This window comes from Schistocerca cancellata, chromosome 5, assembly GCF_023864275.1.
Source record: "Schistocerca cancellata isolate TAMUIC-IGC-003103 chromosome 5, iqSchCanc2.1, whole genome shotgun sequence".
Lineage (NCBI taxonomy): Eukaryota > Metazoa > Arthropoda > Insecta > Orthoptera > Acrididae > Schistocerca > Schistocerca cancellata.
The window spans coordinates 129,642,561-129,786,739 of NC_064630.1; the positions used below are offsets into that span (position 1 = coordinate 129,642,561).

The 144,179-nt window shown below is 41.3% G+C and overlaps 1 protein-coding gene across 1 annotated transcript; it reads left to right on the forward strand.

Annotated features, from left to right (window-relative positions):
* Nucleotides 1-43,833: 43,833 nt before the first annotated feature.
* Nucleotides 43,834-113,965, forward strand: LOC126188034 (histone RNA hairpin-binding protein). Its single transcript, XM_049929459.1, has 5 exons — nucleotides 43,834-44,128; nucleotides 62,470-63,363; nucleotides 82,726-82,902; nucleotides 107,113-107,241; nucleotides 112,496-113,965. Exons 2-5 carry the CDS (start codon nucleotides 62,492-62,494, stop codon nucleotides 112,659-112,661), a joined length of 1,344 nt encoding a protein of 447 aa, XP_049785416.1. The 5' UTR covers nucleotides 43,834-44,128; nucleotides 62,470-62,491; the 3' UTR covers nucleotides 112,662-113,965.
* The last annotated feature ends 30,214 nt before the right edge of the window (nucleotides 113,966-144,179 follow it).

Sequence of the window (144,179 nt, forward strand, 5' to 3'; positions counted from 1 at the left end):
TTTTTAAGGCCACAAATTATTCTTAAAGCTCATTTTTGCATTCTAAAAACCTTTACACTGTGAGCTGAGTATCCCCAGGAAATGATCCCATATCGGATTAGTGCGTGGAACTGTGCACAGTATGCCTGCAGTACTGTTGTTTTGCTTGTTGTAGCCTTCAAAATTCTTAGGTTATAGCATACAGATGATAGTTTTCTACACAAGTTATTTATACACTCCTGGAAATGGAAAAAAGAACACATTGACACCGGTGTGTCAGACCCACCATACTTGCTCCGGACACTGCGAGAGGGCTGTACAAGCAATGATCACACGCACGGCACAGCGGACACACCAGGAACCGCGGTGTTGGCCGTCGAATGGCGCTAGCTGCGCAGCATTTGTGCACCGCCGCCGTCAGTGTCAGCCAGTTTGCCGTGGCATACGGAGCTCCATCGCAGTCTTTAGCACTGGTAGCATGCCGCGACAGCGTGGACATGAACCGTATGTGCAGTTGACGGACTCTGAGCGAGGGCGTATAGGGGGCATGCGGGAGGCCGGGTGGACGTACCGCCGAATTGCTCAACACGTGGGGCGTGAGGTCTCCACAGTACATCGATGTTGTCGCCAGTGGTCGGCGGAAGGTGCACGTGCCCGTCGACCTGGGACCGGACCGCAGCGACGCACGGATGCACGCCAAGACCGTAGGATCCTACGCAGTGCCGTAGGGGACCGCACTGCCACTTCCCAGCAAATTAGGGACACTGTTGCTCCTGGGGTATCGGCGAGGACCATTCGCAACCGTCTCCATGAAGCTGGGCTACGGTCCCGCACACCGTTAGGCCGTCTTCTGCTCACGCCCCAACATCGTGCAGCCCGCCTCCAGTGGTGTCGCGACAGGCGTGAATGGAGGGACGAATGGAGACGTGTCGTCTTTAGCGATGAGAGTCGCTTCTGCCTTGGTGCCAATGATGGTCGTATGCGTGTTTGGCGCCGTGCAGGTGAGCGCTACAATCAGGACTGCATACGACCGAGGCACACAGGGCCAACACCCAGCATCATGGTGTGGGGAGCGATCTCCTACACTGGCCGTACACCACTGGTGATCGTCGAGGGGACACTGAATAGTGCACGGTACATCCAAACCGTCATCGAACCCATCGTTCTACCATTCCTAGACCGGCAAGGGAACTTGCTGTTCCAACAGGACAATGCACGTCCGCATGTATCCCGTGCCACCCAACGTGCTCTAGAAGGTGTAAGTCAACTACCCTGGCCAGCAAGATCTCCGGATCTGTTCCCCATTGAGCATGTTTGGGACTGGATGAAGCGTCGTCTCACGCGGTCTGCACGTCCAGCACGAACGCTGGTCCAACTGAGGCGCCAGGTGGAAATGGCATGGCAAGCCGTTCCACAGGACTACATCCAGCATTTCTACGATCGTCTCCATGGGAGAATAGCAGCCTGCATTGCTGCGAAAGGTGGATATACACTGTACTAGTGCCGACATTGTGCATGCTCTGTTGCCTGTGTCTATGTGCCTGTGGTTCTGTCAGTGTGATCATGTGATGTATCTGACCCCAGGAATGTGTCAATAAAGTTTCCCCTTCCTGGGACAATGAATTCACGGTGTTCTTATTTCAATTTCCAGGAGTGTATGTATGTCCCTCTTTAAGTCTTGCTGAACCCAGAGACCCAAGAATTTTGTGACACTTACATTTTCTAGGGGATAATTTTTTAATTGGGCTTGAATAGACATTTGATTAGTTGGAGGAATTAAATGAAAATCGACACACACAGTTTTTTAAGTATTTATAATGAGTTTGTTTTTTGTGAACCACTCAGAAAGTCTTTTCATAGAACTTTCTGCTGTGGACCGCAAGGTTTCTGGACTGGATCCAGTGAACAATATGCTGGTGTCATCGGCAAACAGGATAGTTTTTGTGGGACTCATATATTCAACTAAGTCGTCCACATAAATCAAGAAGAGTAGTGGACCTAAGATTGAGCCCTGTAGTACACCATATTTTATTGGTAATTCCCTAGAAAGAAAGGAGTTGTTTCATGTTTTATTCATTTTGTTGAATTCATACTGTAGTGATACTTTCTGCCTGCTGTTTTTTAGGTATGAACACAACCAGCTATGTGCTACACCTCTTACTCCTCGTCTTTCTAATTTTTCGAGCAGAATGTTATGGTCCAGGACGTCGAAGGCTTTTGATAGATCTAGAAAAATACCTGCAGCTAATTTATGTTGATCAAGGGATTTTAAAATGCAGTCTAAGAATTCTAAAATTGCTGTCTGTGTAGATTTAGACTTTCTAAAACCATGTTGTTGTACTGTAAGAGGTGCATATTTATTTATGAAACTTAAAAGCCTGTCATAGAAGAGTTTTTCTAGAATTTTTGAGGAGGTACTTAACTGTGACGCGGGTCGGTAGTTTGATATTTTTTCAGAAGAATCTTTTTTTAGCAATGGTGAAACTTTTGCTATTTTAAAAATATCTGGGAATACACCAGTTTTTAAAGAGAGGTTGAAAATTTTTGCCAAGGGGTTTGCTATGTGGTGAGCACATGCTTTTAATATGAAATCAGGTACTTCATCAAGACCACTTGACATTTTATTGCTTAATGATTTAATTTTACTTATAATTTCATTGGGGTTTGTTCCATACACATACATAGAAGCAGTCGAGATCACTGAATTGCTGGAGAAACTTGGCACTGGTCCTTGACAGTGTACTTGAATGAGATCTTCAGCTAGTGAGGTCAAGTATTCATTGAATTTTTTCACAACTGAATTTGGGTCTGTCACTTTTGAGCCTTCTAGTGTTAATGATACATTCTTTTTCTTTGGCACTGAACTACAAGTTTCTTTCTTTATAACTCTCCAAGTGGATCTCATTTTGTTAGATGAGTTTCTTATCAAATTGTCATTCCACATAATTTTTGACTCTTTGACTACTTTATCATAGATTCTTATGTAGGCTTTTGAATAATCTGCGAATTCTTGGGTTACTCTATAGTTCTTACAAGAGTACCTGAGAAATCTGTTTCTCTCACCGGAAATTTTTATGCCTTTAGTTACCCATTGCTTATTATTGTTAGGCTTTACTGTTTTACTACTTTTGGAAATGCTACATTAAAATAGTGAAGAAAGATGCTCTGAAAACTCATGTACGTGCTGTCAACATTGTTCTGAGTGGCGATGCTTTCCCAGTTTTCCTTCACCAGTAAGAGATTAAAAATTCTAATGTTATCTTCAGAAAAGGTTCTTTTTTCAACTACTTTTCCGGAACTGCTACTACTTGTTGGCATTTCTATACACAGCAGCTGTGCCCCATGATCACTATAACCCATGCTCAGTACTCTGCTTGTGAATCTGTAAGTTGTTTCTGAGATGAATATTTGGTCAATAATGGAATTTGTGCATTCTGTTAATCTTGTTGGACAGTGTATTGTGGGGATCATATTGAATGTGTTGGTCATATTTATCAAAGCATCTCTGCTGCTGTTGTCTTTTGCAAAATCAATATTGAAATCTTCACAAAGCACTATCTTCATATTTAGTGTACTGATCCTGTTCAGCAGAACCTCTAGTTTATTCATGAAGACTGACAGGTTTCCACTTGGTGCTCTATATATGTTAATAACTATGAAATTAAGCTCTGGCAGTTTGGTAATGGAAAGTTCAAAGCCTTTTTCAATTGAGTCAATATAACTTTTACTGACATCACGTAACTTTATTTGTTCTTTCAGAAAGATAGCAGAGCCACCATGTTTGGAAAACTCTCGGCTAAAATGGCTTGCTAATCAATATCCTGAGATTGAGGTTAATTTTATTTCGTCATTTCGTAGCCAATGTTCAGTAATGCAAATTATGTCTTTGTTTAGTGCATAATGGAGTAGTGCTTGCAACATGGAAATTTTATTTGTGAGTGACTGAACGTTATGGTGTAATATAGCAAAATCTGGGTACTTAGTAACTTTAGTTGAAACGGTTTCTGATTCTTTATCTAATGACATTTCTAGTACAGCACTTACCCTAAAAGAATTTCTGTGTCTTTCTTGTGTGTGGCTTCTGTTCGCTGGTGGCAATCAGCAGGTGAGTTAACTTCTGGAGCTTGTATAAGTTTTGCTTCATCCACATATGTCCTCTTCGTTTTAAACCACTTCGTAATTTTCGTTTGGCTGACGACTTGATTGATTGTTTCTTGCCTAATCGATTTAAACCACTTGGTAATTTGCGTTTGGCCGATGGCACACCTTGGAACTCGTCTAAAGCACTTCTTAATCTCCGTTTGTTTGTCACTTATACTTTTTTCTTCACTCTTCTTCGAAATGCGAGTACATATTTTTTCGGCTAGTAATTTCTTTCCTGGCGTATTTAAATGAAGTCCATGGACTGTATGGAACCTTCGCTCCAATCTGTTTATGTCTATAATATTGACATTCTTAAAGTTAGTGCATATTTCAGTGATACACTCGTTTGCAACATTAATTTCGCGGTTCACACACGACCAGGGTGGTAAATCATGACGATGCGGGATGTTCACAATGAGTAGATTTGTGTGGGTTAAATTATTTAAATATTTCCTCATTTCTGTAATCACCTTGTGTGTCTCGTTTCTATAGACGTCGTTTGATCCTCCTATTAACACGGCGAAATCGTCTTCACTCAATGGAGCCCCTGGCTTTATGAAATCAGATGCCTTGAAACTACATCTTCTCACCAACATTGCGGAAATTTCACGGCCGTGGCTATCACCTAACACACAGATTGTTTTGTGTTTCACACTTTTTGTAACCGGAGGATTTAAGATTCTTCTTCTCATCTGACTAGTGCTGCTTTTTTTTTGCCGCACGTATTCTAAATTTTCTTCAGTTTTCAGTTTTGCTGGAGATACGTTTTTTAACGTATTTTCCTTTGTTGCATTGAAGTCTGTGGTAGTGTAGGTGTGCGCACTTATTTTCGCAGTTTTTAGAATATCTCCTGACGCAGTATTTTCACTGTTTGACCTACTTACAAATAGCAACGGTCTGCCTACTTTGTTTTCCAACTTTTCAACCCTTTCCGACGTGTTCACTGAATTCACGGCAGAAAGCACTTCAAAAGAGTTTTTTTGCACTAAATTTTCACTGTCTTTCAGATCTTTTCCCTTTAGTGATTATCTTCCATTTTCCCGGGACCGAATCTTCTTTCTTCATTAGCGTCTCCCGTTTTTCAAATTGTACTTTACTTATTTCCATCTTTTGAGCTGTAGACTGGATATACTTTCGTTCAGCTTCTGTATTTCAGTCTTAGGACTTGCACACGTTTTCCTTTTACTACCGGAATTTACGTTTTTTCATGGAGGCATATTATACACTTTCAACTTGGCCGCCATTTTTTTTTTTGGAACCTTACTTAACAGTGACATGATCATTTTCGCTTTATTGCTGGTAGCACGTCTCAACTGGACTGTTCTTATGTCATTTCACAGTACCAGGTATCGTTAGGAGGTAATAACAACCACACTGCACTCCATCGGTATCGTGATATGATTGCCCCCCGCCAAGGCTCGCCAAATGCCAGGCGTCTTGGCCTTCCTCGACTTCAGCCAGACCTTTAATAGGGTGGAGCACGCGTTTTTGACGGCGTTACTACGACAAACTGGGGCCTCTGACACCACTGTAGAGATTATGATGAGTCTTCTTTGTTGGGCAATGTCGAGGGTGTTGTGTAACAGGTATGTCATGCAGCCGATCCTGATCCAGCGCTCGGTGATACAGGGCTGGCTGTGATATTATACGCCTTCACTTTGCAGCCGCTGCTCTGTGGCCGTCAGTGGCCTCCAACAGCGCTTGGCGTGGATAACAATCGACGCACACACTTTTTGTTACGCTGCCTCTGTACTCTTCTTTCACGGCGGCGATGATGTCCGTGCAGCATTGGCTTGGGTGGCGACTGACTGCACGGCATCGCGCATAGTCCAAAAATCGCATGCTCCGTGTATAGATAAGGGGCTGCCCGATGCGTATGTCGCCCCTCTACAAGTAAGTTACGCAGTATGTTGCTTGAACACTGATTTCGTAATTGACCTGTGGCGCTCGATAGTCCTTAATTGCAGAAGTCTATGAAACCAAATAATAGCAGGGCCCTGTGCTCACAGTCTTCAGCTGCTAGGCATCCTGCAACGGAAGCGATATGCCATTGTCTATTTGGGGTTGTGCATTCCCCATATTGTACAGAAGCCATTTCTGGCTTGTTGCAAGCTGGTGGCTTGGGGATCCTTTGTTAGTATGAGCGTACTGTTTAAGATCCGCTATGAGTCCCTCACCCTCCTGAGGTACAGGGGGGAGGCGGGTGGCTTAGGCCTTTTTCATGTTCAGGACAGAGCGAAGGTCCTATTTATAAGATGTCACATGAAGATGTGGCTATAATGCCCGACAGGTCTTCCACAGGCTTGCTGCTGGAGACGTAAGTGCCAATCTCTGCCTCTCTCTTCCTCAGTGCTGCTATTGTACATTCCAGCGTCGCATTCTTCTCACAGTATCATACCTCCCATCTCATCTTCATCTCCGTCCTCTTCGACTTCTTCTATAATATTGCCTTTATGTTCATCTCCCTTGTATAGATAGACTCTCTACATACTACTTTCAGCTTTCACTTCCTCTTCTTTTCTTAGAACTAGTTTTCCATCTGTGCTCTTGATATTCACATACCTGCTCTTCTTTTCTCCAAAGGCTGTTTTAATTTTCCTGTAGGCACCATCTAAATTTTCCCTACTGTAATTTGGTTCCAAATCCTTACACTTGTCCTCTGTCCATTCTTGCTTAACCATTTTGCACATCCTAACAATCTTAATTTTTTAGACGTTTGTATTCATTTGCTGCATTATTATATTTTCTCTTTCACTAGTTAAATTCAATGTGTCCAGTGTTATCCAAGGATTTCTGTTAGGCCTTGTTTTTTAGCTATTTCATCCTCCGCTACCTTTACTATTTTATCTCTCAAAGCTACCCATTCGCCTCCTGCTGCACTCCTTTCCCCTTTTCTAGTCAATTGTTGCCTAATGCTCCCTCTGAAAGTCTCAACAACTGGATCTTTCAACCTATTCAGGTTCAATCTCCTTAATTTTTTTGCAATGTCTTTTGTTTTAATTTACAGCTCACTACCAGTAAATTATGGTCAGAGTCCATACCTGCCCCTGGAAATGTCTTATAATTTAAAATCTGTTTCCATAATCGCTGTCTTACCATTATTAAATCAATCTGAAATTTTGCAGTGTCTCCAGGTCTCTTCCACGTATTCAGACATCTTTCTTGATTCTTAAACCAAGTGTTAGCTGTGATTAAATTATGCTGTTACAAAAGTCTACCACGTGGCATCTCTTTCATTCCTTTCCCCCAGTCTATCTTCACCTACATTTTTTCCTTCTTGTCCATTTCCTACTATCGAATTCCAGTCACCAAATTAACATTTCGTCTCCCTTAACCGTCTGAATAATTTCTTTTGCCTCACCATACATTTCTTTAATCTATTCGTCATCTGTGGAACTAATTGGCATATAAACTATCGTGATGGGTGTTGACTTTGTTTCTGTCTTGGCTACAGTAATGATTTCATTATGTTGTTTATAGTAGCTCACCAATACTCGTATTTTCTTATTCATTATTAAACTTACTCCTCCATTACCACTGTTTGATTTTGTACTTATAATCCTCTATTCACTTGACCAGAAGTCCTGTTCCTCCTGCCACCGAACTCACTTATTCCCAATACCTTTAGCTACATATTTCTCTTTTTAAATTTTCTAACCTACCTGTGCGATTAAGGGATCTAACATTTCACCCTCCGATCTGGAGAAGGTCCGATTTGTTTCTCCTGATGATGACGTCTTTCTGAGAAGCCCCTACCCAGAGATCCGAGTGGGGGACTATTTTACCTCCAGAATATTTTAGCCAAGAGGATGCCATCATCATTTAATCATACAGTAGAGCTGCAAGCTCCTGGGATAAGTTGTGGCCGTTGTTTTCCCTTACTTTCAGCCATTCACAGCACCAGCTCAGTAAAGCCGTTTTGGTTGATATTACACGGCCAGATCAATCAGTTACCCAGACTGTTGGCCCTGCAATTACTAAAAGGATGTAGCCCCCTCTTCAGGAACCACATGTTTGTTTGGCATCTCAACAGATATCCCACCATAGTAGTTGATCCTGCAGAACAGCTATCTGTGTAGCTGTGGTATGCAAGCCACCCTACCAATGGCAAGGTCTTTGGTTCATGGAGGATTCGAAGTTTTAAAAACGTTAATTATCTTATACAATTACATCTGCTCTTTCATCAGTAACTGGCAGATATTTAAGCATTTAACATTATTTACAAATCAAAGCTTCATTACAAAATTATACACAAGATTATTAAATTAAGTTATTACTATAAAATTTGCTTATGTCTTGCTTATCATTTTTCGTGCAAATGTCAATTTAAGCTTTCTGTAAGTCTTTGTTGCTGACTCATTGCACCAATGAGTCATGCTATCTTTGTTTATTGTGTGACTATAGCAGTCTTTGGTGAGTCCTGGTAGAGGATACAGGTGGTAAAGCAAGTCTGCCGCTTGCTGTCATGTAAGATGGACGTAACTTTTATTTTGTGAACTGAATAATGTCAAAAAGTTTGTATTTCTAGTTTTAACTTATTTACTTCATCAACTACCTGAAACACCTTGAAAACAGTGTTTATTTTCAAAAGTTAATCATCTGCATCCAGTTTATTGTACAATAACAATGAGAAATGAATTATTGTCTGTGAAGAAGCTATAAGAAAAGTTATGACAATTTATTCTTTAACAACTTAATATCTTTTTAGAAACTTACCAGGCTTGGGCCTTAAATGGACCATGCCCCAACAAATTAGTGGATGACTATCTGAATCACATGTTCTACAAGAAAATCATGATGAGTATCTCCATTGTTTTATACTTCATATAAGAACCGTTTTAAACTGAATCTCTGCAGTGTCGTTGCCCATCGAATGTCATACATTTATGGGTCAGATTGTACTAACAAACATATGTTACAAAAGTTACACTTCATGATTTTTATTATCTGACTGTTAATTACATCAATGGGATGGGGTGTATAAATGTGTGATGTTGTGCTGGGAACCCTTTGTTGTTGTGAAAGCACTAACGCTGTTTTATATCAGATAATAAGAAAAAATTTATTGCAAACTTAAATTTACTAAAAAAGGAGACTTCACCATAAAAAAACGTAAAAACTCTCAACTGGAAGTACATTATTGTAGACAATGGTGGTTTCAAGAACAATGGATAATGATGAATGATAAAAAGGATAACAGACGACTTGCAAACAATGAACTGGAACATAAACTAAAATAAATATGCTAAAATCAAAACATTTCAGTGTTGGGTCAAATAGTTTGTGATTACATTACCAAAAATGATAAAAAGTGAATTGTCAAATGCAATTTCATCTCAGTTAGATGACATAAAGACTACATTGAAACTCGGTTATGACTGTTTAGAAGGTAGTTTGTCGAGGTTAGAATCGACAGTGAAAGCCAACAGTGATCTTTAAAATCGGAATTGAACTAGAATCTAGAATAGTAGTCAGTTATGACTCTAAGATATGAAATGAAAAAGTGTAGTGAGCTAACAAGCACCAAATAACAGGAACAACTAGTTCTTTGAATAGGATAACAGAAGGGACAAATTCTAAAATCAGTCCTGTCATACAGGAGGAACATGCGATTGAAACATACAGTAGTACTTTTGCTGTATAGGAATCCTGTGTGAACACAATCCCATTATTGATGAGTGTACACATTGTTGAATGTAATAAATCTTTATACCATAATTATAAATTTAGTAAAAGAAGCAAAATCAGAGGAAAAAGTGAAGTAAATGCGGAACTGTGCTTGGCAAATGTTTGTAGGACAATTGAAGTCTGTATCTTTAAGGTGACAAACATTCACATTAGTAAAACTTCATCTATAGCAGGTTACTGTAAGAATTTTGAGTTGGATAATATTTGGAGGAACTTGAAAGTTGGAAAATTTGATGGTATATATGTTGCCGGTGCTGTTAATAATATGATTTGCTACAGATTTGGAACCAATGGTGAAAGAAGAAAGCTTAAGTATAGTTATAGGCAACATGTGATCAAAGTATTTAACAGTAATGTGATGCAAATAGGGCTTGCAAATGAATCAGTGACAGTATTTGAAACAAAAGGGAACCAGGAAATACCTGATGTAGAACTGAAGCAATGACACTCCCAATGTGTCACAAGATATTTTTGTGACATAGGGACAACAAATCCACAGCTTCATTGCTTGTGCAGAATTATTTCAGAAATTATGTTTTCCAGACGGTATGTTTTCCTCCAGTACATCAATTTTTCACAATTATCTTCCACTGTCATCCTATTTTCTTCTATTTTGTAGAAATATTACGTTATGAATGCTTAGATTTCTTAGGATACAAATAAAAATAATCTTACGGTACCAGAAAATTCTATTTTAAAATACAGATGCTAAAACCAAAAATATTTTCCTGTTATAGTGAAAGAAACAATATTTATTACACTTTTAATGTTAGAAATTATTTTAATCCATGTACAGCCACGCTGACTTCTATGACGTCACTGGTGCCTGATCCAGCGGCATGTAAGGCAATGCTTTCATTGCGTGCCTGCCACGCCCACTTCAGTCTTCTGTTGGCCGGGTCCCAAGCCATGCTTAGCTGTCTTCAGGGTCCAACAACAATTCGACAACTCATGAGCCCTGCGAAAAACAATGTAGACCTCAGAACGCCAATAGTATATAGAATACCACATGTTGTGGACAGTTTTGTCGGACAGACTGTGTCTACTGCACTTTGTAGAACAGGAGAGATGCTTTCGCCTTCATTACTCTGAGAAATCAGTGGTAGCGGAGTATAGTCTAGAAAAATGACTCTGTGTTGTTTTTGAAGAGACATCAGTTATTATATGGACTAGTAGTTTCTGGGATAGCATAATTAAAGATGCGATTGAGACAAAAATTTGTGACAACACCCTCAATGAAAGACGGTGGCCTACAGCTAAGCATGACTTGAGACACAGTCATCACAACGTCGAAGTAGACGCTTAACGAAAACATTACCATATGTGTCATTGAAATGGGCACCAGTGGCGTCACAGATTGCAGTGCAAGTATGTGAGGATGGGAGCAATAACCAAAACATAGTCACCACTTGACAATGGCTGAGGAGTCCTCGGCCCAAAGCTCATGGATTTTAAAACACTTGACACAGCTGAAAGCTCAAGAGAATTTTACCAGAATTTACTTTTGATCAGTGCTATTAAAACGAAGTTATAGTGTGCTGTATTTATGCTGTCTTCAAAGAGTAAAGATAAGTAGGTATGAAATACCAATATGTCGGGAATGGGAAGTCAGACTCGAAAATGATACTTCCTGTTGTATAATAATTATAACCAGCAGCTGTTACCAATAATATTAAAATATCTAAAGTTCTAGTGAGTGGGAAATGAAAATACTGAAACTACACTACTGGCCATTAAAACTGCTACACCACGAAGATGACGTGCAACAGACGCGAAATTTAACAGACAGGAAGAAGACGCTGTGATATGCAAATGATTAGCTTTTCAGAGCATTCACACAAAGTTGGCGCCAGTGGCGACACCTACAACGTGCTGACATGAGGAAAGTTTCCAACCGATTTCTCATACACAAACAGCAGTTGACCGGCGTTGCCTGGTGAAACGTTGTTGTGATGCCTCGTGTATGGAGCAGAAATGCGTACCATCACGTTTCCGACTTTGATAAACATCGGATTGTAGCCTATAGTGATTGCGGTTTATCGTGTCGCAACATTGGTGCTCGCGTTGGTCGAGATTCAAAGACTGTTAGCAGAATATGAGATCGGTGGGTACAGGAGGGTAATAAGGAACGCCGTGCTGGATCGCAACGGCTTCGTATCACTAGCAGTCGAGATGACAGGCATCTTATCCGCATGGCTGTAACGGATCGTGCAGCCACGTCTCTATCCCTGAGTCAACAGATGAGGACGTTTGCAAGACAACAACCATCTGCACGAACAGTTCGACGACGTTTGCAGCAGCATGGACTATCAGCTCGGAGATCATGGCTGCGGTTACCCTTGACGCTGCATCACAGACAAGAGCGCCTGCGATGGTGTACTCATCGACGAACATGGGTGCACGAATGGCAAAATGTCATTTTTTCGGATGAATCTAGGTTCTGTTTACAGCATCATGATGGTCGCATCCGTGTTTGGCGACATCGTGGTGAACGCACATTGGAAGCGTGTATTGGTAATCGCCATACTGGCGTATCACCCGGCGTGATGGTATGAGGTGCCATTGGTTACACGTCTAGGTCACCTCTTGTTCGCATTGACGGCATGTTGAACAGTGGACGTTACTTTTCAGATGTGTTACGACCCATGGCTCTACCCTTCATTCGATCCCTGCGAAACCCTACATTTCAGCAGGATAATGCACGACCGCATGTTGCAGGTCCTCTACGGGCCTTTCTGGATACAGAAAATGTTCGACTGCTGCCCTGGCCAGCACATTCTCCAGATCTCTCACCAACTGAAAACGTCTGGTCAATGGTGACCGAGCAACTGGCTCGTCACAATACGCCAGTCACTACTTTTGATGAACTGTGGTATCGTGTTGAAGCTGCATGGGCAGATGTATCTGTACACGCCATCCAAGCTCTGTTTGAATCAATGCCCAGGCGTGTCAAGGCCGTTATTATGGCCAGAGGTGGTTGTCCTGGGTACTGATTTCTCAGGATCTATGCACCCAAATTGCGTGAAAATGTAATCACATGTCAGTTCCAGTATAATATATTTGTCCAATGAATACTCGTTTATCATCTGCATTTCTTCTTGGTGTAGCCATTTTAATGCCAGTAGTGTATTTTCGCAAAAGATATCAATTGTGGGCCTATTTACACCATTGAGATAGAAAAATGTTACTTGTGAAGAAGGCTTTCCAAGATCATAAAAGCAAAATGAATTATGAAATCTGGAAGTTATATAATTATGACATATTGCTTGATAGGTCAGTTACTGTGTACGTTGTCTCTTGGTTCGGAACATATACTGTGTTTCGTGGGTGAGGTATATGAATTATATTCAGAGCCAATTTTTAATTAGGGTAATGCAATGCTTTTTAGGGTACTGTGGAGATATTTTGAAGTATTTTGTTGTATTGTGATGAAGCTAATGAAGTTTACTAGCGTAGTGAACTCGTGAAATTATTTTGTGACATCAGACACTGGTCGCCCCACGTTGGGCGCCAAAAATGTAGTTATCAAGCCGGGAAATTATTTTGTAGTAGAAGTAGTAGTAGTAGTAGCTTTATTCATGCGTAGATCTCTTTTTGCAAGGATATAGGACATGTCAAAGTATTTACAAATTTAGCTCAATTTAAAATAAGCTGATTCGTACACACTTATATTTACAGACTTCTAGTTAGAGACAATCATTAGATTTACTCCTGGTATACATCAGATGATGTGACATCAGATACCGGTCGCCCCATGTTCGGCGCCAAAACTGTAGTGAATTCGAGAAATTAAATGAAATCAAACACAAAGGATGAAAAATTAAGGTGTTCCTATACGAATATAATAGATTGCATATACAGGGTGTTTCAAAAATGACCAGTATATTTGAAACGGCAATAAAAACTAAACGAGCAGCGATAGAAATACACCGTTTGTTGCAATATGCTTGGGACAACAGTACATTTTCAGGCGGACAAACTTTCGAAATTACAGTAGTTACAATTTTCAACAACAGATGGCGCTGCAAGCGATGTGAAAGATATAGAAGACAACGCAGTCTGTGTGTGCGCCATTCTGTACGTCGTCTTTCTGCTGTAAGCGTGTGCTGTTCACAACGTGCAAGTGTGCTGTAGACAACATGGTTTATTCCTTAGAACAGAGGATTTTTCTGGTGTTGGAATTCCACCCCCTAGAACACAGTGTTGTTGCAACAAGACGAAGTTTTCAACGGAGGTTTAATGTAACCAAAGGACCGAAAAGCGATACAATAAAGGATCTGTTTGAAAAATTTCAACGGACTGGGAACGTGACGGATGAACGTGCTATAAAGGTAGGGCGACCGCGTACGGCAACCACAGAGGGCAACGCGCAGCTAGTGCAGCAGGTGATCCAACAGCGGCCTCGGGTTTCCGTTCGCCGTGTTGCAGCTGAGGTCCAAATGACGCCAACGTCCACGTATCGTCTCATGCGCCAGAGTTTACACCTCTATCCATACAAAATTCAAACGCGGCAACCCCTCAGCGCCGCTACCATTGCTGCACGAGATACATTCGCTAACGATATAGTGCACAGGATTGATGACTGCGATATGCATGTGGGCAACATTTGGTTTACTGACGAAGCTTATTTTTACCTGGACGGCTTCGTCAATAAACAGAACTGGCGCATATGGGGAACCGAAAAGCCCCATGTTGCAGTCCCATCGTCCCTGCATCCTCAAAAAGTACTGGTCTAGGCCGCCATTTCTTCCAAAGGAAGGATTTTTCAGATCCGAAACGATTACTGCATCACGCTATCTGGACATTCTTCGTGAATTTGTGGCGGTACAAACTGCCTTAGACGACACTGCGAACACCTCGTGGTTTATGCAAGATGGTGCCCGGCCACATCGCACGGCCGACGTCTTTAATTTCCTGAATGAATATTTCGATGATCGTGTGATTGCTTTGGGCTATCCGAAACACAGGAGGCGGCGTGGATTGGCCTCCCTATTCGCCAGGCATGAATCCCTGTGACTTCTTCTTGTGGGGACACTTGAAAGACCAGGTGTACCGCCAGAATCCAGAAACAATTGAACAGCTGAAGCAGTACATCTCATCTGCATGTGAAGCCATTCCGCCAGACCCGTTGTCAAAGGTTTCGGGTAATTTCATTCAGAGACTACGCCATATTATTGCTACGCATGGTGGATATGTGGAAAATATCGTACTATAGAGTTTCCCAGACCGCAGCGCCATCTGTTGTTGAAAATTGTAACTACTGTAATTTCGAAAGTTTGTCTGCCTGAAAATGTACTGTTGTCCCAAGCATATTGCAACAAACGGTGTATTTCTATCGCTGCTCGTTTAGTTTTTATTGCCGTTTCAAATATACCGGTCATTTTTGAAACACCCTGTATGTTCAAAACATGAAAGAAATGTATTTATTTTCGTGCTGTTTACACATAACAGAACAAAATTATAAATCTCAGGGCCGATTTGACTGCGCGTGGACACGACTCAGTTATTAAAGGGAAAGGAGGAGGGAACGAATCGTCTCGCCATCCTTGTAATCGTTCTGCTGTCGGCGGTAGGCTCCGTCGGTGCGTCGCGACGCGTCGGAGCTGTGGTGCACGGGTTGACTGCCATAAAAAAAAAGGTTCAAATGGCTCTGAGCACTATGGGACTTAACATCTTAGGTCATCAGTCCCCTAGAACTTAGAACTGCTTAAACCTAACTAACCTAAGGACATCACACACATCCATGCCCGAGGCAGGATTCGAACCTGCGACCGTAGCAGTCCCGCGGTTCCGGACTGAAGCGCCTAGAACCGCACGGCCACCGCGGCCGGCTGCCATCAGCAATCGCGGCTTTGCGGCGGGGCCCAGGTACGATCTCCGCGTTGTTTGCCCACCGTCGGTTGCGTGGCCGAAGCTGTGCTGTCACGGTGTCGGAAGGCGGATATTCGCGCTGTGTGGAAGAGCGCCCATGTCCTCTCGCTTCCGCGGTGTCTCCACCACTCTCCCTTTCACTTCTCATCCATCTCGCAGCTCAACTTCTCTTCGAAACATCATTCCTTTCGGCGTTGTCATTGGCGGACGAAATATTCAGTGCAGCCCAATGACAGATCGCCATTTTATCGCCACGCCTCTCCACGCAGGGTGGAAATTTTCTATCTGGCGTGTGCCTCGTGAATTGGCATCTTTCTCACGATTTCACCATTCTTAAGATGTCTTCCTGCATTCCGAGGCTGTTGGGAGAGCAAGTACACAACACTTCTTTATCACCGTCTCTCTGCGTGAGTCCTGGACAGACTCATGTTTTGGCTCCATCTCAGAATCTGCTGGCGTCCGTCATTTGCAAGGAATGTGCTCATTGTCGAGTAAAACATCTTCTTAAGAATGCTGGTTTCTGTCACACGCCTACCTGCGCCGATTCCCCGCGCTTTTCTTCATGCTGCTCCCTGTGTCCGTGGGGTGCTGGAATTGTCGGCACGTCCCTGTTTTCTAGGGCAGGTACAATGACTGCCGCAAGGCCAGAAGAACTCAGATGCTTTCGCGCTTGTATTCTTAGCGTTCCATCCTAATCGCTGCAGATCTCCATCAGCTCACGGCATGCTTCTCGTTTTCAGACGGGCCTTTCGCATCGTGTCCCTTCTTGAGTGAGGCGAGGATGTCGGCCAGGCTTCCCGCTGTGTCCTCGCAGAATGACTGCACCCGGTGGCTCGCCCCAAGGAGTCCGGCCCCTTCCTTCTCCACGGCCGCTCGCTGCGACTTGGCGAAAGCGGCTGCGGTATTACACTAGAGATATTAAGATGAAGTTTTGTGAAGTATTCTGTGATGATTATATTGATGTTACGAAGGAGCTATGTAGAGGACTTATTTGTGTCTGGTATGTAATTTATTTTACTCTTGTTTATGCCAGTATGCAGTGTATGGTTTTGAGAAAAGGGTAAAGTGAGTTTATACTATCCGTTGATGTAATTTATGTTGAGGAATGATTGGAAAGCTTGCTGTGGGTCTGACGTACTTTTGGTATGTAAATTCTGAATTCTAACCTTATTGTATTGGCATAATTTAAAATGATGGAAATAACTAGAATGATTCGTATGAGTTGAACATAATAGGTAGCTGACTATAAAAAATTAACACCAAAGGATAAACTTTAGAATCTGTCAGACTTATTAAATGCACAACTGAAAATAAATAAAAATTAAGTGTTTTTGGGTATTCAAGTACTACACGCAATTGATGTATAACAGAAATACTACAGCTTTGCATAAACAAGTTTTCTTAACGATAGATTACAGAACAGAGTAAACGGCATGGACATACTAAGCCAGTCAAGAAAGAATTGTCCAAAGACTGCCAACCCCTGAGAGATCACTCGAGTTAGCGACGTAGATGGTCGATCCACTGTCGATTGCAGCCAGAGTGTCCCTCCCCCCCCCCCTCCCTTCCCCCAGTAGCGCAGAGCACATGGGAAAGGATGTGTACAACTGGGGCCAGAGTGAGGCCACATAAGTCGTAGTGGCGTCGGTGAGGTGGCGAGGCATGTTTGCCTGACCAGCCGTGATTCCTTCACATGGCATAAAAAAGAAATGATCGAATGGCATTGCTGGCTGGGAGGCCCCATCCTGGGAAGTTCGGTTGCCGAGTGTGAGTCTTATTGCAGTCGACGCCACACTGGGCGATTCATGTGCTGGTGATGAGGATGAAATGATGATGAGGACAACACAACACCCAGTCCACGAGTGGAGAAAATCTCCAACCCGGCCAGGAATTGAACCAGGACTGCTGTATAGTAGGCAAGTGTGTTACCATCAGCTAAGCAGACGGACTCAGAAGGCACAGCTGGACCATTTCTCGATACATCTGTGTGCTGGTGCCTGTAACCCGTCATGCTGGGACTGGCACTTGCTTGAGATATGACTGGACCATTTCTCAGAGACTGGATGTTGTCTGATGTGTGTATATCCGCCAGGACAAAATCATGCAGCCAAACAGGTAGGCATAAACGTTGGCCCATGCCAGAGTGTGAGAGGTGCATTGAGGTACTTCATGTCTGTGCTGTCGCCCATGACATGAAGATGGCTGTGCTTAGTGATGTGGGCTGCAATGCTACCTTAAACCTGGTATTAGGGAAGCCAATGGGAGTCAACACACAGTCATGTAGGGCGATACAGCCTCCATTGCAGTGAGAGAATTAGTGAATACCAGGAGTGTGAAGTCGCATAGCTGCATGTCCTTGGGGCATAAATCCAATATGTCAGATGTGTAGATCGTGTCACTCTTAGAGGTGATCTCGATTCATGCACCAGAAAGGGTATCACTAGTAGAGTAGTGGAACACAAGTTCGCATTATCATTGGCCATCCCCTCCAGAGCAGTGTCTGTGCCTAGAGGCCATTCATCATCCAATGTCCATGTAAGTTTAATTCTACTGAGTGAGATAGTTTGACGCTTTCTGTTTAGAAGAATGTTTAAGGTGTTGGCTGAACGGCTGAGAACCTTGTAGAGACCTGAATAGGGAGGTTGAAGCACCAACTGAATGGTGTCGTCGCAAAACATAATGTATTCGCAATGCACTAAGTTACTGTGAGCGAACACTTGTGTGAGCATTTGTGCATGCCGAGCTGAGGTACCTATGTTTGAAATGCGAGAACAAATGCATTTGACTAGCTCAGGATGGGCATCTTGAGGTAGTATAGGCGTCTCTTAGACGAATTCGGTGGGAAAAACTACCCGCCATAGACTACTTCGGCGAGAAAAGACTTTAAATCATCTTTATGGTCTGCGCGAATTCCCATTAGGACTCAGGGCAAACCCTCTAACCATGACCTTCTGTGGCACTTTAGGGCTCCTTTAAGTGTACAATGCCGTTTTACAACTAGCCTGTTGCTTTGTTGGTGATAAGCCATGGTATGGAATCTGTCCACGCCACATGAAGTACACAACATGGAGAACAGTAGAGATTCAAATTGATGGCCTTTGTTCCATCGTGATGGAAGAGGGACAGCCAAAGTGTGCAATCCACACAGAAACAAAGGCTTGGGCGACTAAGTCTACAGGAATGTCAGCCAGAGGAGCTGCTTCAACACACCTGGTAGTATGATCAATCACTGACAGAATATACACTCCTGGAAATGGAAAAAAGAACACATTGACACCGGTGTGTCAGACCCACCATACTTGCTCCGGACACTGCGAGAGGGCTGTACAAGCAATGATCACACGCACGGCACAGCGGACACACCAGGAACCGCGGTGTTGGCCGTCGAATGGCGCTAGCTGCGCAGCATTTGTGCACCGCCGCCGTCAGTGTCAGCCAGTTTGCCGTGGCATACGGAGCTCCATCGCAGTCTTTTAACACTGGTAGCATGCCGCGACAGCGTGGACGTGAACCGTGTGTGCAGTTGACGGACTTTGAGCGAGGGCGTAGAGTGGGCATGCGGGAGGCCGGGTGGACGTACCGCCGAATTGCTCAACACGTGGGGCGTGAGGTCTCCACAGTACATCGATGTTGTCGCCAGTGGTCGGCGGAAGGTGCACGTGCCCGTCGATCTGGGACCGGACCGCAGCGACGCACGGATGCACGCCAAGACCGTAGGATCCTACGCAGTGCCGTAGGGGACCGCACCGCCACTTCCCAGCAAATTAGGGACACTGTTGCTCCTGGGGTATCGGCGAGGACCATTCGCAACCGTCTCCATGAAGCTGGGCTACGGTCCCGCACACCGTTAGGCCGTCTTCCGCTCACGCCCCAGCATCGTGCAGCCCGCCTCCAGTGGTGTCGCGACAGGCGTGAATGGAGGGACGAATGGAGACGTGTCGTCTTCAGCGATGAGAGTCGCTTCTGCCTTGGTGCCAATGATGGTCGTATGCGTGTTTGGCGCCGTGCAGGTGAGCGCTACAATCAGGACTGCATACGACCGAGGCACACAGGGCCAACACCCGGCATCATGGTGTGGGGAGCGATCTCCTACACTGGCCGTACACCACTGGTGATCGTCGAGGGGACACTGAATAGTGCACGGTACATCCAAACCGTCATCGAACCCATCGTTCTACCATTCCTAGACCGGCAAGGGAACTTGCTGTTCCAACAGGACAATGCACGTCCGCATGTATCCCGTGCCACCCAACGTGCTCTAGAAGGTGTAAGTCAACTACCCTGGCCAGCAAGATCTCCGGATCTGTCCCCCATTGACCATGTTTGGGACTGGATGAAGCGTCGTCTCACGCGGTCTGCACGTCCAGCACGAACGCTGGTCCAACTGAGGCGCCAGGTGGAAATGGCATGGCAAGCCGTTCCACAGGACTACATCCAGCATCTCTACGATCGTCTCCATGGGAGAATAGCAGCCTCCATTGCTGCGAAAGGTGGATATACACTGTACTAGTGCCGACATTGTGCATGCTCTGTTGCCTGTGTCTATGTGCCTGTGGTTCTGTCAGTGTGATCATGTGATGTATCTGACCCCAGGAATGTGTCAATAAAGTTTCCCCTTCCTGGGACAATGAATTCACGGTGTTCTTATTTCAATTTCCAGGAGTGTATTTTTACCCATCTGAAAGGGGAAGGGGCCTCATTAAATCGAAGTACACGTTTTGTAGGCAGCCCTTCGTGATTTGAAAAGCATCCTATGGTGGTTTTATGTGTAGTCTGACATGACTATGTTGGCATGGAATGCAAGCTCTAGCCCAAAAGCGACAGTCCTTCTGTACTCCAGGCCAAACAAAATGTTTGGCAACCAGATGTGTAGTGGCCTTGAAGTCCAGGTGTGCAAGTTCATGTAGGGCTAAACAACAGTCTGGCTTAGGGGGCTGGGACGAATGAGTGGAGTTTATCAGTGGAGGAATTACACCAAACAGGAGAGGGCGAACCGGGAAGCTGACGAGACACGAAGTGTAATACTGAATTGGCAAATCGGTGCAAATTTTGAAGTTCGGCATCGTCAGCTTGTAATTTAGCCAACTCATCCAGGTCGAGTGAGCTAGTGATTGCATTGATCCTGGATAGGTAATCCGCTACCACGTTGGCTGCCCCACATATATGTTTGACGTCCATAGAGTATTGACAGATAAGGTCTATAGGGCAAAAATTTCCTTAGAGGAAGGTCCTGCACTGAGTTTTCGATTGCATTGACGAGTGACTTGTGATCTGTATAAATCGTAACAGCATGTCCCTCAATATCATCGCGGAAGTATACCACTGATTCATATACTGCAAGTGATTCTCTGCTTACGTTGATAGGAGGTAAGTTTCTCCGAAAAGAACCTAAAGGGTTAAGTAGAGTCTCCCACAAGTTGTCGAAGTACAGCGCTGATCGACACGTCGCTCACGTCGGCTGTGATGGAAATGATGCAACTCGTATCAAGTGTGCAAGCATGATGGTGTTTGCTAGTGCCTTTTTCAGACTGTCCAATGCCTGAACAATTTCCTCTGACTGTAGAACCTTACACTTCTTGAAGTGTTCTGGCCCACCTGAGTGGAGACAGTGAGTGGTAGGTGTTTACTACGTCAAATCTGAGATTTGTCAGGGTTTATTTCGTCGCTTTTGGCAGATAGGGCAGCTCATTTCTGATTGACATGTTGTTTATGATCGCAACTGAGGAAGAAACTGTAAGGATGTCCTCAAGATATGCTAACAATGCGAGTATCCCAACATGATGGAATCAAAGAAGTGTTGCCAGGTTTGAGCCACATTCTTGAGACCGAGTGGCATAAAACAGAATTCAGTAGGCCCAAGCAGAGTAATGATTGCTGTTTTGGTAATGTCATTGCTAAACATGGAGATCTGTAAGTATACCTTCTGACAATGCAGTACGCTGCACACTTGTGCCCCGTTAAGAAGATCCATGAAATCCTGAATATGAGAGATAGGATAATTGGGAAGGATAGTGTGGGCATTCAACTGGCAATAGACCACACACAAATGGAATGAATCATCTTACTTAGGCATAAGTGAATAGGCGAAGACCAGATACTGTCTAATGGTTGCACAATCCCAGCAGATATTAAAACTGTTAACAATAACTTTTGGGTGGAGCAACGTGTGGGGTGTAAGGCGGCGAGCCCTGTGATGCACAGGAGGACCCTCCATAGTGTTTATCCTATGGTCGGTACCGTCAATGATCGCTCCTACCTGTACATCCATCACACACATGGAGCAATACAAGTGTTTTCGCTAGGGGCCACCTATCGATCAGACAGGAGAGTGGGAGAGGAAATGTCACAAACCTTTGTGTCCGGTGGCTGAGGTTCCATCGCTGTGCATAAATAGTAGTCAGTGTGGCGATGCCATGTGTGGAGGATGAGCCATTGAGATTGCATACTGTGCGGCACCCCCATGCCAGGTTAACTGTCATGGTGTTGTTCATCTGTGTGAGTTCGCCATTTTGAGCTCACAGGGTGTAGACCTCCAGTTGCTCACGGGAGAGATTGACAAGTAGGAAACCCAAGCAATGATTCAAAGAGTGCACTCAGAAAGCACGGACAGGAATGTGTCACAAAGGGAAGGAACAGTTTTTGAAGGGTGGCCGAAGGATCCAGTATATGGGAACTAGTATCATGGTATACTAAAGTAACAGTTTATAGGTCTGATGACAGACCAAAGTTTTTAAGTAATTCGATGCCTATGACCAGTTCTTTAATGTTGTCCACATGGAATGTCTGCTGAAACACTTTGTCAAGAGTGAAGCAACACGAAGCGCAATAGCGCCAAGCACATTGATGAGGGACATATTGGCAGCACATAATAACAGTTTAGTGGGCAGAGGTTGTGAGGGTGCAAGATGAGGTAGAATAACACTTGCATCTGCTCCAGTATCAATGAGGAAGTGCCTGCTAGATGCAAGGTCCTGAAAAAAACGTCGTCGAGTGGGTCTGATGAATGTATTAGCTGACTGTTAATGACGATGGTGCTATAAGGAGTGTGGAGTGTACCTGCACTATTGTCCTCCTCACATCTCCTAGCAGTCATGACACTTTTGGGTGTCTGCTCGTGTGAAGTCAGTGGCAGTCAGGGTTCTGGTGCTGGTAGCGAGAGCTGGTGGCCACCAAGTGGCAACATGCTGTGTTGTTGTTGTGCAGCTGACCTTACAAGAGTCCTGCTGCTGAACCAAGGAAGCAGAGGGTCAGGATGCACATCATTACCAACCATGTTCCCACCCCTGAAGCGATAGCCAGTGGAAGTTGCCTGTGTCTTATGATTATCAGGGCCTGGTCACTCAAGCAGAGCTTTTCTCGTCAGGCTCGAATGCATGTGATAAGAGCTGGAGCTGCAGCTCATGAGAGATCGTAAAACCACAAAGCTCACAGGGCTATGTCTGGCATGTATTCAGGATCAATGAGGGAATGGAGGTGACACCAGAGTTTGTGTATGATATAGTTGATGGCTTCAGCCAGAGGCGCAACACCAAGGAAGAGCTGTGCGTCATAAACCAAAGTTGGTAGGCGTGTTTCTACATCTGAAACATGATATCTATTAAACTTTCGCCCCAGCCACATAAGAGTGAGTGGCGCTAATAGCGCCAGTATGAGGATGCAAATGAGGTTTGCTTAGAAAACATGCTGTAACGGTCGTGACCGTTTGTTACCTTTGAGAATGGACGTGGTGAGTTGATGGTAATCAAGAATGACTTTAAGATGACAAAGATGTCATTGTCAATATCTCACTGAGTTTGAACGTGGTCTTGTAACAGGGCTACAAGAGGCTGGATGTTCCTTCTGCTATACTGCAGAAAGACTTGGCAGGAATGTAACCACTGTATGTGACTGCTAGCAGCAGTGGTCCGAGAACGTACAGCCGCAAGGAGACCGGGCTCTGGATGGCCATGTGGCACTACCAAGATTGAGGACCACCTTGTTTGGCATATGGCTCTGGCACATCATACAGCATCTGCAGCAGCAATTTGAGCAGCAGTTGGCATCACAGAGACACAACGAACTAATACAAATCCGTTACTTCCAGGACAGATTCGAGCCAGCCACCCTGTAGCATGTATTCCGCTGTCCCCAAACCACCGCCACTTGCGACTTCAATGGTGTCATGCGAGAACTCATTGGAGGGCAAGATGGAGGTCTGTTGTGTTTTCTGGTGAAAGCCAATTCTGTCTCAGTGCCAGTAATGGCTGTATGTTGATTTGATTTTGTATGACAGCAGGAGCAGTCTCGTGCTTATGCCATGCACACTGACTGCAAATTTGTACTCCAGTCTGGTGATTCGACCTGTTGTGTTGCCATTCACGAACAGAGTTTCAGGGAGTGTTTTCCAACAGCATAACTCGCCCACATACCGCTGCTGAAACCAAACACATTCCACAGAGTATCGATATGTTGCTTTGACCTGCTTGATCATTAGATCTGTCTCCATTCGAGCACATATGGGTCATCATTTGTCGAAACTCCAATGTCATTCACAAACCATTCCTGTACCGACCGACCAAGTGCAAGAAACATGGAACTCCATCCTACAAACTGACCTCCAGCAACTGTACAACACATGCTCATCTGCATGGTTGCGTTCAACATTGGTTATTAGTGTACCAGCATTTCTCAATTGCAAAAGTTCATTTCGCACCTGTGATCTTGCAATATTAATCACTTCAATATGTTACCTAGACAAATGTAATCCCGAAATTTCATTAGTGTACTTTAATTATTTTTTGATGCTGCGATTTTTTTCCTCATTTTACATAGCTTCTAACTTGTTTTCCTTGGCCTTTGTACTTTGGTAACGATTTTTGCCACAACCACCTCACAGTCGCTGATACGAGGGACATTTGAAAAGTCCATGTTTGGGGTAAACATTTTTTTTATTTTTGACATAGTCTCCTTTTAGACTTATACACTTCGTCCAACGATGTTCTAATTTGTTGATCCCTTCCGAATAATAGGAATCGTCCAAGTGTGCAAAATAGCTATTAGTTGCTGCAATCACCTCCTCGTTTGAATAAAATATTTGCCCCGCCAGCCATTTCTTCAAATTGGGGAACAAATAGTAGTCCGAGCCACGTCTGAAGAATAGGAGGGATGTGAAACGAGTTGGAACCCTATTTCCATTAATTTTGCGACCACAACTGCTGAGGTGTGTGTTGGTGCATTGTTGTGATGGAAAAGGACAATTTTTCGGTCCAATCTCCGGTGTTTTTCTTGGAACTCGGTTTTCAAACGGTCCAATAACGACGAATAATAGCCATCCTTAATAGTTTTACCCTTACCCAGATAGTCAATGACGATTATCCCTTGCGAATACCAAAAGACAGTCGCCATAACCTTTCTGGCCAAAGGAATGGACTTCGCCTTTTTTGGTGCAGATTCTCCCTTGGTAACCCATTGTTTAGACTGTTCTTTGGTCTCAGGAGTATAGTAATGTATCCATGTTTCATCCACAGTGACGAAACGACGCTTAAAGTCCTGCAGATTCTTCCTGAACGGCTGCAGACCATCCTTGCAACACTTCACACGATTCCGTTTTTGGTCAAGCGTGAGCAATAGCGGAACCCCTCTTGCGGAGAGCTTTCTCATGTCCAAATGTTTCTGCAAAATATTATGTAATTGGTCATTCGAGATGCCCACAGCACTAGCAATCTCACACACCTTAACTCTTCTGTCATCCATCACCATACCATGGATTTTATCAATGATATCTGGAGTCGTAACCTCCACAGGGCGTCCAGAATGTTCAGCATCACTTGTGTCCATATGGCCACTCCGAAAATTTTGAAACCGCTTATAAACTATTCTAACCGAAGGTGCAAAGTCACCGTAATGTTTAACAAGCTTCTCTTTAGTCTCCTGAGGCGTTTTGCCTTTCATAAAGTAATGTTTAATCACCACAAGAAATTCTTTTTCGTCCATTTTTTTGACAATCACTCGACCTCCTTGATTCCCGCGAATGCCAAACGCAAAGAAATAGACCAATATTGCTGAAACTTGGAGTGAGTTCTTTCCAAAGATGCTACTAACTAAACATTACCTCGATACGCACCGGTGATGCCATCTCTCGGACTTTGCACGGACTTTTTAAACGCCCCTCGTACAACTTTTGAAGAGGACATCCTCAAAGAGGTCAGGTCTGTATGTTGCCATTAGATCTAATACACTGAGATGAGAAAAGTCATAGGAAACCTCCAAAAAAATATCGTGTTCGACCTCCTTTTCCTCTTACATATACCGAGCGAGGTGGCGCAGTGGTTAGACACTGGACTCGCATTCGGGAGGACGACGGTTCAATCCCGCGTCCGACCATCCTGATTTAGGTTTTCCGTGATTTCCCTAAATCGCTCCAGGCAAATGACGAATGGTTCCTTTCAAAGGGCACAGCCGACTTCCTTCCCCGTCCTTCCCTAATCCGATGAGACCGATGACCTCGCTGTCTGGTCTCCTTCCCCAAACCAACCAACCAACCAACCTCTCACATAGTGCAGCAGCTTCAAGTGCCATGGGCTCAACAAGTCGTCCCCTGCAGAAATATTGAGCCACGCAGTCCCTGTAACTGTCCATAACTGCAAAAGTGTGTTACCAGCGCAGGATTTTGTACATGAACTGATCTCTCTATTACGTCCAATAAAAGTTCGATGGGATTCATGTTGGGTTATCTGAGTAGTCAAATCATTCACTCTAATTATCAGAATGTTCTTCAACCAGTTGTGAACAATTGTGGCCCAGTGACATAGCACATTGTCATCCACAAAAATTTCATTGTTGTTTCGGAACGTGAAGTCCGTTAATGGCCACAAATGGTCTCCAAGCAGCCGAATATAGCCAGTCAATGATCGGTTCATTTGGACCAGAGGACCCTGTCCAGTTCATGTTAACACAGCCCACACCATTATGGAGCCACCGCTAGATTGCACAGTTCCTACTTGACAACTTGGTTCCATGGCTTCATGGGTTCTGTGCCACACTCGAACACTAACATCAGCTCTTACCAAATGAAATTGGGACTCATCTGACCCGACCATGGTTTTCCGGTCGTCTATGGTTAAACCAATATGGTCACGAACCCAGGAGAGGCGCTGCAGGAGATACCATGCTGTTACCAAAGGCACTCTCGTCGTTCGTCTGCTGCCATAGCCCATTAACGCCAAATTTCGCCACACTGTCCTAACAGATTCTTTCGTCGTACGTCCCACATTGATTTATTCGGTTATTTCACGCAGTTTTTCTTGTATGTGAGCACTGACAACTCTACACAAACGCTGCTGCTCTCGGTCGTTAAGTGAATGGGGTCGTGGTGAGAGGTAATGCCTGAAGTGTGGTATTCTCGGCACAGTATTGACAAATTGGATCTCGGAATGTTGCATTCCCTCACGATATCTGAACTGGAAATTCCCATGTGTCTATCTCTAACTACCACTTTCTTTTCAAAGTCTGTTAATTACCGTTGTGCGATCATAATCACGTCGACAACCTGGACATGCTAATGGGAAATTGAGGTGATGCCTAATATCGTGTAGGGCCATGTGAGCATGCAGAAGTGCCTCAACACGAGATGACGTGGACTCGACCAATATCTGAAGTACTGCTGGAGGGAACTGACACCACGAATCCTGCAGGGTTGTCCGTAAATCCATGAGTACGAATGCATGGAGACTTCTGAACAGCACATTCACGGCATCCAATTTAAGCTCGATAATATTCATGTCTGGGGATTGGGTGGCCAGCGGAAGTGTTTAAACTCAGAAGAGTGTTCCTGGAGCTACTCTGTAGCAATTTTGGACGTGTTGGGTGTCGCATTGTCCTGCTGGAATTGCCCAAGTCCATTGGAATGCACAAAGGACATGAATGGATGCAGGCGATCAGACAGGATGCTTACGTTCATGTTATCTGTCAGAGTCGTATCTAGAGGTATCAGGGATCCCAAATCACTCCAACTGCACGTACCCTACACCATTACAGAGCCTCCTCCAGCCTGAATAGTACCCTGCTTACATGCAGGGGCCATGGATTCAGGAAGTTGTCTCGATACCCGTACACGTCCATCCGCTCGATACAATTTGAAACGACTCTCGTCTGACTAGGCAACATGTTTCTGTCATCAACAGCCCAATGTCGGTGTTGACGGACCCAGGCCGGCGTAAAGCTTTGTGTCGTGCAGTCATCAAGGGTACATGAGTGGGCCTTTGGCTCCGAAAGCACATGTCGATAATATTTGGTTGAATGCTTCACATGTTGACACTTCTTGATGGACCAGCATTGAAATCTGCAGCAAGTTGCGGAAGGATTGCACTTCTGTCACGTTGAACGAATCTCTTCAGCCCTCGTTGGTCCCATTCTTGCAGGATCTTTTTACAGCCGCAACGATGTCTGAGATTGTATGTTTTACCGGATTCCTGATATTCACAGTGCACTCATGAAATGGTGGTACGGGAAAATCCCCACTTCACCCCTACCTCAGAGATCCTGTGTCCCATCGCTCGTGCGCCAACTATAACACTACAATCAAACTCACTTAAATCTTGATATCCTGCCATTATACCAGCAGTAGCTGATCTAACAACTGCGCCAGACACTTGTTGTCTTGTCGACCGCAGCGCCGTATTTTGCCTGTTTACGCAACTCTCTATCTGAATACGCATGCCTATACCAGTCTCCTTGGGCTTCAGTGTACATTTCCATCATAAGTGGGTTTCGAACTATCTGTTCTAAGTGGTTCTCAGAGAAGGCGCTTAGTAATGTTTAACAGGATGTCTTGTCACAGTCTACCACTAAACACTAGGAACAGAAAGCTGGTTAAAACCTAAGGTTATAGCAGTGAGAGTTTTGGGAACATTTTAAGTGTATATCGAATGGACATGCTAATGGGAAAGTGAGGTGATGCATTTTTCACAGTAGACAAGAAACTCAAATCCACTGATATAGAAATTGAAGCTGCATATGAGTTTGTTTGGGCAAGACTTGTTACCAAGAGTGGGAATAAAATTCTAACTGGCTCCTTCTACCGACCACTAGACACACCTACTGATGTAAAGGTACAGTATAATTGTGACATACTGTAATCACCCAATAATAAATTGGGACAGTTACAGTTTTGTTAAGTCAGGTTTCCACTAGCTTGAATTCCTTACACATATATCCTTCCACCACGACATTTTCATGTATGCTAGCATTTCTACATGTCGAAGTTGGAAACACTACTTACGCGGCTTTCGGTATGGCGACAAGCGAAATTATTGGTGCAGTAATTTAGCAAAAGGGAGTTATCTGCTGAGGACGAGTAAAAGCAATTTTGAAATCTTTTTGAGCCATATTTTTGGCTCTGAACAAAAGTCTAATACACTTATGCAAGATGCCATGCCAACTCACATTAGTTTACGAGTAACATTAAAATATCTAGCAACTTGAGACAAAGTAATATATATAATGCACATTGAAGACCATGGTTCCAAAATTTTTATTTTTTGTGCAATACACTGAAGGTACATAAAAGTAAGGTTTTTGTCTGAACAGTTTAGTTTGGTTTTTATTTCTGGGTTAGTCCAGGTTTTGACAGGTCACAGGTGTTGGAAATATAGGTTTGTTTCACCGGCGCAATACTTAATTTTGTAACCAAGCTTCATACCACTATGTAGAACAGTCGTTACTCAATGACAGCGCTAATATGAACACTATTATATTTGCATAGGGCTTCAATGAGGATCAAGACTAGTTTTAAATCTCCGAAGTCACAAATAAATTTTCATTTCTACATGATTTTCACTCTCAATGACTAAAGAAAAAAGTAATTATTATTATACTGAAATTAAAAAAATACCTTTACAGTATTCACTGTTCTGTAGTATTATGAACCTCAGTAAGTTCATAATCTCAGTTACAATACTTTCTAATCCATTTCATCAGTTCAAATAGTGTTATGTTATTGTGTTAGGAATGAGTGATTATAAAGAGTTGCTTAATGCAAGAAAGATGTTCCTAATGCATTGCTTAGGGACACTTTGCCACTTTGGAAAGTATTTATTTACTTAGTTGAAGACTAAAGCCAGGTTCACACACTCAACAAAAGTGTCGCCACGACTAGTGGCATACTGCAGTTGCATTGCACTTGCATGTGTTGTAACTAAGTAAAATTAAAATAACATACTATTATGCTACTTCTTAAATGTCTTGTGTGGTGGGAGACTGTAGATATTTTATTTAGTTATATCAATTTCCTGTGGCTAGGCAGGAATCTAAGAGTACAGCTTAAATTGCTGTCAGTGAAATAGCAACAATGACGTTTATGAGGGAAACTGCCCAAAAGTGGACACCTGTTTCGTTTTGATTTTTTAGAAAATAGAAAATAGTAAAATATCATGTTTTAAAAGTATGTAATACTTACTTTATAATGTTATGTACCACTTATTCTTTTATGTGTAAATATGATCTCTGGGTATCCTAAAACTGACAAGAACAGATACAACACGGGATCTAGCAGTATCCCCACCACACTCTCTAAGCTCTAACCAAGCGATCAATGAAAAGTCAGAACTGTAAGATAAATCGAAAAGCGCCATATTTCGTCAGGATGCAGGTTTATATTCATTCTATTACTAAAGCTGTTTTTGTAACACTGAAGTTTTATCACAAATGTGTCACACTTGGTAGGATTTCTTACAGTTAAATATGACTTGACAATGCGTTAGTGGTAAAAGTCATCAGGAGATCCTAGCATGAGCAACAACTTTCTTACAATCTTACACTGTTCGGTGTGGCCATGTGGTTAAAAGAATCATATTTCCATGTCAAAAGAAACAGGTTCAAGGTTGCAGGCTCATACTTTATTTTTTTCATTTTCACATTAGTGACAGAGTCTGAGACTAGCAATGATTTTTGTGTTGTCACAAATATTTGAAGGCTTTTTCCGACTATGTCGAGATTTCCATGGGTGTGGCGAGGCAAGAATCTAAGAGTACTGCTTAAATTACTGTGAGTGAACGAGCAGCAATTAAATTTATGAAGGAAAGTGCCTAAAAGCAGACGCCTATTTCGTTGTTACAATAGTAAATTGTAAAATAGTACGTTTTAAAAGCATGTAATTTTACTTTATAATGTCATGCACCATTTATATTTTAGTAAAAGAAAATGTACCAAAAAGTTATTATGAAAAATTATTTTGAAAAAGAACTTTACATTTAGTGAGCTTAGTAAAGACTACCAAAACTGGACTCCTTGTAAAAGTAATCAAAATAACAGTAAACAAAATTAGAAGAAAGGTATTAAATCAGAGAAAACATTATCTAGTTTCAAAGTAGGTATAATACAACATCTACCAGAAGGTTATAGAATTCCTCTGCCTTTTCCTACCTGAACCGGGGAGCCCTGCTACATGCTGAGATCAAGAGTTCTGCTGTGTGATGTTCCTGTAGAAGTCCTTCCTGACGTTTTGGTTTTGTAACTGATGCAAATTTTCCCAGTAATTTCGTCTTCTGAAGGGAGTTCTGTCATTTCTCTCTTCTGAGTAATTGCGAGTAAGCATAAAGAAAGAAGCTTCCATAGCATGACAATACCAAACAAACTCTTCTTCACGATCTTCCCCCAAAGTTGAAGGAGTCTCTCTTTTTGTTGTTGCTGCTTGCTCAGGTGTACTGTACTTCATATTGGACACCCTTATAAGAGTTGATTTTGGAACATTAAACTGTTTATTGACCTCCTTCCAACTTACCTGTGTTTGAACTGCATCAACAGCTTTAGTCATTTTAAATAGACTCCACTTTTTTGATCAATTCTACCTGTTTTCCTCTTGAAATCAGCAAGAGAATTCCGAGAGAATAAGAGTTTGCTCAAATATCAGCAGACTTTAAGCATGAAAAATTAATGGATCCAATTTAAACAATTTCAGGGGGGTCAAGTTTATGTGACTAAAGCCTACATTTTCTAACAGAATAATTACTAAACAAAACATCTACATCAAATGGCTTAATCATAATCATTAAACATAGACCTTACTGTTAAAGGATAGATATATGCTGAAATGTTTACCCATTAGTATCTAGTAGAAATGACGAAAAACGTAGAATATTGAAAAACTTTTCCATAGACAGAATGTGCACTGGCGAACTGATAAGCACAGCTTAAATGACATTTATATTCTTCTTTGTCACAAATATTTAGCTGTTTGTTGCAGATATCTTGTGATTCACGAGATCCACTCATTCAAGTTGTTTCACTCTTTTATTCATCCACAATGTTACCACTAAAATTAATCATGCTGAATTAGCTGCGAGACACAACAGGAAAAATCAAAGAGAGAATACAAAGCTTGTATAACTTAGTTTAAAATATAAACCTGTAAGTGAGTGAAGTATGCGCTTTTCGATGGCCTTCCCACTCAGACTTTTCATTGGTCACTTGGTTAGAGCTCTGACAGTATGGTGGAGATACTGCTAAACCCTGTGCTGTTTCCATTCTTACTTAAAGCTTAATGAAATAAAAAATACCTCACAGTTCTGAATAGTAATCATTGTTTTCATACTGTATTTCTATACATAGAATTATGAAAGTTATGGACTTTTATTCCTAATAGATCCACCCCAAGCTAAAGTTGAGGAAACTTGGTATGTGGTATTTCTTTGAAATTATCGAATGAACAATCACGGTGTCTCCTGCACTAAAACTATGGGACTTTTTTAATGTCATTTCGAAGAGATGCAGATCCTGTTTTACTGATAAAATTCACTCACTGATTGTTGGTGAAGCCAACTACAACTTTCTACTACATCAGCTTCAATTATTCCTGAAGGTCATTTTTACTAATTATTTGAAAATGAGACATGACTCAGGATATCCAAATAATGCACATGACTCTTATTAACATTTTGCTTTGAAATTGTATCTTCAACTTCAATATACTTACATGAACCAGCAATGAGCAATAAGAATAGCAATCACAGTAGGAACTGAAAGAGGAATGGATGTTTTTAGTTGTTATGTTGTTTCATCACATTTACACTTTTACAAATTAATTCATTTGCACCTAGTTAGCTTACAGTTCATTGCTCTGTAACTTTACTATCTCATGCACCTTACCCCTTCATTGATTATGATTTCTTCTTCATAGGAAAGGAAACATGAATAAAAATACAAAAAATAACAAATCTAGAAAAGAGACGCCACACAGCCCCCTTGAATGATGAAAGCACAAGTGTGAAACACCTTGCTTTCAACATTCTTAATCCAAAATTAATTATGTACTGCATTTTTTAAGATTACTAATCAATAGTTATTTAAAAATTGGATGACTAAGGTTGTTTAAGTTTGGTAATTATTGTCTTTCCATACAAATTATGCTTTGCTTCATAATTTTCAGTTTCTTTAATCAAATGATTCATTAAGTTCTAAAGATTTGTGTTGCAAACTGTTTTTTTGAATAACCTGCATTACATTTAAATATCCCTGCCTTACCACACAATTGCCACAATGAAAGTGTTTATTATTGTTGTAAAGCGTTAATGTTTAGACTTTTAATAATTCAGTGTTTTTGAACGAAGGAAAACTTGTATTATTCCTCAATAATCAAACAGGTTATGGGCCCAGTGTGCTATTGCATAATTTAAAGTGAACTGAAGAAACGCAAGTTGTAAATTTCATACATAAAAGAAATATAAATTTTGAAACTAGCTTATTGCTACTTTTGTATGTTGGACTAACTTCTAGAGTCAGTTTGTGAATTTCGACTATGGAACTGACAAAAATGTTACGGATTGGTTTAATGGGTGGACAGTCAAATTGGAATACATCGAAATACAAAGTAAATAGTGCTTGATGTTATTGAAGGTAGGTTGGTTAAACCTTTAGAAACTGTGGAAGATGGTACTGTTTGAGTAAAAGAGGCATATATGAACAAACTAAATAATTATCTTAATGCTGACAGCAAAGCTTTAATTGTATTGAATACAATCACAGAGGAAACTTGAAGAGAATAGTTCATATTCATACATCATGAGAAGTATGAGCAGAATTGCACAAATTATTTTACAGCGTTTCTGAAGATAAAGGTTATAAGTCTTTGTTTAAGATTTTTTAGATTTATGAAATAATCTACTATTAAAGCAAGAAATGGCCAAAGAGGGAAAAAATAATCCAGAATTACCCAATTTATTTTTAATTTGTAAAATTTTAGGTCACTACCAGATTGGTTTTTTTCATTCGAATCAAGTTAAATGCTTATGTCAAAAAGTGATAGGATTGTTGATAACTTGACAATTCAACTTTGTGCCTATGAGAAAGCTTTGTCGAGTAAAGGAGGAGATTCTACATCTCAAGAGGCACTTGTAAGTAACTCATTTATTAACCACAGTGGAGAAATAAAATTGTAGTCATTATTGTAAGAAGCCAAATCATGTGATCAAGAAATGCCGAATGTGGATTGTGAAGCCTCAGAAAAGTGATATGCTGGAAGCTGCTGAAATTCCAGATATGGAAATAGTTCTCTTTGCTAAAATGTTGGTTGCTTTGTCATCTGACTGGCAGTTGCTTTGTAGGTAATGGTGCAACGAGTCACATCACAATACTAACTTTTTTTCAAGACATTTGAACCATATACTTCAACACATACAGTTATATCAGCAGATCCTGATAGTATTGAGACTGTTGGCAAGGGCACCTTAGAAATCGAAGCAGAAGTGAATGGAAAGTTGCACAAATCAGTTTGAGGGACATATGGAATGTACCAAAAATTAAAAAGAATCTATTTTCTGTTTTAGTGGCACAAGATAAAAACCGAGAAAGTACAATTTTATCCACAACATGAAGGGGTTATTTTAAAAATGGTGACGTCACAAAACAAGCTGCAGTCTTGATCTTTATGGAAGACTATATAAATTGAGCATGAGAATCATCAAACCTCCTGTTCCTGCTGAATCAAATGAAATCAGTCAAGAAAACTTAACTAAGGGTCTATCATGAATTAATATTTGCACATCAAAGCAACAGACATGCCAAGATGTTAATCTACAAGATCTTAGGCATAAACTTGGAATTGTACCCTGGACACTGTGAAGGCTACCTGTATCATAAAGCACATCAACTTCCATTTGCACCTGGAAGAGAGATTCTGAACTGGGAGAGCTGATTCATTCAGATGTCAGTGGTCGTTTTGAAAGTCTAAGTCAGGCTATCGTTGCTCTGTTTTGTTCAAAGATGGGTACAGTAAATTTCGATATGTTTACTTAATCATGGAAAAGTCAGAAGTTCTTAATAAAATAAGTCAATTTATAATCAAAATAAGGACTTCTGGGTGTGTAACTACAAGTGTCTTAAGCAAAAATGGAGGATAGTTCAATAATAAACAGAAAAGGATGGTACTACAGAAGGAGGGCATAAAAAATCCAGCATTTCACTATGTCATACACTCTGCAGTCAAATGGATGGAGTGAAAGAGAAACTCACACTCAGTCTGATGATGACAAGATTGATCCACAGCTGCGTGAACATTTAAAACTAAAACATTCAAAAGGACTTTGAGGCTAATGACATTTGAGGAATCAGAATCTTACTGTGACCCCATGAATATGAGTTAATGAGATGACTGGAAAGCAGCAATGGTCTAAGAAATCGTGGCATATCAAGAAAATGTAACTTGGACTCATCGCCTGGAAAAAGGGGAATTGACATGCACAGAAAAATGGGCTAACCCTCTAATGTAAAAACTTAGGGATAAGGGCTGCCATCTTTACTGGATACAGGAACTATCGAAACCCACATTGGTCTCACTCCTAAATATATCATTAGGGTGTAACATAGTGCAGATAATTTCTTATGTTTCGCTGAATATGATTTCTATAATGTCCAAAACCGACTAACCTTTCACTGTACTCTGGCTTCCCTTCAGTAGAAAGAACCTGAATAGCCGAGAAGCAGGATGGCCAGTACTGCGCCATATAATAAATGGGCAACATATAATTGACTGTAATTTGAAAAGGTTTGGGGGCTGAGGTTGATTTTATTGGAATTAATAAAAGTGTAAACATGAAATATAATCCTTCTCTAATATGTAATATTAATCACTTTATGAACCTAGTTTAGAGTTTTTGGACTGTTCAGTTGACTCATTCAGTACCGAATACAAATACAGGTAATGAAAATTGTGGATATAGAAATGGGAAACGTTGACGAAAGTGTGAAAAATAAACGGAAATTATCGAAAGAGGAAGCGTAATCCACAGAGCTGGTGCAAAGAAGTTGAGATAAAGAAGGAAACAATGATAAAGAATAAACTTATTATAAGGGTATAGCGGAAAAGCAGATTGAACCTATATGAGAAAAGGCTTCGATATTGTACTTATTAGTACATGGGAGAAGTTATGTTGTGATTTCCTAAATCTAAATAACAATCATCTTGAAAATTCTTATATATTTGGCTGTAGAAATATAAATCGAGTCAAGCTGAGATATACCGAAGACACAGAGAAGTGTAGATGGCATACAATCAACATCTACAATGTTACTGTAGGTGAAGCAGACGTTCAGACTTGTATGAAATCTTGTCTAGCAGTATTCAGTACAAGCAACAGAGACCTATCCCATGTGAGTCAACAAAAGAAAAATGTGAAACTCTTGAAGTTAGTTGCTGTGTATCATCAGGCAACAAAACACTAGGTGTACATTCACAACAGTAGATTTATCTGTAACATGACAATAAAAGCTAAATATTTTATTTAAGGTGGATAAGTGGGGAGACGTAACACTTGCCCAAATAAATGCGGCAAGAAGGACCAGGAATTTGCATGGACTCGTGTACAACTAAATAGTTCTCCTACACAGTCAAGTCACTACTCCAGGAAGAAGAATCCCAACATGACATATCTGTGTGCAGATCGAAACATTAGCAAGATATACAGTCTTTATCAAGATAAGTGCAAAGACAGCAACAAGGTACCTCTTAGTGTTGGCATGTATTGTAAAATATTTTATCATTTTTTTCATTCCTGGCTTTATAGAACCACGTAGTGGCAGAGACTCAAATTTCATGTGATAAAAACGGTCAGAAAAAGAAAGAACTAGAAGAAAAACTGAACTTCCATTTTATGCACGCTATCACTGCCTATGAAAATCTGAAAATTGACTCAGAATATTTAAAAACTTGTAAATCTGTTATAGTCATTGCTTTCATCAATGGGTGCCATTTTTTGTGACATCAGACTATGATAGTGGCCATTGGCTAGATCTTCTTCAGCCACATGAGATGTTTTATCACCAATTTTCCCTCTTACAGGACTCTTTACTACAGTGGCTGTAGCTGTGGATGCTTGATAAGGTACAAAACAAATCTTTACATATTATTGTTCTTCATCGTTAATTATTATTTTTCATGTTTCTTTCTAATATAAAGGATGTGACAGATTAGAAACAGTAACTGGTCCACACTATAGAATCTCTGTTAAAAAGTAAGAATAAAATAGTTTGGTATATTTTTTCTAGCCTCATTTACACAATCCTATTTTTCTCCATTTCTAAATACGAGGTGCATTCAAGTTCTAAGGCCTCCGATTTTTTTTCTCCAGACTGGAAAGAGATAGAAACATGCGCATTGTTTTAAAATGAGGCCGCGTTCATTGTCAATACGACCCAGAGATGGCAGCATCATATGGCAGATGGAATTTTACCACCAGCGGCGAGAATGAGAACTGTTTTAAATACTTAAAATGGCGACGTTTTCCTTACTTGAACAGTGTGCAATCATTCGTTCTCTGAATTTGCGTGGTGTGAAACCAATTGAAATTCATCGACAGTTGAAGGAGACATGTGGTGATGCAGTTATGGATGTGTCGAAAGTGCGTTCGTGGGTGCGACAGTTTAATGAAGGCAGAACATCGTGTGACAACAAACCGAAACAACCTCAGGCTCGCACAAACCGGTCTGACGACATGATCGAGATAGTGGAGAGAATTGTTTTGGGGGATCACCGAATGACGGTTGAACAGATCGTCTCCAGAGTTGGCATTTCTGTGGGTTCTGTGCACACAATCCTGCATGACGACCTGAAAATGCGAAAAATGTCATCCAGGTGGGAGCCACGAATGCTGACGGACGACCACATAGCTGCCCGTGTGGCATGTTGCCGAGCAATGTTGACGCGCAACGACAGCATGAATGGGACTTTCTTTTCGTCGGTTGTGGCAATGGATGAGACGTGGATGCCATTTTTCAATCCAGAAACAAAGCGCCTCTCAGCTCAATGGAAGCACACAGATTCACCGCCACCAAAAAAATTTCGGGTAACCGCCAGTGCTGAAAAAATGATGGTGTCCATGTTCTGGGACAGCGAGGGCGTAATCCTTACCCATTGCGTTCCAAATGGCACTACGGTAACAGGTGCATCCTACGAAAATGTTTTGAAGAACAAATTCCTTCCTGCACTGCAACAAAAACGTCCGGGAAGGGCTGCACGTGTGCTGTTTCACCAAGACAACACAACCGCACATCGAGCAAACGTAACGCAACAGTTTCTTCGGATACCAACTTTGAAGTGGTTCCTCATGCTCCCTACTCACCTGACCTGGCTCCTAGTGACTTTTGGCTTTTTCCAACAATGAAAGACACTCTCCGTGGCCGCACATTCACCAGCCATGCTGCTATTGCCTCAGCGACTTTCCAGTGGTCAAAACACATTCCTAAAGACGCCTTCGCCGCTGCCATGGAATCATGGCGTCAGCGTTGTGAAAAATGTGTACGTCTGCAGGGCGATTACGTCGAGAAGTAACGCCAGTTTCATCGATTTCTGGTGAGTAGTTAATTAGAAAAAAAATCAGAGGCCTTAGAACTTGAATGCACCTTGTAGTGTGGGTCAGCCAGTTTTTCTGCGAATGTCTTCGATTTGCATAAGTGGATCTACAAACTGAAGAAATTTGCTGGTGAATTGGTTGACAGAATCAAATAAAGTTTAATCATCAAAGAATTTGCTCCAAAGAAAGGGATTGATTACAAACAAACTTTCAGCTCTATGGCGAGATGTCGACTATTCAGACATTACTCATCATTGCCGCCAAGGAGAAGATGAACATTGCACAAACTGATGTGACTACTGCTTTTATTTATGGTGTCCTGAGGGAAACGATATTATGACACAGTCCATAGGTTATAATGACGGCTCTAGGAAGGCATATCAATTAATGAAAAACTTATATGGCCTGCAACAGGCACCCCACTGCTGGAATGAGAGATTCACTAATTACATCACGGAATTATGGTTTTAGAGAAGTGAAGCTGATCCCTTACTTTTTATGAGACAGAAAAAAATTTATCTAAGATCTTGAAAGAGAACTCAAAATAAAAACAAACTTGGTGTTGTATTTCCTAGGATTGAAAACTGATAGAAAAGAAGATGGATCCATTCAAATCAGTCAGAGTCACTACACAAAGAAGATTTTGAAGCACTTTGGCATGAGTAATTTTGCAACTGTTATAAATGCAATGATCAAAGACAATGGCATAGAATAAATCCCTATCAACAATGAATATCCTTACAGTGAGCAGCTGGATTCCTGACATGCTTCACACCTACAAGAATCATCTCATTTTTGGGTCTATGGAACGAAAATTGAATCTAATCTACCTGATATCTGGGACAAGACCAGACATAGCATACACTGTTGTAGTAGAATCTAAAAGCCTTGAGAATCTGCAGAGCATGATTTTATAAGAGTAAAAAGAATCCTTCACAATGGGGCATATCATATGGCTACGGACTTTTTTTGCAAAAGTGGCGAACACAAAGGCATTATTGAATGTTACAGTGGTGTCAGTCTTAAAGGTGATTTAGGAACTAGATGATCTACCTCCACTATACTCTGGTTCCCCTGTCAGTAGGACAGTGACAGACTTTTGGTGGCAATCTCTACTACAGAAGTTGAAGTTGTAGTGGCTGGTGAGGCAGCACAAGAAATTGATTGGATCAAGAGACTAGTGACTGAACTTTACCAACTATGGGATTCGAAACCTTGCCTGGGTGTGGACAATGAAGTTGCTGTTTGACTCGCATAAAATCCTAAATTTCACCAGCAGACAAAATATATTGAGGGTTAGTTATAGTAGGTGAAAGTAGTATTTCAAGACTAAGTTTAGAGAATCAGTTTGTCTATATATTAACTAAACCATTATTTGCTGCCTGACTATGACAGCTGTGCAATAACATGAGAGTATTTAAGTTATTAAATAATGGAGAGTACTAAAGTTTTGTGTTGTGAACTGTTTTATTTAATAACTTGAGTACCGTTTAAATATCTCCGACTTACCAGTCATAGATTGTCTTAAGCTCTTTGCCACAATACAAGTGTCGTATTGTCTAGTATTGTATTTTATTGTTCCAGGCAATAGTAGTACTGTACAGTTGCACATTTGATATTGGACACGTCAAGAGAGCATATTTACAAGTAATTTTTACAAATTGATTTTTACATTATTTTGTAGCAAGGAAATAATCTATCTTAAACGAAACAGTCAATACAAATCATAGAATTGTACGGTTGTACATATGATATTGCACAGGTCAAGAGAACTGTAGGCGCCCCGGTGGTCCCAGTCGCCTATGGTGGACTGGATGGCCAAGCGGTGACCTCTCCAGTTGTCAGGATGCTAGGAAATGACTGTGGACGCATCAGAAACGCCAAAGAAACATTATTAATTCATAACACCTTTATTCCTGCCGAGTACAATGTGGCTCACGTAACACAGGCTGGCTGAGCTTGGTGATATCAACGACCTTCCCCGAGTCCTCGCTGGCTCGTAGTGATGACACCAGCTCCGGGCCGCACAGTCTTGCTAGTGCAGCGTCGCGTGCTGTGACGTAGTGAAGGAATGTCCTTACTTCGTACTTCAGCTGCGCGTGGCTGGTGGCACCCGGCTGGCCAGCCGGATCGGCTGCTGACAGCAAGTTGCTGCATGTGGGAAGCTCCGGGTTGGAGTTCTCATAGTGCGGAGTGTACTCTATCCCACCCCATCTTCTTCCCTGCTCCTCCTGGTGGCTGCTACGTGGTGGACGGGCGGAACGGGCTGCAGTCCTCCAGCATCGTCGGCTCACCCGGTTGTGACGGCGGATGCACAGGGCCTAGGCCCCGCACAATCTCGACGACGGCTCACTGATGTAGTCAGCATTGGCAGCGAGCGAGTCTGCCGTGATGTCTGCTAATCCTGGATTGGTGATTGACAGCGACAGCAGAGAGGACCTGAGCTGGTACTGTCCCCTCACGTCTGCTGCTGGATGGGCTGGCCTTACTGCAACATCTCCTTAATAAAGATTAACATGTCGATCACCGAGATGAGCGCTACGCAGCGATCCAGTACACATCTAATTGCAAGTCTAACTGCGAGTGCGCTGTTGCTAATGAAGCTGGCGTATTTAAAGGAAGCATGAGCGACGTCCTGACGTCATGCTCGTTTGTAATGAACGCATTCGTTCCACTTATACTGCTGATTAGTCTGTCGTATTCGCCCCTTAGGGGTCCTTGCGACAGAGTTACGTGTTGTTACGGCAGACTTATGCGAAGTTGTGAAATGCAGCACAGCTGACGCTATACCTCTGTCTTACACTCTACGAAAGTCTCCGTCTGACACAAACCCGCGTGCTAAGCAATTCTCTCTCGCCTGCTGTGTGTAACCAGGTCATTGCCCCTGCATGACGACACATTCCATACATGTGCAATCCTCTTACCTCTTGGCTAACCTACTGCCTCTGGCTCTCGGCATAGGCAAGAGATATTTTTTTAACTGATGTGTGAAGGCTCTTGGGTTCTTTGTTGCTTTGATTTCATTTGGTAATTATTATATCTTTGTATCCCAACGTTTAAAACACATTTTTGGTAGCAGGTAGTTCTGGACTGAATCATATGTAGGTCAGATTGCCGCCTTGTTGCATAGTTATGAATATCTCCATTGAATTTTAATGTGCAGTCATTGTTTAACAGGTATGACTTGACAAATGACACGATATTATAAATGTAAGCAGAGGGCAGTGTCATAATGCCATTGTTTTGAAATTCGTTATGTCTTAGGTTACATATTGCCTTTTTTTGCATTTTGAAAATATACCTACCCCCAGGTGAGTTCACCCAAAATATGATTCCATACTGTAATGTAGAGTGGAAGTAAGCATAATATACATGTATGAGAACAGATTTTGTGACTGATTTTTTGAGTATACTTAAAATGTGTATAATCGTTGTTAAGTGTTAATGTGTAGGCTTTTAATTAGCCAATATTTTTGAATGAATAGTAGTTTGTGTTATACTTAATTAACTGAACATTATCCATGCATAATTAACATAAGTGTCAAAAGCACCATATGAACTTTTAATTGAACAACATAACCAGAAACTAAAAGAAAATAGAATTATGCTTATAGACTCTCATGGAAAAAATCTCATTTTATGCAATTTAATGGAAATTCAATCAAAATGTAATACAAAGTCAATTTTTTTGATGTAGTATTCTCTTTTAAACAGAACTTTTCTGAAAAGAAAAATTTCAATGAATAACTGATTATGTTTGTCATTGTAAAGTAAATATGAACTGTAAGTCTCGCAACTCTGTCCAGGTCTTTAGCTCAGGTTTCTCCAGGAACCTTTCCCAAATGGAGGTGCTTGTTTTTCGATCGATTTTTTCCCCCTACCCTTCAAGATACATAGTGCAATGTAGCCAAACATAGAAGTATAAATATCATAAGGCGTATTTACCCATCTAAAAGTTTTGAGAAGTGAAGGGGTACATACCTGAACAAACATTGAACTTTGAAACAAAGTGAACTAGTGAACTGAATCCATAACCTAAACTTTACCAGAGGATGCTACAGACAAAACCGGTTCACAACAATGTACAATAACATTCTTGATGCATAACAAAAGCTGACTATTCATGCAAGTGTATAATAGTAAATATCATGTGATTAAGAGAAACTGAACATTAAGCTGGGTGCACACATGCAACTAATGTGACACTACAGCTTGTGGCTATCTGTAGAGACACCATGAACCAACATCCACACAGGACGCCACAAATTCTACATTGTTGCACAGCTTTTAGCATGGTGTCAACTGGTCAGCTGAAATCATATGGGCAGGTAAAGTGCAGGTTATGGTATTAGAGTCGTGACAAGAGTAAAATACCAGGGAAACTAAACCAAAATGTTAGATTCGAAAATAGGTTTCACTCAGGGATAAATCGGGGATCAGAAACACATTTACAAAAAAATAACACTCGAAGACGAAAATGCTGTCTGCTATGGCAGCTTAACCAACAGCTGACATGTAAATCTAATCTACAGACAAGCCACTCTTCTAAGATTTTAGAATCTTATTGTATTCTTTGCTCGAGGCATTTCGAGTAACTAATTCTTAGTTTAACAGCTGCCACAACATAGTCGAGGGCTATTTACCCCATTTAATCAACAATTTATATAGTGCTTGGTTCACAACTCACCAAGTTTTACGAGTCGCTCTTTTAGTTACTTATTAAGTATATTTATTTATTTATCCAAAAATGTTTCAAGATTGTGGGGTGGGCCTACATCATCAGGTTGCAAATATTGGGTACACACACTGACACACAGACACACACAGACACAGACACACACACACACACACACACACACACACACACACACACACACTGTTACAGAAAATTAAAAACTGGTTCTAGAGTGTCTTTCTTGCCGTTCCAGAAGCTGCAAAAGTGTATGTTTTGATCTTCTTAGTAATAAAATGAAAACACATACTAATCGAGTAGGTAAAGCAGCAATTACACCAAGATAACTGAGACAGAATACTCGTGTTTCGACATACAGCTACTAGGGAGGAGTCCAGGATGGAAAACGGCGTAATAAAGTACAGCCAAGTTGCACTTTCAGCGACATGACAGAAATTGCGTTTCGTGATTTTCACCACTGAACACTGGGAGTTCACACATGCAACTGCAGCATGCAACTAACTGTAGGTGACACTTTAGTTGCGTGTATGAACTCGAGTTTACGACCAAATATCATGGGACCATAATGTGTGTGTGGGAAGGCAGTCATTGATGAAACTTAGAAAAATTTAATTCGTCAAGTTTTAAATAATTAACCTTTAGCACTTTTGAACTTTAGTAAAGCAAACTGCGTATTTACTTTTTTTATCATTTTATTTGGCCCTCGTACGCACTTCCGTATTTACTGAATCACATCGGAATGTAAAATCTTTGTATACAGCTTTTATCAAAGATTAGAACAAGGAGCAGACTGACTTCTTTCGCGCCAAATTGGAGTTGAGAAATCGGACCATAAACAAAGTGAATTACGTCAAACAGTATCCTTATAATATGTAATAATATTTACGACGTGGTGTCTTGTGTAGCAGTACACGTGAATTGCTGATATATTCTGCAGGTAACTGTAGACCTTATTAATTTTATGACATCTAGGGCTAATGTAGTAGTACTGCCAGAAGTTCTTAAGGTAATTGTTTTGCAGGGTTTTTTTTCTGTGGTGTTTCGTGTGAGTCTTTAATTTTACACTTGAAAAATTTGACTTGTTCTTCATAATGACGTCGTTACTTCTAATAAACCATTGTGTATAGCACTTCTGTTACTGTAGTCGAGTCCCCTGAACTAATGTTTTGATAACGACATTGCAGCATCACAAACGAATCAGGAGAAAGTCGATATATGACCGCCGTAAAGTATAGATATAATAAATTGTCCATTGGGAGAAATCAGAATAAGACTAAAAATTATAATTTTGTGGCACAGTTAGTACGCTAATGTAAAGTTTGCGACTACACATTGAAATCACGTGCGATCAGATACAACATTCGTGGTTACAATGCAACAGACATAGACACAAAACATCAGTAAGGATTCATTGTGCCATTATTGTTTGTTTACATACTATCTACTTGTGGCACATCAGTACCTTTCTTGACGTCGTTCGTAAGATCCCACTGCGTGGGATAGTGAGTAATTACCATCGTCGTTTGAACTCGTGACACTTTTATGGCAATTGATAATATACTGGAACAAATGTTTCTGAGTTGTACAGAAATGGATAACTTACAACATTTTGCAGCATAGATGGAAGAAGTGTAGTTAAGTTAGGATGCATTTAGGCATTACCGTATAGGAAACTGCTACTGTACGGAGACAAGGAATAATTAGTAAAGAGCAAAGAAGTATGAAGTAAGAAATTAGTGTTATAAAGGCATTTTTGTCCTTTCAGCATTATCCCGTAATTGACCATAGTGTGTGGCAATTACATTATATTAGCTTAAGTTATGTGATAGACATAAGTATTGATGAGTGTAAAATGAACTATGTAGTAATAGTTTTTATTTGTGTAAGGATGCAGAAATGCTACCTTAACGAAGTAAATCTGCAAAACTGCAGAATAGTTGTAAGTTGTATAACAACAAAAGGAATTTTTTAGTGGTACTTCCACTGGCACAGTGTTCCTTTATAAACACAAGCTAAAAATCTCATTACAAGCAAACTAGTATTTTATGCATTTCAGTATGAGTGACAGAAAACTTAATATTCATAGCATCTGTTAAGTACTTTGTCTTGCCACAGTTCACAGGTGACTGCTAATTACTGGTAGGTGGGAACAGTAGAAATTTGATCCGAAATGCTGTAAGACTTGCAGGTGATCAGTGTTTGGTTAGACTAATATTGAACCAGAAGAGCCAGCAGAGATCAATATAGCACATTGGGTGACAGTAGCAAAATGAAAGAGAAAAGCAGAGAACAGGTATAGAAGCAGATTATTGAGGAATCCAAGCCCCATCAAGGGCTACAATGGCATAGAAGAATATGGTCCACATAATTATGATTGATTACATGTTGTTATTGTCAGTCACATTAGGTGAGTGAGTATTGATTACCTCAGAGGTTACTCATAATCCAAAACAATTTGACTGTTTTTATGTTTTGCAGAAACTTCTAGTATCACAAATAATAATTTTACTGGAATAATTATGATAAGTCATTATCTTAAAAATTGTTGTAGATATATTTTAAATGAGTATTAGTTTAATATATCGTAATATTCTTACATTTATTTAGTGTTATACTGTTAGGCCTGTACCTTCCGTAGATAATGGCACTGATGCTTACCTGAAAGAAAAGGCATTGAGCAACAGGCAGGTACATTTAAAACTATATGCAGCTGGAAAATAGTTAGAAGGAAGGATGATCAGGTTTTAATGTCCTGTTGACATCTAAGTTGCAGAACTTGCAGTGGTGCAGAACTGTTTCAGGGACAGGGAATGATATCGGCCACATCTTTTCAAAGTAACTGCGTTCCCATTTGCCTGGAGCGATTGAGGGAAATCATGGAGAATCTAAATTGGTACGGCTGAACAAAGATTTGAACCATCATTCTCCCAAATGTGAGTCCAGTGTGCTAACCACTTCACCACATTTGCATTGTATGGAGGGAGACTGGCACACAGACAGAGAGAGAGATATTCATATTCATACACATGCAACTTGCGCGCGCGCGCGCACACACACACACACACACACACACACACACACACACACACACGGCATAGAGTATAACATTATTGGAAAAGAGGGGAAGGTGATATTTTGTTGAGAGTTGGCAAAGCTAACGAATGTGAATGTTATAAATAAAGGTTGTGGTAATAGACTGACCTGTTGCATGGCTTAATTTGTGGGTGCGCATGCCGTATTTAAAGACACTGTGCATCACGAAAAATGAACCATCAAGGTAAATTCAGAAAACATACAATACTTTAGTATTTCGATGTGTGTTATGTACATGTATTTCCCATAAACTACATAAAATGCAAGGAGTTCCACTACATAACTTTTGCGAATTCATGTGACTACATAACTTTAACGAATTCACGTGACATTATTTAAGGGAATTACACAAGACCTAATCAACACAGTTAAGTCGGTTGTATTTGAACCATGCTCCTAACAAATGAGGCTGTGCCATGGAAAGACCCTGGCTTCACATTCGAGTCGTCCTTCCATCAACATTTAGGTTTTCTGTGATATTCCTAAATCATTTAAAGTGGATGATGAAATAATTCTTTTGAAAGGCCATGACGGAGGTCCTCACAAATCCTAAAATATTATTATTTTCTAGTTGATTTTAATTTAAAGTATTGGTATGTTAGCATACTTTTTTTTGTGTAAAGACTGCCTATACCAGTACCACCGTCATGGAAGTCCCAATTCTCACACTCTATTTCTCTATCAGGTCACCCTTCTGTTTCTAAGAGACCATATGCGCCAAATGTGCAGCTTTCATTGTGAGGCGAATCACTACTCTGTTCATAGAATGCTTATCAGAGGTGTTACGAACAAATAGGAAGTTTGGGAAAAAGTATGGATAGTGGATAAAAGGGATGACATACATAAATAAGTAATGCCTTATGAAGAAAACATCGAAACTGTGTGTTTAGAGGTTCTATACAGAATAGGAGGACAGTCTTAAATAGATAGTTTTCAGTTCACACCAAAAGATCTAGTTTGTCACTCATGTTTTTCTGTTTTATTGAAAACCCATTGTAAATGGATGCTGCTGAATTGTGCTCACTTTACTTTACAAAACTTAAGGAAGTGTTTACCAAATGCAGTTTTTTTCTCTAGTGTTCACTGAATAAATGCTGCTGTTTCCGTCTGTATAATTCCATATCATTAAATACAAGTTCAGTGGGGAGAATATGGTCTCAGGGATGCAGATTTAAATATGAAGGTTTTGAGAACAAATGGCAAGTTCATGAATGGGCACCAATATCTTTCAGATCCATTATTTTGTGAGCTAAGTGTGTTGTTAGTGAATATAATGAGTTGCCCCATGATGCTTTAGGACAGAAGAGAGTGGAAATAAGCAAAGTACAAAAGTTTTCATGATTCTGTAATAGAGGAGCCCTGTGCAGCACCACCCATTTTTTGAGTATGGTCCTGAATATGGCACTTGCAAAATATTTTTCATTTACTTTCTGCTTAAAGAATTTAAATTTTCTAATTATTATTTGATAATTCTACAGTAATTCGGTGAAAGAAATTGTATGCACTGTATTATGTTGCAGCAAATTCACAAATTATATCTATTAATAATTTATTCATCCAAGTATAATTTTATAATGATATATGATTTGTCAGCTTATTACAAGGAAAACTATGTCATATAAGATGTGTCCAAAACGTCAATCCTGTTTTGCGAAAATACCTCATAAAACCAAAATTTCTGAAACTGCTAGTAGGCGACAAGGTGTCCATACCTCACCACAGAATGTGAATGTCAGAGGCTGACCTATTCTGGAAAGCAAGAAAGATGGTAATCTGATGCGACCAACTCCATGCTACACAGAAATGTTGATATACTGCATTCCAAAGATGAATCATGTTATTAAACCGACGGTCTTAATATACCCTGATGCACCGTGAAGGAATTTATCCAAATTGTATGGAAATCTGTAGATGTAACTTACATGCACAGGCACAGACCAACAAATTAGGCCTATTACAATTTCAGAAAAACTGGATGATTTATTCAAGTGAAAGAGCTTTATGAATCGAGCAATTCAATAACGTGTTGGTCCACCTCTGGCCCTTACGCAGGCAGTCATCTAGCTTGGCACTGATTGACAGAGTTGTTGGATGTTCTCCTGAGGGATATTGTGCCAAATTTTGTCCAACTGGCACATCAGAACATCAAAATCCCAAGGTGGTTGAGAGACTTACCCATAATGCTCTGGCAACCTTGTTGGCCAAGGTAGGGTTTCGCAAGCACAAAGGGAAGCAGTAGAAACTCTCACCTTGTGTGTGTGCAGGCACTATCTTGCTGAAATATAAGCCTAGAATGGCTTGCCATGAGGGTCAACAAAACGAGGCGTAGAATATCGTTGACGTGCCACTGTGCTGTAAGGGTGCTGTGGAGGATGACAACCAAAGGAGTTTGCTATGAAGTGAAATGCCACCCAAGACCATCACTCCTGGTTGTTGAGCTGTTAGATCAAGTGATAGTCAGGTTGGTATCCCACCACCGTCCAGGATGTCTCCAAGCACATCTTGGCTGGTCATCAGGGCCTGGAATCTCATTGACAGGAGTGGAATTGTCTTCAGGGATGAGTCCCACTTCGAACCGAGCAACGAAGGCATGTCTGGAGACAACCATAGGCAGCAGTGGAATACCAGTGTGACTGTTACCCCCTTTGTGACCTGACAACGAGGAGTGATGATCTGGGGTGCCATTTCAGTTCACAGTAGGACCCCTTTGGTTGTCAAACACAGCACCCATACAGCACAGCAGTAAGTTGACATTATTCTACACCCCATTTTGTTCCCCCTTGTGGCCCCAGGGGTTAGAATAGGCCTAAGGTATTCCTGCCTGTTGTAAGAGGTGACTAAAAGGAGTCTCATACCTTTTGGTCTTTATGTGATGGTCCCCTGTTGGGTTTGACCTCCATCTTTGTAAATTTTCCCAAAGAACAAGCCAATTGGGGAAGGGCACCTTACATGGTGCATCGTGTCCATCGTGCATTGAGGTATTTAGCCCACTTTCTCGTCATCGTATTGCAGTCCCACTCATTCTACATATCTTGGGCAAGGACACCTTCCTGGGTGCGTTTTCCCCCATTCACCATGCAGTGTCACTTTCTGCGCCAGTGATGACCATGGACTTCTCAGCACCTCATATCCAGCACGGTAGCCAGTCCGTTGTTGTGGGGCTGCCATGTACCCTGTTGGTTGTAGCCCCCTGACAACACAGGGATCACTCCGCTGATGCCTGTGCCGTTAACTCCCCACGTATTCCATGGAGTAGATGCCCATCTCCCTGGGGCATTGGGACTCCCGGCAATGGCACGCTTGCTGAGTCTGGGTGTCACCTGTGGGGGGGGGGGGGGGGTTTCCCTGGTCAGAGTGAGTGGCATCAGGGCAGATGACACGCCATGAAGCATAGTGCATCATATCTTACTGGTGGTCTGCCGCCACCAGCCTCAGTGTGTATACACTCCAGGACAACTGGGAAAAATGGGGAATGTTTTCATCAGAGAGAAAACAGGGAAAAACCCTGGAATTTTTAAGACTTCTGGGGAATTTTTCGTTGTTTTAGCTTTCAGTTAAATTTTTGTAGTTTTGACTGGTAAGAACTGAAACCTAATAAAGAATTTTACTTTAGCACATTACTGCATTGTAATATTGCAGCAATAAAACATAAACAAGGGAAAAAATAAAATTTAAGTTGTAAAGGAAATGAGTCATTTACAGCAACAATACACAGCGTGTGCACAAGCATCTGCCAACAGCAAAATGTATCGAAGGCTTTAGGGCGAAGACTATGCAATACTTCATAACAACAAACCGCTTCCGATGGACGTGACGTCACAACGGTTAACATTAGGTTCGTTTGAGCAGTTGCCAGTGGGTTTACACGCATTCGCAGTTGAGTCGTGTGTGAGCAATACCTCTCCCACTTCTGGCTACTTGAAGTGTGGCTGTTAGCTGTATCCTAGGTAACTAGACACGAGCTGTATCAGCAGTAGCTACAAGCAGCCAGATCCTACGCAGAAACATTTTTCTGGTGTAAATGATGACTAACTGACAACCTCAGCTGCCGACAGGTGTTGTTGATATACCTCGATGTGGACAGCTGAAAATTTGTGCCCCGACCGGGACTCGAACCCGGGATCTCCTGCTTACATGGCAGACGCTCCATCCATCTGAGCCACCGAGGACACAGTTGAATAGCGCGACTGCAGGGACTTATCCCTTGCACGCTTCCCGTGAGACTCACATTCCCAACTGTCCACAATTCTACATACGTATTGTACCTTATAGACATTTGCCCACCCACTCATTACTCGTGCACGCTTTGGCAATTCCAGTAAGAGTTTGGGCAACCTGTGCACGTACGTACAGACGAAGGTCAATGGCTGGGTAGCCTTTAACTATATATACGAAAACAGTAACTTGTTCTCGAAAGAACAGTTACTGTTGATGACCGTGCACAGTCCGCGTACAAACCCAGAGTCTCTAAGCAGGCAAAGTCTAAATTCAGTGCTAAGAAATATGACCCCAAATCATTCCCCTCCCTGACCACACAATGGGAGGAATGCCAGGCTAAGGATGGCAGTGAAGCTTATTCGCCCCGGCACCTCGTATGTAGGAGAGTTGGTGGGAAATCTTTCATGCCCGTGAAGCCTCAGTTTTTTGTGGAGCTTTTAGAAGACAAGTTTGGGGAGGCGGAGGCCATGTCCAAGAGGCACTCTGGGTCAGTCTTGATGAAAACAGCCCAGCCACGGGCATTGCTCATTGTGACACATTGGGGGATGTTTCTGTTACCATCACGCCCCATAAGAGCTTAATATAGTCCAGGGTATTATATTCCACAGGGACCTTCTTTTGCAGTCTGACAACGAGCTGCATGCCAATTAAGAGTGGCGAGGTGTTAGTTTCATCCGGCGCGTCCATCGGGGTCCGAGGGATAATCAGGTTGCCACTGGTGCCTTCATCTTGGCCTTCGAGGGTGACTCATTGCCCAAGAAGGTCAAGGTGATGGTCTACCACTGTGAGGTCAAGGCATATATATGTCTCCCCCAATGTGGTGCTTTAAGTGCTGGAAGTTTGGCCATATGTCTTCCCGCTGTACTTCCAGCGTCAATGTTGAGATTGTGGACGTCCATCACATCCCGATACTCCATGTGCCCTGCCTCCCATCTGTTTCAGCTGCTGAGAGCATCATTCATCCTGCTTGCCAGACAGCAGGATTTTACAGAAACAGAGAAAAATCATGTAGTATAAGACCCTGGACCGACTGACCTGCACTGAGGCTAAGAGGAAATTTGAGCACCTACATCCTGTGGCTATGACCTCCTCTTACGCTGCCGCTACAAGAACAGTTGTCGCCCCATCAGTTCCTCACATTCCTGTCGCCTCTCAGAACCAGCAGACCACACCTGCCCCCTTGATGGTGGGGGCACTTCCTCCCCGTTGCTCCCGCACCATTTACTTCAGGAGCATAACCCCCCCCCCCCCCACCTCCCCCAACCATCGGGGATATCAGTCCCCACTTCTGAGCCGGAGAAGCATAAGTCTTCTTTGGCTCCTCTCGCTAGTAAGGGGTCCCTTGAGTCATTCCGCCAGTGGCTGAAGAGCCCAAAAGTAGCTGGTCATAGGGCTTCACACTCATCCTCAGTCCCAGAGACTGAATCAGTAAAGTCCTCCCAGCCGGGGAATCCAGGGACCAGCAAGAGAAATCCAAAAAGAAAGTCCCCAAGACCAAGGGATTTGCGGTGACACCCACACCACTACTACCTACAAGCTCTTCGTCTGTGGATGAGGTGGAGATTCTGGCATCCGCTGAGGAACTTGAGCTCATCAGACCCTCAGACAATGGATATAGACTGCTCAGTCAATAAGTCGGTGGCAGCAGGTCACCCTGAGGCGTAAACTGCCTCATTGAATGTTCCATGCCTTCCCAGCCTTACGATGACGTCATCCTCCAGTGGAATTAGCCTGACTGAGCTAAGGCAACTGTTAAGCTTTACATCTGCCTTCTGCATTGCTGTCCAGGAAACATGGTTCCTGACTATGCCCTAAACTCAGTCAGTAGTGAAACTGAACCCCTTCCAACCCCTCTTGAAGCTGTGTCTGTCAGAATAAGGATGACACAGGAAATAACTGTCTGCAATGTGTATCTTCCTCCAAATGGTGCAGTATCCGTGAATGAATTAACTGCACTGATTGATCAACGCCCTAAACCTTTCCAACTTTTGGGAGATTTTAACGCCCATAACCCCTTGTGGGGTGGCATTGTGCTTACTGGCCGAGGCAGATATGTTGAAACTTTCCTGTCTCAGGTCGACCTCTGCCTCTTAAATATTGGGACTGCCACACATTTCAGTGTGGCTCATGCTAGTTACTCGGCCATTGATTTATCAGTTCGCAACCCAGGACATTTCCCATCTATCCATTGGAGAGCATATGATGACCTGTGTGGTAGTGACCACTTCCCCATCTTCCTGTCACAGCTCCGGCGTCAGGCCCATGGACACTGACCTGTGTGGTAGTGACCACTTCCCCATCTTCCTGTCACAGCTCCGGCGTCAGGCCCATGGACACCTGCCCAGACGGGGTTTAAAGAAGGTGGATTGGGAAACTTTCACCTCTACTATCACTGTTGAATCTCCCCCAGGCGGCAACATTGATGTGATGGTTGAGCAGGTGACTACAAAAATCATTTTTGTGGCAGAAAACAGGGTCTCTCGCTCTTTAGGGTGCCCCCAGTGAAAGGCAGTCCCTTGGTGGTCGCCAGAAGTTGCTGAAGCAATTAAGGAGTGTCAGTGATCTCTACAGTGGCATAAGTGGCACCCTTCCCTGGAGCACACCATAGCCTGTAAAGGCTCTGTGCTCGTGTTCACCAACTTATCAAACGTCGGAAGCAGGAGTGTTGGTCGAGATATGTCTCGACCATTGAGTGCTTAATGTCACCTTCCCAAGTCTGGGCAAAGAGCAAACGTGTTTTCGGGTACCAGACCTCAACAGGTGTTCCTGGTGTTAATATAAATGGCCTGTTATGTACCAATGCAAACTTGATTGCCGAGCAATTTGCTGAACACTATGCTTGAGCCTCTGCATCGGAGAATTACCCCCAGCCTCTCGTACACTAAAATGGCGGCTAGAAGGGAAAGTCCTCTCGTTCACTATATGCCACAGTGAATCCTGTAACGCCCCATTTACAGAGTGAGAGTTCTTCAGTGCCCTTGCACATTGCCCTGACATAGCTCCTGGGCCTGATTGGACCGACAGTCAGATGATTAAACATCTCTCATCTGACTACAAGCAACATCATCATCTTCAACTGGATCTGGTGTGATGGTGTCTTTCCATCACAATGGCGGGAGAGCACCATCATTCTGGTACTCAAACCCGGTAAAAACCTGCTTGATGTGGATAGCTATTGGCCCATCAGCCTCACCAACATTCTTTGTAAGCTGCTGGAACATATGGTGTGTCAGCGGTTGGGTTGGGTCCTGGAGTACATGGCCTACTGGCTCAGCTCCATGTCAGGCAGCTTCCGCCAGGTTCACTCTACCACTGATAAGCTTGTTTCCCTAGAGTCTGCCATCCGAACAGCTTTTTCCAGACACCAACACCTGGTTGCCATCTTTTTTGATTTACGAAAAGCATGTGACACGACTTGGCGCCATCATATCCTTGCCACATTATATGAGTGGGGTCTCTGAGGCTCACTCCTGATTTTTATCGAAAATTTCCTGTTGCTTCGTACTTTCCATGTCCAAGTAGGTGCCTCCTATAGTTCCCACCATATACAGGAGAATGGGGTCCCGCACAGCTCTGTATTGAGTGTCTCTCTATTTTTAGTGCCAATTAATGGTCTAGCAGCAGCTGTAGGGCCGTCCGTGTCACCTTGTCTGTATGCAGACAACTTCTGCATTTCATACTGCTGCACCACTACTGGTGTTTCTGAGCGGCGCCTACAAGGAGCCACCCACAAGGCGCAGTCATGGGCTCTAGTCCATGGTTTCCAGTTTTCGGCCGCAAAGTCGTGTTATGCATTTCTGTCGGCTTCCTACTGTTCATCCAGAACCAGAACTTTACCTTAATGACGATCCACTCACTGTAGTGGAGACATAGCGATTCTTAGGATTGGTTTTTGACACCCAATTGACTTGGCTTCCTCACCTTTGTGGGCTTAAGCAGAAGCCCTGGCAGAACCTCAATGCCCTCTGCTGCCTGAACAACACCAACTGGGCTGCAGATCACTCTACACTGCTGTTGCTCTACAGACCCCTTGTTCAATCCCGTCTTTACTATGGGTGTCTGGTTTATGGTTTGGTGGCACCCTCAGTGTTGCGTTTACTCGACCCATTGCACCGATGTGGCGTTCGCCTAACAGGAGCTTTTGGGACAAGTCCGGTGACAGCTTAGGCGTCCACAAATGCTGCCCAGCTACGTTGCACACGTTCATAGTTCTCCTGCGCATCCAAATCACCATCTCCTTTTCCCACACAAGGCAGTTCATCTTCCACATCGGCGACTCAGGTCTGGGCTTCCAGTTGCAGTTCGTATCCGATCCCCTCTTTCCGAACTGGAGACCTTGACTTTACCACCTATACTGGAGATCCATTCATGTACACCTCCATGGTGTAAATCTAGGCCGCAGCTTCGCCTGGACCTTTCACATGGCCCTAAGGACTCGGGTAACCCCAAGGCTCTACACTGCCACTTTGTCTTGATTTTTGACGTGTACCGAGGCCACAAAGTGTTGTGCACCTATGGCTCGATGGCAGATGGTCACATCGGCTTTGCGTATGTCCATGGAGAACATATTGAACAGCATTCCTTGTGCGCTGGCTGCAGTATTTTCACTGTTAAGCTGGTGGCTATATCTTATGCTCCTGGGCATATCCGTTCATGGCTTGGGGAGTCATTTCTTCTGTGTATTACTGACCCCATGAGCAGCCTACAAGCTATCGACCAGTGTTACCCTCGTCATCCTGTGGTAGCGACCATCCAGGAGCCCCATCTATGCCCTGGAATGGTCCAGTCGTTCAGTGGTGTTTGTTAGGATCCCAGGTAACGTTGGAATCCCAAGTAATAAACTTGCCGACAGGCTACGCTGAAACCACTTATGTAGATTGGCTTCCCTGCAACTGACCTGCGTTCAGTACTACACCACAGGGTTTTTCAGCTTTGGGAGACGAAGTGACATAACCTCAGCACACACAACAAGCTGCATGCCGTTAAGGAGATTGTGAATTTGTGGCAGTCCTCCATGCGGGCCTCTTGCAGGGACTCTGTGGTTCTCTGCCGGCTCTGCATTGGCCACACTTGGGTGACACACGGCTATGATGACCCACCTCGGTGTAGGTACGGCACCTGGCTGGAGGTGGCCCATATATTTGTGAGATGTCCTTCTTTGTGTGCCCTGCGATGGACTCCTCAGTTACTGGACTCGTTGCCAATAATTTTAGCTGACAGCACGTCATTGGCTAATTTAGTTTTACATTTTATATGTGATGGTGGGTTTTATCAAGTTTCAGCGCATGTGCTTTGCCCCTTTGTGTTCTCCACTCTAATTCTTTTAGGGGGGATGTTTTAATGTGTCGCAGAGTGGCTGGCTTTTCCTTTTTATTCTCGTGGTCGGCCAGCCATGATCATCTGCTCTCTTGGTTTTACCCTTCTACCTGTTTCTTGCTTCTCTCTGTGGTTTTCTTTTCCTGTTTTGTCCATAGTAGTGTTGGTTGTCGTTCTGTCATTCTTCTGGTTCTTCCATTTTCCTTTTTTTTCTCTTTTTTCCCATGTATGATTACTTTACTGGGAACAAGGCACCAATGACTTCGCAGTTTGGTCCCTTCCCCCACCCTCTTTATACCAACCAACCCATTTTGTTGCCCTTCTTGCCAAGACATCTCGAGTTCTAATTTCTGCAAAATAATGCCCACCTGCACATTGTGAGGGTTTCTATTGCTTGTCTTCGTGCTTGTGAAACCCCACCTTAGCCAGCAACATTGCAGGTATTCTCCCCAACTGAGAATGTTTAGAGCATTATGGGCAGGTCCCTCCAACTATCTTAGGATTTTGACGATCTGACGCACCAATTGGACAGAATTTGGCATGTTATCCCTCAGGAGGACATCCAACAACTCTATCAATCGGTGTGAAGTTGGATACTGCTTGCATAAAGGCCAGAGGTAGACCAACACATTATTGACTTGCTCGATTTGTGAAGCACTTTCTATTGAATAAATCATCCAATTTTTCTGAAATCATAATCATTTGTTTGTCTTTACGTGTATGTCACATCTACCGATTTACATCCTGTTCAGATATTTCCTCCATGGTGCATCGCTTTTTTGTCTTTGAGCGTATTTGGCTCATCAGTGCATGAGTATAATGTGCAAAGGACAGGGTACTTAATTGTTTACCTACACAAAATCTTTTCAGTAAAATTGAAACTGCTGGCGGTATGGAAATTTACCAATAATTGTCCAAACTCTATAAATTTCTCTTATAGTTTTACGTTTTGCTATTTTCTAATTTGTCTGTAAACAGTTCACTTTGATGAATACATTGTACATGTGACAGTGCAGAAGTTATTCATAAGTATATTCGGAGGACAAGGCTATTAGAGAAGAGCCAAATTAATATTGGTTTGATTATCAGTTGTATTACACAGCTCTAGTGGTACTTGACTAATAATTATATTTACCCTCAAAAGTACACACATTTAGTTCCTGGAAGTTAAAACAAAAAAAATTGTTACAAACTGAGCTTTCGGCCAGAATCAGTCTCAGAAAAGAAAGGAACCCTATCTTGCTGCTCAGGAAACTGTTGATTCCTCACACGTTTCACTCAACAGTTTCTGCCCACTCTTTTCTCTCACCTCCTCCCATTTCACATCCCCTCACTCTCATTGTGCACTGCTCTCTGCCACACACCCACCAGTCTTTTCCCCTCTCTGCTCCTCTCCTTCCCTGCTCCCTCCCCCCTCTGCCCCTCTCCAACACCTGCCGACACTGTGCCTGGCAGGCTTCTCCTGCCTCCCAGTTCCTGCACGCTCCGCCAGATGTTGCTCTTCTCCCCACCCGTACCCTGGTATCTCTCCCCCTTCCCTGCCCCACTCAGGATTTCGCAGCCTGGCCAGAGGAGCAGGAAACAGGGATTCCTTTCTTTTCTGAGGAATGCATTGGCCAAAAGCGTAGTGTGAACAGTCTTTTCATTGTGCCTGTCTACAACTCACTGTGTCATTTTTATAGTGACTAGCAATTGTTGATATTCCAACCAGGACTTTCCATTGTTTGATTTTACCCACAAAAAGAGAGGTGTGTGGAACAGTAACTTTCTACACTGATATATCTTTCACAACTGACAACATAGCTTAGTGGAAAGTTATTTACAACTTTTACGGAAACCAGACTGCAGTTATAACAATCGAAAAACTTAAAAGGGAAGCAGAAGTTGAGAAGAAAGGGCGACAGTTTTGTTGCCCATACCCAGTGTTGTTCAATCTGTACATTGAACAAGCTGTGGAGAAAAACGACGAGAAATTAAGAAAGGGAATTGAAATATAGGGACATTGTTATTGTCAGAGACGACAAAAAACTTAATAGAGCAGCTGAATGGAATGGAAATTATCTTGAAAAGAGGTTACAAGATGAACATCAACAATAGTAATGAAATGTAGTGGAATTAAATCTGGTACTGGTTAAGGAATTAAGAATAGGAAATGGGAGACACTGAAAGTGATAGATGAGTTTTGCTATTTGGACGGCAAAGTAACTGATGATGCTCAAAATATAGGGGACAGCACTTCTGAAAAAGAGGAATTTCAAACATTTTATATAAATTTAGGGGTTAGAAATCATTTTCTGAAGTTATTTGTCCGGAGTAAGGCCTTGTACAGAAGTGCAACATGGACGACATTTCAGATAAGTAGACATATAATCTTTGTGGAACTACAGAAGAATGCTGAAGGTGAGATGGTTAGATCAAGTAATGAGTGAGGATGCATCCAATCAAATTGGGATAAAATGAAATTTATGGCACAGATTGACTAAGAGAAGGGTACATTGGTAGGATACCTCTTGAGGTGCAAAGGAATGGTACTGGTAATGGAGGGAAGTGTTCAGAGTAAAAATTGTGGGGAGAGGTCAAGGGGGCAGTTTCAAGTGGAAGTAGGTTACAGTTGTTAACCAGAGATGAAGGCTTGCGCGCGACCCATAAGAAGAGTTGCATCAAACCAGTCTTTGAACTCAAGACCACAGCAACCACATTAATACAGCATTTACCATATTGGGACATGACTGATGTTATTCCTGATGTTATTCTTTCCCATTAATATTTGTGCCTCATGATCTGGCAAATAATTGCTAATTTTTCTCTATATACACTTCACCTGAAAAATAAAAAAGAAAAACTTTCTTGTGCATCTCTTTGGGTGATCCCAGTAGCTGCCTTTCCTGTTCTTCTTATGTTTGTTTTTAAATTAGATTTCTATGTTAAACTAATTGTGTTTATCTCATAGTGTATATGTTGTTTTTAACATGTAAGTGGTGGAACTTAATATTGCATTTTTCACGGTTTTATTGATTCTAAGCAACTGGATATCCTTTCACATTTGTTACCCATTTAATCCATTAATGGAAGCACTTTTTTGGCAGCAGAAAATTTGTTCAAAGTCTGAAATATTTACTATGTGTAGTGTAATGCTATGATGGTATGTAAGGGATAATCAGTTTACAGGATTTAGTGCAGTGCTCTAAAAAGTGACCATCTGATGTTTTTGATTACTGAGTCCAGTGGAACAATTGAAATTGAGAACAGAACAGCTGTTAGACCAGGAGGTTAGAAGGGTGTTACTTGGCTGTTTAGTAAATATATTGATATAGTTAAAATGTTGGTGTTATTGTGCTGTTTTATTTTATCTACAGCAGGTATGAAAAGAACAGATAAAAGTTTCACAATTTTTGTGAAGATATTTTTTACCCTCAGGATAGTGTATTGGGTCTACTTCCGTTCTTAATATATGTCAACGACTTTCCAGGGAGTTATAATAAACAGGGGAAAAGTTCTTTTTACTGATGACAGTGACACCATAGTCACTGATAAAATACCAGAACTCCTATGAGGAAAAGCAAATAAAACCCTCAAGGATGTTCATGATGGGCAGCATGTAATAAATTAACATTGAACACTAAGAAAACAAACCGTATGCACTTCGGCATGAAACTGGAATACAGTTCTACTGCAATAGGCATACATGATAAACCTCTAGGTTGTGTGACAAACATAAAGCTTTTAAAGATGAATATTGTCAGTTAATAAGGAATGAACAAACAAATGTACTGGCAAAAATAATGTCATCAGTGTGTTTTGTTCCTAGCATTCTATCATAAGTTTGTAACAGCCAATATTCCTATATACACTCAGTTCTAAGTTGTGAAAGTCTCTTCCGGGCACTGAAGGCACAAAACACACACAATTTTTTAATGACACAAACGTGCAATAAAAACATCAGTTGACTCTTGTCAAGTTATAACAACAGCTCCACTCACTGCCACTGCCTGCCATCGTGGTATGAGGTCTGAAGAATTTCAAAAACTGACCGAAGCTGGTTACCACAAAGTAAATGTTTTTGTGGCCGAGACTGTCCTCATTTTTAATTTACTTTTTGCCAGGCTGTTGTTCTCCACAAGAAGTGCCGGCCGGTGTGACCGAGCGGCTCTAGGCACTTCAGTCTGGAACCACGTGACCGCTACGGTCGCAGGTTCGAATCCTGCCTCGGGCATGGATGTGTGTGGTGTCCTTAGGTTAGTTAGGTTTAACTAGTTCTAAGTTCTAGGGGACTGATGACCTCAGATGTCAAGTCCCATAGTTCTCAGAGCCATTTGAACCCATCCACAAGAAGTGTTCTCAAAAATTTCTTACAATAAACTGCCCAAGAAGATGAAAAAAGTTACTAGAATACATGTGTTTAAAAAGGCGGCTAAAATATTCTTCGTAAGTACTGCATACAACAAAGTTAAAGATTGCTTAGAGGACTCAGAGTATTTGTTAGTAATGAAAGGATATAACTACAACACCTTGTCACATTATGCTTTATGATCACTGTTTACTGCTTTCACAAGAAAATCATGTGCCATGATAGTAATCCCTTGTAATTCTCATGAGTTCATCATCTCTCTCATCAGGGGGATGCTGATTCAAACATTCAGATGGATGGAGGGGAGGATGTGAACACGCGCAGAGGGATGGAATCAGTTTTCTAAGCAGAGTAGAATTAGTTAATGTGGCATAGCAGCATGTTCATGTCTCAGGACTCACCCGTTGGTGTTCGGTAATGAAGAGCAAAACTGTGTTTCATGTTACAAGTTGTCTCGAGCAGGTTGTGTGTAAATCAAAGAACATTGTACTATAGATTCCTACCAAATGAAGCAATGACTTCATATTTGTGAGGTTGGTTGGTTGGTTTGGGGAAGGAGACCAGACAGCGTGGTCATCGGTCTCATCGGATTAGGGAAGGATGGGGAAGGAAGTCGGCCGTGCCCTTACAGAGGAACCATCCCGGCATTTGCCTAGAGCGATTTAGGGAAATCACGGAAAACCTAAATCAGGATGGCCGGACGCGGGATTGAACCATCGTCCTCCCGAATGCGATATATTTGTGAGGTTGGCATTTAAACTGTCTGGCCATCCTGATTTAGGTTTTCTGTGGTTTTCGTAAATCATGCCAGACAAATGCTATGACAGTTCCATCATAAAGGCCGACCATCTATCCTATCTTTACAAAGCATATTTATATATACTGTATGTATGCGTGTTCTTCAGTTATTAATTTTCATTGTATTACAGTGTCACCAGTATCATTGTAAGATGATCCCTGGATGAATAAACAAACAAATGGGAATAGCATGTCATTATTCAGTTCTTAATATGTCATTTAACGGTCTTCAACTTCACTGTCCATTTGAATCATGTATGAAACAGTCTGAGACATAGAAATAAAGTCACTCTTTTTTTGCCATTTGGTGGGCAGTTGGGATGAAATTCCATAGATCTTCTCAGGATTATGTCATCGGGTCTTGTTATTATTCTTGCACCATCTATTTATCTTGACCCATTCATTTTCGGTGGGATAAAAAAATAGGGCTAGAGTGCAGTTTGTTGCCATTCTTTTCAGTTTTGGTACATTTCTTAGATATTTTTGCAGAAAGTTCCAACACCAACATGAACAAGTTATAATCACTTTGATCGTCTTTTATAAGAGATTGAGTGCTTTAATGTAGTATATTGATTGATTAAAAAAATATATATGTACTTTGATATCACAGTTGATTCAAGAGTTTAAATGGTTAAATAGCAACAAAATTACACGCCCTTCTGCATACTATCATTTGCTAAAAAACCTTGCTTTGACATCTTGCACTGTTAGTGAACAGGAAGAGGTGTTGAGTCTTACTTGACTCACTATCTACGTACACGTTTAATACTGATCCACTCATTCTGGAAATGAGTTGAAATAACTGCTGTATAACCAAATAATCATCACCACATATGCTGTGAGATGTTAATTGGATGTCATTGTATCCAGTGGTTGTGTTTGATGCAGATGTGTAAGAACATCATAGATGTGCAGTTGTGTAATCAGAAGGAAGTTTATCTTTGTACACAAAAAGGGATGAGAGGTACTGTAACCAGTAGTCAAGATGGCACTATCGAAAGCTTGGATGTTGAACATACAGCTGTAGGCCACTAGCAACAGACAAATTACCACACACACTTGCCACCTCAGTTCAGTATCTGTAGAATAGTGACAGGCAAATTATGTGTAATATTCAAGAACTATTACCTCTTCTTGGTGCCCCATTGTAAATTTTGCTGTATTGGACTGGACTTCAATTGGGGCAGCAATATTCTCTGGCCTATTTTTGTGCCATTAAGTGTACTTTTGACAGTATCTGTCACATGGTCTGGGAGATTGCTGAAATTAAATAAAAATTTGATATTCATTTACCACTTAAGTTACTTTTTAAAATAACAACACTCACCTACATGTTAATGGCTGTAATTGTGTTTTGTTTTAAGATACATTGGGAGATACGTTTTCCTGATAAGTATGTATTGTGATCATTATGGACTTTTAAAGTCTTTATCATTCTACCTGTTCAGTCTGTAATGAAAGTATTGTGTTATGCTTTAAGAATTTTGATTTATCTTTCTTTTCAGAAACAGTCATTCACCTCCAAAAATGGCCAAAGAATATATTACAGGCAAAAGCTGGGTTGAGTTAATGGAGGAAGAGGAAGAAACCTCAGGAGAAGAAATACAATCTCGGGATAAAGAATTAGCTGAGGAAGAGAGGCTTCTAGCTGAGGACGACTTGGATAACATGGGAGAAAGGCTAGAAGCTAAGAAAGAAAGTTTTTATGCTGATGAGGTGACTAAGAAAAGTGAAGAACAAAAGCTGCATGAAGAAAGCTGTTTGGATGTACAAGAGCATTCCAGAACGGAATTGAAGGGAAAACTTGAAGTTTCCGATATTAAAGTGAAAACAGAAATGGAAGCTTCTTCAACCCATGAGTTGTCTACAAAAGCTATTTTGCCAAATGATAAAATCAAGACTGAGCCAGGCACTCACATTAGATGTAATGGGGATGCTTCAGTTGCTGGTGTCAAGCAAGAGACAAATGTGTGTACTATAAAGATAAAAAGTGAAGTTGAGGAAATTGATGATGATAATGATCGAATTTCAAAAGAACTGGATCTCATGGAAAATGAGCTGTTTAATGTACAAGAGGAAAACAGTGATTCCGTAAAAGACAGGGTTAGCAATTTTGTAAAAGTTGGCATTAGTGATTCTGTAAAAGATAATGTTGTTATGAAATGTAAAGACAGTCTCATTGTAGAGAGCAGTGCAAATAGTGTCGCTAAGGAAACTGAAACACACACATTTGTACACCCAGAAACAATGGTTAATGGTGATCATAAAGCTTCTGATAAGATGGATGATACAAGACATGTTTCAACTAGCACACAGACTTCACCAAGGAAAAATAGAAATACTCGTAAAAGGAAAAGTTCGTCCAATGTAGGAAACAACAGGAGGAAATATTCTTGCAGGTTGGTGGTAATAATTTCTTTGGTTTAATTTAGTTACTTTTATTAATAATTTCCTGTTAAATCTGTTCCACATCCATATATTATGCTAAAAACCATTCGAAAGTAACAGCACCATTTACGTACCAAAAAAAAAGTTTAAGGCATTAGTGCCTAAAAGGTTTTGAGTGCTTTCAAATACTTTTCAGTTATGACTGAATGCGTGTAACACATTAAGTAAAATTTTTGAACACTTACTAATCAGGAACACAGATACCACTTCATCATGTTATAGTCCATTTCCAGTATTGGGGAGGGGACCCTCTGAAATATGATTCTGGCTGTAAAAATTTAATTCTAAGAACTGTTGGTAGAGCCCTTCTCTTCAGGCCCCAATTACCCATAAAGTAATCAGTTTGTAGCACTGCTTAGTGAGGAATAAATATAGATGTACTGCTCATTAATCAACCATATATATCATAGTGTGGTGAGTCAGTGTCTGCAACATTTTAAGCATGATATGCTGACACACTGCTAAGTGACACTGTTAACAGAGGTCTATGCTATCAAGTGATAAACAAGAAAATTGATTGTATCGATCCTATGCTGTGACATTTACAAGAATTCGTTTTTGATAGAGATTGCTGTGAGCTTAGCCCAGACAGGGTTTAGTGCTGTTCACATTTCTCACCAAACACTAGGAACTATGGTAGAGAAGTGCATCTTGGATAGGCTTGTCGTTGGCCCTCCTTCCATTTGCTAGTTCCTGTGAAATTTGGATTCCAGCCCAAGAGAAAATTTATTGAGATTCGGAGATTGAAACTTCAGTAGTGCCTTAGAAGCCGTTAGGCACACCCAACAATTACCACACCCTCCTCGCTGTTCTTAAGTTTGGCTGAATAAACAATAACTTGACTCCTAGAAACACACCTTGTTCCTTTTTTTTTTTTTTAATTGCTCATTTTTTTCCGCAGTAAGTTGTAGAATTTTAGCATTTGAAGATGTGTTACTTGAATTGAGAAAGTATTAAGATAATATGAAAAAGAATGTAGTATAGTTATAATCATGGAGGGAATAGTAGAGCAGAATGTAATTAAAATTAGATCTTTTTTATTACAAAAGAACTGAACAAGGAGGAAACTAATGTGCAGGCTATATTGTATTTGGAGAAAACTAAAATTAATGTCACATATATGGAAGGAATCTTCAGCATAATAACAGGACTTGTTTAAAGACTGAATAAATGATATTCTAGGGAATTAATTCAGGTCAATGCAACAAGATGTTATAATTTTGATAATGTAGTTATCAGGAACTGGTAAATAACAGCTGATCCCATTGCAAGACAGTAAAGGGGTTTTCGAATACAGTAACGGAACAAAAACTAAAGAATGATTCCTCATTGGAAAAAAAGGTGTGAAAACAGAAATGATGCTATTTTCCCAAGATCTCAGAATTTGCCATGAAGAGCATGTTTTACTTTAACAAACAAGAGAGTCTCACTGACATGATACATAATTTGGGGTCGACATCATTTTTCTTTCAGGCAGAATCTTCTCACGAAATTTCAGTCGTCATCTTTCTCCTCCGAATGTGAAAATATTTTGTTGACACCAACCTACACAGGGAGAAGCGATCATCATAATAAAATAAGGGAAATCGGAGGTTACACAGAAAGATACAGGTGTTCGTTTTATCCGTGTGCTGTTCGAGATTGAAATAATTGAGAATTACTGTGAGGCTGTTTCAATGAACATTCTTCCAGGCACGGAAGTGTGATTTGCAGAGCATCCATGTAGATATAGAAATTGTTCTAGAAGAAAAAAAATAGACTTGGCAAACACAGGCACCTAAATAAGCAACTGATTTTATCATACAATAAAGAAGTATTACAGGATGGTCCTAAACTACTTTCAAATTGCAGATTAGATTAGATTAATACTTGTTCCATAGATCATGAATACGACACTTCGTAATGATGTGGAATGTGTCAGGTTAATAAAAGATGTCTGTACAAGATATTACATTACACAAAATATTGCATGACATAAATGTTTAAGTTGGTTTTTCCCCCCCTCCCTTAATTTATATCTAAAAATTTAGCCAATGAGTAGAAGGAGTTGTCATCTAGAAATTCTTTTAATTTATTTTTAAATGTTGGTTGACTATCTGCCAGGCTTTTGATGGTGTTTAGTAGGTGACCAAAGACTTTTGTGGCAGCATAATTTACCCCTTTCTGTGCCAAAGTCAGATTTAACCCTGCATAGTGAAGATCAACCTTTCTCCTGGTGTTATAGCTATGCACACTGCTATTACTTTTGAACTGGGTTGGATTATTAACAACTAATTTCATAAGTGAATCTATATACTGTGAGGATCCCTAGATAATTAAATAGATGTCTGCAGGATGACCGTGGGTGGGCTCCAGCAATTATTCTGATTACATGTTTTTGAGCAATGAATACTTTTCTACTCAACGATGAATTGCCCCAGAATATGATGCCATACGAAAGCAGTGAATGAAAGTAGGCATAGTAAGCTAATTTACTGAGATTCTTATCACCAAAATTTGCAATAACCCTAATAGCATATGTAGCTGAACTCAGACATTGCAGCAGACCATCAATGTGTTGCTTCCAGTTTAACCTCTCATCAATGGACACACCTAAAAATTTTGAAAATTCTACCTTAGCTACAGACTTCTGTTCAAAGTCTATATTTATTACTGGAGTTGTGCCATTTACTGTATGGAACTGTATATACTGTGTTTTATCAAAATTTAGAGTCCATTTGCTGAGAACCACTTAATAATTTTGTGAAAAACATCATTTACAATTAAGTCACTTAGTTCTTGGTTTTTGGATGTTATTACTATACTTGTATCATCAGCAAAAAGAACTAACTTTGCATCTTCATCAATGTGGAATGGTAAGTCATTAATGTATATCAAGAACAGTAAAGGACCTAAGACCGAACTCTGTGGGACCCCATACTTGATAGCCCTCCAGTTTGAGGAGTCAGCTGTTGTTTTAACATTACATGAACCACTTATTTCAACTTTCTGCATTCTTCCAGTTAAGTATGAATTAAACCATTTGTGCGCTGCCCCCCTCAAACCATAATGATTTAGCTTATCTAAAAGAATTCCATGATTTACACAATCAAAGGCCTTTGAGAGATCACAAAAAATACCAATGGGTGATGTCCGGTTATTCAGAGCATTTAATATTTGATCAGTGAAAGCGTATATAGCATTTTCTGTTGAAAAGCCTTTCTGAAAACCAAATTGACATTTTGTTAGTACTTTATTTTTACAAATATGGGAGGCTGCTCTTGAATACATTACTTTCTCAAAAATTTTTGATAGAGCTGTCAGAAGAGAGATTGGGCGATAGTTGTTGACATCCGACGTATCCCCCTTTTTATGCAATGGTTTTACAGTGGCATATTTCAGTCTATCGGGGAAAACACCCTGCTCCAAAGAGCTATTACATACATGGCTGAGAATCCTACTTATCTGTGGGGAACAAGCTTTAAGTATCTTGCTGGAAATGCCATCAATTTCGTAGGAGCTTTTACTTTTCAGTGAGTTTATAATTTTACTGATTTCAGAGTGAGAGGTTGGTGGAAATACAGTAGTTTTAAACTGCACAGGTATGGCCTGTTCTATTAGAAGCCTTGCCTCTTCTTGTGAAGATCTAGATCCTATTTTCTCCACAACATTTAAAAAATGATTATTGAAAATATTTTCAATTTCTGATTGTTTGTTAGTACACTTGTCATTCAGTTTTATGGCACTAAAGTCTTCCTGTGCTCTTGGTTGCCCTGTTTTCCTTTCAATAATATTCGAAATTGCTTTAATTTTATTATCAGAGTTTCTGATCTCAGACATGATACACATGCTTCTGGACTTTTTATTAACTTTTCTTAGTACCGCACAATAGTTTTTATAATATTGAACAATTTTGGGGTCAGTACTCCCTCTTGCTGTTAGATACAGTTCTCTTTTATGGTTGCAAGATGTTCTTATTCCTTTAGTTAGCCAAGGTTTTTTATATGTTTTCTTGGAATTATGTTTAACCATTTTCTTGGGAAAACAATTTTCAAATACCCTTAAAAATGTATCGTGAAATAAGTTATATTTCAAGTTTGCATCGGGTTCCGTATACACTTCATCCCAGTCTAGCTGCTTTAGGCTTTCCCTAAAGTTTGAAATTTTTATATTGTTAATTGAACGCACTGCTTTGAAATTCTGAGTTGATATACTGCATGGAGCTATGTCATGTACTGTAACTAGCTGTGCACCATGATCTGAAAGACCATTGTCCTTAAACTTATCTTGGTCTATAAAAAAGTTATCTATCAATGTCCTGCTGTTCTTTGTTATCCAAGTAGGAAAATCAATGATGGAGCTCAAATTGAAAGAACTGAGTAATACTACAAGGTCATTCTTCCTATTACACTCTTTCAGGGAATCAACATTGAAATCCCCACAAATGATAATTTGCTTCCCCCTGTCTGACAGATAGCACAACAACGCATCCAAGTTTTCTAGAAATAGCTGGAAATTCCCTGAGCGGGGCCTATACACTGTTACAATTATGAAAGTGCCGTCATTTAGTTTTAGTTCAGTGGCACATGCTTCCATATGTTGCTCTACACAAAATTTTGTAGTTTCTAAATTTTTTACACTGTGGAAGCTTTTGACATATATGGCAACCCCTCCTCTCATCATATTATCTCTACTTACATGTGCAGCTAATTTGTACCCATTGATGCTAACCTTTTGCATATCAGTGACAAAGTGATCCTCAGACAGGCATAGTACACCTATTACATTCTCAGTTTCTATATCTTCTAAACAAAGCAGAAGCTCATCCATTTTATTCTTCAATCCCCCAATATTTTGATGAAATATATTAACATTATTTTTCACTTTACTTTTGTGAGTATTTTGAACTTTTTTAACATCTTTAGTACATGCCTGGCTGAATTTCCCACTGGACACTGATCTTACACTAAAAAGGAGGTTCCACCATGAGTTGTAGTTCCTCCCCCATTTAAATTTCCTGCTATCAGCCCAGCCAGTTTACCCTTCCCTTTCTTGTTGAGGTGTAGGCCATGTCTAGTATAGTCCCACCTACAGGGTAAATCAACAGGAACCACACCAATGTGTGACCCTGCACCAGATCCAAGTAGCCGTTCCAACTCCAAATTAACTCTCCTGACAGAAGAGCTCGAATGAGGCTGGTCGTGGCACTCCAGAACCGACACAAACCCAACACTGGTATGACTCGATGTTAATGCAATCTGTGCCAGGTCACACTCTATGCTGTACCCTGGATCTCTGTCAATACTGTTGCCCGGCCCACCCACAATAACCACGGTATCTTCCTTAGTAAAGCCTCTACATAGTGAACCTAAATCCTCTGTAACCTGCCCCAGTCCAGCACTAGGTTTGAAAAAACTTGTGACCTGGTATTCTGACTCTAATTCATCCTGCAGAAATTGGCCCACACCCCTAGCATGTGAGCTACTTTCTCTTTGCAGACTTCCCTACCTTCTTATTCAATTTGCTGCTGAAAGCTTGTTGAGTCCTGTTTACATCTACTTCTGTGAGAGTTTCATCAGTTTCTGACTGAGGCAACAGGTCAAACCTATTTTGTACATTAATAATAAAGCTGTCAGAAGAATTTCTTGGCCTGTTCTTTATGCCTGTTGCCACTTCCCACCCCTGTTTACCCTTCTCCCCCCTTAACCTGCCCAGTTCTCGCCTAGCTTCATCTAACTCAGCCTGAAGGGCAGCAATTTTCCCCTCCTATTCCAAAATCTTTCTATCTCTACTGCATAGCCTACAGAACCACTGATGAGTCTCGCTCATTTTCCCAATTCCCACGCCACTACAATCGCCCCAATGAAAAAAGTTACTACATCCATCACACCAGACCCCGGAGCTAACGATTATACGGCACGTGAGGCACTTTACACTCATGGTACAAATCGATTTTAGTGACAGAAAGACGATTAAGTTACCAGAAAACAATGAAAATACCTGTACGAAAAATTAGGCCTACTCGCGACAATGTAAACAATGGTTTAAAATTGTGGTATGAAGTTTCATCTGAAAGCTCAAAAGTTCGGCCTGGCCGCGATATGTAAACAAAATGAACTTTATGTGATTACTGTGAAAATACGCGAGTAAGACAAAAACCTTTAATGGTATGCTTGAAGAGCACTATAATTAACGTAATAAATTAGTTTATACTTAAATTACTTATCTTGTACGAGAGCTGTGACTCAGACGTCCGTATAGCAGGCACAGGGCTACCAACTGTGATCACTGACAAGTAACAGACAGAAAGAAAGATATAAAGTTGGGAAAGGAATGAATTTGTGAGACCAGAATTCATATATTTTAATTATAAGACTTTAGTAAATAGTTACGGAGATTTATAGATACTTGTATATACAAAAACATCACATGATTGGAAATCTCCATTGAGTTAGGTAACTATTAAAGAAGTGAGGAGAGTTTTCATCAAAACAGAACAGGGTCATAATTGAAATTGTTGAATTGAACAAAACTATTCATAACTGTCTGTTAGAGGATGTAAGAAGATAAAATGAAGATTTGTTTAGAAAAACAGTTGAAAAATAAATAGGTGCTACAGCATTATTCCTTTGTCTCTTTAGCTGATGCATTGCAGTAATAAAGAATGTGTGTTCAGATTCGACATTGGCTACAAGCTTATTCTGGAAGACCAGTTTTAAAGATTATCTTAACAAATGCGTCAGACCATACAATAAAATAGCCCAAAAAATTGGCACTTGAGAGAATTGCCACAAAGTACGGCTGGAAAATATGAAACCTTAACACTTATGTCACCTTCTGCAGTACTGTGCAAAGATAACACTATAATGTTGCAGTTTTTTTCCCACGCAGCCCCCCTGTGGGCCCTGAGGTTAGAATAGGCTCAAGGTATTCCTGGCTGTCTTAAGAGGCGACTAAAACGAGTTTCACACCTTTCGGCCGTTATGTGATGGTCCTCTGTGGGGTTTGACCCCCATTTTTCAAAATTTTCCCAAAGAACGAGCCAATTGGGGAAGGGTGCCATACATAGTGCTTCGTGTCCGTCATGCATTGAGATCTTTACCCCAGATTGCTCATTGAGGCATTGCAGTTCTGCTCATCCTCGCATCTCATGTGTAAGGACACCTTCCTGGGTGTGTTTTACTCCACCCACTATCCAGTGTCTTTTCTGCGCCGACGATGACCATGGAATTCTTTGCACCTCGTATCCAGCACTGTAGCCAGTCCGTTGCGGTGGGGCCGCCATGTACCCTGGTTGGTTGTAGCTGCCTGACTACTCAGGGATCGCTCTGCTGATGCCTGCACCGTTAACTCCCACATATGCTATGGAGTAGATGCCCGTCACCCTGGGGCATCGGGACTCCCGGCAATGGCCATTCTGCCAGGTGGCCTTTGCTGCAGCTGGGTGGTGCCCGTGGAGAGGGTCCCTGGTCGGAATGGGTGGCATCAGGGCAGATGACACGCCATGAAGTGTAGTACGTCATCTCTTGCTAGTGGTCCGGTGCCAGCAGTCTCTAAGCGGGCAAAGTCTAACTTCAATGCTAAGAAATTACCCCAAATCGTTCACCTCCCTGGCCACACCATGGGAGGAGCGCCAGGCTAAGGATGGCAGTGAAGCTTATTCACCCCGGTACCTCGTATGTACGAGAGTTGATTGGGAATCTTTCCTGTCCGTGAAGCCTCAGATTTTTGTGGAGCATTTAGAAGACAAGTTTGGGGAGGTGGAGGGCTTGTCCAAAATGCGCTCTGGGTCAGTCTTGATAAAAACAGCATCCTCTGCCCAGTCACGGGCATTACTCTCTTGTGACAAGTTGGGGGATGTTTCTGTTACCATCACGCCCCATAAGAGCTTAAATATGGTCCAGGGTATTATATTCTACAGGGACCTTCTTTTGGTCGAGCTGCGCGCCAATTTAGAGCGGTGAGGTGTTAATTTCATTCGGCGTGTCCATCGGGGTCCGAGGGGTAATCAGGTTGCCACTGGTGCCTTCATCTTGGCCTTCGAGGGTGACACGTTGTCTGAGAAGGTCAAGGTGATGGTCTACCGCTGTGACGTCAAGTCACATATACCTCCCCCGATGCGGTGCTTTAAGTGTTGGAAGTTCGGCCATGTGTCTTCCTGCTGTACTTCCAGCTTGACATGTTGAGATTGTGGTCGTCCACCACATCCCAATACTCCATGTGCGCCACCTCCCATCTGTGTTATGTGCGGAGAGCATCATTCACATTGTTCACCAGACTGCAGGATTTTACAGAAAGAGAGGAAAATCATGGAATGTAAGATTGTGGACCAACTGACCTACACAGGCTAAGAGGAAATTTGAGCACCTACATCCTGTGGCTATGACCACCACCGCTGCTGCTACGAGAACAGTTGTCGCCCCTTTGGTTCCTCGTATTCCTGTCTCCTCTCAGAACCAGAAGACGTACACCCACCCCCTTGATGGTGGGTGACACTTCCCTCCCTGTTTCTCCCGCGCCACATACATCAGGAGCAACCCCCTCCCCTCCCCCCCCCCCCCCCAACTATCAGGGATATCAGTCCCCACTTCTGAGCCAGAGAAGCATAAGTCTTCTTTGGCTCCTCTCGCTAGAAATGGGTCCCTTAAGTCATTCCCTTCCCTGGTTTCTGCTAGTGGGAGAGATGACACCTGCCAGTGGCTGAAGAGCCCAAAAGCAGCTGGTCATAGGGCTTCACAGTCATTCTCAGTCCCAGAGACTGAATCAGTGAAGTCCTCCCAGCCAGGGAAACCCAGGGAGCAGCAAGAGAAATCCAAAAATAAGGTCCCCAAGACCAAGGCAATTGCACTGGCACCCGCACCACCGCTACCTACAACCTCTTCGTCTGCAGATGAGGTGGAGATTCTGGCGTCCGCTTAGGATTTGGATATCTCCGGACCCTCAGACACAATGGATATATACTGCTCAGGCAATAAGTCGGTGGCAGCAGGTGACCCTGAGGTGTAAACTGCCACATTGAATGTTCCATGCCTTCCCAGTCACACGATTACGTCATCCTACAGTGGAATTGCGACACTGATTGATCAACACCCTAAACTCTTCCAACTTTTGGGAGATTTTAACGCCCATAACACCTTTTGGGTTGGCACCGTGCTTACTGGCTGAGGCAGAGATGTTGAAACTTTACTGTCTCAGTTCGACCTCTGCCTCTTAAATACTGGGTTCGCCACACATTTCAGTATGGCTCATGGTAGTTACTTCGCCACTGATTTATCAGTTTGCAGCCCAGGACTTCTCCCATCTATCCACAGGAGAGCACGTGATGACCTGTGTGGTAGTGACCACTTCCCCATCTTCCTGTCACTGCTCACAGACGCCTGCCCAGATGGGCTTTAAACAAGGCAGACTGGGAAACTTTCACCTCTGCTGTCACTGTTGAATGTCCCCCACTCCGTAACATTGATGTGTTGGTTGAGCAGGTGACTACAACAATTGTTTCTGTGGCAGAAAACACGATCCCTTGCTCTTTAGGGTGCCCCCCGGTGAAAGGCAGTCCCATGGTGGTCGCTGGAAGTCGCTGAATCAATTAAGGAGTGTCGGTGAGCACTACTGTGGCACCCTTCCCTGGAGCACCTCATAGCCTTTAAACGGCTTTGTGCCCGTGTTTGCCAACTTCTCAAACATCAGAAGCAAGAGCATTGGGAGAGAGATGTGTTGACCATTGTGCCATAAGTCACCTTCCCAAGCGTGGGCAAAGATCAGACGTGTTTTTGGGTACCAGACCCAAACAGGTGTTCCCAGTGTTAACGTAAATGGCATGTTATGTACCGATGCCAAAGCAATTGTGAAGCCCTTTGCTGAGCACCAACATTCTTGGTAAGCTGCTGGAACGTATGGTTTGTCAGCGGTTGGGTTTGGTCCTGGAGTCACGTGGCCTACTGGCTCCATGTCAGAGCAGCTTCCGCCAGGGTCTCACTACCAGCGATAATCTTGTGTCCCTTGAGTCGTCATCCGAAGAGCCTTTCCCAGATGCCAACACCTGGTAGCTGTCTTTTTTGATTTATGAAAAGGATATGACACGACCTAGCGACATTATACGAGTGGGGTCTCCAAGGCCCACTCCCGATTTTTATCCAAAATTTCCTGTTGCTTCGTACTTTCCATGTACAAGTTGGTGCCTCCCATAGTTCCTACCATAACCAGGAGAATGGCGTCCTGCAGGTCTCTGTATTGGTTGTAGCTCTATTCTTATTGGCTATTAATGGTCTAGCAACAGCTGTAGGGCCTTCCTTCTCACCTTCTCTGTGTGCAGACAACTGCATTTCATACTACTCCACCAGTACTGGTGTTGCTAAGCGGCACCTATAGAGCGCCATCCACAAGGTGCAGTCATGCACTCTAGCCTGTAGTTCCCAGTTTTCGGCCGCAAAGTCGTGTGTTATGCACTTCTGTTGGCGTCTTACCGTTCATCCAGAACCAGAACTTTACCTTAATGACGATCCACTCACTGTAGTGGAGATTTATCGATTTTTAGGACTGGTTTTCGACACCTGATTGACTTTGCTTCCTCACCGTCAGCTTAAGCAAAAGTGCTGTCAGCACCTCAATGCTCTCTGCTGCCTAAGCAACACCAACTGGGGTACAGATCGCTCTATGCTGCTGCAGCTCTGCAGGGCACTTGTTCAATCCCACCTTGACTATGGGAGTCATGTTTATGGTTAGGCTGCGCCCTCAGCGTTGCGTTTACTCGGCCCAGTGAACCACTGTGGCGTTCACCTAGCAGCAGGAGCTTTTGGGATAAGTCTGGTGAACAGCGGCCTTGTGGAGGCCAGAGTTCCTCTGTTGCAGGTTAGGCGTGCACAAATGCTGGCCAGTTATGTTGCTCATGTTCATAGATCTCCTGCGGATCCGAATCACCGTCTCCTTTTCCCACACGAGGCAGTTCATCTTCCACATCGGCGACCCAGGTCTGGGCTTCCAGTTGCAGCTCGTATCCGATCCCTTCTTTCCGAACTGGAGACCTTGACTTTACCACCTATACTTGAGGTCCATTCACATACACCTCCATGGTGTACATCTAGACCATGGCTTCGCCTGGACCTTTCACATGACCCTAAGGATTCAGTTAACTCCAAGGTTCTCCGCTGCCACTTCCTCTCGATTCTTGACATGTACCAAGGCCACAAAGTGGTTTACACCAGTGAGTAGATGCCTGATGCTCACGTCAGCTTCGTGTATGTCCATGGAGGACATATTAAACGGCATTCCTTGCCCGCTGGCTGCAGTGTTTTCGTCGCTAAGCTGGTGGATATATCTCATGCTCTTGAGCACATCCGTTCATGCCCTGGGGAGTCATGTACTGACTCCTTGAGCAGCCTACAAGCTTATCAACCAGTGCTACCCTCGTCATCCTTCTTTGGTAGCGACCATCCAGGAGTCCATCTATGCCCTGAAACAGTCCAGTCGTTCAGTGGTGTTCGTCTGGACCCCAGGTAACGTCGGAATCCAGCCAATGCACTTGCTGACAGGCTGGCCAAACAGGCTACACGGAAACCGCTTGTGGAGATTGGCCTCTCTGCAATTGACATGCGTTCAGCACTATGGTGCTGGGTTTTGCGGCTTTGGGAGACAAAGTGGCATAACCTCAGCACGCACAACAAACTGCGTGCCATTAAGGAGACTGCAAATTTGTGGCAGTCCTCCATGCGGGCCTCTTGCAGGGATGCTGTGGTTCTCTGCCGGCTCTGCATTGGCCACACTTGGGTGACACATGGCTATGATGACCCACCTCAGTGTAGGTACCGCACCTGGCTGACAGTGGCCCTTATCTTGGTGAGTTGTCCTCCTTTGTCTGTCCTGCGGCGGACTCTTCAGTTACGGGACTCGTTGCCATTAATTTTAGCTGACAAAGCCTCATCGGCTATTTTAGATGTACGTTTTATACATGACGGTGGGTATTATCATTCTATATAAGTTTTAGTTCATGTCCTTCCCTTTGTGTTCTCCACTCTAATTCTTTTAGGGGGGATATTTTAATGTGTCGCAGAGTGGCTGGCTTTTCCATTTTATACTCGTGTTCAGCCAGCCATGGTCATCTGCTCTCTTGTTTTTACCCCTTCCACTTGTTTCTTGCTTTTCTCTGTGGTTTTCTTTTCCTGTACATTGTCCATAGTGTTGTTGGTTGTCCTTCTGTCATTCTTCTGGTTCTTCCTTTCTCCTGTTATTGTACTGTACGTCTCCTTTTCTCTTCTTTCCCTTGTGTAATTATTTTACTGGGAACAAGAGATTGATGACCTTGCAGTTTGGTCCCCCCCCCCCCCCCCCCCCCCCTTCCACTCTTTTAAACCGACCAATCCCCACCGTATATGTTACGAGACTTTCCCAACTGAGACAAACAGCAATTATAGGACTGTAAGTATGCACACAGAAATTGTTTTAAATGGAAGGTGGGCCTTTTGGCATATTACTTCATTTATTTGGTGGGAATGTGTTTCATTGTTTAGCAGATGACAGGCTGCTGGTGGCCATGTGTGTTAAATTGTGTTCTATGTTGTTACATTTTAAGGTGCATTATGTGCAATGATGGCTGTTGGCTCTTAAAGGAAGTACATTGAAATTCAGAGGTGGCTAGTGACCTGCCCTGACTTCACCGGGGTAGCACTAACTATCTACGGCCAGACGATTTGTTTGTAATAAGTGGTGATATACATAAACCTTTCTTATGAATCAGCCTATCTGTTAATGAAAACCATATCAAAATCCCTACAATAATACCTGAGGTTATTCATAATTTGGAAACAGAAAATGAGGTGGGGGCTTTAATTTACACTACTGGCCATTAAAATTGCTACACCAAGAAGAAATGCACATGATAAACGGATATTCATTGGGTAAATAAATTATACTATAACTGACATGTGATTACATTTTCACGTAATTAGGGTGCATAGATCGTGAGAAATCAGTACCTTGATACGCCTGGGCATTGAGTCAAACACAGCCTGGATGGCGTGTACAGGGATAGCTGCCCATGCAGCTTCAACACGATACCACAGTTCATCAAGAGTAGTTGACTGGCGTATTGTGACGAGCCAGTTGCTCGGCCACCACTGACCAGACATTTTCAATTGGTGAGAGATCTGGTGAATGTGCTGGCCAGGGCAGCAGTCGGAACATTTTCTGTATCCAGAAAGGCCCGTACATGACCTGCAACACGCGGTCGTGCATTATCCTGCTGAAATGTAGGGTTTTGCAGGGATCAAATAAAGGGTAGAGCCACAGGTTGTAACACATCTAAAATGTAACGTCCACTGTTCAATGTGCCGTTAATGCGAACAAGAGGTGACCGAGACGTGTAACCAGTGGCACCCCATACCGTCACGCCGGATGATACGCCAGTATGGCGATGACGAATACACGCTTCCAATGTGCGTTCACCGCGATGTCGCCAAACACAGATGCGACCATCATGATGATGTAAACAGAACCTGGATTCATCTGAAAAAATGATGTTTCGCCATCCGTGCACCCACGTTCGTCGTCAAGTACACCATCGCAGGCGCTCCTGTCTGTGATACAGCGTCAAGGGTAACTGCAGCCATGGTCTGAGCTAATAGTCAATGCTGCTGCAAACGTCGTCGAACTGTTCGTACAGATGGTTGTTGTCTTGCGAACATCCCCATGTGTTGACTCAGGGATTGTGACGTGGCTGTACGATCCGTTACAGCCATGGGGATTAGATGCCTGTCATCTTGACTGCTAGTGATACGAGGCCGTTGGGATCCAGCACGGTGTTCTGTATTACCCTCCTTAACCCACCAATTCCATATTCTGCTAACAGTCATTGGATCTCGACCAAAGCGAGCAGCAGTGTCGTGATACGATAAACCGCAATTGCGATAGGCCACAATCCGACCCTTATCAAAGTCGGAAACGTGATGGTATACATTTCTCCTCCTTACACGAGGCATCACAACAACGTTTCACCTGGCAACGCCAGTCAACTGCTGTTTTTGTATGAGAAATCGCTTGGGAACTTTCGTCATGTCAGCACGTTGTAGGTGTGAATGCTCTGAAAAGCTAATCATTTGCATATCACAGCATCTTCTTCCTGTCTGTTAAATTTTGCGTCTGTAACACGTCATCTCCGTGGTGTAGCAGTTTTAATGGCCAGTAGTGTATAACATGTAGAGATAAAAAAAAAGAGAAAAGTAATATGGAAGTCTGCTTTCAAATTATTTGAACAATAATTTGAGGTGCAGTGGCTTGAGTTCTAACTATGTGCTTGACTTAATAGAAACTAAGAATAAAAAGTCTCTGCGAAGTATATCGAAGAATAAAATAAGGCTCAAAGCAGACAACCGTAAGAAACAGCCTACAAATTTATGTAAATTGCATGTAAAAACTGTGGACAAATATTCGTGCTTTGCTGACTTACAGCATAATAGTTGAGGAGTCTGCCATCCGAACAACTGAAAAAGATGGCACAGGTGGAACAGCTCAACAGACTATTAGAAATTGAAATGGAGGAGGAAGCAAAATATTCACATTTGATAGCAAGACATCATTTGTAGTGGTTTGTGCCATTCCCGAATTTGTAATGTCTGTGGATGTTAATCTATTATCATTTTTTGTTGAAGTTTTGAAAACAATTTTTTGTCTAAAATAAAATTATACAATGAAAGCCATTCAACCTCCAAATGCCTGTTTAAGAACATTCCTTAAGTATTTTGCAGTTTCAGGAATAATCACTGAAATGCATTTGTTTTAAAATGTGAAATAAATAGCTCAAATGGGTATGACAGTTGCTGGTTATTAGATAACAGAATATTATTGCCTGCCTTGTAGCTGCAGACAATACATTAAGCATAGCAGTGTTGCATATCAATCAGAGATACTCTCACTGTTTTCCAAGCACAAAGTCAAAATCTTGCCACAATATTCTTCTGAAATTTGCAAATAATACATAGCTGTCACTTTATATTTCTCGCACATAGTACCTCTTTTATTAAGAAACTATTTTATTCACAGCCACTTCCGTCTTTTTCTGTCACATTTCATCACAATCAACACAGCACAAATTGCCAAACAAAGAAGTGGTTGCGTAGCAGACTGTGTGAACAGTGAGGCAATGTGTTCACAAGTGCTGTTGTTCCCATGAGTTTATGCTTGCATACGAGGAAGAAGGCATCATATAGATATACTTGAAATGGAAGAGATAGACAGTGCGAGAAATTATGAGAGAAGTAACTTGATTTTATTCCCTAAAAACAAAACATTTGCACAAGTATAAAGCTTGCTTAAGCAATGTCTATAAATGCACATGCAAAAATAAACAATGAATACATATATCATTAGTCTAACAATATTTTGAAAAGGGTAGATTGCAACTCACGACATAGAGGAGACATTGAGTCACCCAACGGAAAGGCTGCTATGCATTTAAGCTTTCGGCCAAAAGGCCTCCTTCTGAAGTAGAACACACACACAGACATATGCAGCGGTCAGACACAGTGCACCTATGAATGTGAGTGGTGCTTGTGTGAATGTGTGTATTTTCTATTTCAGAAGAAGGCCTTTTGGCCAAAAGCTTAAATATGTAGCAATCTTTCCGTTGTGACTGTCTGCAACTTGTCTCCTCTACATGGTGGGTATCAATCTATCTATAATACACATTGTTGTACTTCATCTTGGCTTCCAGTTGTAATATAATTAATCTGTAATTAAAAACTATGCTTATAGAATACTTCCAGGATACAAAAACAGTTTTGGATTAATGAATCCCGTACACATTTCCTAAAATTCTTCAGCTTCATACTCTTAACTGAGTGTGACACATCTATTTTATAATAATAATAATAATAATAATATTTATTCAACATCGAATAATCAAATACAATCCCTAGAAACAATACAGTTTCAGGACATCATACAGATTATTCTTCTGAATAGGTTTTGCATTTCAACAAGGCTTGGATATTTCCCTTAAATGTGAAAGGTGCAAGGGGTAAAGAATCAAGGTCAACTTTTTAATATTTTCTAGAAGTGTCATGTGTTATTGGGTCCTGTTAATTAACGGTGAAAAGTCAAGGCAAGCATTTGTCAAGGCACACGTTTGTAAACAAAACAACCACAGTCTATTTACTTTATAGAATGTATTACATTATACATAGCTATTTGTCGTAGAAAAATGTAAACACCACCAATAACGTAGGGCTCCTGGGAGCCATTGTAAGTGGTGTGACTGTTGTGGTTGTAGGAAAAAGTTCAGGCAACTTCCATTTCTCATATTTGTCTTACCTTCATTGGACATTTCTTTCTGTATTCTTTGCTTGAACCTGTCTTGGAAACATTCGATGACATTGAAGGGGCTTGGTTTTATGCAGCATCTTTTCATTTGCTCATTCCAGTTGCTGGTTGATTAAATGTGAGCTTTCTGATTTATGAAACCCGTATCTTTGTCCCATTCCATGTACTGTGCCCTCCAGTGGGAAAGGTACTTTGATTGATTCAGATCTGTTGTAGTTATGAACCATAGCGTGGATGAGGTGAATAATCACAATTTTTATTGTGGCAAGGGTAAGAAGTGCAAATGTGGAACTGAAGAGCCCAGAATATAAAAGCAGAAGTCAAACAACACTTCGTCAGCTCCATATTTGGCTATGGTCTCATCATAGGTATAAAAGTATACTTCTCTGGAAGTGAAAACATGCACATTAAACGTGTAAAAAAAGACAGTTGTCACTTGCAGTATACATCATTAGAGGTAATATTAGGTACCGGAAGATTTTTCATGAAAGCTATTCATATTGCCCCATTTTCATCATTTTGCCTAGATTTAATTTTGACTTCAAATTTTCCTTGGTAAAAAACTTCAAGCTTTTTCTTATGTAATAAATCAAGAGCTTACAACCACTTAGTTTCTTCATTAACTTCTTTTGCACTACTGCTACACTATGTGATCGAAAGTATCCGGACACCTGGCTGAAAATGACTTAAGACTTCATGGCGCCCTCCATCAGTAATGCTGGAATTCAATATGGTGTTGGCCCACCCTTAGCCTTGAAGACAGCTTCCACTCTTGCAGGCATACGTTCAGTCAGGTGCTGGAAGGTTTCTTGGGGAATGGCAGCCTATTCTACACAGAGTGCTGCACTGAAGAGAGGTATCGATGTTGCTCGGTGAGGCCTGGCACAAAGTCGGCGTTCCAAAACATCTCAAAGGTGTTCTATAGGGTTCAGATCAGGACTCTGTGCAGGCCAGTCCATTACAGGGATGTTGTCGTCGTGAACCACTCCACCACAGGCTGTGCATTATGAACAGGTGCTTGATCATGTTGAAAGATGCAACTGCCATCCCTGAACTGCTTTTCAACAGCGGGAAACAAGAAGGTGCTTAAAACATCAATGTAAGCCTGTGCCGTGATAGTGCCATGCAAAACAACAAGGGGTGCAAGCCCCCTGCTTGAAAAACATGACCACACCATAACACCACCGTCTCTGAGTTTTACTATTGGCACTACGCATTCTGGCAGATGACGTTCATGGGCATTCGCCATACCCACACCCTTCCATGGGATCGCTGCATTGTGTATCATGATTCATCACTCTACGCAATGTTTTTCCACTGTTCAATCGATTGGCATTTACTAGCATGACATGTGGCTTATGAGCAGCCAATCGACCATGAAATCCAAGTTTTCTCGCCTCCCTCCTAACTGTCGTAGTACTTGCAGTGGATCCTGATGCAGTTTGGAATTCCTGTTTGATGGTCTGTATAGATGGATGTGTATTACACATTATGACCCTCTGCAACTCGGTGGTCTCATGTCAGTCAACAGACGAGGTCCGCCTGTACAGTTTTGTGCTGTACGTGTCCCTTCACGTTTTCACTTCACTTCACTATCACATTGGAAACATTGGACCTAAGGATGTTTAGTAGTGTGGGAATCTCACATACAGGCGTATGACGCAAGTGACTCCCAATCACCTGACCATGTTAGAAGTCCGTGAGTTCTGCGGAGTGCCCCATTGTGCTCTCTCACTATGTCTAATGACTACTGAGGTCGCTGATATGGAGTACCCAGCAGATGGTGGCAGCACAATGCACCTAATATGAAAAACATTAGTTTTTGGGGGTGTCCGGCTACTTTTGATCACACAGCGTATTTAAGTTTCCTTGCAAGAAGAAACTGCTTTTTTTACTTTGAATTCATTGCAAGCAGAGCAAGTATCTTACGTGAGTTACCCAAAAGCAATATTAAATTTTGTCTGAAATATATCCTGATAAGGCAAAATCAAAAAGCAAAAAATCCAGGAATAATGACAATAGCCAGAGATGTGGTCGTGTGTGTGTGTGTGTGTGTGTGTGTGTGTGTGTGTGTGTGTGTGTGTGTGTGTGTGTGTGTTGTCTGATTCAGAAGTGATGGTGAGTAGCAATCTTTTATCATAATATTGTCACGTATTCTGATTAAATTCTTAAGAAATGAGAAAATACTGGAAATGTCTCTTGGTGCAATATTATAATGTTTAATTTTTCAGGTAGATAAATTTTAGATACATCATGAGGGCTGTAGGGAGAAGGATATGGTTCGTTAAATTTTCAGCGGCCTCAGGTGTCGTTTCTCGTGGGTCAAGTAGAATGTACCTCACCATTCAGTATGAGCATAACCATTAGTAGAAAGATATTTCTTGATTGTTAACATATTCTGGTTTTTTAACCTGTGAACACTCATGGAGGCATTGTAACAAACTAGAATTTCAGTAACTTTTAGTCCTTCTGTTAATGTACCTCACAGGAATAAGGGTGATCTCTGAGGTTACTATCTTCTTCTGGTTCCCGTGGTCTTCCTCATTTCACAGGCAAATACTTCATTGAACAATAATGCAGTTTACTACCAGTAAAAATATAAGCCACAATAATGCATAGGAATGTAACAAATTCAAAAAAAACCAAGCTGACCGACATTTAAAACAATAAACTCTCCTGAAATAGTACAGAATTAGTCTCATTTAAAATGCGTGTGGACTGTGACTGTTTTTTCACTTCTCAGAGTACTTGTTTTTTCCCCTAGATACTTTTTTTAATGCTGTTTTTTTTTTAAATGCTGATTTCTTAAGGGCTATGTGTGGTTTTTCCCTCATATGAAGCTTCATGAATGTAGTGCTACAAGCATGGAATCCATTGCTACCAGGATCTCATATTTCACCAAAAGTAAACTTCGATTGCTTTTCCCCTATACCCTTCATGTGTATTGATCCAGGATTTCTGTTTAACAGCTGATGCAGTTTGTTGCATGATGTACTGTAATAATATCAATCTTTCCTCATTTCCAGGGATCCATCTGCAAGCAGTAGTAGCAGTGGTCGCAGCAGCAATGCTACGACACCTCGTAAAGAGAAGAAGCCAGTTGAGTATGAAAATGACCCTGAAATTCTAGCTAGGAGGCAGAAACAAATCGATTATGGGAAGAATACAATAGGCTATGATCGCTACAGGCAGCTAGTACCGAAGTAAGTACTTCATAGGCAATACAATATAAACAGGATTTGAACATAATAGGTAACATTTTTTAAATATCTGTAAAACTAGTCATATTTGAGTGCCTAGTGACATAAGACTCTTGGAGGAGTATTTCTTATCAATTTATCTTTTTTAGACCCAGGATCTATTTCTCTGACACAGTATCAGAGGTTATACAAACGTTCCTTTACATTTTAATTAAGAGGCATGTTATTGTTAGTCTCCGTGCAGTTGTTGACTTCCTTTCTTCCAGGCATTTAACACATTTTTTTTTTCAACTATGGGAAGTCCTATTCGTTCAGATGACTTAAAAAGTTCTGAGTATTCATGGAAAACTTATCTGTACGCATTGATAGAATGCCATAGCAGTTTAATAAGGCATAGTTGTAAAACACTTACACACTTTTTTTTTTTTTTTTTTTTTTTTTAGTGGAATGGAAAAATTTGTAGACGTCAACCTCTGGAACTATCATTTTGGCTCTGGGGATTGTTTCGAAACACTGAACGCATTACTGACACTGCAACTTGTCATAAGAGAGAGTTTGAGGAAAGGCAAACCAACATTTATATAATTTTAGATTTAAAGTAACCTTTCGACAGTATTGACTGGACTATGCACTTTGAAGTTTTGTAGGTAGCAGGTATAAAATACAATGGCTGAAAAGTTTTTTACAGTTGTCAGACTACAATTATACGAGTTGAAGTACACGAAAGGCAAGCAGAAGTGGAGAAGTGAGACAGGGTTGTAGCCTATCTTCGATGTTATTTGGTCTGTACGTTGAGAAAGCTGTGAAGGAAAGCACAAAGAAATTTGGAAATGAAATGAAAATTCAGGGAGAGAAATAAAAACTGTGTGGTTTATGTGTGACATTGTAATTCTGTCAGAGATAGCAAAGACAGGGTGTATACGATCCGGGAGAAACCCAGGAATTTTTTCGTCCTGGAGAAAACCGGGAAAAACTCGGGAATTTTCATTGTTTTAGTTACCAGTTAAATTTTTGTGATTTTGACTGGTAAGAACCAATACTCTAACAAAGGATATTACTGTATCCCGCTTCTGCAGAGTAATACTGCAGCAACAAAAGATGAACGAGAGAAAAAAAAATGAAAATAAAACTTAAGTCGCAAAGGAAATGCGCCATATACAACAACAAAACACAGTGCTCATACAAGCGTCTACCAACCAAAATGTGTCAAAGGCTTTAGGAAGAATATGCAGTGCTTCCTAACAACAAATTGCCTCTGATGAGCATGACGTGACAGCTGTTTACATTAGATTCATTTGAGCAGTTGCGGGTGGGCTCTTGCGCATGCGCAGTTGAGTCATGTATGAGTAGTACCTTCTCCTGCTTCTGGCTACAGATGTGTGGCTGGGTGCTCCGGTTCGGAAATATCGTAGATCCGGACCTGATGCACAGAGCAGTTTGAGTTGTAGTGGGGAGGTGGGTAGTCTCCAGTGATTTTGCTGTTTCCTCTTCGTTAATTGCTCTCGCATTAAATAAAAACAAAACGGATTTCTGTGGCCAGGAGCTACCAAATGAATTAAAATACGTTCGCATAATTACAGAAGGCTAAAATATGTTGTTACTTTCAGGTTTTATTTCCACCTTTCTGACAGTCAAGCATTAATCTCCTTGCAGGACAATGAAGTTATTTTTGTCGGTTTGCTAAAGAGATTTGGCTTTTATAATCTTTTGCGCTGAAGCAGTCAATTTATTCGAAACGAAATGTTTAATTTCACACTGTTGGCTAGTTTCAACTGTTCGCTGCATTTCAAGTGCACATTGTAATGGTACTTGAATTACGTAATCATTACGGCACCTCACCTATCCCTCTCGATACTGGTAATATTCTACTGTGTTTCTGTAAAGTAGTTGACATATTTCTGAGACAACATTCAGATTTGATTTCATTTGTGATACATCGGAATGTTTATATTGCAATGATATTATTCTTATGTGTATTCTTTCTTTTGTCACTATGATCTTTGACGTACTTGTAACTCTGATTTTTTGGGAGTGTAAGCGATAGTTAGTTAGTGAGTTGTTGGAGAGTCAAACCTTGAGAAAGTCAAGTCTTGGATGACATGTTGGAAAGATGCATTTTGTAGTTGGCTTATAAAATGTGAGGAAGATGTTTTCAAGTATGTTTTGTATTGTGAAGTGATGTTTGTGTGATAGGTGATATTGCAATAAAAGCAGTTAAAAGGAAGTGTAACTTAAATTCGGAGTGCTGATTATTTTTTTTACATCACCATTGTGCTAACTTTGAAAGGTTTAATCTCCAAGAATGGTTTGAGACGGGCATCTACAAAACTTTTGAATATAGCGGAATAAAACCTAGGCTTTTTTGCATCCGTTGAGCCATGATTTTACGAGACCAGTGTGGGAAACACAAAAAGATGAGTGCCTTGAAAGGAGCTTATTAGATGATCATCAACAAAAGCAAAATGATATCAATAGAATATAGTCAGATTAAATCATGCTATGCTTGGGGAATTGGATTAGGAAATGAGGCTTAAAAGTAGTCAATGGATTTTGGTGGTGATGGATGAAGTAGAGAAGCTATAAAGTAGTGTGAAAGTGTTTGTGGAAAAGAGGAATTTGTTAACACTGGATAGCATTAGAACATCTTTCCTGACATTATTTGTTTGGTGTGTAGCCATGTACAGAGCTGAAATATGGACAATAAACAGTTCAGACAAGAAGAGAATAGAAGCTATTGAAATGCAGTGCTATATGAGAATGCTGATAATTAGATGGTTAGATTTAATAACAATTGAGGAAGTACTGAACTGAATTGGGGAAAAGAGAAATTTATGACATAACATTACTAAAAGAAGGGCTCAGTTGATACGTCATGTTCGGAGGCATCAAGAGACAGTCACTTTGGTGATGGAAGTGGAAGCGGTGGAGGGTAACCTGTAGAGGAAGATGTAGGCATGAATACAATAAACAGGTTCAAATGGATGTAGGGTGCAGTATATATTCAGAAATGAAGAAGTTTGTGCAGTATAGAGTAGCATGGAGTACTTCATCAAACCACCACCACCACAACAGCAGTACCAGAGTAAAACTGTATTCTTCAAAATATTACTAGGATGAGGTAAAGGTGCAACCATAATAACGTTGAATATGTAGAACAAAATTGGACAAATCTGCTAGACAGTTTTTCATTAGGTTGAGCAGGCATCAGTGTCAGTGTTTAAAATTAGCATCTTTTTTAATTATTTCTAACTAAAGTGAAGTGTAATTCTATTATGCACAATTTGACAAAGACAATTAAACAGTGATATTTCATGAACCTAAAATATTTGTGTACCATTGTTTTAAGAAGTTTAGGGAAGTGGTATCAGCTAAATCACGATGAGTTGCGGACACACACACACACACACACACACACACACACACACACACACACACACACATTTGGAGCCATCTGGGTGAAGATGTCACCAGTTATTTTAACAAGTGTAACATTTCAGATACTGAACATTTCTGTCTGCTTAAAAACCACACACACATGAGCATAATGAAAGCTAATGCTGTTTATTTTGGTTTGTATTGCTGTATGATATTTACATGTTTTTTTGCACCTGTTCCATACTGAAACAGAATCAGGAAATAAAATAGGTAAATATATGGTTGCAAAAGGGAAAAAAGCTCCAGTCCTACCACATAAGAAAAATCACTGGCAGTATTGGAAATTGAACCCTCCTCAGTTACAGAAGCAGACATTCAAATCCTAGAATATTATTAATAAATAGGTCAAGGAAGATAAATAAATGTAGGAAACCTAAGGGACGTAAAGCAGGAGAAAAAATGAGAGATAAGAGGTGCGAGGGAGTGAAAGAAGAAAGGTGATGGGGGAAATATAATTTGGAAGTGATAAATATTATTGAGAGAGACTGGTTGGGAGCAAAAGAAATACAGTGCAAAACGTAAATAGAGATGGAAGTAAGGAAGGTTTGACTCACCCTTTCCCATTCCCCCTTTTCTGGCAATTTGCACGCATGTCGCGCCAAACGGATTGCATGACCGTTTGGTCATCCAGAAGAGCAAGCAAACATAGGAGGTAGTGAGTGCCTGCTGCTAACAGGCAGCAGACAAAACACACAACTTCTTCACTGCCCTGGTCAGTGACATAGCGCGTCTCTGCCAGCGGTCCAGAGATGTGCGAGCATGGTGTCAAAATTTGAAATTAAAGGACTGATATATAAATATGAATGGTACCTGTACTTTTGAATATCCATGAAATACTGTCCCTGCTATTTTCCAAACACTGCAAAATGTAAATAGGTTTGTGTGCATGAGTGTAATTTGTATATATGTAACCAGTAGAATAATTTTCTGCATAAAGTATTTTCCTTCCACACAAACAAATTGTTGAATAACTGGTTGAAGGCTACTTTCAAATGGATTTTAATTAATGGACACCATCACACCTCTTCAGGGAAACAGAGTGGAAACAGTCACTAAAGTCAGATGCTGTTGTTTTCTTCTTCACATACCATATTTGCGTGAATATAGGCTGCATGGGAATATAGGCCATACCTAAATTTTTGACACGAGATTATAATAAAAAATAAATCTCGAATATAAGCCACACTAATGAATTTACGTAAAAGTTCAGTTAAATAGTACTTTCTCCCACCCTTCTTCATCTCCCACATAACTAACGGCGAGTCATCACTAAAAGGACAGATTTAAATAGTAAGTTCAAATAGAAAAGAATTGAGGCACTAAACCATAAGGACCCACAGCACAGACATGAATTTGTGAGGAAAAGAACTGTTCGTGAAAATAAAGTTTGTAGACAAACCACCTGTCTCATACGTTTTTTTAAAGCCAAGTGTCAACTTCCTTTGTTTGCTATGAAAAAATGAAGTACCCTTTCATGTTATGAAATTATTAATTAATATTTATGATTATATTTATTATTATTCTTAATTCACAATATTTCCATATAAAGGCTAGTGACTGTAGTGTGTTTTGACAGTTGTAAAGTTTGTGATTAATGGGAAACTAGAATCAGAACATAAATAACAGATACTAAACATACCAGACACACAGTTATGACCTATTCCAACACTTCATGGTCCTCGTTATAATTTTTACCAAGCACATTCCGTGGCTTGATATTCAGATAAAACTGAAAGTATACCTCCAATTATGAAGTGCTGCTACAACTAACATGATGCAGACACTTAATTTTGTTGGCAATCCTCCGTAACAGTTGAACAATGCAGACCAACAACATTATGCTTTGTGCCATGACCCATGAGGAAATGTGTATCAGAGAAATTGGCGAGACAGATTTTCATGAATGTTCGTATATGCGATGTGGAGCAACAGTATAGACTAAGTTCGTTCACCTTAAGATTCATCAATGTCAGAAGCATGCATACATGCTACAATCTCAAAAACAAGAACAGTGTGCTTTAGGCCCTTATGGTTCTCAGGGCCTGTCTATCTCCCTCCCCTCCCCTCCCCTCCCCTCCCCTCCCCTCCCCTCCCCTCCCCTCCCCTCCCCTCCCTTCACCTACCTTATAACAGAGGATGACTCATTATCAGCAGGACAGGTTTTGCATGTTGGTAGGTCTGGTGACATGATTAATTTTAGAGACAGCATAAGTTGAGGGTGAGAGAAAAGTTAATCATTTGGCTCTTTGATTGCCAGTTACATAGCAAAATTTCATCAAGATATCAGTTATGTGAAAGAACATGGAAAGTGTGAAGCTGGATGCAGGTTTCATGTTGATGAAGAATATTCACTGAGGTGTGCAAGTGAATAGAAACGTGTAAATAATTCAAAAAGTCGAAGTTCATTTCAAGGGCAAAAATGCAGGTATCCAGATGTGGGAAAAGATTTGCTTGATTTTGTATTTCAAAACAGAAAATGTGGATATGCTGTGACAGCTGAAATAATTCAGATTGTAGACTGCAAAATAAAACATAGTAACATTTCACCAGTGGAATTCAAAGTTTCATTTGGGTGTTTCAGAAATTTATGCAACGAAATAATCTGTTTGTCACAGAATTACTGTTGTGCAAAAACTGCCTCAAGTTTGCCCTAACAGCTTGATATCTTTTCAAACAATGGAAAATCCAGGATGGAATTAACAATGTTGTTGTTGTTGTTGTTGTTGTTGTTGTTGTGGTCTTCAGTTCTGAGACTGGTTTGATGCAGCTCTCCATGCTACTCTATCCTGTGCAAGCTCCTTCATCTCCCAGTACCTACTGCAACCTACATCTTTCTGAATCTGCGTAGTGTATTCATCTCTTGGTCTCCCTCTACGATTTTTACCCTCCACGCTGCCCTCCAATGCTAAATTGGTGATCCCTTGATGTCTCAGGACATGTCCTACCAAGCGATCCCTTCTTCTAGTCAAGTTGTGCCACAAACTTCTCTTCTCCCCAATTCTGTTCAATACCTCCTCATTAGCTACGTGATCTACCCACCTAATCTTCAACATTCTTCTGTAGCACCACATTTCAAAAGCTTCTATTCTCTTCTTGTCCAAACTATTTATGGTCCATGTTTCACTTCCATACATGGCTACACTCTATACAAATACTTTCAGAAAAGACTTCCTGACACTTAAATCTATACTCGATGTTAAAAAATTTCTCTTCTTCAGAAACGCTTTCCTTGCCATTGCCAGTCTACATTTTATATCTTCTCTATTTCGACCATCATCAGTTATTTTGCTCCCCAAATAGCAAAACTCCTTTACTATTTTAAGTGTCTCATTTCCTAATCTAATTCCCTCAGCATCACCCAACTTAATTCGACAACATTCCATTATCCTTGTTCTGCTTTTGTTGAGTTCATCTTATATCCTCCTTTCAGGACACTGTCCATTCCATTCAACTGCTCTTCCAAGTCCTTTGCTGTCTGACAGAATTACAATGTCATCGGCGAACCTCAAAGTTTTTATTTCTTCTCCCTGGATTTTAATACCTGTTCCAAATTTTTCTTTTGTTCCCTTTACTGCTTGCTCAATATACATATTGAATAACATTGTGGAGAGGCTACAACCCTCTCACACTCCCTTCCCAACCACTGCTTCCCTTTCATGCCCCTCGACTCTTCTAACTGCCATCTGGTTTCTGTACAAATTGTAAATAGCCTTTCGCTCCCTGTATTTTACCCCTGCCACCTTCAGAATTTGAAAGAAAGTATTCCAGTCAACATTGTCAAAAGCTTTCTCTAAGTCTACAAATGCTAGAAACGTAGGTTTGCCTTTCCTTAATCTTTCTTCTAAGATAAGTCGTAAGGTCGGTATTGCCTCACGTGTTCCAACATTTCTGTGGAATCCAAACTGATCTTCCCCGAGGTCGGCTTCTACCAGTTTTTCCATTCGTCTGTAAATAATTCGTGTTAGTATTTTGCAGCTGTGACTTATTAAACTGATAGTTCGGTAATTTTCACATCTGTCAACACCTGCTTTCTTTGGGATTGGAATTATTATATTCTTCTTGAAGTCTGAGGGTATTTCGCCTGTCTCATACATCTTGCTCACCAGACGGTACAGTTTTGTCAGGACTGGCTCTCCCAAGGCCGTCAGTAGTTCTAATGGAATGTTGTCTACTCCCAGGGCCTTGTTTCGACTCAGGTCTTTGAGTGCTCTGTCAAACTCATCACACAGTATCGTATCTCCCATTTCATCTTCATCTACATCCTCTTCCATTTCCATAATATTGTCCTCAAGTACATCGCCCTTGTATAGACCCTCTATATACTCCTTCCACCTTTCTGCTTTCCCCTCTTTGCTTAGAACTGGGTTTCCATCTGAGCTCTTGATATTCATGCAAGTGGCTCTCTTTTCTCCAAAGGTCTCTTTAATTTTCCTGTAGGCTGTATCTATCTTACCCCTAGTGAGATAAGCCTCCACATCCTTACATTTGTCCTCTAGCCATGCCTGCTTAGCCATTTTGCACTTCCTGTCGATCTCATTTTTGAGACGTTTGTATTTCTTTTTGCCTGCTTCATTTACTGAATTTTTATATTTTCTCCTTTCATCAATTAAATTCAATATTTCTTCTGTTACCCAAGGATTTCTACTAGCCCTTGTCTTTTTACCTACTTGATCCTCTGCTGCCTTCACTACTTCATCCCGCAGAGCTACCCATTCGTCTTCTACTATATTTCTTTCCCCCATTCCTGTCAATTGTTCCCTTATGCTCTCCCTGAAACTCTGTACAACCTCTGGTTTACTCAGTTTATCCAGGTCCCATTTCCTTAAATTCCCACCTTTTTGCAATTTCTTCAGTTTTAATCTACAGTTCATAACCAATAGATTGTGGTCAGAGTCCACATCTGCCCCTGGAAATGTCCTACAATTTAAAACCTGGTTCCTAAATCTCTGTCTTACCATTATATAATCTATTTGATACCTTTTAGTATCTCCAGGATTCTTCCATGTATACAACCTTCTTTTATTATTCTTGAACCAAGTGTTAGCTATGATTTCTTAGCCCCAATCCATATTCACCTTTTATGTTTCCTTGTCTCCCTTTTCCTACTGTCGAGTTCCAGTCACCCATGACTATTAAATTTTTGTCTCCCTTCACTAGCTGAATAATTTCTTTTATCTTATCATACATTTCTTCAATTTCTTCGTCATCTGCAGAGCTAGCTGGCATATAAACTTGTACTACTGTAGTAGGCGTGGACTTCGTGTCTATCTTGGCCACAATAGTGCGTTCACTATGCTGTCTGTAGTAGCTTAACCGCACTCCTATTTTTTTTATTCATTATTAAACCTACTCCTGCATTACCCCTATTTGATTCTGTATTTATAACTCTGTATTCACCTGACCAGAAGTCTTGTTCCTCCTGCCACCGGACTTCACTAATTCCCACTATATGTAACTTTAACCTATCCATTTCCCTTTTTAAATTTTCTAACCTACCTTCCCGATCCGTAGAACGCCAGTTTTCTTTCTCCTGATAACGACGTCCTCTTGAGTAGTCCCTGCCCGGAGATCCGAATGGGGGACTATTTTACCTCCGGAATATTTTACCCAAGAGGACGCCATCATCATTTAACCATACAGTAAAGCTGCATGCCCTCGGGAAAAATTAAGGCTGTAGTTTCCCCTTGCTTTCAGCTGTTCGCAGTACCACAACAGCAAGGCCGTTTTGGTTAATGTTACAAGGCCAGATCAGTCAATCATCCAGACTGTTGCCCCTGTAACTACTGAAAAGGCTGCTGCCCCTCTTCAGGAACCACACATTTGTCTGGCCTCTCAACAGATACCCCTCCGTTGTGGTTGCTCCTACGGTACAGCTATCTGTATCGTTGAGGCACGCAAGCCTCCCAACCAACGGCAAGGTCCATGGTTCGTGGAGGGAGGGTAACAATATTATGAGAAGGAAAGTTGCTACTCACCATCTAGCGAAGATGCTGAGTCGCAGATAGGCACAATGAAAAGATTGTCACACATAAACCTTTCGGCCAATGGCCTCTGTCAACATTTGCGCGCGCGCGCTCACACACACACACACACACACACACACACACACACACACACACACACAGGCTCATGCAAACGCAACTCTCACGCACGACTGCAGTCTCAGGCAACTGAAACCACACTGCGAGCAGCAACACCAGTGCATGATGGGAGAGGTGACTGGGTGGGGGAAAGGAGGAAGTTAGGGGGGGGGGGATGTGTGTGGTGGCGATGGTGGATAGTGTGTTGCTGGATTGGTCTACAAGCTAAGCAGCAGCCACTGTGCTGCATTCTATGTAGGCTTGACAACCAACAAGCTATCTGTCCTCATGAATGCCACTGACAAACGTACCCGTCCAGCCCCTTCCCTGCTCCCATTCCAGCACTACACAGCCGTCATTTCAGTGGATTGGTGGTGGGGGGGAGGGGGGGGGAGCAACAGAAAAGGAGAGAAATAAATAAATATAAAAGAGATTGGGTGTGGTGGTGGAATGACTGCTGTGTAGTGCTGGAATGGGACCAGGCAAGAGGCTGGATGGGTGAGGACAGCGACTGACGAAGAGGCATAATCCCTGCCCTCAATCCCTTGCCTCATATCCCATACCCCTGTAATAGACCTAGATGCAAGACCTGTCCCATACATCCTCCCACCACCACCTACTCCAGTCTGGTCACTGACATCACCTATCCCATCAGAGGCAGGGCTACCTGTGAAACCAGTCATGTGGTCTACAAGCTAAGCAGCAGCCACTGTGCTGCATTCTATGTAGGCATGACAACCAACAAGCTATCTGTCCACATGAATGCCACTGACAAACATACCCATCTAGCTCCTTCCCTGCTCCCATTCCAGCACTACACAGCCGTCATTCCACCACCACACCAAGTCTTTTTTTATTTATTTCTCTCCTTTTCCATTATCTACCACCACCACCACCACTCCACTGCCCACCTCCCAACGTGCAGCACTTCACTATCTGCCATCCCCAACACACATCCCTCTCCCTCCCTACCCCAGCCTCCTCCTTTCGCCCACCCAGTTCATGTGATCCAACTTTGATGCAAAAATGTTTATTAACATTCTCAAATACGAAATGCAGACGAAACACTGGTCTGTTTTGATTTGCTGAACAATGTTACAGTAAATAATGTAGGGGACATTGTGTGCAAATACGTACAAGCGGTGATGCAAACCAACAGTGCACAGTAATTCTGAGCATGACAGCTGATGGGCAAAAATTGCCCCGTACATGGTTTCTAGTTGGAAAACCTTTCCCAAGAGAGAAAGCTTCCCAGCTTGTATTCTGCAAGAGTTCGTGACAGTGGGTGGATAACAAAGGAACTAATACTACACTGGATTTCAGCAGAGTGGAATAGTGGCTAGAAGATCTTCATCGCTCAAAAATCAATGCTTTTGTTGATACTTGTAGTGGGCCCACAGGTGTTAAAGTGAAACAAAAAAAATCAAAGAAGGAAACTGTACCTAGTGATTTTTCCTGTCAGCATGACATGGATGTTGCAGCCTTTGGATGCGTGTATCGTCATCCATTCAAAGCTGATGTAAGATAATTCTATAGATATTACATCATGAACAAAACTACTTAAATGCCAGGTGCATCTGTGTCAAAGTGTGCTGTTGGATCTTGACTGGCGGGGCACTATCAAAGGAGCTAGTCATGAAAAGCTATTTTTAAAAAAAAACTGGAGTTTCCAAGAATCTTGATGGGATTGAAGATGACTGCCTTTGTGACAGTGACTCGAGCAGCACTGTGGATCATCTAGTGAGGGTGAAGAATTGGATGCTGATGGGTCATTTGGGTAGCAACAAACAAGCTGATGTGGTTTTGCGAAACAAAGTTGCTTTTATTTTTCAAAAAAGGCTGCTGTATTTGTGAACAAGGTGTAAGTGTTTCTGCTTTTTTCTTCTTAAGTCTTTGTTGGTTTACAAAAGTAACTGCAGTAACTTCTAATGGCATTAATTTCAACCCACAAGATACGTGTAATGGTCATTTTGAAATTGACGATTTATGATCTGACGGGGAAAATCTCAGTTATATGGCGCAACATAGTTTTTTAATCCCAAACTAACAAACAAGTCTGGCCTATCCTTACACAAATACAATACTCCTAAGGGAACTTTAATGTTCAGCATTGCAGCCCCAATGACACTTTGGCTTAATTAACTACATCTGATACAACTACAGCAATACATTAACCAGTTTTAAATGATGAAAAGAAGAATTAGTCCATTCAGTAAATAAATAAATACGAGGGCAGTTCAATAAGTAATGCAACACATTTTTTTTCTCGGCCAATTTTGGTTGAAAAAACCGGAAATTTCTTGTGAAATATTTTCAAACATTCCCGCTTCGTCTCGTATAGTTTCATTGACTTCCGACAGGTGGCAGCGCTGTACGGAGCTGCTAAAATGCCGTCTGTAACGGATGTGCGTTGCAAACAACGGGCAGTGATCGAGTTTCTTTTGGCGGAAAACCAGGGCATCTCAGATATTCATAGGCGCTTGCAGAATGTCTACGGTAATCTGGCAGTGGACAAAAGCATGGTGAGTCGTTGGGCAAAGCGTGTGTCATCATCGCCGCAAGGTCAAGCAAGACTGTCTGATCTCCCGCGTGCGGGCCGGCCGTGCACAGCTGTGACTCCTGCAATGGCGGAGCGTGCGAACACACTCGTTCGAGATGATCGACGGATCACCATCAAACAACTCAGTGCTCAACTTGACATCTCTGTTGGTAGTGCTGTCACAATTGTTCACCAGTTGGGATATTCAAAGGTTTGTTCCCGCTGGGTCCCTCGTTGTCTAACCGAACACCATAAAGAGCAAAGGAGAACCATCTGTGCGGAATTGCTTGCTCGTCATGTGGCTGAGGGTGACAATTTCTTGTCAAAGATTGTTACAGGCGATGAAACATGGGTTCATCACTTCGAACCTGAAACAAAACGGCAATCAATGGAGTGGCGCCACACCCACTCCCCTACCAAGAAAAAGTTTAAAGCCATACCCTCAGCCGGTAAAGTCATGGTTACAGTCTTCTGGGACGCTGAAGGGATTATTCTGCTCGATGTCCTTCCCCATGGTCAAACAATCAACTCTGAAGTGTATTGTGCTACTCTTCAGAAATTGAAGAAACGACTTCAGCGTGTTCATAGGCACAAAAATCTGAACGAACTTCTCCTTCTTCATGACAACGCAAGACCTCACACAAGTCTTCGCACCCGAGAGGAGCTCACAAAACTTCAGTGGACAGTTCTTCCTCATGCACCCTACAGCCCCGATCTCGCACCGTCGGATTTCCATATGTTTGGCCCAATGAAGGACGCAATCCGTGGGAGGCACTACGCGGATGATGAAGAAGTTATTGATGCAGTACGACGTTGGCTCCGACATCGACCAGTGGAATGGTACCGTGCAGGCATACAGCCCCTCATTTCAAGGTGGCGTAAGGCCGTAGCATTGAATGGAGATTACGTTGAAAAATAGTGTTGTGTAGCTAAAAGATTGGGGAATAACCTGGTGTATTTCAATGCTGAATAAAACAACCCCTGTTTCAGAAAAAAAAGTGTTGCATTACTTATTGAACTGCCCTCGTAAATGTGTGTAATGTTAAAATTAACTTTGGCATGCTCCCAGATGTAGGGCTACCTTCCGGGGGTATATGTACCTCGGTTGTATGCCACTGTTTTAGTTAAAACTAATCAAAGTTCTAAGACTAGTTTCACTCAGAAGAATGAGTGAATAGCTTATTCAGCTGAAACCCTAAAGCGGGGTTTCAGTTTAAAGGAACAAATATGTGGTTCAACCGACAGAAAAAACTTAAGATTGGTTTCACTTGAAAAAGAAGGAATCAATAATTCAGTCCCTATGCAAAAGTGCAACAAATGTATCAGCTGTTTTCATTCACTTACACCTGTATGCTGGGTTCACTCAAAAGAAGTGAATGAATAATAGTTGGAACACTAGGTAAAACAGCAACTCACTTGATTGTTTTCATTTGCTTGCTCCCACAGACTGAGTTCTCTCAAAATAATGAATCAGTAATTCAACCGATACATAATACTGCAGCCAAGAGGTCATGTTGTGATCCTCAGTTAGTTCAGTGAGCCATCCCCCTACATGTTATCACCTCACTGTTGAGGTACAAAGTCCTGTGTCGATGGAAATGAGAGTGGATGAAGTGGCAGACAGTAAGCTGTGTCTTTGTCCACAGTGTGGCTGTGGCATTTCTCCAGCCAGCCACGCAGGTGGGATGATGTCCTCCTTACTTGCCGTCACATAGGCCAGAGCACTACATTGCACAGCTTCGTCCTCTGATGAGAGAACCCACTAAGGTGTGGCATACAGATTACTGTGCGCCACTTTTACTAGACTGTGTTTTGTTTTCAGACCAGTGAGAATTGGAAGATTTGTCAACAGATCTGCCCACTATTTTAAGTGACATTCGAATGAATGTGATATGCCCAGCATGTTTCCTAAGATTTTAGGGAGGTTTTTTATTATTGGTCAGCCAGTCACATTTCCCTATGCTGTTATTTTAACACACTTGTCATTTTTTTATGTCTTTATACCAAGAAAAGCACCTTACACCATTTCTCTATTGTAGCCGCCGCCCCCCCCCCCCCCCCCACACACACACACACACACACCTGCCACAGAATGAGTCGAGTGTGTTTCAGGTACCAACTGGATCAGTTGATTTCATTCCCATCATTAGCTGTGAGGGCGCAATATAAGCTGTGCCTGGGTGGCTCAGTCGGTAAACTAGTCGAGACAGGCAAACTCATTTGTAATTGGGAACTAGTTCATTGGTTTCTGGTCCCTTTTGGGACTTGTTCATTTTTACTCACTGTTCCTTCAATTTTCTAATTATGTAATAGTGTATGTCTGCATCAAGTTTTAATTTACTTTCATATGACCAGTAATTAAAAATAAAGAGGCATTACTTTTATTAAAAAGTTGCAATTCAGTATTTGTAAATTAAGGTTTCCATTTGTTAATATATATGGAATTTCAATGAAACTAAAAAACCCTGCTAATAGTGAGATTCAGAAGAATGGTTACATAATCATAACCATTGAAATGAAAGTGTTCTTTTGACATTCATTTACTTTCATGAAACATAATAATGTTAGTTGTTCATAGAATTTACACTTAACAGAATAATTCGAATAAAGTTTATGACTTTTGTCGCGATACTGTCCCCTTTTCCTAGAATCAGCACTTCTTCCTTGCTTGTGGGTTGACCTTATGAGAACACTTCCTCTTTCCGATCTGGTAGGTACGCACGCCCCTTACAGAACATCTCTATTCTTTAGGCCACAGATCATCCTATCTCCACATAGGTACGTCTGCCCTTTATACTTAGTGAATGCCAGGTACGCCCCCCTTATCCTTTCTGAGTAGGTCTCACAGTTAATTACCCTAGTATACATTTCTTTGTATACCATAATTAAGTATCTTCTGGTAAAGCTATAAATCTATCTTAAACTTCGCATTCTTTCTTTCTTTAATATATCATTTACTCCCTACAGTCCTCCTCTACGTATCTACTTCTACACTTTCAATAGCTATTATATCTATATATATACTACTTACATCCCACTATCCTTCAATTCATCACAGGTTTTATGGCACTGACATTGCTCATGCCTTTTTCTTATTTATCCATTACTCATTACTATTTGATAGTTATTCGTTATGTATGTGTTATGTATATTCGATGTAGAACCATCACAACTCCCCATATATGTGTGCATAATTCCCTATGTACACACTTTTTCCCCTACAACACCTGGCGGTTCTTACATCGTGACAGGCTTTGTCTTTTATAATTTAATGTTTGCGTAGAAGTGTATATTTGTGTATATGTGGATGTGTTTTTGTGTAGTCTGGTTCTTCGGCCTTCGTATCTAAGGATAAGATGCAGGTTATTAGTAACCACGGAAATAAGGAAGGACTTCAGCAATAGAAGTTTATGAATACGGAAAGAGGGAAAAGATATACAGGTCCTCAAGATGAGAAGTAAGAAAGGAAAAAAAGATATGGATGCTAGGATTGAAGAAGAGAAAGAAGATAGCCCCAAAAACAGGAAACCCTTCCCACCCCCCTTCCCCAGGATCCCTACCTCTCAGGCACTTGAGTGAGATGCCGGAGGAGGTTTGGTGTTAAATCGTCTCCTACAGAATGGACTTGTCCCATCTTCGCCCTTTGAGGTCCCCGAAGGAAATCATGCTTTTAGCTACAATACCCACCCCTTTCAAAAGTTATACAAACCCTACCATCTATATCAAATCTCATCAAAGTTATAAAATACTCTACACAAAATAGAAAATCTATATAGTTGTTCAGCTAGTCGCATCTTATTAGGTTTTCCACAAATATAATTCTCTATTCAGTTTATTTCATTTAGATGTCACTTTATTTCTGTGATTCTCTTACGTTGTTCTCTATTTTGTAGTCATATCTGGTTTTCCGAGCAATAAGATTACGTGATAGTTCTAGATTTTAAAGGAATTCACTGCAGGAAACTGTTTTGAAAAACACCGAAAACAACTCGGGATCCAACAGTCGTCACTCTGCCCATTAACTCAGAATGTTAACATCCCTGGGGGATAGATGACTCTGCCCAAGTCCATGGATCTGATATTAACATTTCTTGTACACTGGCAGACCAGTAACTTACTTTAAATTTCTTTTGAGAGTCTTCCCAAGAGGAAAAATTCTCAATATTTACTGTGCCCCATTCTGAGGCCTCCCCTAAAATGTACCCCACAGCAAATTCGATCTTCTTGGAATCTTCCCAATTTTTTTATAAAGCTTGGTTACATCTTTTTAAAAAATGGGTCAGATGTACATCTCATTCTGGCTTGAATTTAAGGAATTGTGTAGATAACCCTGAATTAGCTCCCCATTGTAAATCAGTCACAGCTTCACTAGTTAATACAACATTAGGTAAAGATACCTTTTTTTTCTACTTTATCTTGGATAAGCTTAACCTCTTTCCACAGATCATCTATACCCTTCCTGGTATCATTAAGTTCAGAAGAAGGAATAGGCGCTACATTCCCGGATGTTATTCTCTCGGTAACTTTCCGATCTATAATTTCCCCAAATTGTTCCTCAAAACTAATTACATTTACAATATCAGAGTTAGCTATTTTCTCTTTGAAATTCCTTTCTACATTGTCTACCTGTGTATTGACACCTGTAATTTGTGACTGAATGATTGGCATTAACTCATTCTGCTTATCTACACACTCTTGCAAAGTGTACAGCCCATGCCTTACATCATTATACTTAATATTGTACACATTTTCTAAAGATCCTCACTGGTCAATAAGTTCTGATTCTACATTATTACATTTGTACTCAATGTTAAGTTATAACCTTTTTAATAAATCCTGAAAGGTATCATTCTGATTCTGACTAAGGTCGGTAAACATATGATTTATATGAGTAATTAAAGAATTTCTCAACTCATTCTTTGAGTCCATTTTTAAATTTTCTACTTTAGTACTTACAGCATTGAACTCAGTCTTCAAAGCACCCATGGCTTCGTTTTTTTATTTTATTTTATTTATTTATTTATTTTTTTTTTTTAGTACTTACAGCATAGATTACTAAATTCTTTACTTTGAGAGTCGACTTTGGCATTTAACAGACCTGGTTCTTTACTTAGTCGCATTCTGAGCATTTAGCTGAGAATTTACCGAACTTAGTCGAACTCTGAGCTTCGATTTAATTTACCAACTCAGCCGAGTCGGGTATTTCTTTGCTAACTTTCATTGTCGTAGCTGGGTCTTGAGTTTCTCCAACCAGTTGTATATTTTCCTTACTCTTGTATACTTTAGCACTTGTAAGTCATTAAAACTAACTTTAAATACTATAATCACACAATAAACTTTCACTCAACAGTACGTATCACTTCGTACTAAAGTAATAAAGTTTTGTTTCACGCTCACCTGGCGTGGAATTCTCATTGTGCTGGTGAGCGGATGTGGAGGCAGGTGAGCACCAGTGAACAGCGGCTGGTGCCGGCAGCGTCGGATGTAGGTTTGTTTCCGTGTCTGCGTCCCCGCAATGTGTGTGAGAGCTGTATACTCCTCTCACTGGATTGTTTTGGTTGAAGTGTTCTAGTCGAACTTCTTCTTAGACAAATATGTCAAAATCTTCTTTGCCGTTTTTATTGTTGTGAATTTTTCAAGTCTTCACCATTTTACATTCAAATTTTGCTCCATAGGATACTTGAACATATTCCAATGTCTCAGGGTAAGTCCCTTGTCTTATTGTGTTTGGTTGCTATGGCAACACACAACTACTTTTTTTCTTGTTTTCAACTGAAAATTCCTGTTTTTTTGGTCCTTTCACACAGGTCGCCACGTTCTAATGCTTTGACAACTTAAAGTGTGAAAGTAGACATATAAACTTTACTTTTCGTCAATCAACGATGTATTTGACTTTCAAGCACAATAACAAATTCTCACTTTCAACAAAATATGTAACTTACAGCAAGTCTCTCGTACAGTTGTACTTTAGAAACAAATTGTTTTACATTCAAAAGAAAGTCTGCTTGGACACCATGACTTTCAGAAAAAGAGTCTGAAAATACATCTTGCCTGTAACAAGGCAGTCAAGAGTCTACAAGAGTACTATTCTTGTTTCACATAACAATAGTCAGTGACACAATATGCACAGAGTTGCATATAAACTCCATGGTTCTTCCGTACACAATCACTAACACATTTATGGATTGCCCGACAGCTACTTGTTGGTGCCGTTCAACAGCCGCGTCTACTTTCTTCCGCGACTGATTGTAAACCTGCACACACAAACATGTGATGCACAGTAGGTAGGATTCTACCATCCCACACTTATATCTAGAATATCGTGTGTTCGAGATGGTAGAAGGCTGAGTGGTTCTAGAATTTACACAGAAATTCCCGAATCACTACAAAGTCTTTTTGAGAACTCCACCATACTTCCAAAAAATATCAAGAATTTTGAAGAGGGCTAGTCCGTAAAGCTCCCTTGTTAAGTAAACATTGTATATATGTGAAACTCAAGTGGTATTAGAAATTCGGACTAAAATTTGTTAGTTGGATGATGGACTCCAAGTAGTCTTGACTACCCTGTAATCCCTTGAAAGGATTACCAAAATTTGTGTGTGTGTGTGTGTGTGTGTGTGTGTGTGTGTGTGTGTGTGTGTGTGTGCGTGTGTGTGTTAATTTTAATACAATGTGTAAGTACAGCAAAGTTATAAATTACCAGCCATTGATGCTGAACAGGATATGCAATGAATTAATAGTCTTTGGTGTGATGTCACGTGTGCTGCACTGCTGTTGAAATAGCTCGTTAATATTTTATAAATTTTAGACTTCATTTACTTATTTTAAAGTTTATTTGTGTAAATATTTGCCGTAAAAGTAACTTATTAGTGGATTTTCATTAATCTCAGTCTTTCTTCCTGTGTTATTGACTCGAGTGGTCTATTATTTGTGAGTGTGCTTTCGTCGTTCGTCTAAGCCTCGCACCTCAGTAGTGTGTTTACATTTTGCGGCATGCACTGCAGCTGTAGCGGTTATAAGCTAAGTAGTGACAAAACTTATTTGTGCTCTGTAATACAATTATTAAATTTAATAGATTTCAGCGGTGTTGCGTACCATTTGTGGCGAAATAACGACTTAATAAACTTTTGTAATCACTCGCTGTGTTTTTTTAGAGTTTTCATTATGTTGAAGTCGTTTAGTGAATTTCGTGCTTTAGTTTTCAACTAACATTTATTATTCTTTCTAGTAAAATATTTCAGTAAAATTTTCATTCAGTGTTTTAACTTCACTTAGTGTTACAGTGGCCGTTTTAACTTTTTGATTTTAGCTAATAATTTTGTGAATTTTTGCTGGTATTGGTATTGGCTGTGTCGTAGTAGTATTAATACAAGTAGCTGCTTTCTTAGTAGGCAGAGAATTTTGAGACCATTATTGTTAGTTCTTAAATAGTTCTACTGGTGTAACTGAACTTTGGTAACATAGACTATAGTTTTTTTTCAGTAACTGTAAAATTTTACCATGAATGAAAAGTGTGGGCTCTGTCGTAGGTTTGTGAGTAGTGGATTACGGTGTGGGATTTGTTCAAAGTATTTTCATTGGGGGAATGCAGTGGGGAAGCCAGTGGTCATTTTAGGGAGATCCTCTCCTGGGAATGTAGAATCTGTAGTAGAAACAAGTTAATAGAGGAGCAGGAGCGTAAGATCTGTGCCCTTCAGGTGCAGTTGCAATGCGCAAAGGAGGAACTAGATTGGCTGAGGAGGGTGAAGGGTGGTGGGGAATGGGAACTGGCAGTTGGCAAGAAGGTAGCTAGGAAGAGGAGGTATTCGGACAGTTTTACTTTGCATACATGCAATAGATACGACCAACTGTCAGAGTTGAGTGGAGAGGAGCCTCATGTAGCTGTAGATGTAGGGAAGTTGCTGCAGTCCTCAGCAATTAGGAGGCCTAGGTTAGTTGCAGAGCCTAGCAGAAAGAAGGTTCTGCTGCTAGGTAGTTCCCATGGTAGAGATGTGGGCCAGCAGTTGCAGGAAGTGTTGGGGAGTGAGTACCAGGTCACCAGCATTGTGAAGCCTGGTGCAGGGTTGGCTCAGGTGACTGAAAGCGTAGGGGAGTTATGTAAGAATTTTACGAAGGAGGATCAGGTAGTGATAGTGGGTGGAGCAGGGAACAGTCTCGATAGGGACGGGGAATATGATGGCAGTGGTGACTTGGTTAAGATAGCTACTCAAACTGGTGGCACTAATGTGCATTTCGTGCAACTGTTTCAGCGTCATGATCGGCCTCACCTTAATGCGGCTGTTAGGCATGTTAATGTGGGGCTGGGGAGGGCACTGATGGCGGAGGGCATGGATCACATCTCAGTGGTGCCAGTTGGGTCTATCAGTAGGTGGGGTTTCACTAGGCATGGCCTGCACCTCAATAGGTATGGGAAGGGGAGGCTGGCTAAGCTTATAGGTGACAGTGTAGTGGGTGGTGGTGGTAGTGGTGTCACTCGTGGAAAAATTCCTGTAGTAGTTGGTGTTAGAGCTGCACCTTTTTTAGATTGAAGTCAGCTGATAGGTACACCTGCTTAAAGGAAGTCCCTCTAACAAAGGGCTCACCTTCAGATGATCTAATGTTTCCAAGTAGAGAAGGAATTAGCATATTTCATCAAAATATAAGAGGTATTAGAGATAAAGTTAGTGAACTGCTAATAGATGTTAACTCTGGAATTATTGGTATATCAGAGCACCACTTAAATAATTTGATAATTCAGGGGCTTCCTTTACCAGGCTACAGATTAGCTGGCTGTTTCTCAAGGAGTTCCTTGTGGGGTGGGGGAGTGGCTCTGTACGTAAAAAATAGTATTTCATTTGAGTCCATAGACATATCACGACACTGCACTGGACAGATATTTGAAAGTTGTGCAGCATTAGTTGAATTTAGTGAAACTAAACTTCTAATTGTTGTTGTTTATGGGTCCCTATCTCCGACTTCAGAGCATTTTTGCTTAAGGTAGAGAGAGTTCTTGATTCACTTTGTAGGAAGTACCAGAATGTAGTTATATGTGGTGACTTCAGTATTAATTTTGTATATGATTGTGCAAGAAACAGGATGTTGGCAGATCTCCTAAATTCATATGATCTGATGCAAACTGTGTTTTTTCCAACTAGGGTGCAGGGCAACAGTAGCGCAGTCATAGACAATATTTTTATTCATTCTTCATTCCTAGATGGGCATTCTGTTAGTAAAAGGGTGAATGGCCTTTCAGACCATGATGCACAAATTAACACTAAAAGGCTTTTGTACTCATATCAATGTCATATTTAATTACAAACTATGTAGGAAAGTTAATCCAACAGCAATAGAGAGTTTTTTAAAACTTGTCAAGGAACAAGAGTGGCAAGATAGTGCTGATAATATAGATGATAAATACAATGCTTTCCATAACACATTTATCATGCTCTTTGAGAGTTGCTTTCCATTAGAACATTCTAAATGGGGTACTAGCAGTAATGGACTGCCTGGTTGGCTGACTAGTGGGATAAGGATATAATGTAGAACAAAGCGGGAATTATATCAAAATGTTAGAAGTAGTCACAATCAAGCTACAGTAGCCCATTACAAACAGTATTGTAAGGTGCTTAAAAATGTTATTAGCAAGGCAAAGAGTATGTGGTATGCAAATAGAATAGCTAATGCACAGGATAAAATTAAAGCCATATGGTCAGTTGTGAAGGAAGTGTCTGGTCAGCAGCACAAGATCGATGATATAAAGTCAGTTCACAGTAATAACATTTCTGTTACTGATAAATCAGATATATGTACAGTATTTAAAATCATTTTTTGAGCATTGCTGGTGAATTAAATAAAAATTTAGTTTCTACCGGAAATCATATAAATTTCTTAGCAAATGTCTTTCGAGATTGATGTCTGAAATACTCCTCTGTGATACAGACAAGATGAAGATTGAGTCAATAATTAAATCACTGAAGACTAAGGACTCTCATGGTTATGATGGAGTGTCTAGCAGAATTTTAAAGTATTGTGCTGCACATGTTAGCCCTGTATTTAGCCATATTTGTAATTTTTCCTTTAGGAATCGTCAGTTTCCTGAGCGATTAAAGTACTCACTAGTAAAGCCGCTTTATAAAAGGTAGAAAGAGATACTGTAGATAATTTTAGACCTATTTCTATGCCATCAGTGTTTGCAAAAGTTATCGAAAAGGCTGTGTATGTAAGGTTAATTGATCATTTTATATCACACGATTTGCTATCAAATGTACAGTTCGGCTTTAGAAGTGGTTTAACAACTGAAAACGCTATATTCTATTTTCTCTGTGAGGTACTGGATGGGCTAAACAAAAAGTTTCGAACGCTTGGCGTATTTTTTGATTTGGCTAAGGCATTTGACTGTGTTGATCTCACAGTATTGCTCCAGAAGTTGGACCATTACGGAATAAGGGGAGTAGCTCACAATTGGTTCACCTCTTACTTTCGCAACAGGCAGCAAAAGGTCATTATTTACAATGTTGGTAACAGCTGTGATGTGGGATCTGAGCGGGGCACTGTCAAGTGGGGGGGGGGGATGTCTCAGTGATCAGTATTGGGGCCGCTCCTGTTCCTTCTTTATATAAATGATATGCCCTCTAGTATTATGGGTAACTCTAAAACATTTCTGTTTGCTGATGACACTAGCTTGGTAGTAAAGGATGTTGTGTGCAACATTGACTCGGTTTCAAATAGTGCAGTACATGACCTCAGTTCATGGCTTGTTGAAAATAAACTAACATTAAATAACAAAATTCATCAACCGACCACGGCATAACAGCCCGGATAATTATAATGGACATAACATTAAATCACAGTAAGACTCAGTTTTTACAGTTTTTAACACACAATTCAACAAAACCTGACGTTTTAATTTCACGGAACGGGCATATGATTAGTGGAACTGAGCAGCTCAAATTTCTAGGTGTTCAGATAGATAGTAAGCTGTCATGGAAAGCCCATGTTCAGGATCTTGTTCAGAGACTTAATACTGCCATTTTTACTATTCGAACGGTATCAAAAGTGAGTGATACTTCGACGAGTAAATTAGTCTACTTTGCTTACTTTCATTGACTTATGTCATATGGTATTATGTTTTGGGGTAACTCTTCCCATTCCAGAAGGATATTTTTGGCTCAGAAACGGGCAGTTCGGGCAATAAGTGGTGTGAGTTCACGAACCTCTTGTCGACCTCTGTTCACGAGTCTGGGTATTTTGACATTGGCCTCTCAATATGTATATTCCTTATTGTCGTTTCTTGTTACCAGTATTAGTTTATTCCCAAGAATAAGCAGCTTTCGCTCGGTTAATTCTCGGCAGAAATCAAACCTCCATTTGGATCGGACTTCCTGAACTCTTGTGCAAAAAGGTGTGCAGTATTCTGCTGCATCCATTTTCAATAAGCTGCCACTCGAATTGAAAAATCTTAGCAGGAATCCACGCGCTTTCAAATCGAAACTGAAGAGTTTCCTCATGGGTCACTCCTATTCTGTCGAGGAGTTACTTGAAAAATTGAGCTGATTCTTATTGTATTTCTAATAGCGTTTACTTAAACTTATGGACAACTTTTTTTCAGGTTCATGAACATTTATTTTTATGTGTTATTACTTTTATGTTGTAAGTTCATGTACTGACATGTTCCATGACCTTGGAGATTTGCTCCTCAATTTGGTCCTACAGGACTTGATGAGTAAATAAAAAATAAAATAAAATTAAACAAGAAAGGGTGAACACAGTGAGTGAAACGCAGCCTGGTGGAATAATTTATTGAGGCTGTGGAGTCCACCCAGAAGAAAATGAAAGGGAGTACAAATGAATGAAGAACAGTAAACTCTGAATGAGGAATGAGTGACCACACAGAAAAGAACGAGATTGAAGCAAGAAGGGTCGAACTGGAGTGAGACCGACCTGAAGGGAACAGTGAATGACCATTTCTTAGACGTCATTTCTCTGTCCTTCCACTCCATTTATCAGTCTGTTCCTTTGATCCCTTGCCTTTGCAAATGACTTTCCCTTGTAGGGCATGTGACTGTGAAAGATTCGAGTTCTGGTCTGACACACAGTTTTAATCTGCCAGGAAGTTTCACTTTACAGCAGTTAATGAAAGCACATCCTTGAGCGTTGATTCTGTTTCTTTGTTCTCTTTAGGGAGAAGCGTACCAACAGGGATCCACGGACTCCACCTAAGCACGTAAAATATAGCCGACGTGCCTGGGACGGCATGGTGAGAATCTGGAGACAACAGTTACATGCTTGGGACCCTACTCCTGATGACAAGTAAGCTTCAGATAGCACCTGTAATATTTGTATAAGCTGTGCTCCCAGAGTTTTAAGTTTCAAGAAATGATTGAGCATTTTGTTCTTCACTAAACATTTTACATGTTAGGTTAAGGATAGTATGTTTTTTTATCTAAAGCTGTATATTTCTCGTCTCAGGCTTTTAACTATCATTTAAGGTTATTTTTTAAATAATTTTTTTCCCTATTTTTGACAAATATCACATTTAAAAGTAATGTATTGCCAAAATGTCAGTGTGAACAGCTGTACAGGTTACAGCTGTTTCAGAACTAATCGTAACTGAAATGTGTTGTCATTTAGGTATCCTGCAAATGCTAGGTCTCAGGCAACCTTGCAGGGGACTATCAGAGAATCTCATGTCTATGTGAGGAACTCTGATAGCTATTTTCCCATAAATACACAGGAAGACCACTGATTTTTCTTAAGTGCCCCGCATACAAGCAGCAGATGGCAGCGAACCGTCACATGTGACGTTTTTCAGCCAATATTACAAATGGCACTGTGTTGAAAAGATCTGCTATGAAAAGGAACTGCTATGTTTAGCAGCAGTCACAGTGTATCACTGTATCCCTACAAATACTTACATTTGAACTAGTTTTGAAATACTTGTTGTGGGAATTGTAGGTTACTTTACAGAATAATTTATCACTGACTGCGAGTGTATTGTGTACGTCTTTCCACTGTGTTGATACAGTTCATGTTTCTTTTATTAACCGTAAATTCAGTTTTCATTCATTAACCTTACAGTTTAACTTCAAGTATGTACACAGTTTTGTTTACCAATCTTGATGTGTCTATAGGAATGTTGTCAGTAGCTACAGTACTTATCATCAAAAATCTTGTTATAATCTGTATGAAGGAGGGTCAGATTATATGAAAAGATAAGGGGCGTATTGAATATTATTTTGTTTAGAAATTAAAAACTTTAATAATGAATGTGACTGTTCGATGAATAACAGTAACTATTCAACCTTTGTGTGACATTTCCTTTCAGTAGGCAGATTCATAAGTTGGGTGTAGAGGTATTGCATGCTCTAATTAAAAGCAACAAAATCAAAGTGGGGACTATTACTGCATTCTTCTTTAAAGTCACTGTTCATTCATTGAGTATTCCTGTGCAATATTGTTAGTAGTGACAAACTATGGTGCCTTAATATTAAAGTTTTTTGGAAGAAATGGCCGAACTCTAACAAAAGACATCTTCCCAAGCAAAGGGCAGTGTCTGCAGATAATATAATTTGCATTTGGTGGCTCAAGAAAGGGTTTTGTACATCACAAACTCCTCCCCAGGTGTATATCCACAGCAGCTGGTATTTATTGCCAACAGCTGAGACCTTTTTCAGTTGCTGTGTAAGAAAAATGACTTAACAAAACTACAGCAGGTGTTGTTGCTTTATGACAACGCACTGTGCTGGTTTCAAAAACAAAAGTATCCAGGAGTTCGTTTGGGTTAGTCATCCCTTACACGCTTATTCTCCTGATGTTATGCCCTCAAATGCTAGCCTTTCCTTATCGATTAACCATCAAGAAGTCCTCTTTCTGGGGGGCCTTAAAATTTGTCTCTGACATTTTTAATTCAGAACCAATATGTTCCTTCAAGCATGTAGTTGGTTAACTGCCTGAGCATAATGAGACTGTTTTGGACAGTGTTGGAGAATAAACTATTGATGATTAATTTCTCTTTTACATGTTATGTTCAATAAACTTCTGCAAAAATGCATCAATTTCTGTGTGGAATGATCTTACTGGAATCAAAATCATAAACTGATAACCTTATGTCAGATTTTCAGTGAAAATCACTCATATTATTCAGTTGAAATGACAATATAATATCAAGTGAATTTTGCTGCATAATTATGTGCCATCTGAGAAGTAACCCAATGATAACACAGTTGCCAAACACATTCTGTCTTATTGGCAAGCTTCAGTTCAGCACATTCCTGGTTTGTTTGTGTTGCACCCTGCCAAGTATGGTGTGGCTTTCCCTTTCATCACCTGTATTGTCATCATCATCTCATCATCATTCGAGACATGGCGAGACTGGAAAAGGGAAGTTTGGGAACTTGTATGGGCACTGATGACCACGATGTTGAGTGCCGCCCCACAAACCACCACCACCACCACCACCACCACCACCACCACCCACCACCATCATAACTACAGTTCTTTTCTTTTTTACATTTGTGTTAAGTTGTTGTTCAGCAAAGTGGCTCACAGTTTCCTGGTCTTAAGTTTATGTATATTGCTGTATGCACAAGAGTGTAAAATAAAGTATGTATCACCTAATCTACTTTTTAGAATAGTAACAAATTGCTATGGGTCATTCCCTGTATTAACTTAGGCTGTGGGTAGAAATCATTTTTTAAGAAATGAGTTTTGAAACTCAGTGTGTGACTATTACCATGTGCAATAAACATTTGATGATTATAGTGTTTGACAATCATCTGAGAGGATCTATATTTACGACCTGTTTTTCCCAATCTCAGCCGCAGTTATCCCTGCACAACAATTTGTGTACTGATTATTGATATTTTGCTTTGTCCTTGTGAATTGCCTGGAAATAACATTTTGATATTGACTTCCCCAACCTGTTCAGTTGACTTTGCTGGTTACAACTTAGTAACTTTGGCAAAGTCCAGTAGCTGTGTTTTTTCAAGCTGATGTAGTGAGCAGTGAATTAACAGTTCAGTCGAAGACTCCACTAGGTTTTTGTTTAAATTTAAATCTGTTCAAGGAAGATTATTCCTGAAAAGAATGCTGCTATTGAACTCGATGTGGTTTTCAAATTCTTGTTTTATTTTGTAGGGTATCTTGAAATGATTCTTATTATCTGTCTCAATACAAAAAGGATAACCTTAAAAAATCTCTTAAAATGCTAAATGCTGTTAATGGATGCCTGTATTATTGTTTTGGAGTTTCTGTTGCAAAATTATCTTATTAATTTTTGAGGAAGATTAAATATCAGGCTCTCAGTGCACAACATTAATCAAAGATCATGTAGTAGAAGAGATCACATACTAACATTCACTTCAAGGAGCAACCACTGTGATGGTATGAATCTGTTAAATCCAGTTGCCAGTTTAACAGTATAGTCCTTCCCATTGTTATGACTTTTTTTCTTCTTTCAAGCAAATAATTTTAAGCTGCATATAAAATATTAATTCCTCAACTACTGTTTGGAAGTATACAGTGGCATCAATCACATCCAAGTAGACAATTTACACACTGCTTAGTACTGGTTAACATTACTTTTGTCAAAGGTAACTTGAAAATAACCAGGTACAAACAGGCAAACTAGTTAGCAGCACAAGAGGGAACAAAAACTCTTGTTGCTCTCCATAAGATGATCAGTTGAATGGAAATAGATTCCAATGCTCCACTGTTGATGCTATTCCCACAGCCAACTAGTGAACACACACCTCAACCATGTCTTAGAGATTAAGGTTCTGTAGGTCATTAAATCTGAATGGTTACAGTAATTTGATTTCAGTTGAGCAGATGGTATCCTTTTGGATTTTCTGAAAGCCAGACTATTCCTTGTTTGGACACAATACTCAATGACTGACTTGTTATTTCTGTAGCGCTACAAGTAATTCAACAATCGAAGCAGAAAGCGCACACAAAACTACCACTAAGAAAACTTGAAGAAAGTGGTTTGGTTACTCGTCAAAAAGTTGCATACAAATATGAAATGATATGGTCAGTTTGGTGGTATACGTGGAAACGTACCATCAATGAGTTGGGTGCTGAAGATATTTCTGAAATCACTTTGAGAGCTTTTCAACACTATATTGCTAACCGGTAGAGTCTGGGACTTGACTTCAGTTTTTATGTACAGTGCCACGACCTGTAGCTAGAAAGTTCCATCTTAACAGAACTTCAAATTCTTTCTGAAGGTGAGTTAAATTACAGAGAGAATAACACTGTTTAAAGTAGCTTGCAGCACTGTCTGAAAAAAAATTTTTTTTGTTGATGCCTCTGGGGAAGTTTCCCTGATCACAGAAATCAGTCTTCGAAGGAATGTGCTGTCAGTCTATTTATCATGTGATATTTCGTAACCAACAGTTGCATAGCTTTGTACCATTTCAGGACTTATCCAGGCAACTGATCTGAAGATTTGTAAACTGTTGAGAGTTCCAGTATGCAGATTGAATTTTGATTTGAAATTTGGCAGTGTAGTGTTTGGCGAAATCAATCTGTACTAAGATTGCTTTACCATCTACAGCACCTTTGTTTTCTTGAAGATATGTACCCTGAGTTTTTACCAAGAAGCAGTGTTTTAAGAACTGGGGTATTTTTTCAACAAGTTCTTCAAATACTTCAGAGACAGTGTTTTCCTTCGGAACTTTTCAGTTTTTCCAGTAACAGTTTTCCAAACAGACTGTGCTAAGTCATTTGTATCAACTGTTAAGGAATTAAGGTGACAGCAGATTTCTGATACCTTAACTATCACATGTGTTTGACATGGAGATATGATTTTCAGGATTGCATATCCACATAGAACAGTCAAGAGCAAATTGATGTTCTCATGATAGCGACACAAGCAACTGTGGTGAGGTATTTCACTGATTCGAAGGACAAGTTTTGGTCACAGTGAAAAGGATTTTTACTTCTCCAGTTTCTTGTCAGGGTTTTCCTTTTTAAATATTTCATATGCCTCTGAAATAGTCTTGTACATAAATCTCTCCTAAAATTTTTCTCTATTCTTCATTTGCTCTTATTGTCACAGTATCCTTCTTCCCAGGAGCCTTTGATAAAATTGCTTGACTAAATCATTAATCTCACACAGGGCGTTGCTATTCTGTAATCATTGTCACCGTGCAGTAATATAACAATAATAAATATGTAACAGTGTTTCCACATGTTGTTTATACAATTTCACAGAGTTAGGTCCATTTTACTTCAAATTTAACACATACTGACTTTCACTTACGGAAAGAAAGTTTTCAAGAAATGGCCTTACAGCGAACACTGATTAGGGAAGGTACATTTGAGGTATTGTCTTACACTCATGGGAGAACGTGGAAGAGCTTGATCTTGTTGGAAGTTCAGTGCAGCATTCCGTATGGCTACTAAACGTCGCTAGCTGTTCAGTTAAAAATAGGAATAAAATAATTGTGTATGGACTATCTTAAAACCATTACGTACAGAGCATATTTTTGACTTCCTTCATGAACAACCTCTGTATATTTATTGAGTGAAGAAAATGTTTAGATTTAAATTAATTTTACAGGGAGTCCACAACGCTGCCCGAATTGAATGTGTCCGTGGATGTGAGTTCTATGCCATACAAGAGGAGAATACATTCTTGTACTGCATCCTCTGCCTCTGGAAGCACAGAAGATGTTGGAGCTGATGATTTTATCTCACTTGACTATGAGGATGGTGATATAGAATGATTATGTCAATTGTGTTTGTACTGTGTAGTGAAGACACAACTATCAGTTCAAGCCTGATGCTGTTTTTTTATTGCTGAAATGAACTCTGCGTACTGCAGAGATATTTTTGTGCATCAGTTATTTTGTCTGGACTTGCATGTATTATAAATTTTAGTAGCTTATTTTTGTACAATAGCTAGGTAATATATAGCTGTAAGCCAGATGAAGACAAGTTGCAATGTATTGGACTGTACATAGCTCTTTTGTTTGTGTGACTTAAATGTAACCTGGAGTTTTAACGTATCTCCATGACTGAGATGAAAAATATAAAATGCATAGGGAGTTGCTTGTAAAGCCAGGCTGTGCCATGGTCTTATGTATACTCGTCTCCATTGAGAAACTGACATTACCAATTTGTGTAGAAAAATACTGGCACATGTTTTAGTTGTTCATTTTTAAGATCACAAATGCCGTATCTTCAGATTTGTGCACCTTAAGACATAGGCGCTAAAATGACAAAGTAAAATATTTCTTGTTTTTTTTTTTATTTACTATTTTTTTCATAATTCTTGGAGCATATTTGATCTGTTTTTATTTAAGATGAATGAAAATGATTCATTGGCTCTGTTTGTTATAAAATTTGTACATGTTGATGTAAGTAGAATTTTCTTTTATAATTTAGGAATTATTTTTTAATACAATTGCATCAGAAAAAACTTTATATAGGGATCTATTTATTCATATATTCGATTATCGTAGTAAAAAGATATCAGCTTCTGGAACCAGTCATACATGACAGTGCCTTGATATTTTGTTGATTAAATTATTTAAGTGTATGAGTATTAAAACTGTTAGCAAAAGACCAATTTATAGAGACTACATATTTTACAAATGTGTGCAATAGCCTACAGTTAGAAATATCAAGCTGCTGGTTGAAATTTCTGAAAGTGATAGAAGATATAACTACAGAAAGTGTTGACGTAAATGTGTAAATATGAACTTGTGTGTCTTGCACTTTCTGTATGCATTAATAGTGCAAGTTGCAGAATTATAAATGTCATGTTGTACAACAGTTCAAGAATTGTAATCGTTGGACATGGGAGTCAGTTCTAATGAGAGTTGTACAGGACTGTCCATCAAAGGTAACAGGTAATGACACGCTTCCTACATATTGCTTTATGTTTTATTATTTATTATCTAATATTTTTGTTAAGAGGGCATTTCAATAAAAACTGATAAAAAACTTTCCTTGGTTTTTATTGCTATATGAATAATAATTGCTATAATGAATGTTGTGTGAAAACAGTCATGGGCTTGAGAGCAAACTACAACCTACAGCTGTTGACCATATGCAAACTCGAAGAAGATTCTTGATGAGTTGACTGATGGTAATAGTTGAATCAGTGAAAATTGACTGACATAAGTTGGTAATCAGTACCAGCACATTCTGCTTGATGCCAAACTGAATCAACAGGCAAACTGTTTTTAGTGGCTTTGCATTTGTGAAAACAGAAGTGACATGTTAAATAAATACTGCTGAATGTTTTTTGTAATTTCAAAATAGTTTTATTTATTGATATTCTAGGTGCATAATACTCTGTGTTGTATGCCAACTGAAGTTGATAGTGGCTGGCAAGCATTGGGAGACAGTCAACTAATTTCAGTTTCTAGTGATTCTGCTACTCCCATATGCCACCTCAGCAATACCTTTCTCTGAGTGAAGATATAGTACTGTGGCTACCATCTCAGACAGGAGTTATTTTAATCTGCTTGTGTTACAAACTAAGTACAGAAATCTTCAAAACTTCTTTAAAGTGAACTGGAAATACTCATTCACTAATTAGTTGGTAAATGTATGGCAGTTCTGCACCATTGGGGATCTGTGGTATCTGTGAACTGGCATTACCATTCCTGCTTTCCTTTAAATTTTGAACCTGTTCTATGCTCCACTCAGTCTACATCCAGAACTCACATTGTAAATAACGTAAGTCTATTAAATTCGTTCAAAGTAAATGAATCAGTATGATAAAATATGGACCAAGAACATCATACATATCCGCGTATTTTGTGGGAAGTGTTATACCCCAGCTGATTTGTGTAGTCCGCTTCATTTTTCGTATTGCTCAGCAACAGTTTGACAAACAGCTCAAGCTCATTTCAGTGCTTTAAACTATTTGAAGAGTAATACTCTCACTTAATACATAGATGTCTAGTTATGTAGACCATTTCAATAAATGCGACCTTAATTGACATAGCTGCAGCTGTTGTTTTAAAAGGCTAACTGATTAGTGGCATTGTCAGATTATTTATTTATTTATTTATTTTTTAACTCAGTCTTATATCGGATAGGAAAAGGAATGAAATAACTCTTTTTGTTATAGTCTTAAGTTAGAAGACTGGTTTGAAGCAGCCCTCCACCCTGGAATATCTTATGAAAGTCTTTTGGTCTCTGCAGAACTACTGCAACCTAAATCATTTTGAACCTTCTTACTATATTGAAACCTTGATCTCTCTTTACAATAATTCCCCCCCCCCCCCCCCCCCCAACACACACACACACACACACCATATGTTAACTGTAACTTGATAAGTCAGGATGTGTCCTGTACACCTATCCCTTCTTCTAGCCATATTTTGGTAATTTCATTATTTATCGTAGCCTATTTACCCACCTAATTTTCAGCATTCTTCCATAACCCCCCACATTTCCAAGCATCTCATCTCCTCTTATTTGTACTTTTTATCATCCACATTTCAGTTCCATATGGGGCTACTCTTCAAGACAAATACATCCAGGAAAGACTTCCTATTATTTAAATTACACTCTTGAAGCAAAATCGTTACAAACACTGCTCAGTGGGAGAATGGCTGCTGCCTGGGGGCAGTGCATGCAACTGGCAGTAAGGAAAGTACATAAGTGGAGCAGAGATGAATGGTGATAATGTTACTGGTAATAATACCGTACACAAGCAGAGAAATACAGTGACATAAGTGACCAGCAGATGAACCCTATATTTTTCCATGTCCGCCCAATGATTTTGTGAGTTAAGATTGCAGTGGGCATGAGATCGTCAAGATCAGACTGTGGTTAATAGAAATGTATTGCCTGGTCAGATGTATCGCATTTCATCTGCATCTGTACTCTACAAATCACTCTGAAGTTCATGGTGGAGGGTATGCCCCATTGTACCAGTTATTAAGTTTCTTCCTTTATGTATGACACATGGAAAGAATGATCGTTTAAGTGCCTCTGTACGTGCTATAATGAATCTAATCTCCTCACAATTCATGTATGAGTGATATATAGGGGGTTGTAGTACTCATATATACATAGTCTGTAACTAAAGGTGGTTCTTGAAACTTTGCAAGTAAGTTTTCTCAGTATAGTTTGTCTATCTTCAAAAACCTGTCAGTTCAATTTTTTTCAGCATCTTTGTGACACATTCCCACTGGTGAAACAAATTTATGACCATTTCATCTACATCTACATCTACATCCATACTCCGCAAGCCACCTGACGGTGTGTGGCAGAGGGTACCTTCAGTACCTCTATCGGTTCTCCCTTCTATTCCAGTCTCGTATTGTTCGTGGAAAGAAGGATTGTCGGTATGCCTCTGTGTGGGCTCTAATCTCTCTGATTTTATCCTCATGGTCTCTTCGCGAGATATACGTAGGAGGGAGCAATATACTGCTTGACTCTTCGGTGAAGGTATGTTCTCGAAACTTTGACAAAAGCCCGTACCGAGCTACTGAGCGTCTCTCCTGCAGAGTCTTCCACTGGAGTTTATCTATCATCTCCGTAACGCTTTCGTGATTACTAAATGATCCTGTAACGAAGCGCGCTGCTCTCCGTTGGATCTTCTCTATCTCTTCTATCAACCCTATCTGGTACGGATCCCACACTGCTGAGCAGTATTCAAGCAGTGGGCGAACAAGCGTACTGTAACCTACTTCCTTTGTTTTTGGATTGCATTTCCTTAGGATTCTTCCAGTGAATCTCAGTCTGGCATCTGCTTTACCGACAATCAACATTATATGATCATTCCATTTTAAATCACTCCTAATGCGTACTCCCAGATAATTTATGGTATTAACTGCTTCCAGTTGCTGACCTGCTATTTTGTAGCTAAATGATAAAGGATCTATCTTTCTGTGTATTCGCAGCACATTACACTTGTCTACATTGAGATTCAGTTGCCATTCCCTGCACCATGCGTCAATTCGCTGCAGATCCTCCTGCATTTCAGTACAATTTTCCATTGTTACAACCTCTCAATACACCACAGCATCATCTGCAAAAAGCCTCAGTGAACTTCCGATGTCATCCACCAGGTCATTTATGTATATTGTGAATAGCAACGGTCCTATGACACTCCCCTGCGGCACACCTGAAATTACTCTTACATCGGAAGACTTCTCTCCATTGAGAATAACATGCTGCGTCCTGTTATCTAGGAACTCCTCAATCCAATCACACAATTGGTCTGATAGTCCATATGCTCTTGCTTTGTTCAATAAACGACTGTGGGGAACTGTATCGAACGCCTTGCGGAAGTCAAGAAACACGGCATCTACCTGTGAACCCGTGTCTATGGCCCTGTGAGTCTCGTGGACGAATAGCGCGAGCTGGGTTTCACATGACCGTCTTTTTCGAAACCCATGCTGATTCCTACAGAGTAGATTTGTAGTCTCCAGAAAAGTCATTATACTCGAACACAATACGTGTTCCAAAATTCTACAACTGATCGACGTTAGAGATATAGGTCTATAGTTCTGCACATCTGTTCGACGTCCCTTCTTGAAAACGGGGATGACCTTTGCCCTTTTCCAATCCTTTGGAACGCTACGCTCTTCTAGAGACCTACGGTACACCGCTGCAAGAAGGGGGGCAAGTTCCTTCGCGTACTCTGTGTAAAATTGAACTGGTATCCCATCATGTCCAGAGGCCTTTCCTCTTTTGAGCGATTTTAATTGTTTCTCTATCCCTCTGTCGTCTATTTCGATATCTACCATTTTGTCATCTGTGCGACAATCTAGAGAAGGAACTACAGTGCAATCTTCCTCTGTGAAACAACTTTGGAAAAAGACATTTAGTATTTCGGCCTTTAGTCTGTCATCCTCTGTTTCAGTACCATTTTGGTCACAGAGTGTCTGGACATTTTGTTTTGATCCACCTACCGCTTTGACATAAGACCAAAATTTCTTAGGATTTTCTGCCAAGTCAGTACATAGAACTTTACTTTCGAATTCATAGAACGCCTCTCGCATAGCTCTCTTCACACGACATTTCGCTTCGCGTAATTTTTGTTTGTCTGCAAGGCTTTGGCTATGTTTATGTTTGCTGTGAAGTTCCCTTTGCTTCCGCAGCAGTTTTCTAACTCGGTTGTTGAACCACGGTGGCTCTTTTCCATCTCTTACGATCTTGCTTGGCACATACTCATCTAACGCATATTGTACGATGGTTTTGAACTTTGTCCACTGGTCCTCAACACTATCAGTACTTGAGACAAAACTTTTGTGTTGAGCCAACAGGTACTCTGAAATCTGCTTTTTGTCACTTTTTCTAAACAGAAAAATCTTCCTACCCTTTTTAATATTCCTATTTATGGCTGAAATCATCGATGCTGTAACCGCTTTATGATCGCTGATTCCCTGTTCTGCGTTAACTTTTTCAAATAGTTCGGGTCTGTTTGTCACCAGAAGGTCTAATATGTTATCGCCACGAGTCGGTTCTCTGTTTAACTGCTCGAGGTAGTTTTCAGATAAAGCACTTAAAAAAATTTCACTGGATTCTTTGTCCCTGCCAGTCTGAGTCTCCCAGTCTATATCCGGCAAATTAAAATCTCCACCCAGAACTATAACATGGTGGGGAAATCTACTCGAAATATTTTCCAAATTATCCTTCAGGTGCTCAGCCACAACAGCTGCTGAGTCAGGGGGCCTATAGAGACATCCAATTACCATGTCTGAGCCTGCTTTAACCGCGACCTTCACCCAAATCATTTCACATTTCGGATCTCCGTCAATTTCCTTCGATACTATTGCACTTCTTACCGCTATAAACACGCCTCCCCCTTCACTGTTCAGCCTGTCTCTGCGGTATACATTCCAATCTGAGTTTAGGATTTCGTTACTGTTTACGTCTGGTTCTTCTGCCCTTCTCTGTTTATGTTCAATATCACCTGTAAGTCCCATTTGGTACAAGTCCTGCACACTTGAGCAGTATTGTAAAATTGGTTGCATGAGTCACTCTCCTTTGTAGCCCGAATGCATTTCCCAAGTATCCTGTGAATAAACTGAAATCTACCACCTGCTTTTCCTACAACTGAGCCTATGTGATCTTTCTGTCTCGTGAATGAAATTTTCAATCTGCAGTGGAGTGTGTGTGCTGGTATAAAACTTCCTGGTAGATTAAAACTGTGCTCCGAACCAAGACTCAAACTCTGAACTTTGCATTTCGCAGGCAAGAGCACTTGGCTGCAAAAGGCAGATGTCGCGAGTGGAGTCTAGGTCCGGCACACAGTTTTCATTTGCTAGGAAGTTTTTATTCTGTTTCATATATGTACAAAGTGTTCCAACCAGGTATTTATATGAGTTGATGTACTTAAACTGTGATTCATTGATATTAAATCATAGGATACTATATATTTTTTCAACATTTAAAGCAAGTTGCCAATCTTGGCACCACTCTAAATTCTTATCAAGATCTGACTGAATATTTATGCAGCTTCTGTTTGGCAGTACTTCATTATAGATAACTGTATCACCTGAAAAAATCTGAGGTTACTGTATTCCACAAGATCACTTAATATACATTATGAACAGCAAGGGACCCAACACACTTCCCTGGGCACACTTGAAGTTACGTCTACATCTGACGATGACTCTCCATCCGAGATAACTTTTATGTCCTCCCTACCAAAAACTCCTCAATCCAGTCACAGATTTGTCTTGCTACACCATTTTATCGTTCTTTCAACAGTAAGTGTAGATGTACTGAGTGAAATGCTTTTCAGAAATCAAGAAATAATGCATCTACTTGACCACCTTGATCCAAAGCTTTCATTCAGAGTTCGTCATTCAGACATGATACTACTGCTTTTTTATCTAATGTACTGAACATATATATCTTTCTGCTTGTTCTAGTTGTACTTCGGTGATCATTGTTGCCACAACTGTGCTGTGGTCAGTGATTCCATTTTCAATGCGGATATTCTGAAAGAGGTCAGGTCTATTTGTTGCCATTAGATTGTTTTTTCTCCAACAGTGTATTTCCATTATGAGTGGGTTTCTGAACTATCTGTTCTAGGTAGTTTTCAAAGAAAGCATTTGGAAATGTTTCACGGGATATCTTGTCATATCACAAAACTGTTAATTTTTCCAGTTGAGTGTGGATGATTAACATCACCACTGTTGATTACATTGACTGGGGAATGTGCCTACAAGTACCTGAGATTTTCTGTAAGGTTTTTGGTTGTATCAGAAGATGAATCTGCGTGGTTTGTTACACCAGGTCAGTGGTTGTGTCCACATACTCCTTCACCTAGGAAAATGGTGATTTGAAACGTGGAACCATGCGACGGACAGAAGTGCATGCTTGCAATAATATGCTGTAAGGGACGTTCTGCTGTGCTTCCATGGGACCTGTGATATATTAATCAAAGGCACCATAACAGCTGTGTACTACATGAACATTATTGCAGACCACCTACATCTCTTCAGGCTTATTGTCTTCCTAGACAGAGACGGCATTGAATAGCATGGTAACTGTCTGTGCCGCAAGGTGAGAACTGTGGTACACTGGCTGAAGGCGCAGGAAAATGAACATTGATGGCATTCCGACCAAGTTCCCTTGATTTGAACCTGATGACACACTATTGGGTGCCAGCTCTGCACCCACAAATGACTGGCCATAATTTACAGGAATTGTGTGACCTGTACATATACATCTGGTGCCACAGACCTCTCCAAACCTATCAGCGACTTCTCGAATCAATGTCATCCGGAGTTATTGCTGTATTGCATTCAAAATGTTGACCAACACACTGTTGAGCAGATGGTCACAATGCTGGGGCTTGTCATTGTATTTCCAATGTTAACATAGTTCTCTTTTTTTTTTTTCAGAAAAGCCTTTCTTGCTATTGCCAATCTTCATTTTATGTACTGTTCTGTTATATGCATATGCATATATATATGTTCTGCTACCCAAATAGCAAACCGTATGCACTACTTTTTGTGTTCTGTTTACTAGTCTATTTTCTTAGTATTATAAAATTTAATTCGACCACACTTGGCCCTTGTTTTAATTTTGCTAGTGTCACGGTATAACCTCCTTTCAAGAAACCATCAGTTCCACATATATTTAAAGTCCATTGTTATTCTGACTGCTATATCATCATCAGCAAACCTCAAAGTTTTTATTTCTGCTCCCTGGACATTAATTCCCTTTCCAAATTTCTGTGAGGTATCTGTAATTGTTTGCACAATGGAAAAATTGAGTAACACAGGCCTTCTCAGCTACAGACTTCCTTTCACGTCCTATGACTCATTTACTGTGAATTATCTTCTAAGATAAGTCATATAGCCAGTGTGCCTCACATGTTTTTACATTGCTCCAGAAGCCAAACTGATCTAGGTTGCTTTCTACCATCTTTTAGTAAATAACTGATGTTACTATTTTGCAAACATGACATTATACTGATGGTTTGGTAATACAACTGTCAGCACCTGCTGTCTTCGGTATTGCAATTATTGCATTCATTAGTGTATCTCATATATATATATCACCAAATTATTTTGCCAGGATCTCATCTTCATCCATGTCCTCACCTCTTTCTACGATATTGTCTTCTAGTTCCTTTGCTTTATGTAGCACTTGTATACATTCATTCCATCTTTCAGCCTTTTCTTCATTGATGGTGGTGGTGGTGGTGGTGGTGGTGGTGGTGGTGGTAGAACTGACTTGTCATCTTAGCTCTTGATGTTTGTAGAGCTACTTCTCTTTGCTCCTTTAATTTTCCTGCATTTAGGATCTCTCTTTCAGATAGTAATGTATGCACCTAGAGCTTTTTAAAGATTGTATGAGATTGTCGATGATTCATTCTTCACCTTGTTAATAAAACTACAGCTGACATCTAAAGAAGATATTGCATGGTTCTCATGTCACAAAATGCCAAGTTTAGTTGTAGTGATATGGCAGTGTACCAGCACAAGGAAATTATATTCATATCCACATTGTTCAGGTGTTGTCTGATAAACTTTACTCATCCTAATGCCTGACTTGCATAATCTAGAATTTGTGGTTATATTTGTAGCAGAAAATGAAGTGCATATTTTACACCCGTTTGCCACCAACAAAATAAAAGTTTGTACTGCATGATAAATGTATAATTTTGATAGCCATACGTGTTTAGTCAGCATTCTGTTAAGAAACGACCACGTCAAAATAACTGTAGATACGTACAAAATAGCACTTTTATGCAGAGAATATTGTGATAATTTGTTCAGAACATCAAAAAAGGGCAAAGATAGATTGGTATCATAACATAGATAGAAACTACTAACCTCTTGCACAAGACAAAATAGCTTTCAAAATGCATTGAGTCAGATTTTATGACATTCAGCAAAATGTGATTATTCATATGGAAGTCTTTTAAATGTTAAAGGATCAGTGTGAATTTCTAGAGAGATTAAAAGGACTGAATAACCTTGTGGCACATAGTGTCTGCTACAGTAGACAGCTATTAATGGTCATTTCTTTGGTGTTTTCAATCAGTAAATGCACACAGTCCACTGCAGTAAGCACTTTCTACTGGTGGTGTACCCTGCATGCATTTGGAGCCTCATGCCTGAATGGAAACACCAGAGATGTGACCATTAAAAACTGTTCACTGCAGTGGAATTCATGCACCACAAGGTTAAGCAACTAGTGAATGAAATTTTGTACCCACCCAATTACAAATGTGATGCTCAATATAGCTAAAAGACTGCTTGAATCCATCCCTGCTTTTTACTCAATGTAGAACAAAGATGTGTTGTTCTAGGAAAGGAAAGCCAGCAAATAATTATGCAGGCATTGCAGATAACTGAGAAAATGCAGCAGTGATAAGTAAAAGTTTACTTCCACTTTCCGTAAGCCTTATTAGGTGAGAAACCAGAGATTCAAGGGTGACACGAACCGAAGGTGATGTGGCAAAGCAAAAGCAGAATTGCTGAACTCAGTTTTGAGAGAGAGAGAGAGTGTGAGTGAGTGAATGAGTGGGGGCAGGGGGAGTGTAAGCCACAAGTGCATTGTTTTGGATGTACTTACACATTGGTTCAAATCACAACAGATACTGGAGCAAATACTACTGAAAAAACTATAATGTTCAAATCAAAAATTAATATTTACTGTAATCACAGATTTCGCTGGTCAAAAAAAATTGCACAAGTTATTCCGAACTCATTTGAATTGAATATATGCTCAAGACATTGTACATGACATACTGAAAGCTGTGGATCAAGGCAATCAGATAGATACAGCATTTCTTGATCTCCAAAAAGCATTTGACTCAGTATAACATCCACACTTATCGTCAAAAATTTGATCAGATGGGGTATCAAGTAGAATTTGTGACTGGACTGAGGACTTTTTAGAAGGGAGGACACTGCATGTTATCTTGGATGGAGAACCATCGTCAGATATAGAAGTAATTTTAGGTGTATCCCAGGGAGGTGCATTGGGACCCTTGTTCATGTTGTACATTAATGGCCTTGCATACAATATTATTAATAATAATATTAGGCTTTTTGCAGGTGATGCAGTTATCTATAATAAAGTACTATCTGAAAGAAGCTGCATAAATATTCAGTTAGATGTTAATAAGATTTCAATGTAATGCAAAGTCTGGCAACTTGCTTTAAATGTCCAGAAATGTAAAACTGGGCATTTTACAGAACAAAAAAACATGATATCCTATGACTGTAATATCAATGAGTCACTGCTGGAATTGCCCAACTCATACAAATACCTTGGTGTAACACTATGTAGGGGTATGAAATGGAATGATCACATATGCTCAGTCATGGGTAAAGCAGGTGATAGATCTCAGATTGCTGGTAGAATACCAGGGACGTGCAATATGTCTACAAAGGAGATTTCTTACAAATCACATGTGCAACCCATCCTAGAATATTGCTGAAGTGTGTGGGACCCATACCAAATAGGACTTACAGGGGACATTGAACATGTATAGCACAAATGGTCACAGTTGTTTAATCCATGGGAGAGTGTCATGGAAATACTGGAGGAACTGAACTGAAAGACAGACAAAAACAACCCTAAGAAAGCCTACTAACAAAGCTTTAAATGGCGACTCTAGGAATATACCACAATCCCCCATGTATCACTCACACAGTTATCATAAGAATAAGATTAGAATAATTACGGCACACAAAGAGGCATTCAGTATGTGAATGGAACAGGAAGAAACCTTAATAACTGGTACAATGGAACTAAGTCTCTGCCATGTATGTCACTGTGGTTTGCAGAATATAGATGTTGATGTAGATATAGACTTAGTTACAGAGTGATGAAAAGAGAACAGCAAAGAAACTCTTGTGATCTCTGCCACATAACTATTTATATTTCTTAAATATTTAGATTATTGTGAAATATATCTCAGTGCTTTAGGTCCTCAGCTGTCACCTGTCCTCATCTCCAGAATGGCAACCTACATATTTACCTTTCTTGTGTTCTATTAGTATATTTCACGCATGTTTTTCTATTTGAGAGGTTTAGTCACACATTTTTAATTTGAAGTGTAAATTCAGGCAGAATGTAGCACACCATAGGTGTTACTTATTTCACCCAATGCCTCTGCTCCCAAGGCACCTCCTAGTGTACCGACACATTGAATTTGACCTCACTGCAGGGTGAGTGGCAGGTGGTAATGTATTTACATCCCTCCAAGTGCAGGGCCACAGGTGGCCGTTTCTTCAGCAGGGCCTGGGGCTTTGTTAGGAATTGGGAGCTCCAATGTTAGGTGTGTTACAGACCCCCTTAGGAAGATAGCACTCAGGGCTGGGAGGAAAGCCAATGTGCACTCGGTATGTCTGCTCGGGGGGAGGGGAGGGGATTTCATCCAAGATGTGGAGGCAGCCTGGCCTGTGGCTATCGAATGTGCAGGATGCAGTAGTCTGCAAGTTGTGGCTCGTGTCGGCACTGACACCTGTCACGTGGGTTCAGAGGCCATGCAGTTCATCATGGCACTGGCAGAGCTGGTAAAGGTTGATGGCCTGTTGTGTGGGATGCAAGCACAGCTCATAATTTACAGCGTTGTTCACAGAGTTGATCAGGGTCATTTGGTTTGGAGCCAAGTGGAGGGTCTTGACGAAAGGTTTTGTCAACTGTGCGACAGTCTTGGCTGCTGATGTCTGGACGTGCGTTATTGGATGGAGAATTGTAGGACTCCCCTTGATAGGTCAGGAATGCACAATGCAAAGGAAGCAGCTATTTGGGTAGTGGGGTACTTGTGGAGTGCACATGGTGGTATTTTAGACTAGGTGGTAGTTTAAATTCCTCTGATGAACACTCACTGGTTGATATGCAGTTAGTGAAATCAGACCATGTTCAACGTAAAGACACCTTTTGACTGATATAATTTTATTGGTAAATTGTCAAATTATTCATAACAAACTTTCTGAATTTACTGCCCTCCAGGGAAGTTCACATGTTCAAATTGTTCTTGGGGCTGAGAGCTAGCTGAAACCCAACATAGAAAGCTCGAAGATGCTTAGCGAGACACGGAACATATGTCGAAAAGACATATTATGATCCAAAGGAGGGGGAGTGTTCGCTGCAGCTGACAAAAATATTGTCTCTATTGAAATTGTGTCTGACAGAGAAGTCATCTGGTTGCATATAAGAGGTCTAGGTGAAACCAAGTTAAGTATTGGATGTTTTTACCAGTGACCTGCTCCACTGTGACAGTTCTAGAGCCATTCAAAGAAAGTCTATGGTTAGTAGTGCGTAAATGCCCAGATCTACATCTACATCTACATCCGTACTCCGCAAACCACCTGAAGGTGTGTGGCGGAGGGTACCTTGAGTACCTCTATCGGTTCTCCGTTCTATTCCAGTCTCGTATTGTTCGTGGAAAGAAGGATTATCGGTATGCCTCTGTGTGGGCTCTAATCTCTCTGATTTTATCCTCGTGGTCTCTTCGTGAGATATACGTAGGAGGGAGCAATATACTGCTTGACTCTTCGGTGAAGGTATGTTCTCGAAACTTTGACAAAAACCCGTACCGAGCTACTGAGCGTCTCTCCTGCAGAGTCTTCCACTGGAGTTTATCTATCATCTCCGTGACGCTTTTGCGATTAGTAAATGATCCTGTAACGAAGCGCGCTGCTCTCCGTTGGATCTTCTCTATATCTTCTATCAACCCTATCTGGTATGAATCCCACACTGCTGAGCAGTATTCAAGCAGTGGGCGAACAAGCGTACTGTAACCTACTTCCTTTGTTTTCGGATTGCATTTCCTTAGGATTCTTCCAATGAATCTCAGTCTGGCATCTGCTTTACCAACGATCAACATTATATGATCATTCCATTTTAAATCACTCCTAATGCGTACTCCCAGATAATTTATGGTATTAACTGCTTCCAGTTGCTGACCCGCTATTTTGTAGCTAAATGATAAAGGATCTATCTTTCTATGTATTCGCAGCACATTACACTTGGTCTACATTGAGATTCAATTGCCATTCCCTGCACCATGCGTCAATTCGCTGCAGATCCTCCTGCATTTCAGTACAATTTTCCATTGTTACAACTTCTCGATACACCACAGCTTCATCTGCAAAAAGCCTCAGTGAACTTCCGATGTCATCCACCAGGTCATTTATGTATATTGTGAATAGCAACGGTCCTATGACACTCCCCTGCAGCACACCTGAAATCACTCTTACTTCAGAAGACTTCTCTCAATTGAGAATGACATGCTGCATTCTGTTATCTAGGAACTCTTCAATCCAATCACACAATTGGTCTGATAGTCCATATGCTCTTACTTTGTTCATTAAACGACTGTGGGGAACTGTATCGAACGCCTTGCGGAAGTCAAGAAACACGGCATCTACCTGTGAACCCGTGTCTATGGCCCTCTGAGTCTCGTGGACGAATAGCGCGAGCTGGGTTTCACATGACCGTCTTTTTCGAAACCCATGCTGATTCCTACAGAGTAGATTTGTAGTCTCCAGAAAAGTCATTATACTCGAACACAATACGTGTTCCAAAATTCTACAACTGATCGACGTTAGAGATATAGGTCTATAGTTCTGCACATCTGTTCGACGTACCTTCTTGAAAACGGGGATGACCTGTGCCCTTTTTCAATCCTTTGGATCGCTACGCTCTTCTAGAGACCTACGGTACACCGCTGCAAGAAGGGGGGCAAGTTCCTTCGGGTACTCTGTGTAAAATTGAACTGGTATCCCATCAGGTCCAGAGGCCTTTCCTCTCTTAAGCGATTTTAATTGTTTCTTTATCCCTCTGTCGTCTATTTCGATATCTACCATTTTGTCATCTGTGCGACAATCTAGAGAAGGAACTACAGTGCAATCTTCCTCTGTGAAACAACTTTGGAAAAAGACATTTAGTATTTCGGCCTTTAGCCTGTCATCCTCTGTTTCAGTACCATTTTGGTCACAGAGTGTCTGGACATTTTGTTTTGATCCACCTACTGCTTTGACATAAGACCAAAATTTCTTAGGATTTTCTGCCAAGTCAGTACATAGAACTTTACTTTCGAATTCATTGAACGCCTCTCGCATAGCCCTCCTCACACTACATTTCGCTTCGCGTAATTTTTGTTTGTCTGCAAGGCTTTGGCTATGTTTATGTTTGCTGTGAAGTTCCCTTTGCTTCCGCAGCAGTTTTCTAACTCGGTTGTTGTACCACGGTGGCTCTTTTCCATCTCTTACGATCTTGCTTGGCATATACTCATCTAACGCATTATGTACGACGGTTTTGAACTTTGTCCACTGATCCTCAACACTACCTGTACTTGAGACAAAACTTTTGTGTTGAGCCAACAGGTACTCTGAAATCTGCTTTTTGTCACTTTTTCTAAACAGAAAAATCTTCCTACCCTTTTTAATATTTCTATTTACGGCTGAAATCATCGATGCTGTAACCGCTTTATGATCGCTGATTCCCTGTTCTGCATTAACTTTTTCAAATAGTTCGGGTCTGTTTGTCACCAGAAGGTCTAATATGTTATCACCTCAAGTCGGTTCTCTGTTTAACTGCTCAAGGTAGTTTTCAGATAAAGCACTTAAAAAAATTTCACTGGATTCTTTGTCCCTGCCACCCGTTATGAACGTCTGAGTCTCCCAGTCTATATCCGGCAAATTAAAATCTCCACCCAGAACTGTAACATGGTGGGGAAATCTACTCGAAATATTTTCCAAATTATCTTTCAGGTGCTCAGCCACAACAGCTGCTGAGCCAGGGGGCCTATAGAGACATCCAATTACCATGTCTGAGCCTGCTTTAACCGTGACCTTCACCCAAATCATTTCACATTTCGGATCTCCGTCAATTTCCTTAAATACTATTGCACTTCTTATCGCTATAAACACGTCTCCCCCTTCACTGTCCAGCCTGTCTCCGCGGTATACATTCCAATCTGAGTTTAGGATTTCATTACTGTTTACGTCTGGTTTCAGCCAACTTTCTGTCCCTAGTACTATATGGGCGTTGTGACCGTTTATTAATGAGAGCAATACTAGTTGGAAACAACTTTAACCTCAAAGTATGGACTGGGGAATCTATGAATTCATTGCTGGGGGTACAGACAGACACTCTTGCGAAGTACTTTTGAACACATTTTTGATAAATAGTCTTGAGCAGCTAGTTTGGCAGCTTACATGCAATGGACAGATCTTAGACCTTGTAGCTACAACCAGGCCAAACCTTATCAATGGCATCAGTATAGAGATGGAGATTAGTGTTCATGATGTCATCATACCAGCTATGGATACAAAAGTTAATAAATCATCAAGAAGGCTAGGAGACTGTTTGTGCTGGAAAGAGCAGATAAGTAGTTGTTAGCATCTCACTCAGCCAATGAATTGACATCCTTTAGTTCTGGTACGATTGATGTGGAGGAATTGTGGGCAACGTTTAAATAGATTGTAAATCATGCTCTAGAGAATTATGTGCCTAGTTAGTGGATTAAGGATGGAAAAGACCCACTGCAGTTTAACAATGAAATTTGTAAAATGCCGAGGAAGCAAAGGATGTTGCACTTCTGGTTCAAAAGAAAAAGTTCGGATGAAGACAGGCACAGATTAGTAGAGATTCATGCATCTGTGAAAAGATCTATGCTTAAAGCATACAGCAACTACCAGTGTCATACCTTAACAAAAGACCTGGCCAATACCCCGAGAAAATTCTGGTCCCATGTAAAATCAGTAAGCAAGTCTACAGCTTCCATCCAGTCATTCAGTGACCAGTCTGGTATAGCAGTAGAAGATAGCAAAACAAAAGCCGAAGTTTTAAATTTTGTGTTTAAGAAATTGTTCATGCAGCAGTTGTCTGACCATCACACAGAGTCCTGTATGGATGACATAGTAATAAGCATTCCTGACAGAGAGAAATAACCGAAAGAGTTGAAAACAAGTAAGTCATCAGGTCTGGATGGCATACCAGTTTGATTTTACAAAGTGTTTGTTCTCTATGGCATTGGCCTCTTACTTAGCTTGCATTTATTGCCAATCTCTCACCCAGCACAAATTCCCAAGTGACTGGAAAAAAGCGCAAGTGGCTCCAGTATACAGGATGAAAATTATTTAAACCAACAAACTCTGAGAGATTGGATGGGTCACTGAAACGCATATTTTTCTCTAATATCATATCTTCCTGTGAGGATTTTTTAGACTGTTAGAGGAAGTTTTCTCTAGAAGAAAATTAAACTAACATATTCTGGGAGGGTACATGGAACAATGAAAATACTTTTTCTAGTGTGTTTTGTCTGTGAGGACAAAAAGTAACACAAACAAGTTTGGACAAAAGCATTAACATAACATAGTTACTTCAATTGCAGTAGAGGTTCAAAAGATGACTCCATTGACTTTTAAACAGAGGTTACTCCAGTGGGTCATGTTCTGTCTAACACATTCAAAGAGTGCATGAGTCTCCTTAATTCATACTGCTACTGTTTTGGCAACCAGATCCTCTTCTGATTCAACAAGGGTTTTTGAATCAGGTTGCACACCTCTCATCACACAAAAAAGTCCAGAACAGTCAAATCAGGGAATGGAGTAGGCCATGGTACAAGACCATAACTTTCACCACTTTTCTGGAATTTCTTTTCAAGAATCAGTGCACAGGACGACTGAAATGTGCCAGTGCCCCATCATGCTGGAAACATTTGCTCTGTCTTGTAGTGAGTGGCACATCATCCAGCAACTGTGGTGAGGAAATTGTAATGATGCCTGTCATAATGGCCTAAGTAGGGGATGTGGCCCAATTAAACAGTCACCAATAACATTTGCCAACACATTCCCATAGAACCACAGCTGATGAGCACAAGTAAATGTGGCATGTGGATTTATCTCACTCAAAACATGCAAATTGTGAATGTTGAAGACCCCATCATGCCACAATGTTGCTTCGTATGTAAACAACGCAGAGGATGGAAATGTAGGTTGCGTTTGACACTGTCCCAGGTACCACTGCAAAAACTGTGCTCTGCATGGATAAACATCCGATTACAGATTGTGCACACACTGTAAGTGAAATGGATTAACTATTGCTCATGAAAGACATTTCTAATATTCATCTGATTCGTCCCCATGTCATGCTCAATTGATGCAATTGTGAGTGCCAAGAGCAACTATGCCTCTACCAGATTACAAAATTCTCACAAGTAATTATGATATTAGAGAAAAACTTTTGTTTTGGTGTCCCATGCAACCTCCCAGAGTTTGTCAGTTTAAATAATTGCGAAACTTGGACACTCAAGGCCACAGACAAACAGCGCATTGATGCATTTGAGCTTTGGTGCTGGTGTAGGATGCTACACATAAAATGGAGTGAAATAAGAACAAATATGTCCATTATGGAACAACTTGATATCTCCAGATGCCTTTCTTCTTGAGTCACCAAAAAAATTCTCCAGTTCTTTGGCATATTGTGAGAAGAGATGGAGAAAATCTTGCAAGGAAAGATTGAGGGAATGAGACTAAGAGGAAGAGCAGCAAATAGATGGATAGATCAAATCAAGATCATCTCCGGTCTACCTCTTCAGCAGACACTAAGAGAAGCTGGCAACTGCCCGAGATGGAGATGCTTGGCTCACAGGGTCACAATGCTCAGCAATGAGCACAACTTATGATGATGATGATGATGATGATGAAGGGCAAAAGAATGGGCTGGCAAAATTACCGACCAAAATCCTTAGTATTGGTTTGCTTCAGAGTATTTTATCTTAAGTATCCCTGATGCCAAAAACCTTATGTCCATGAATCAGCATAGTTTTAGAAAACTCTGCTCCTGTGAAACTTAAGTTGCCTTCTTCTCACATGATATACTGCAAACTGTGGATGAAGGGCAACAGGCAGATCCCATGCTTCTAGATTTCGAAAAAGCACCTCACATGATGCTCCACTGCAGACTGTTGATGAAGGTATGACCACAGCATTAGTAGTGTCCTGCTTGGCACCATCATGTCATTTAAATATCTGGGTGTAATGTTGCAAAGTGATACAAACTTGAATGAACATGTGGGGATTGTGGTAGGGAAGGCAAATGGTCGACTTTGGTTTATTGGGATAATTTTGGGAAAGTTTGGTTTATCTGCAAAGGAGACTACATACAGGACACTATTGCAACCTATTCTTGAGTACGGCTTGAGTGTTTCGGATCTGCAACACCAAATTTGACTTAAAGGAAGACATCGAAGTAATTCAGAGGTGGGCTGCTATATTTGATACTGGCTTGTTCAAACAAAATGCAAGTACTATGGATATGCTTCGGGAACAAATGGGAAACCCTGGAGGGAAGGCAACGTTGTTTTTGAGGAACACTATTGAGAAAATTTCATAGACCCAGCATTTGAAGCAGAGTGATGAACATTTCTCCTCCACGCTCATAATTTCACATAAAGATACGACACGAGCAATTAGGGCTCATTTGGAGGCATAAAGGCAGTTATTTTTCCCTCATTCTATTTGCAAGGGGAACAGGAAAGTAAATGACCCTCTCCCATAAACTGCATGGTGGCTTGTGGAGTGTGCACATAGATGTGGATGACAAAAATATGACTACTGTATACTTCCCGTAACCACTATATCATATACCGGTACTATATAGTTCCCTTGATTAGTCAGTTATCTTTTACTCTGCAACGAAGAATTATGTAGACATTAGTGTCAGTGCCATTGAGGAACTGCTGAAAATCAAACAAGGTTCCACAGCCCAATGCCATTCCAGTCAGATTTATACATAATTTAAGCTGAGTATACTGTATATCCCTTGAAAAAACTGCTGTTCCCAGTGGTTGGAAGAGAGCACAGGTCACAACAGTATTACAAGAAGATTAGCAGAAAAGAAAACTCAAGATAGCTACAGTTACATGGGAGTAAAACTATTTAACATTTGCCAATAGAGGCACATAATGTGTCACTGAATGAGTTTAAAAGTGTCACAAAGAAATGGCTTAGAGAAAAAGCTTTTTATACAATAGAAGAGTTTATAATGTGCACTAAAGATGATCTTAAGTACCAGTACTAATATAGTTTCACTTAGATTAAACTTACACATGTAAATATAATGCAAATAACTTGTGCAGCATCAAGGACAAATTTTTGTATCTTATTAGACAATAATGATCTACAGTGTATTACACAATTTCTGTTAGTTATGTAAACTGTATATGTACACAAATGATGAAATCAAATGCATTTTTAATGCCTAAAGATGGATAATAAAATAAATAAATAGGTCCACAAAACTATCAATCATTATCATTGACTTTCATCTGTTCTAGAATCTTAGAATATATTCTGAACTCAGACATTTCAAGTTATCTCAAACAGAATGGCCTGAACACATTGATTCTAGAATAGAATAATTTTATTGTCATTAGGCCATTAAGGCAATAGACAAAGTCATACATATAAAACAATATAATGCATGTTTCAATAGAACAATAGGTTTATGATTACAGTGTAATATTACAATTGATGAAATCCTACAAAGTCATACTTATAACACAATATAATTCCTGTCGCAAAAGAGCAATAGATTTGTTATTACAGTATAATATTACAATTGACAAGGTCACACATATGATACAATATAATTCATGTTGCAAAAGAACAATAGGTTTGTTATTACTTGGTCATATTACGATTAATGAAATCCTACAAAGTCACACTTATATTACTATATAATTCTTTTGGCAAAAGAGTAATTGGTTTGTCATTACAGTATAATTTTTACAATTGATAAAATCCTTTGTTGTAGAATGGGTGGGCAACTAACCAGTCATACAGTGCTTGTTTGAATGGTTGCTCTGGTAAATCTTGCATAGCTAGTGGAAGTTTATTATAGGTTTACTACTGTCATAATTTTTTGCTCAGAAAACAAAGGTTTACAGTGTGCCTTATATGATGAGCCTGTAATTACCCTAATAGCTTTCTTCTGCAGTAGAAGGATGTCACACACACAACTGGAGTTTCCCCATAAAGTGATACCACAGGTTATTATGCTTTGGCAGAATGAGAGAGAGGATATTCTAACATAATTTTTAGGTACAAAATCCATTAGTCGCCTTAACAGATAGATTACCATAGGCAACTTACCACTAAGATACTTGACTTGTTGACCCCAAGATAATTTGTGATCCAAATATACCCCTAAAAACTTAACATAACTAGGATCATCAGATGGTAGCTTGTCTTTTAGACTAAATACTACTTGCTCAGTTTTATTTTCACTAAAAGCAAAAATCCATTTGCTTTAAACCAGTATGATGCTTGAGCAATTGTCTGTGCAACACAAGCTTTAAGGCTATTGAGGTCATTACTGCTGTTCAGAAAAGTTGTACCATTTGCACATAGTGCAGTTTCTGTTTTAATACATGATGGCAGGTCGTTAATCATTATTAGGAACAGGAAAGGGCTCAGTACAGATCCCTTTAATTTGATAAGCACACATTCCTTTATAACTAACTTAAGTTCTAGGCATGCATTGCCAGCTGCCACTTCAACCTCGTAAACTAGGGTGTTGAACTCTGAGAGAAGAAAAGTCTTTATGTTCAAATGTGAGTATAGGGAAGGAAGTAATGTTATTGTTCACATCTAAGTCAAGGTCAATATTTAACAAACCACTGGAAAGTGCATAGCAGAAGGTATTTGTCATTGTATCACATATTAGGCTATCTTCCCATTTAATTAGTGTATGTGGTGTGAGAATAATGACTGCTTAAATATCTTGTGGCGCTAATGAGGTCAACACCAGCATTGATCTGAGTATCATCTTTGAACTGAGCTAAGCATTATTTTTGGGCAGTTCCACCACGTCAGTTCTTTGTGAGCCTTTGATGTGTTTAGGTGAATAAACAAACTACTGTTAAATTGGTGTTGTTTGGTGTAACCAACCCGAACATACATATTACTGGTGATCCCGAGTTGTAACGTCTTCTGTTTTCGCCATTTTATTGTGCCCGCGACCTCCGCGTTGGTTATTTTCACGTGTATTACATTGACACAGCATTCGAACAATGACTTCGGCCCAGTGCCTAACACCGGATTTTGTGATCGACATGCATCGAGTTGCGGGCGATGTACACCCACCAGGACTGCAACACGATGCCTCTCACTCGATGATTACGCTGATTTCGCCAGACGTTTTCGAGCCTGCAACAATAAGTGAGGTTAGGAGTGCAAATGACTCCAGCTATCAGACGCCTTTGTTCCCACCACATGTGCCCTCCCTCATCGACTGTACAGTTACCTCTTTTGGATCTCCGTGCAGTGCGGGACCAATGCCGATTTCTGCAAATGCTTCGTTGGACAACCTACCACCGCCAGGAAAATGATTTGCCAAACCGCAATCCATGCTGTACCACGAAAATTCCTGCCACGTGGCTGGAACTGTTTTGTTCACAGGTCAACCTCCTCAGCATCCGACCACACCCGCACCTGCCTCAGTTCAGCATCAGCTCATGCCTTCCTGCTTTGATACCTCAGCCTGCAACAGGAACAATAACTTGTTATCTGTGCCTGACCATCCCCATTCCACTGCTATGCCTCAGTGTTTTGTGCCACGACATTCACCTCATCCGCACACCGTTTTGAGTGGAGTGACTATGAACAGTGAACATTCACACATTCTGTCCCACGTTCGACATCATTTCCCATACTATGCTTCTGGACAGCCTGCACCTCCGCAGCCTCCCTGCAACACAGGTGGCCCCGGCTCTGATCATCCATCGAGCTTTCTGCGGACTGAAACGAGTTCTCAAACTTTGAACTTTTTCTCACCTGACGCCCCCGTGCCGGATCCAGTCAAGCTTCCGCGACCGTTCTTGGCACATCTCTATGCCTCATCTGCGTCGGTCTACCGCGATGTGTCAATCCGAACACACCCGCAATGTGTTGAGCTTCCACAACCACAATCGACACGTCAGCCTCCCGCCTCGCAACGGATCGATTTCAACCACAACGCGTCACCTTCACGCTGCCACCCGACCAGTCATCGTCGCCAAATCCCCTGGAGACACACTCTCCTGGAATACTACAGCAGCAACAGCTTGTTTCAGGCAGTGGCCCGATGAATTCAACTCAACCTGTTCTTCCGAACATTGTACAATGCTTACCGATGCTGCCGCCATTTAATCCCGACAGAGCAACAACCTGGTTCAAAATTGTGGACGAAGTGCTTGACCATTACAAACTCGACAAGTCAACCAGGTTTCTGTACCTCATCACCCACCTGCACGACCAGGAGGATGTGATTGCTGACCTGGTCGATGCCCTGTACTCATCTACCTGGTACACTCTAGCCAAAAAGACAGTTCTACGTCGGCTTGCGTGCTCAACTGAGGCAGCAATATGGCAAGTGCTCCACGTCGAGCAAGTAGGCAACGACAAACCTTCCCAGCTCTGGAGATGGCTACGTGCCCTGGACAGCGACGATCTACTCTCTGCCACAGCTCTCCTCACCATCTGGTCAGATAAACTATCTCCTTACAACCGCTTTGCTCTGACTCAGAGGTCCCCCGAACCTGTCAAGCAACGAAAGACGATTGCTGACAAGCTACACGATGCATCACTGCTCTATTTCGCCAGCCACTGCCTACCTGGCAAGTCTCAGGTTCAGGCTCATCGTCCTGCAGCCAGACGCGGCCAGTGCCGCGATGTACCGACTGCTCCGCTTGCTCCGGGAAGCAGTAAACAAGCAGCTGGTAAGTCACCAGCTCCAACCACGGTCACGCCCCCTTCTGCAACCGAACCTGCTGCGGCCACTGAACCTCGGCCACTGCCTCTGGCAACGAACTTTCCGCAGGAAATGCAACCGCACTATCCATACTGTTACTTCCACACACAGTTTGGTGAGGCGGCACGGAACTGCAGACTGCCCTCCTACTTCCCAAACGCCAATTGCAAGTAGGTCCGGGTGCCGCCTCCTGCGCACAACATGACAGGCACCCCCCAGTGCTCCATTCTGTCCGGGAACGACCGGATAATTGTGGACGAATTTATATTAAAGACATTTTGTCGGGATACTTTTTCCTAGTGGACACAGGCGCCGATGTTTCGCTGCTGCCTAAGTCCTTAGTGTCGTTGAACATCCGCCCTCATCATACTTCACTGTAAGCCATGAATTCAACTAAACTACAATGCTCGGCTTCAACTTCCCACATCGTCTCACTCTCCACAAATTGCATACTCGAGTGGACTATTTGAGTGTGCGAAATTGATGAACCTATACTAGGCATTGACTTCTTGCGACACCACAAACTTGCACCGGACCTAGTGCAAAACACCGTGTTTCATCACCCGTCCAAGACAAACTTCCCCTGTGCTCCGTCGAGCAAACCCCCCCATGACACATCAGTCTGGGCTCATCTCATCCGTACATGCTCGTCTCTGTCGACGATGTTACAAGAAACAACGCACAAGTGCCTTGTCGAGCTTGAAAACGTCACTCGCCTACTCAAGGAAAACTCTGAGCTCTCCCTCCGGCTCCACGAAACTCAGCTCTAACTCTCCGATGCAGCAAAGGAATTACAGACACTACAGCAAGGACAAAGCAAGGTCAGTAATGTGTGCCAAATGTGCTTACAGTCCCAGCAATCGAGCCTCTGTGTGCTTACCTCCCGCTACCACTCGCAACTGTGTTATCAAGTCTGCCATAACATGTACTGACAGTTCCACAGGGCCACACACCCCTAACACGGCAGCGTTTGACACTTGGCCGGACACAAGTGCGCAAGCGCGAGCGTCATGTGTTCCTGAGCTAATGGCTCCTACCCCGCCCCTCGCGGACAGCACCTCAGACTATGCAACTTCGGCTCCCACGTGCCGCCGTGTGACTGCCACTGACAACACAAACAGTGCACTCGCGCCAAGCGCTTCGCCCGCGACTGTGCTGACACAGGCCACGCCCTCGGACAATGGACTCACTAACAGCTCACGAGCTCTACCATGCTCACCTGATCTTGGTGCCACTGCTTTGGGCCGGCGGCCATCTTGCCACATTGACCCCTGGGACACTTTGCCACCTCGGCTCCCGTCAGATCCACCGAGTGGCTCTGAACACAACGACCATGCCTCACCTGCCCCGCCCACCACACATTGTAAACAAACCACCTCCTGCACTGCCGGCAACATTTCCATTGTCACCAACGGCACGGTTCACAAGCTTTGCCTCACGCCAGGTCCCCTGATCTCCAGTAAACCACGTCGACTTTGACCCGAGTGCCTCTCCGACCTTAAAAATCAGATTTCTGAACTACTAAGGTCCGGCGTCATTGAACCCTCTGCCAGTAGCTGGTCCACGCCCATACATACGACACCCAAGAAAGACGGGTCCTGGCGCATGTGCGGAGACTACCGTCATCTAAACGCATGAACAATTATGGACACCTACCCCATACCCAACATTTCTAACTTTACCAGTTCCCTCGCAGGTGCGACCATGTTCTCTGTCATTCATTGCAAACAGGCCTACCACCAGATCCCCATGGCACCTGAAGACATAGAGAAGACAGCAATCACCACCCCGATTGGGTTATTTCAGTTTCTTTCATGCCCTTCGGTCTGAAAAACGCAACCCAGACCTGGCAACACTTCATCAACGAAGTGCTATTCAACCTAAAATTCTGCTTTGCATATCTGGATGACATTCTTGTGTTCAGCTCCTCCATCGAGGACAACATTCGACATGTGCAAACTGTTATGAAGACTCTCTAGGCAGCAGGCATCAAGACCAACCAGGACAAATTGCAGCTACATCAACCCACTGTCACTTTTCTTGGTTTTCGGGTCTCTGCCGATGGCATTTAACCGCCCCCTGAGAAAGTACAAACAATACTAATCCTACCCAGACCTTCTTCATTCAAAGAGCTCCGGCGCTTTCTGGGGACGGTTAATTATTATCGCCGACATCTACCTCGGGCTGCGGAGATTCAGGCTCCACTGACGGATGCCTTGGCAGGCACCAATACTTCTGGATCTCGGCCCATTCCATGGACCCCTGCTATGACTGGGTCTTTCTCTGCCCTCAAAAATCTTGCCGAGGCCTGCACCATCGCGCATCCTCATCCAAATGCACAGCTTTTCATCACCACAGATGCTAGCGATACTGCCCTCGGTGCTCTCCTTAGCCAGACAATCGACGGCCAAACTTTGCCTCTGCAATTCTTCTCGCGCAACCTCACCAATGCACAACGGAAATATTCCATGTTTGACAGGGAGTTGCTCGCAATCTACGAAGCAATCAAGTATTTTAAGACTGACGTTGAGGGATGCCCTTTCTATGTTTTTACGGACCACAAACCCCTGGCTGCAGCCTTTACAAACCCGCCAGCTGACCCGCCTCCTCACCGCTTCATATACATGGACTTCATATACCAGTTCACCACTGATGTCAGACACATAAAGGGTGTTGGCAATATAGTTGCTGATTTCCTTTCATGAGTCGACGCCGTCCATTCGCTGTTAGACCTCTCTGAACTGCCTAACCTCCAACCCGCTGACGAGGAGACACAAAACCTGATTTCAGACTCTACCTCTTCAGTACACTTTGTCCGCACCACCTTCCCCGGCATTTCTGGTGAGATCTGGTGCGACGACAGTACGGGCACGTTATGCCCCCTCATCCCAACCATGCTCCGTCGAGCTGTATTCAACGCATTGCATAATTTAGCCCACCCCAGTGTTCATGCGTCTGCCCGCCTCATAACAGAGCTCTCTGTGTGGAGAAATGTCACCAAGGACTGCCATCAATGGGCATGCTCCTGCGTCGCGTGCCAACGCTGCAAAGTACACAAGCACACTTCACACCCCCTCGGCACCTTTTTGATCACTCCTGGGCGTTTCCAGCATATTCATATTGACATTGTCGGCCCTCTCCCCCCCACCCCCCCCCCCCACCCCGCCCCACCCCCCCTCTAACGGCTTTTGTTATGTCCTCTCGTCTATAGACCGAACAACTCTCTGGGTCGAGGCTGCCCCCTCCCCAATATTATGACAGACACTGATGCTCGAGCTTTCATCGAGTCATGGGTATCGCGTTTTGGATGTCCAGCTATCATCATAACTGACCAGGGCAGACAGTTTAAGTTGGCCCTGTTCAATGAGATTTGTAACATTTGTGGCATCCGTCCCATCCATACCAGAGCATATCACCCGCAAAGTAACGGGCTAGTTGCGCACTGGCACCACACTTTCAAGGCGGCTCTTCAATGCCAGGTCTCTCTATGGACGGAGGCCCTGCCCCTTGTGCTACTCGGCATTCGTGCGATCTATAAGGAAGACCTCAAAGGCACAATAGCTGAGTTCGTATATGGCCAGAACATTGTTCTCCCTGGCGAACTCGTGAGCTCTTCCGCTTCTCTCCCTCAGTCTAACTTACCTTCCCTCATGGACCACGTCAGACGCCACTTCATCAACCTCCACATCCCTCCGCCCGCTGGCCATTCCCGCCCTAAGGTTCAAGTACCGAAATCTCTGGACAATAGTGAGTATGTCATGCTCTGAGATGACACTGTCCATGCTCCCCTCCAACTTCCATATACTGGCCCATACCGAGTTCTCCGGCGCTCAGGCAACACCTATGACATCCAGATGAAAGATTCAGCTGTCACAGTCTCTCTCAACAGACTTAAGCCTGCTCATGTCGGGTCTTCTCCTACCCCCCTTCATGCCACAACCACGCCACTCACTGTCGTGGCTCACACTGTTCCGTACGTCCCTCCATGTCGGACTTACACACTCAATCGAGTGGCTTCCAGCTCCAATTGTCGAGCTCTCCTCTGACCTCGCCCCTGCTCCAGTCTCACGCACTCCATCGAGTGACCACCTGCTCCCCACGTCGAGCTTACCTACGATCACGCCCTCGCCGCCAGGCCCTTAGCCGGTCCCTTCGACCTCTCCCCCGTCGCCTGCCTTGCCCTGTCGAGGTTTCTCATGCTCCCCCATCTTGAATGTGCCTTCACTCGAGGTGTTTGTGCCTGTCCCTCCGGACATAATCCATGACATCTCAACAATATTAAGTGATTATACACAATATTACGTGATTATACACTGTTTGCCGTGTGTTTGCCTTCATCCAGTGCTCATGACACAACCTCCGCCATTCCCTGCCACCTGGTTAAATGTGTTCCCCTCTCACCCGAAATCGACCTGGAGATGCTTCGTGTGTTCGCCACGCCCACCGGAGACATCATCGTCATTGCTCCGTTACACCTGCAAACTGCCAGACTACATGTCGCCGCACGACCAGCACGCCAAGTACGACGCCCGGCTCGCTTCAACGACTTCCAGGTTCGGTGGCCGAACCTTCCTTCACACATCTACCCACACAGCTCCCCGACGAAGATGTCGAGCTGACTGCGGTCCGCCTCCCGCGGACCACCCCTGCCGATGCCAAAGTCACCCCCCCCCCCCAGCCTCTCGAAGATACTCCGTACTGCAGGTGGGGGGGGGGGGGAATCTATTTTCTATTTGGCGCTGATGAGGTCGACACCAGCTTGCAGATGGATGAGTCAGGCAGTTGGCAGAAGCATTCTGCCAGGTAGTCATTGCAGTACATTGCAACAGTAGTGGAGCTTGGAAATCCAATTATGAAAGCGTAGCTCTGTCGAAATCATTCATCTATAAAATGCTTTTTTTAGTGATCTTGTCTTGTGAAATTTTCTTCAGTTACCATATATCCCCCCATGAGCCATGGACCTTGCCATTGGTGGGGAGACTTGCGTGCCTCAATGATACAGATAGCCGTACCGTAGGTGCAACCACAACGGAGGGGTACCTGTTGAGAGGCCAGACAAACTTGTGGTTCTTGAAGAAGGGCAGCAGCCTTTTCAGTAGTTGCAGGGGCAACAGTCTGGATGATTGACTGATCTGGCCTTGTAACACTAACCAAAACGGCCTTGCTGTGCTGGTACTGCGAACGGCTGAAAGCAAGGGGAAACTACAGCCATAATTTTTCCCGAGGGCATGCAGCTTTACTGTATGGTTAAATGATGATGGCATCCTCTTGGATAAAATATTCCGGAGGTAAAACAGTCCCCCATTCGGATCTCCGGGTAGTCCCCCATTCGGAACTCCGGGCGGGGACTACTCAAGAGGACGTCGTTATCAGGAGAAAGAAAACTGGCGTTCTATGGATTGTAGCATGGAATGTCAGATCCCTTAATCGGGCAGGTAGGTTAGAAAATTTAAAAAGGGAAATGGATAGGTTAAAATTAGATATAGTGGGAATTAGTGAAGTTCGGTGGCAGGAGGAACAAGACTTCTGGTCAGGTGAATACAGGGTTATAAAAACAAAATCAAATAGGGGTAATGCAGGAGTAGGTTTAATAATGAATAAAAAAATAGGAGTGCGGGTAAGCTACTACAAACAGCATAGTGAATGTATTATAGTGTCCAAGATGGACACAAAGCTCACGCCTACTACAGTAGTACAAGTTTATATGCCAACTAGCTCTGCAGATGACAAAGAAATTGAAGAAATGTATGATGAGATAAAAGAAATTATTCAGGTAGTGAAGGGAGATGAAAATTTAATAGTCATGGGTGACGGGAATTCGAGAGTAGGAAAAGGGAGAGAAGGAAACATAGTAGGTGAATATGGATTGGGGGTAAGAAATGAAAGAGGAAGCCGTCTGGTAAAATTTTGCACAGAGCATAACTTAATAATAGCTAACACTTGGTTCAAGAATCATAAAAGAAGGTTGTATACATGGAAGAATCCTGGAGATACTAAAAGGTATCAGATAGATTATATGATGGTAAGACAGAGATTTAGGAAGCAGGTTTTAAATTGTAAGATATTTCCAGGGGCAGATGTGGACTCTGACCACAATCTATTGGTTATGAACTGTAGATTAAAACTGAAGAAATTGCAAAAAGGTGGGAATTTAAGGAGATGGGACCTGGATAAACTGACTAAACCAGAGGTTGTACAGAGCTTCAGGGAGAGCTTAAGGGAACAATTGACAGGAATAGGGGAAAGAAATACAGTAGAAGAAGAATGGGTAGCTCTGAGGTGTGAAATAGTAAAGGCAGCAGAGGATCAAGTAGGTAAAAAGACGAGGGCTAGTAAAAATCCTTGGGTAACAGAAGAAATATTGAATTTAATTGATGAAAGGAGAAAATATAAAATTGCAGTAAATGAAGCAGGCAAAAAGGAATGAGATCGACAGGAAGAGCAAAATGGCTAAGCAGGCATGGCTAGAGGACAAATGTAAGGATGTAGAGGCTTATCTCACTAGGGGTAAGATAGATACTGCCTACAGGAAAATTAAAGAGACCTTTGGAGAAAGGAGAGCCACTTGTATGAATATCAAGAGCTCAGATGGAAATTCAGTTCTAAGCAAAGAAGGGAAAGCAGAAAGATGGAAGGAGTATATAGAAGGTCTATACAAGGGCGATGTACTTGAGGACAATATTATGGAAATGGAAGAGGATGTAGATGAAGATGAAATGGGAGATATGATACTGCGTGAAGAGTTTGACAGAGCACTGAAAGACCTGAGTTGAAACAAGGGCCCCGGAGTAGACAACATTCCATTAAAACTACTGACGGCCTTGGGAGAACCAGTCCTGACAAAACTCTACCATTTGGTGAGCAAGATGTATGAGACAGCCGAAATACCCTCAGACTTCAAGAAGAATATAATAATTCCAATCCCAAAGAAAGCAGGTGTTGACAGATGTGAAATTTACCAAACTATCAGTTTAATAAGTTACAGATGCAATATACAACACAAATTATTTACAGACGAATGGAAAAACTGGTAAAGCTGACCTCGGGGAAGATCAGTTCGGTTCTGTAGAAATGTTGGAACACATGAGGCAATACTGACCTTATGACTTATCTTAGAAGAAAGATTAAGGAAAGGCAAACCTACGTTTCTAGCATTTGTAGAGTTACAGAAAGCTTTTGACAATGTTGACTAGAATACTTTCTTTCATATTCTGAAGGTGGCAGGGGTAAAATACAGGGAGCGAAAGGCAATTTACAATTTGTACAGAAACCAGATGGCAGTTAGAAGAGTCGAGGGGCATGAAAGGGAAGTAGTGGTTGGGAAGGGAGTGAGACAGGGTTGTAGCGTCTCCCCGATGTTATTCAATCTGTATATTGAGCAAGCAGTAAAGGAAACAAAAGAAAATTTGGGAGTAGGTATTAAAATCCAGGGAGAAGAAATAAAAACTTTGAGGTTTGCCGATGACATTGTAATTCTGTCAGAGACAGCGAAGGACTTGGAAGAGCAGTTGAACTGAATGGACAGTGTCTTGAAAGGAGGATATAAGATGAACATCTACATCTACATCTACATGATTACTCTGCAATTCACATTTAAGTGCTTGGCAGAGGGTTCATCGAACCACAATCATACTATATATCTACCATTCCACTCCCAAACAGCGTGTGGGAAAAACGAACACCTAAACCTTTCTGTTCGAGCTCTGATTTCTCTTATTTTATTTTGATGATCATTCCTACCTATGTAGGTTGGGCTCAACAATATATTTTCGCGTGCGGAAGAGGAAGTTGGTGACTGAAATTTCGTAAATGGATCTCGCAGAGTCAAAAAACGTCTTTGCTTTAATGACTTCCATCCCAACTCGCGTATCATATCTGCCACACTCTCTCCCCTATTATGTGATAATACAAAACGAGCTGCCCTTTTTTGCACCCTTTCGATGTCCTCCGTCAATCCCATCTGGTAAGGATCCCACACCGCGTAGCAATATTCTAACAGAGGACGAATGAGCTGTCTCTTTAGTGGACTTGTTGCATCTTCTAAGTGT

Excerpts from the sequence above, each read along its gene's own strand:
- LOC126188034 (XM_049929459.1), top strand. The coding sequence starts at position 62,492 with ATGGCCAAAGAATATATTACAGGCAAAAGCTGGGTTGAGTTAATGGAG. Across the intron at positions 82,903-107,112 it reads TACAGGCAGCTAGTACCGAA|GGAGAAGCGTACCAACAGGG; the intron begins GTAAGTACTTCA and ends TGTTCTCTTTAG. Across the intron at positions 107,242-112,495 it reads GACCCTACTCCTGATGACAA|GGAGTCCACAACGCTGCCCG; the intron begins GTAAGCTTCAGA and ends TTAATTTTACAG.